General features: G+C 49.7%; 8 protein-coding genes and 2 long non-coding RNA genes across 22 annotated transcripts; 6 read left to right on the top strand and 4 right to left on the bottom strand.

Moving 5' to 3' along the window:
- Positions 1-3,946: 3,946 nt before the first annotated feature.
- Evi5l (ecotropic viral integration site 5 like) lies at positions 3,947-47,991 on the top strand. 3 transcript variants are annotated; one of them, XM_048428999.3, is made up of 20 exons: positions 3,947-4,142; positions 21,489-21,673; positions 24,486-24,675; positions 25,714-25,938; positions 26,046-26,120; positions 26,709-26,834; positions 28,838-28,981; positions 29,204-29,293; positions 30,655-30,752; positions 30,842-30,902; positions 37,512-37,565; positions 38,544-38,576; positions 39,561-39,701; positions 40,623-40,751; positions 42,408-42,548; positions 42,653-42,808; positions 42,912-43,058; positions 43,149-43,244; positions 43,326-43,421; positions 47,267-47,991. In XM_048428999.3, exons 2-20 carry the CDS (start codon positions 21,522-21,524, stop codon positions 47,312-47,314), a joined length of 2,202 nt encoding a protein of 733 aa, XP_048284956.1. In that variant the 5' UTR covers positions 3,947-4,142; positions 21,489-21,521; the 3' UTR covers positions 47,315-47,991. The 3 variants fall into 3 exon arrangements, with proteins under 3 accessions (XP_048284956.1, XP_048284953.1, XP_048284954.1); XM_048428996.3 differs by lacking the exon at positions 47,267-47,991 and adding an exon at positions 43,588-45,126; XM_048428997.3 differs by lacking the exons at positions 38,544-38,576; positions 47,267-47,991 and adding an exon at positions 43,588-45,126.
- LOC125396923 (uncharacterized) lies at positions 15,581-19,445 on the bottom strand. The gene is made up of 2 exons (XR_015735273.1): positions 16,765-19,445; positions 15,581-15,729 (listed from the first exon to the last, which is right to left on the bottom strand). It is a non-coding gene; the product is annotated as an uncharacterized LOC125396923 (long non-coding RNA).
- Prr36 (proline rich 36) lies at positions 46,204-52,262 on the bottom strand. The gene is made up of 5 exons (XM_048428994.3): positions 51,989-52,262; positions 51,776-51,878; positions 50,919-51,031; positions 48,761-50,821; positions 46,204-47,761 (listed from the first exon to the last, which is right to left on the bottom strand). Exons 1-5 carry the CDS (start codon positions 52,260-52,262, stop codon positions 47,238-47,240), a joined length of 3,075 nt encoding a protein of 1,024 aa, XP_048284951.3. The 3' UTR covers positions 46,204-47,237.
- On the top strand, positions 49,989-52,327 carry LOC125396924 (uncharacterized). The gene is made up of 2 exons (XR_007230946.2): positions 49,989-50,104; positions 51,861-52,327. It is a non-coding gene; the product is annotated as an uncharacterized LOC125396924 (long non-coding RNA).
- A 9,631-nt stretch (positions 52,328-61,958) lies between these two features.
- On the top strand, positions 61,959-74,802 carry Lrrc8e (leucine rich repeat containing 8 VRAC subunit E). Of its 5 annotated transcripts, none has more exons than XM_048429066.3 (3): positions 61,959-62,078; positions 68,146-68,288; positions 70,952-74,802. In XM_048429066.3, the coding sequence occupies exons 2-3, from the start codon at positions 68,151-68,153 to the stop codon at positions 73,199-73,201; spliced, it is 2,388 nt and encodes a 795-aa protein (XP_048285023.1). In that variant the 5' UTR covers positions 61,959-62,078; positions 68,146-68,150; the 3' UTR covers positions 73,202-74,802. The 5 variants fall into 5 exon arrangements, with proteins under 5 accessions (XP_048285023.1, XP_085540859.1, XP_085540861.1 ...); XM_085684735.2 differs by lacking the exon at positions 61,959-62,078 and adding an exon at positions 67,654-67,763; XM_085684729.2 differs by lacking the exon at positions 61,959-62,078 and adding an exon at positions 67,800-67,968.
- A 1,477-nt stretch (positions 74,803-76,279) lies between these two features.
- Map2k7 (mitogen-activated protein kinase kinase 7) lies at positions 76,280-85,361 on the top strand. Of its 2 annotated transcripts, XM_087903052.1 has the most exons (12): positions 76,280-76,473; positions 78,172-78,219; positions 80,793-80,934; positions 81,039-81,105; positions 81,222-81,335; positions 81,430-81,549; positions 81,682-81,789; positions 81,885-82,064; positions 82,164-82,244; positions 82,330-82,472; positions 82,987-83,032; positions 83,139-85,361. In XM_087903052.1, the coding sequence occupies exons 1-12, from the start codon at positions 76,350-76,352 to the stop codon at positions 83,271-83,273; spliced, it is 1,308 nt and encodes a 435-aa protein (XP_087759178.1). In that variant the 5' UTR covers positions 76,280-76,349; the 3' UTR covers positions 83,274-85,361. The 2 variants fall into 2 exon arrangements, with proteins under 2 accessions (XP_087759178.1, XP_087759179.1); XM_087903053.1 differs by lacking the exon at positions 78,172-78,219 and having other exon boundaries at positions 76,281-76,473.
- Positions 85,362-85,488: 127 nt separating this feature from the next.
- Tgfbr3l (transforming growth factor beta receptor 3 like) lies at positions 85,489-88,969 on the top strand. 5 transcript variants are annotated; one of them, XM_048429086.2, is made up of 7 exons: positions 85,489-85,818; positions 86,723-86,859; positions 86,938-87,246; positions 87,752-87,866; positions 87,952-88,110; positions 88,334-88,405; positions 88,825-88,969. In XM_048429086.2, the coding sequence occupies exons 1-6, from the start codon at positions 85,749-85,751 to the stop codon at positions 88,399-88,401; spliced, it is 858 nt and encodes a 285-aa protein (XP_048285043.1). In that variant the 5' UTR covers positions 85,489-85,748; the 3' UTR covers positions 88,402-88,405; positions 88,825-88,969. The 5 variants fall into 5 exon arrangements, 4 of the variants coding, with proteins under 4 accessions (XP_048285043.1, XP_085540848.1, XP_048285041.1 ...); XM_085684722.1 differs by having other exon boundaries at positions 86,723-87,246; XR_015000389.1 differs by having other exon boundaries at positions 86,723-87,246; positions 87,952-88,405.
- Positions 88,970-90,133: 1,164 nt separating this feature from the next.
- Snapc2 (small nuclear RNA activating complex polypeptide 2) lies at positions 90,134-93,386 on the top strand. 2 transcript variants are annotated; one of them, XM_048429083.3, is made up of 5 exons: positions 90,134-90,352; positions 91,442-91,561; positions 91,712-91,780; positions 92,190-92,562; positions 92,661-93,386. In XM_048429083.3, exons 1-5 carry the CDS (start codon positions 90,170-90,172, stop codon positions 92,993-92,995), a joined length of 1,080 nt encoding a protein of 359 aa, XP_048285040.1. In that variant the 5' UTR covers positions 90,134-90,169; the 3' UTR covers positions 92,996-93,386. The 2 variants fall into 2 exon arrangements, with proteins under 2 accessions (XP_048285040.1, XP_087759188.1); XM_087903062.1 differs by lacking the exon at positions 90,134-90,352 and adding an exon at positions 90,530-90,650.
- Positions 93,387-94,805: 1,419 nt separating this feature from the next.
- Ctxn1 (cortexin 1) lies at positions 94,806-96,416 on the bottom strand. Its single transcript, XM_048429063.3, has 2 exons — positions 96,257-96,416; positions 94,806-95,841 (listed from the first exon to the last, which is right to left on the bottom strand). The coding sequence occupies exon 2, from the start codon at positions 95,819-95,821 to the stop codon at positions 95,573-95,575; it is 249 nt and encodes an 82-aa protein (XP_048285020.1). The 5' UTR covers positions 95,822-95,841; positions 96,257-96,416; the 3' UTR covers positions 94,806-95,572.
- Positions 96,417-96,976: 560 nt separating this feature from the next.
- Timm44 (translocase of inner mitochondrial membrane 44) lies at positions 96,977-112,838 on the bottom strand. Its single transcript, XM_048429015.3, has 13 exons — positions 112,683-112,838; positions 110,997-111,092; positions 107,034-107,204; positions 106,279-106,359; positions 105,707-105,856; positions 105,484-105,623; positions 105,122-105,207; positions 104,444-104,536; positions 104,231-104,355; positions 102,886-102,936; positions 99,951-100,040; positions 97,799-97,909; positions 96,977-97,496 (listed from the first exon to the last, which is right to left on the bottom strand). The coding sequence occupies exons 1-13, from the start codon at positions 112,725-112,727 to the stop codon at positions 97,377-97,379; spliced, it is 1,359 nt and encodes a 452-aa protein (XP_048284972.1). The 5' UTR covers positions 112,728-112,838; the 3' UTR covers positions 96,977-97,376.
- Positions 112,839-123,305: the final 10,467 nt, after the last annotated feature.

Below are 123,305 nucleotides of genomic sequence, written 5' to 3'. Positions count from 1 at the left end.
AGGCCATTCAGCTATTCGAATACTGGCTGCTTTTCCAAAGGGCCCAAATTTGTTTCCTAGCACCCACAGAGCAGTTCACATTTGTACACCTAGTTCCAGGAAATACAGTACCTTCCTCTGGCCTCAATGTGGATCAGATATGCACATGGTAAACAAATACACATGCAGACAAAACAATACACATAACATACAAAATAAAATACACCAAATAACAACAAAGAACATGGGGATCTTAGTGGGTAAATATAGATGTTACATGGCCTGAGAGTGTAGAGATAATTCTCTTATTTCATGGCAGTTTCCCCTCTCCAGGAAGGAGGAAGGAGGCTCTCAAGACTCAGGAAGTTAAAAAACAAAAACAAAAAACAAAAAACAAAAAACTTCCCAAGTCTGGGAATGCTGGAACTGATCAAGCTTTGCCAGGGCTCCTCCCCCAAGGGATACTGCAACACTTGCTGCCAAACAGAGAGGAAAGGCTCTGACCCACAAAGTCCATGTTCTGTTGCCTGCTAGTCCTGTGGAGAGCTCCCAGCTGCAGCTTTCTGGAGTCTTCACCCATACCGGGGTGTTGTTCCCAGTGTCACAGCTGCCTCTGAATCGTCCCTGCTCCTGTAATATCCCAATAAATAGTCATTGGTTCACCAAGCTGTACTTGAGTAGACTTGTTACTTTGGTCTGTCCTGGATTCCCTAGTTGGGGTGAGTCGCGTCAGGAAAAGCCTCACTGTGTACATAGTGACTGGCTATAGCGTTCCTGATGAAGGTGACTATTCACACGGAGAGCTCAATGGCCTAAAGCTCCAGCTGTGTCGAAGCCTGAGACAAAAGGATCACTTGAGACCAGGAGTTCCAGACCAGCCCACGGAGCATAGACCCTAGCTCAAAACTATAAATAAAAATTAAATGGGTTGGGGATGTGGTTCAGTTGGTACAATGCTTGCCTAGCATGCAAGAAGCCTGAGTTCAAGCCCCAACACCACAGAAAACTTGCATGGTGGCATTGCATGCAATAAAAACACTTAGGAGGTAGAAGTGGGAGGATCAGAAGTCCAAGGGGATCCTTGGCTAGTGAGTTTATGATCATCCCAAGATGAATAAGGTCCTGTCAAAAAAAAAACCTACCTTTTTGTGGTATTGGGGATGAAAACTTTGATCTCACACGTTTAGCAAGCTTTCTACCATTGAATTACATTGTCAGAGTCCCCAAAATTACTTCTACCAACTAAAAATGAACAATGAGAGGGCTAAAGAGATGGCTCCGTGGTTGAGTACTTGCCACTACTCCAAAGGACCTAAATCTGGTTCACAGAAACCATGGAAGAAGCAGCAGGTTCTTCCAGCGCCAGAGGATCTCATTCTTCTGACTTCTTCAGGTGACACACACACACACACACACACACACACACATAAATGGAACTAGAAAATCTTTTAAATTTAATAAATATAAATATAAATAAAAATTTAAATTCTTTTCTAAAAAGGTTTGCTGCACTTAGAGGCCAAAACAGGCACTGGGTACCCTAGAATTGGAGTCACAGGTGGCAGTGAGATGTTGGTGTTGGGAAGTGAACTCAGGTCCTTTGCAAGAGTAGTTATCAATCTTAACTCCTGACCCATCTGTGCAGGTGCCCCTTCCCTTTTGAGACATGGTTTCACATACTGTAGGCTGTCCTCAGAATCGCTAAGTAAATGAGAATGACCTTGAACTTCTTGCCTTCCAGCCTTCGCCTCCCCTGTGCTAGGGACTGCAGGTGTTTACTACAACATCCCTTTTATAAAAGTGTTGAGGATCCAGTCCAGGGCTTCATGCACGCTAGGTAGGCACTCCCCAGCTGAGCTACATCCTCAGCAGGAGGTTGATTTCATCATGATGCTCTTCAATAGAAGCCCAGCACACAAACTGGCTGTAGAATTTTTTTGTGGGGGAAGGGAATACAGGAATGTAGAGGGGAGGAGGAATACATTAGATTCATTTTTTACCACCCAAGTTTTTCATATTAGTTTAGGAGATTTTTTTTTTCAAGACAGGGTTTCTCTGTAGCTTTGGAGCCTATCCTGGAACTAGCTCTTGTAAACCAGGCTGGTCTTGAACTCACAGAGATCCGCCCACCTCTGCCTCCTGAGTGCTGGGATTAAAGGCGTGCACCACCACTGCCCGGCTAGGAGATTTTCTTAACAGCTTCAAAATTTTAATGAATGCAAGATAGATAAGAGGGAGAGAGTATATGTGAGCCAGACATCATGGTACACAGCAGCAATCCCTGCACTCTGGAAGCTCAGGTAGGAAAACTCTGAGTTTGGTGCTGATCTAGGTTGCACAGTGAGCTGGAGGCCAGCATGGGCTGTGGTGAGACCTTGTCTCCAAAAAAAAAAAAAATCAAAATTTTGAAAGACCAGGTGAATGTCAACTATACTCCCACAATCAAAAAGAATCCCTAAATATATAAAAAGTTAAGATCTCAGACATTATAAATCATGACCTTCCCATATATATATATATATATATATATATATATATATATATATATATATATATATATATATATATAATCCCCTCTGTTTCCCCTGCTGTCTCCCTATCTTCAGCTACCATGCTGCATTTGTTTTGTAACCTAGACTGCTCTAGAACTCATTCCGTGAATTAGGAGGTCCTTACAGCTCTCAGCAGTCTTTCTGCCTCAGCCTCAGCCAGCATTGGAATCCCAGAGGCGAACCACCATCCCTGCTGAACCGATGATGTCACCTTTCCTTCTATGACACGTCTTTCCCTGTTCCACCCTGTCCAAGACTCAACCTCACATCCTAAAGTAATCCATTTAATAAGTCTTGCCTGCTTTCAATGATGGTCCATACATGGTCTTTGCCCTCACTTACTTATTAAAAGAATCTAGTCATGGTGGTGAATGGGAGGGAGGTAGAAGTGGGACGACAGGGAGTTCAAGGTCGCCCTCTGTTACATTGAAAAGTTCAAGACCATCCTGGTCTACCGGAAACTCTGTCTCAAAAATAAAGAAGGAATCGGAAGCGGGAGGAGGAGGAAGTGGAGGAGAAAGAGGAGGAGGAGGCGGCAAAACAATCATGGGTCCATTCATTCAACCTTCAAGCATTTACAAACAGCCCTCACGTGAGCGGCTCCCGACCTGACCCCATCTCATGTCCCCGTCCCCCGCACCCCAGAAGAGGTAATGTTGGAGCAGGTGGAGGATGCAGTCGCAGTTTTGATGTCAGATTCACCCAGCAGGAGTAGCCTGACCTGGCCACCCAGTCCACCGCCCAGACCCGGGCTCTGAAGATAAGCTTTCCAGTAACGCCCCTTCTAACGCCCGGCCCTTGTCTGATCCCGCCTAACCTTGCACTGGGACACGCCCCCTCCATTAGCCCCTCCTCCATTTCATTCAGTCCTTGGCCTCAAGTTCCACCGCCAGGACGCTGGAGTCATTCCCAGTCTCATGACTCCATTGGTCAGATACCATAAGAGTCCGCCCTCCATCAATTTCATTGGCGGATTCGATGTCAATCTTCTTCATAGCACACCGCCCCCCCCCATCTCAACAGTTGCCAAGGCCGAGATTTGAGGGACAGATAATAATGGACATCTCAGCTCCTCTCCTGATTGGGTAGAAATCCAGGCTCTGGGTGGGGCTTAGTACTTCAGCGAGGGATTGCTGAAGGCCGCAGTCTTCCTTCAGAGGCACACCTCTTGCCCATCAGTATTGGTAGTTTACATGTCGATCAATATTATCCCTTATTTTGAGAGGCAAAATTATGTGTCTATCACAGGTTCTCTCATTTCAATTCGTTCCTCTCCTCAGAGAACTGTAGCCAGGGCCCGCCTCATAGACTGGCTGTGGATTGGTCAGATCTCCTGTCACTCTTCCATAGTGGGCGGAGCCAATAGCCTAAGGGGGCGGTGAATTGGTTGACCGGGCCTCGGGGGGGGCGGGGCAGCGGCTCCTGTCAGCGGGTGAAATGGCAGCGGCTGAGCCGGTGACGGCGGCGGTCCCCGGGGGCGGCTGAGTGAAAGGGGCCGGGCCGCGGGGTTTGCGGGACCCCCGAGCAGACGCGACCACCGGCTGGGGAGTCGGACGACGCAGTGCAGAGACAGCGAGGCTCGGCGCGGCGATGGCGGCGCACTCCGCGCAGGTAGGGCGGCCTCGGGCAGGGCCTCTCCTCCCCGGGGGTGTCAGTGCTGCGGGGCCCCGTGGGGAACCCGAGCCAGGAGCGTGACCTGGGGGGTCGCCTCGCCTCCCGAGCCCGCGCTTGGAGTCTCGGCATTCCCAGCCCTGGACCCTGGAACTCCGGCCTCCGCCCACCCTCGTTTCCGATCCCCCCCCCCCCCCCCCCCCGATCACTTCCAGGGCTTCTAGGACCCCATGTCTCTTCCTCTTGACGCCCCCCCCTCCACGGGCTCGGGACCCCTGTACATCTTTCCCAAGACCCCTCGCTAAGAGCCTATCCAGAGCTTTCCCATCCCCCCCCCAATCTGCAGCCCCCCCCCCCCCATCTAGCATACCCCCTCCAGTCCACAACTCCAGTCCCAAGGCCCCTCCCATCTGTACATCCCGTGCCTTTATGTCCCCCTCACTTGGGTTCCTATCTTCTGCGTCTGGCCTGCACCCTCATCATTTCCAAGGAGACCAAGCACAGAGCCCTGTATTCTTTCCTTCTGACCCAACAGAAACCCATGCCTCGCCTCTTAAATAGGAAGATTCCCAACTGAATCCCCAGACATCAGCTCAGCCTGCTCACTTGGCACCCTTCATGGTCAAGGGCACCACTAGAAAAACAATCACTTCTAGGTCTTCTGAGAGGACCACACACTGTTGCTGATCTTGACCCATCTAGATCCCAGCTTCCTGAAGAAATGAACACTAAGGACTTCCCAAAAGATAATGCCGAATTGAATCCCATCCCTAATAGACACACCCTCCCCACCCATCTTCCTGAGAAACACACTGAGATACCCCTACACGTACGGAACCTAGGAGCTCAACACAGATGAAGGTACATGAATGCTCTCCCTCCCTCCCTCTCTCTCTTTCTACAAACACACACACACACACAGAGAGAGAGAGAGAGAGAGAGAGAGAGAGAGAGAGAGAGAGAGAAGAGAGAGCTGCTGAGAACTACACACCTCTTTGACCTGCACAGCCCAATACCCTCAACAGGCCTCCTCAGACAAAAAACAAAGATTATGAGGTGATGACTCTGTCCCCAGCAGCTAGCCTATCCCTTCCACCCCATTCTCTTTGAGCTGGGACCACACTGATCCTCCACAGAGTGTCAGGGCCTGGAATCTACCTATCACAGATCTTTTTCCCTTGCCTCTGTCTCTCCCTGCCTTGCTCTTTCAAAAGCAACCAAGGTTCGTTTCCAAATCTATGGCACACCACCACCCCCATCATGGAGAGTGAGATGTTCCAGCTGCTCCTGGCCCCAATCCTAAAGTCTGACCAGACTGATGGGACCAGCATCCCTGAGCCTATGGCATCTGCTGGTCTCAGATGATAGAGACTGTGCTGCCATCCAGGGCGCTTCAAAGCCAGTTCCTGACAACCTTTCACCCACCACCAATATGTTTGGCCAAAACAACAGCTTTCTCCTAGCATTTGGGATCTGCTTGGACCAGGTCAGACCTGCAAGAAGCATATACCTATTTGTTTAAGGAATATTTCAGAAAGGAAAAAAATGTGCTAAAGAGGGCTGGAGATAATGAGAAAGGAAAGGGTGCTCTGCTCCCCTCACCGAGTGCACCACCACCAGCCTGTCTGTCATTGAGCCAAGCTCCCCACATCCCTGGCTCTTTTATGGTTATATTGCATTGGTTCTTATCACCCTTTTCTGTCCCACAGCTCCCCCATCCTGGGGTCCCACCTGTGGGTTCTCTCTGGGTTCCTGCGGTTGAATGAGGGTGGTTTGGAAGGAATCGAAGGTGGCTTGGCCCTGGCACAAGAGCTGAGGCGAGGCAGAGAAGCAAGAAGAGATCACAGCCCTGGCTGTAGTTTGTAGAACTGCAGGGTGTGAGGAGAATCCAGAACAAACCAGCCCCAACCAAGCATTTAGTATGCCAGGAAAAATTCAGATAAAAAGCCTAGGCTTCCTGGTAGAATATTTACACGTAAATTCTGCACAGATTTGGAAGAAAAATTCATTTTGGCTCAGAGCCTCAACTTCTCCATCTGGAAAATGGGGGGGATAAGGCCTTAGAATAGTATTCAGTGCTACAAGGGAGCCAGTGAGGTTAGGGTGTGGCCTTGTGTGTTTGCTTGTTTGCTTGTGGGAGCAGTGTAAAAGGGAACAGTGAGGTTTAGCAGAACAGATCCCAAACACGGCTGTTGAAGTTGGTAGCATCACTGGCCCCGAGGATCCCTGTCCTCAGTGGATAAGAACCGTATCTGAAGGTCTTAGCCATCTTGAAGGAAGCTGGCTTAAATCAGAGCTGAAAGAATGGAGGAAAAAGATGGTCCATTACGGGACTTGTAGTCATGCAGGGGTCTCCTGGAAGGACTGGGGACATGGGAACTATTGGTCAGCCATCCTGATGCCCCACATAGAACCCTGAACATGGGCTAGAAGTTTGTCACATCTATTTGCTGAAAGCAGGAATCCGTGAAAAGACTTGAAGGTCACATGGCACATGGGAAACTGCAAGACCTCCTCTCACTCCCCAGAGGACTTTGCACAGATGGACACAGTGGGGTAGAAAGGCTCCCTGGAGTAGACTGTGAACTCTATAGAAAGTGCCTGAAGGCTTCAATCTTTTGAGTGGAACCAGCACAGCTTTGCTGTAGCCTGAGGATGTGTTTCTATTGTCTTTTATGTCTGTGCTTTGAAAGGTACTGATAGATCAGAAACATATCTCAGTTTCCTCCAATAGAATGTAATGTCAGTGTTTATGGGTGATGACCCACTGCACTCCAGGGAATTGAGTCAGATGTCCTGTACCTAAAGCCTGCACAGCCAGCTTGGAGAGAGGGGAAGAGTTGGACCCAGAAGCACACACTGATTGAGCTCATGCCTTGCATTCACAGTGCCAAGCACCATTTGCATATCATCTCAATTAATCCTCTAAGCAACCCGAAGGAGCCAGCATTCTAGTGTGTGCCTTTGCCATTACACCCTGCTGCCACAGAAGGCATGGAGGTGACAGAATCCCATACACTGTGCTGCTGTAAGAGCTCTGAGATGAGAAGGACTGATGCTTCCCCAGGGCATACAGGAAGGCGTGGCAGGGGTGACTTATGGATGGAGTCACCAGACAGGCATGGCAGGTTAGAGTGTTCCAGAAGTACTTGGCCTGGGTCCCAGGAGGTGGGAACCAGCATGGTTCCTTCAAAAGATATGTGACTTCTTCCGAGCATAGATGAATAGGCTTCACCCTTCAGGCCAGAATATGCCAAATGTAATCCGCATGACAGATATGCATCATCAGACACTCGTGGGTAAAAAGAGATCAGAATTGGGAAGATATAGGGGAGGTACAAACTACATCATCTCCAGGAAAGCCAAAGTCAAGCAGTAGGAGAAAGGAGATTGTTGAGAGCTAACATACTCCCCCTACTACCCCATCCCTCAGAGTGACATTCCAGTGCCCTCTTGCTATAATTTGCCTCCATTCTACTGTTATTTCTCAGCAAGTATCAATGTTCTTCTGAAATATTTTGTTTGTAGGTGGCATGGTGGGTGTGTTAGGTGTTTCACATATGCGTAAGTGCACATGTATACATCTGCACATGTAGAGTACAGGGGTCAACCTTGGGTGTCATTCCTCAGTATCTATCCACCTTGGTTTCTTTGCTTGTTTTTTTATTTGATGTGTACAGGCATACATGCATATCTGGTGCCCGTGGAGTCCAGAAGAGGGTGATAGATCCCCTGTAAAACTGGGTTACAGATGCTTGTAGCCACCGTGTAGATACTGGGAATTGAACCCTTCAGCTCTGCAAGAGCAGCCAGTGTTCTTAACTATTGAGCCATCTTTCCAGACACTGTCCACCTTTTGAAATAAGTATCTCAGCTAGATGGTGGTGGTGCACACTTTCAATCCCAGCTCTCAGGAGGCAGAAGTAGGCAGATCTCTGTGAGTTTGAACCCAGTTTGGTCTACAGAGGGAGTTCCAGAACATCCAGGGCTACATAGAGAAACCCTGTCTCAAAAATACAAAATAGTAGTAGTAGTGGTAGTAGTAGTAGTAGTAGTAGTAGTAGTAGTAGTAGTAGTAGTAGTAATGTTAAATATAAAAAAGAAAAAGAAAAGAAAAAATGGGTGTCTCACTAGCCCCAGGGACCCTACTATCTCTGCTTACCTGGCTCTGATCTTACAAACAAATATTCGTCACCTTTCTACATGGTTGCTAGGGCTCAAACTCAGGTCCTCATGCTTGCATGGAAAGTACTTAACTGTCTCCCTAGTCCTATAAAGTAGTATTGTTGAATAGTTGTTTTTTCCAGTGTTTATGTATAGTGTATTTTCTCCTGTACATGGTTACATGTGAAGATGCACTAGTGTGCATGTCTATGTGGAGGGTAGAGGTTGACTTCAGGTGTCCTCTTCAATTACTCTCCACTTTCATCTACTAAGACAGGATCTCTGACTGACCTGTAGCACTCCAGTTTGTCTAGTCTAGCTAGCCAGCTTGCCTAGAGACCCCCTGTCTCTCTGTCTCCCAAGTATTTGAATTACAAATGGCTACCATCCCTTCTCTGCTTTTTTGTTTGTTTGTTTGTTTGTTTGTTTGTTTGTTTGTTTTGAAAGAACAGCCTGACTTTAATCAAGTTTCAGAAAGTTTGGCCTCAGCAGAATGTACCAGGCAGGTGTAAAACATTCTAAAGAAACACTGAGGTGAACAACACAGCCAACCTGACCTGTCTTTTGCACCAGGGGCAGGTTACTGTCATAGTGCTCGGTAAGTGTGTCCAGGTATCGGTTGAAGTCCCCCACTCTCTGCTTACGGGTTTTGAACGCCTTCTCCAGGATTCTTTCTATTTGCCGTTTCTGCATCTTCTCAAAGGCCACCTGCGCAGGCGTGCTCTTGTCCAGGCAGCGCCTCTTTCCTCCTCGCTCTTCTTACTCATTCCCATGGCCTCCAGCAGCGTGGCCTTGTCTTTTGTCCTTTTTTTTTTTCTTCTTTCACTATGTCATGCTGAGCTCCATGACGCCTTTCAGCTTCAGGGGGCCCTTCTGAACCTGCCCTGTGCATCCATGGGGCTTGCCCACGATGCACAAAACCTCCGCCTGTTTGTAAACAGTCTGCCTTTTTTAAAAATAATGTTTTATGTGTATCTCTGTTTGGCCTATTTGTATGTCTAGGCATCATGTGCAATGCCTACAGCTATAAATGGCATCAGATCCTCTGAAATTAGAGATACAGACAGGTGTGAGTCTCAAAGTGGGTGCTAGAAACTGAACCTGAGCAGCTAGTGCTCTTGACCACTGAACCATCTCCAGCCCCTTCTGCTCAGCTTTGACCTGGGTTCTGTGAGTCCAAACACTGGTTCTCGTGCTTGTACAGCTAACACTTTATCCGTGGAGTCATCCTCCCAGAAGCCACATGAAATCTTTTCATTAATACCTGTCTCCCACATAGTCTGTGAGCAAGCATGAGAGGAAGGGGCCTATCTGTGTTGTTCACGGGTGACTCAAGATTCACATAGCAGTTTCTCAGTACAGTGTGTTTGATTTTACAAGCTATTGGGCTTCCCTCCCTCAGCCATTTCTGAAACAAAAAGATCAGATCTGTCTGCTTTGGGTGGGTGCTAAAGGTAAGGCCAATCTGCCTCAGCTGGGCCCACCACCCAGCTCGACAAGCCTAGGAAGCTGGCAGATAGCAGAAAAACATCTTTATCTGTGCACCTGCTACAGGAAGCCCTGTGAAAAGGCTTTGATGTTCTTCCTCTGTCATTTTCAGGGACATTAAAATAGAGACTATGAAAAAGTTGCTCCAAAATTAACCTGTTACAGTAGCAGAAAAGAACATAAACATAAAGAACATAAACTTGGTTTTTTTTTTTTAGGTCAGATGAGAATCTGTAGGTCATAATATTTCACCCTTCAGGTTTTCACCTGAAGGTATGTTGCTGCTACTGCTGCTGCTGCTGCTTTTACCAATAGCAGTGATTATAGTTCACAGTGTTTAGTCCTTAAAGAGCATCACCGTATAAGGGGCAGTTTGCACTGGACTGTGGGGGCCTCACAGTGGCCTTGACAGCCCCTACCCTCAAGGAAGTATCCATTCATCAGGAAATAAATATAAGCCACTGCTGATCCTAAATGGGACAAAAGTGGGAGTGGCAATAATACAGAGGGGGGAGGAGGAAAATGGAGAGAGAGAGAGAGAGAGAGAGAGAGAGAGAGAGAGAGAGAGAGAGAGAGAGAGAGAGATTGATTCAGGTACTATCATTAGCCCTGTTTACAGATTGAAGTTGCCTGGTACCCTGGATCACAAAAGGAGTATAAGAGGGATTTAAATTCATATTGCTGGCTCTAAGGTTTTACCTGTTAAGCCAAGAGATCTTGAATAAACTCTCCATATTCCAAGAACATCTTGAAGAAATGTCTAAACCTGACAGGGTGTGTAGTGCCATTGGTAAAGTGCTTCTTAGCATGCACAAAGCACTGGATTCAGCCCCCAACATGAGAAAAACTAGACTTATTGGCTGTATAGTTTCATTTCTGTTGGTGGGATAATGTACCATCTCCAGAAATTTGAAAGATGGTCCAGCAGTTAGGAGTACCTGCTGCTCTGCATACGAACCAAGTTCAGTTCCCAGCACTAATGTTGCAGGGCTCACAACTACTTGTAACTCCAGCTCTGGGGATCTGACTCCTTTTCTGGTCTCCGGGGGTACTGGCATTCACATACATATACCCACACAGAGACACAAATACACATAATTAAAAATAAGATGAATTTCATGGGGCATGGTAGCACAGGCCCTTAATCCCAACACTTGGGAGCCAAAGGCTGGTAGGATCTCTGAGTTTAAGGCCAGCCTAGTTGTCTACCCAGCTAGTTCCAGAACAGTCAAAGCTACAAAAGGAAGGCCTTTCCTCAAATTCCAAAATAAATTTTTAAGAAATTGGAGGTTGGGGGTTCCAAGATAGGGTATCTCTGTGTAGCCCTGACTGTCCTGTTACTCTGTAGACTAGGCTGGCCTCAAACTCAGAGATTCTCCTGCCTCTGCCTCCCAAGTGCTGGGTTTAACAGCATGTGCCACCACCATCTGGCAATAAAATGAATTTTTAGGAGAATACCCTAACCAAAAATAATTTGAGGAAGGAAGGGTTTATTTTAGCTTACAATTCCAAAAGTTCATCAGGAAGTTGAGGCAGGAGCTTAGGTGGTTAGTCACTGTCAAAAACAAAGAGTAAAGACTACCCATGCTGTCTACTGCTTGACTTTCACTTAGCAAGATTTCTTCACTCTCATAGAGTCCAGGGTCCAGAATAGGGAATGGTGTCACCCACAGTGAGCTGAATCAGTTAACAGTCAAGACAGTCCAGCTGGGCAGTGGTGGCACAGGTCTTTGCAGACAAACGCAGGCAGATCTCTGTGAGTTCAAAGCAGCCTGATCTATGGAGTTAACTCCAGGACATCCAGGACCATGCAGATAATCCCATCTCAAAAAAAAGAAAAGAAAAGAAAAGAAAAGAAAAAAGAAAAGAAAGAGAAAGGAAGGAAGGAAGGAAGGAAGGAAGGAAGGAAGAAAGAAAGAAAGAAAGAAAGAAAGAAAGAAAGAGAGAGAGAGAAAGAAAGAAATCAAGACAAGCCCCAAAAGATATGCCCACAGGCCAACTTGATCTAGATATTTCCGAAATTGAGACACTCCTCCCTAGTGGTTCTAGGTTATAGCAAGCTGACATTTAAAACTAACCAGCACTGTGGTCTACACCTGTCATCCCAGCATTTAAAAATCCTCCACCGAAGATCAGGAGTTCAAGGTCATCCTTATCTTCATATCAACTTTGAGACCAGCTTGAGCTACCCATGATCTATCTCAAAAAACAAAACGAAAAAAAAATCTTAAAAATAGCTGAAAATGGGGATGAGAAGAAAGCAATCCCCAATGCTGTCCTTGTTGTCCCAGGGACTATGTGCCCTACCCTTTGCCAAACAAAAGAACCTGGAACCCAGCCAGACCATTGCCCCAGGACTTGATGGTCTGCTAGCCAGTTTGGGAAAATTGTGATCAGGTGGTACTTTTCAAACCTTCAGATCCTGAACTGAATCTTTGTTCCCAGTGTTCATGGGAGAGAGGGGATCTGACATGAGGAAAGAAACCAAAAAGAAATTTAGGGTCTTTAGTCCTGTTTGTAATGTCATGCACTCCATAGAAGATGCTCACTTAGGCTGGCTCACTGTGCTGAAAAACAATGACTGTCACTTACCAAGTGCCAGCTGCACTCAGTGTTTTCATATATCATTTCTCTCTGGGTTGTTTTTTTATTTACTTTGTTTTGATTTGACCTTCAAGACAGTTTCTCTGTGTAGCCCTGGCCATCCTAGAATTCTGTGTGGGCCAGGCTGACCTTGAACTCAGAGATTTGCCTGTCTCTGCCTCCTGAGTGCTGGAATTAAAGGTGTGAGCCACCACTGTACACAGCTTTGTTTTTGTTTTTTGGTTTGGTTTTTCTTTTCTTTTTTCTTTTCTTTTCTTTTTCTTTTTTCTTTCTTTTTTCTTTTTTTTTTTTTTTGAAATAGGAGAGGATCTCATATTAGCCTTAATCTCCCAATGTAGCTGAAACTGGCCTAACTCTTGGTTTTCCTGCCTCTACTTCCTGAGTGCTGAAATGACAAGCACCTGATTGTGTGTTTGTGTGTGTGTGGGGGGGTGTTTTAAGTATACACACATGTCCATATTCACAGAGGCCAGAGAAGGACATAAGGGGGTTCTCCATCACCCTCTGCCTTATTCCTTTGAGTAAGGTAAGATCTCTCCCTGAACCTGGAGCTCATCATATTTTAGCATCTAACAAATCCCAGCAATCTTCCTCTCTCTGACCTTACAACACTGGGAATACTCTGACTTGTTATGTGGGTGCTGGTATCTGAACTCAGGAGGATAGTTAAGCAACTAGTACTCTTAACTGAGGAGCTATCCTTCTAGCCCACATACCTGGTTTTATATGGTACTGGAGGTGGAACCCAGAACTTCATATATGTAAGGCAAGCACGTTGCCAATTGAGCCTCCCTGGCCTATATTTATATTTTTTTAAAAAAATATGTAGGTAGAGAAGAAGCATCATGGATAAGCTTAGGGTAAAGACTCAAGAGTGAGAAAATCAAATTCAGACCCTGTATGACAGAATTGGGGTACCAATCAGTGACCCTCTATTTGGCATGGCTTGCATGGCATAGTAGTCCTTTGCTTTTCTAACTACCCCTGTACACAATCTTTTTTGAAAAACATTTTGTGGGGCTAGGGATATAGTTCAGTAGTAGATCACTTGTCTAGCATGCATTAAGTACTCTTTGATCACAAGCACCACAAATAAAAATTTATTAACATATATATATACATATATTTATATTATGTGTATAACTTATCTTTATAATTTGGGGTGTTTTGTTTTTATTTTTTTTAGACAAGGTGTCTTATAGCCCAGGCTGGATTTGGATTCATTATGTAGCCAAGGGTAGTCTTATTACATTTTTATTTATTTATTTTGTGTACAACTATGTATGTGAGCACATGTCTTCTACAAAAGCAGTATGTGCTATTAACTACTGAACCATCACTCCAGTGTCTAAAGATTTATTTTTATTATTTTTTATTCATGTGTCCTCATAGTTAAGCAACTGTGTTATAATTTGTGTGCATGAGCATGTAGATACTTACAGAGGCCAGAAGAGGACATCAGGTCCAAAAGACCTGGAGTCCAGGCTATTGAGAGCTGACTGATGTGGGTATTAGTACCCTAACTCGGGTCCTCTGGAAGAGCAACAAAAGCTCTTAACTGCTGAGCAGTTTCCCAGTCCAACACTCTTATTTGTTAATATACTTTTTATTTATTAGATCAATATATGTGTATGTCTTATGATGTATGTGTTTAGACATGCTGGTGCATAGCACTTTGTACATGTGGAAGTCAAAGGACAGCCTCCAACATCTGACCACACCTCTCATTGATTGAGACATGGTCTCTTGCTATTAAGCTAGCTGGGCCTGAGAGCTTCTGTGGATTCACATGTCTCCACTTCCCATCTTGCCATTGGAATACTGCAATTACAGACAGGCAGTACTTGTCCAGCTTTACAAAGTTCTGGGGACTCAGAGTCAGGTCCTCATGCTTGCACAGCAAATACTTTACCCAGTTATCCATCTCTCCACCTACCTCTAATGTCCATTTTCTATCCCTATTATATTTAGTTATCACATCTTCTCCCAACTCCTGTGGGCTACGGCATTTCCTAATAATGCCGTTGCTTTTGATGACCTTGACAGACAAGAGTCCTCGTTGATATTTCATGCACTGTCCCTTCATCAGGACCTGTCTAGAGTTCTTCTCATGGTTAGAATAGGACAACGACTTCAGTGGAGAAAAGCCACAGAATTGAAGCACCCCTCCCCATCACTCATGTCAAGACCATGGGATATCCTTGTGAGGTTACTGTTGCTTCTCACTCTGATCACCTAGCTGAACCACATGGGAATTTTTGTCTTCCTTCACTCGACAGATATTGACTGAGCACCTGCCAAATGCTAATAGTACATTAAGGGCTTAGAGCAGAAAATTAATATACTGCTTTGTCCTCGCATTGTTCACAAACTTATAGGGCAGGCAAAGACAGAAGCCATTGCCGGAGAATGTGTGTTAGGGGCTAGGAAGACAGCTCAGTGGTTAAAGCTGTGCACGTAAGTGAAGACCTGAGATCAGATCCCAGGTACCCACCTAAATGCCTGGTGGGTATTCTGGGCTGCCTGTTATCCCAGCTGTTTAGATGGGCTACCAACGTAGATGGATTCTGGGTTCAAGGGAGAATTCCTGCCTCTCTCTATAATGTGAGCAATTGAGGAAGATACCTGACATCAACCTCTGCATGAATCCTATTGTATATGAATCCCCCTCATCCTGTGCATGCACGGACACGCACGTATATTGGGAGGATATGTATATTGAGCTGAGGTTGGGGAGTATTTTCAAGGGAAAAAATTCAGGATGACAGAACAAGGTTGACAGAAAGATTTCATAATAAGCATGCTTAAGGTGGGGCTAGAGAGATGGTTCATTGGTTAAAAGCATTTGTTGCTCTATCAGAGTTCAGTTCCCAGCACTCACTTGATGGCTTACAACTGTTCTTAACTCCAGTGCCAGAAATTACAACATCCTCTTCTGACATCCACAGGCAGCAGGTGCACATTCATATATCCAGGCCAAGCACTCATACTCATAAAATGAACCTAATAATGAAAAAAGAATGTTCAAAGCTGGAGAGATGACTCAGTGGGTAAAAGCACTTACTGGCAAACCTAACAGCCTGAGTTCAATCCCAGGGATGCACATGGTGGGAGCACAGAACTGATTCTCACAAATGGTCCTCCACTTACATGCCATGACACAAACACCTACACACCACTAATAATTAATTAAATGTTTTAATTGGAGAAAAAAAAGGAATTCTCAGCCAGAACCAGGGCTGCAGCTCAACTAGCAGATTGCTCATCCAGCATACTCCAGTCCCTGGGCTCTGACCACAGCACTATACAAAATTGGGCATGGTGATGATGCCTGTAAACAAAGAACAAAGATTAGAGAGGGAAGGGGGAAGAAAGAATGTGTTAGTTTCTTTAGTAGTAGGTCAAAGGAACCTTTCTAAAATCCCACCCTCACCCACAGGCCCTGAAAGAAAAGGCTCTGATTACTACAGAATTATTCCACTCCTTGTGGTGTTCAGCCCTCTTCCCTTTGTTTTTTTGTTTTGGGTTATTTTTGTTGTTGTCGTTGTTGTTTTCTTTTTTCTCTTGAATTTGTGATCCTCCTGACTCAGACACCCAGGTGCTATGATGGTATGCAAGGGCCATCATGCATGGTTTCCCAAATAATTTTATTTTGGGGGACTCACTATGTTGTCTTGAACTCACTCTCAAGCTCAGTCTGACCTTGAACTTCAGATCCTCCTACACTAGCCTCCTGAATAGCTGAGATTACAGACCTGCACCACCTGGCCCTGCTCCTTATCTTCTGTGCATTTGCAGCCTAATTACACCTTTTGATTGAGGTGTAATTCCTATAACATAAAGGTCATCCACCTAAAGTTTATCACATGCATAGTGTTGTACAGCCATTACCGTTATCTAATTCTAGACGCCTTTACCCTGTAGGCAGTTATTCTACTTCCTCTTCTGTCTCTGCCCCTAGAAAGCACTAATCCATTTCTTGACACTATAGATTCATCTAATGTGCATATTTCATATAAGGGGAAACATGCAACTTGTAACTGGATTCTCTCACTGAACATAAGGTTTTTTTAAGGTTCACCCATGTTATAGAATATGTCAATGTATGATTGTTTTTGTGGCTGAGTAATACTTCAGTGTTTGTTTAGTTGAAGTATTCATCTTTTGATGATTACTTGCATCATTTGTGCTTTGTAACTACTTGTGTACACTTGTATGGGTGGATACGTTAGCTGTCTTGGGTAGACCTCTAGTGGGGAAATTGTTGGATCCTGCTGTAGTTCTTTACTTTTGAGAAACTGGCTGTCTTCCCATTCCAAGCACTTATCTAGATCTTATCTAGATACTTTGGGTGATTGTTTCTTACCAGGAAGATCCACAGTGACTCCTTCCTTATTGGGTAGGGGGCACCAAGTCTTGTGAAGGATCTGGGGAATGATGGGGCTACTGAGGGCCAGCTGGCAATCTTGGCTAGCCCCTGGTAGAAAGAAAAAGTGAGAGTTTCACCTGTATTAGCTAGGTTAAACCCTGAGAGGAGGGCTAGAGAGATGACACCATAGTTAAGAGCACCCATCTGGTGGCTCACAGCCATCCTTAACTCCAGTTCAAGAAAATCCAGTGCTGCCTTCTGACCTTCACGGGCACTAGGCACATGTGTGGTGCACTGACATACAAGCAATAAACATTCACACAAAGAAACACACACATACACACATATATATGATATAGATATAGATATATCTTTGGTTTTTCAAGACAGGGTTTCTCTGTGTATAGCCCTGGCTGTCCTGGAACTTGCTGTGTAGACCTGGCTGGCCTTGAACTCACCGAAATCTGCCTGCCTCTGTCTCCCAAGTGCTGGGATTAGAGGCTTTCACCAACACTACCCAGCCAGAAAACTAATCTTTAAAAAATAAAATTAAAACTCTAAATGCACCAGGATATTAGCTCAGCCTATCATGCACAAACCTTGGATTCCATCCCTGAATAAATCAGGCAAGGCTTATGCAGAAGTTGTTATCCTAGCACTTAGAGATGAAGACAGCAAGATCAGGAATGCAAAGGCATCCTTAGCTACGTTGTGAGTCTGAGACCAGCCCAGGCTACAAGAAGCCCTGCACAGTGATGGAAGGAGAGATGACACACAGGTGACTAGGATGCCCTGGCCAGAGAGGTGAGAAAATAAACAGAGGGCATTGCTTAGTAACTAGATAGGAGAGAACTTCAAGAAAAAAAGAATGGCCAACAGCACCCAAATGCCAGTGAGGGAGAAGGGAAAGGAACTCAGAGACACTAGACATCTGGGCTTTTCTATCCCTCACAATCCTTGCCCACCAGCACTATCTTTTCCCAGCCCTCTGCTCTGACTCAACTTCAGAAGCCGTGAGACAGATGTGGTGGCTGACACCTGTGATACCTAGTACTCAGGAGGCTGAAGGAGGATCACAAGCTTGAGGCCAACCTGGACTACTGTCTTACTTTCTGTTTGTTATGACACAATATCCCAACAAAAGCATCTTTGGGAGAATGGATGTATTCTGGCTCAGTTTCATGTCACTCCATCATGTCAGGGTAGTCACAAGCAGCAGAGATTCCAGGGATGCATTGTGTTCGCAATCTGGAAGCAGAGAGACAAAGCTCTAGTGCTTCACTCACTCTCATGGAATAGTCCCACCCACAGTGGGTCTTCCCACCTCCATTAAACTAACAAGAGAATTCCACCAGCCGTGCCACAGGACCATAAAGCTGAGGAGCATGATATTGATGAACTTCAAGAGAATATGTGTGAGTGACAAGTAGCCTGTGTGTATGCGGTATGTCTGAGTGTGAAAGAATACGTATGTACTCCAAGAGTATAAATCTGAGAATGTGTGGACGTGTTGTATATGTGTCAATATTTATGAATGTATGTCCAAGTGCGTATATGTGAGACTATATGTGCATGAATGTGTGTGTGAATATGTATTTATCAGAGTGTGTGTATGTGTGTGAAAGTCTGTGTGGGAGGGAGTATGAATGAGGAGAGCAAGGGTGGAGCCCACTCTAAGACTGGGCCCTCTCTGCTTATCAGACACTGGGTAGTCCCAGACTACCTCATTATCCATAGGTGCTCTTGCCCTGACCTCTCAATGCTCCCCAAATCCAGTAGTACTTCTAGAGTTCTCATCCTGCATCCACTACCTCTTCAGTGTTTTCCCAATCCTGAGGCTAGTCTTGCCTAGAAAGGTCATTCTGCCTCAGCACTGTGTGGTCACAGCCTGTCTAACCACAGACTTTGATACTGCAGGAGGTTCTGTAGCAGCCCGTCTCTCCCTCAGTAATTAGTAACTTTTAACTCTTGGTTCAGCACTTTAGGATCCCCAGCAAGCCTGGCACTCCCAGAAACCTATAACCCTGGCCTGGGAGGGATTAAAGCACCTACTATGCAGTTTAGGACTGGTGTTCCAATCGCTAGAACCCACAGAAATGCCAGGCAGTAGTAGTCTGCCTAAGCTTTGATTAACAGACCCTGCCTCCATGAATAAGGTAGAAGAGTGATCAGTGATGATTTCTGACATCAACCTCAGGCCTCCACATGCAAGTATACACAAACAGAGAGGGGGGGAACCAAATTCCAGAGTACTCTCCTCCCAAAAGATTTGGAAAGAACTCAGGGATGGAGATAGACCCTTTATCACAGGTCCTGTAGGAAGCCAAGTTCCTGAGGAGGGAAAATTCTGAGATCCTCACAAGATGAAATGAGAGCTATGAAACCCAGAGCCCCACCCACAATAGAGCATCAATGGAGAAAAGCTCATGAGTAAACTCATGGATAGGGTGAAGTCCACCTGACCTGGGAACCCTGGAGTTGACTAGGGACTCGGAAGGTGCTCCGTGCAGATGGGTGAGCAGTGTTCTTCTCATATTTTCTCTTCCCCACTGTCCAGGAAATCAGATGTCCCTCTGCAGGGACCATGTGAGGCCCTTTCCATGACCATGAGTCAAAACTGGGTCAGGTTGGGTTCAGGAACATAGAGCAGACTTCTGGGATAAAACACAGGAGGATATGGGCAGGCATAAAGGTACCATGCTATGTAATCAAGCTGGAGCAGAGATTTCTTCCTGCCTCCACAGCCTCAGGATTCTCCATGTTCTCAGACCCTGAATATTGGCTGGCCTCAAAAGAGGAAATACAGCTAGACAAGAGTAACATGTTCCCAGCCTCTGCCTTCCCTCCCAGAGCCTTTGCCTTTTTTATTTTTAATCTGTGTGCCATCTGTATCTGTGTGTATTTGTGTGTGTGTGTACATGTTCATGTGTGTGAGTACAAGTGAACATGTACTATGATCTGTATTTGGAGATCTTAAGGAGAACTGTGGATGTCAGGGTCCCCTGTTGGTGGCCACTGTGTACTCCACGCTAGCTGGCCTACAAGTTGCTAGGGATTCTCCTTTGTCTGCCTCCCATCCCACTTTGGGAGGACTGGGATTAGAAAAGTGTATGTGCTACCACGTTAGTGTTAGGTAGATTGTAGACTTCCAAACCCATGTCTTCACTGATATATGTTTTATCCACTAAGCATTTCTACAGACCATTCCAATGCATTTTCTGACCCGGAAATGCTCCCTACCAGGGAAATGCCAACTCGGCCTCCAATCCCCTTCGTACCATAGCAAACCCTAGGAACTCCAGTTCTCAGAAAGACTTCCTCCAGTCATTGTCTCAGGAGAGATAATAGCAGCCGACATTGATGGACAGTCATGTCATATGCTATACATAGCATGCTTGGTTCACAGCTACCCTTTGAGACTGGTCTTAATGTATCCTAGTCTCTAGAGACCAGAGAAGCTCAGTGACTAGCCTAAAATCACATAGTTCATTGACAAAGAGCCAGGTTTCAAACACCTGGCTTTATACGAGTCTACAGCTTTTTTTGTTTCATTTTTATATGTGTATAGAGTTGCACAAGTGAGTGAGTGTGCATGTGGCGGCCAGAGGACAACCTCAACTGTTGCTAGATGCTGTCCACTATCTATCTACTTTATATCTATTTTTACATTTTAATTTTGTATGTGCATCATGTATTTGTCTGTTCTTGAAGGCCAGAAGAAGGAATCTAATCCCTTGGAGTTGGAGTTACAGGCAGTTGTGAAACCCTTGATGTGGGTGCTGGGAACCAAACTTAGGTCCTCTGGAAGAGGTCATGGGCTTTTTTTTAAAGACAGGATCTCTCAATAGTCTGAAATTAAACAATTTAGCTAGGCTGGCTGGCCAGTGCACCCCAAGGACCTTCCTGCCACTATCCCTCCAGAACTGAGATTAAAGCACACACCACCATACCAGCATTTTTTACATGAGTCTTGGGGATCTAACTCACTCAGGTCCTCATGCTTATGTGGCACATACTTTATAAACTGAGCTATTTCCCAATCCTGAGGAGCATTTGTTTTTATCACCAGACAGGCAGGGAAAAAAAAGAAAGGCAGTATCCTCAAAAGCCCCCAGAAGGCTAAGTAGATGACCCCAGGAAAAGTAGGAAAGAAGCCCTGGCCTGTAGATACTAAGATCAGGATGCCCCCTCTGAACCTTCAGCCCCACTGTGTATCCACTTAGTACACTGGTTCCTGGCACTTTGATGTCAGTGGCCTTGCTTCCCAGCCAAGAAGACATTATTGTTCCAGCCATTGACAACGCCAGACAATTAACAGTGGAGAGTAACTGCTTTGTCTGAGCCAGCAGCACACTCTTCTTGATGAGACGGGGCAAGTCAAATGCCACCATGAGGCTCCCAAGGCAAGCCACTGCAGAGGGCAGAACATAGTCAGAAAAGGTCACCAGAACAGGGGATTCTGTACCCCTGAAGTTTCACATAGGATCCTTGGGACCTCCAGTGATAGGAAGCCTCTGGCCTAGGCCCTACTGCTGGATCTGATCTTGGACTATTGGATAGGTTGCAGCACAGAGTCTATGGTACAACTGGTAGTAGATCAGAAGTGAGAAGTCTGAGATGATAGAGTGTTCTCAGGGTGAGCAGGCAGACTCTGCTGGCCCAGAGCTGACAGTCCAAGGCGGGCATCCACCAGTGCTAACTACATATATCTCTAACCCCAGACAGAGCTATAACCTCGCCTCCCCTCTTGGCTGATGAGTCTGCCCACCATGGCGAGTCCCACTCTGAGTCCCGACTCCTCATCTCAGGAGGCACTGTCAGCACCCACCTGCTCCCCTACTTCTGACTCTGAGAACCTCAGCCCAGATGAGCTAGAGCTGCTGGCCAAGCTCGAAGAGCAGAACCGGTGAGTGAGGAGGAGGGAGGCTGAGGAGGGAGGCTGGTTCCTGGGTTCCCAACCTTCACACTGAAAGCTGAACCTGGGCTACACAGTTACAGCTACCACAAGATGCTGAAAGGTTTCTCTTTCATCCTTGCTATCTGGGCTCAATAAATTGGGTCCCTCATCTAGAAGAGGAAACCTATATTTCAAAAGGTCAGATGAATCTGACTGCCATTTACAAAGTGATTTTTGAAGGAAGAGGTTAAGGCTCCCAGCTGGCCCTATCTTAGAGGTCTGGTTTTGTTTTGTTTGGGGTAGCATGGGATGGGTGTCTTTGAGTTTTCTGTCTGTTTGTAAATCCCCTCCCTGGGGGATTTCAGGCAGGACCTCTACTGCTGAGCCATATTCCCAGACCCTCACTGAGGGATTCTAGAGGAATGCTTTACCACAGAATCATGCCCACAGCCCCTCACAGAGATATTCTAGGCAGGAGCTCTACTACTGAGTCACAACCCTGGGCTTATATCATTACTCAGGAATGAAGTGAATCCAGCAGATCTGGAGACATTGGCCACAAAAAGGTACTTTATTACTTACAGTTCCCAAGAGGAGAAGAAACAACCCGTCAGTCAGGAGGCAGACTAGAGCCTGAGGAAAATGCTGGCAAGAACCTTTTTGTTGGTTTCCATGGGCAGGAGTGGGCGAGGCAGGGCAGGCAAGCATACAATTCACTGGCTTGAAGCATTTCAGTTAGCTCTGGCTAGAGGTCTGTCCCTGGGTGCTGGATACTCCTCAGCCCTGGGTGAGATAAGCTGCTGGGAGTGAGCAGAGTGTAAAAGCTTGATGGAGGAAGTGGTTAGGGTGTGGACGCTGGATTGGTTGATTTGCATATTAAAGTTCATTCACAAGCTTGTGGGCCTTTTCTGTTTTTAATAACAGCCTAGCCCTAGGAGGGACCATCTAGTCCTTCATCTATCCAGAGTCTATAAAGCTGTCAAAGGTGTCATAAAAGGTCCTATCATCCCAGCACATGAATGGCTACAGGAGGAGGATCAAGAGGTTGAGGCCAGCCTGGGCTTTGTAACCAGATCCTGTTTTAAAATAAAGGGTTAGAGTTATCAATGGTAGAACACTCACCAAGAATGTATAGGTCCCTAAATTCAATCTCCATTTCAAAAAAAAAATAATAGCAGGAGGGAGGCTAGAGATACAGCTTAGTGGTTAAGCCACTAGCTAGTTGGTTTTCCAGAAGATCTGGGTTCAATTCCCAATATCTACATGGTGGCTCACAGCTATTTGTAAATCCAGTTCCCTGGAACTGGAGTTCTGATCTTTGAGTACCAAGCATATAATGGTGCTCAGACATGCAGGTAAAAGATCTAGAATAGAAACAAAATGAAATATTTAAAAATAAGAATTATTCTGGGTATTGTGGTGCACACCTTTAATCCCAGCATTCGGGAAGCAGAGGCAAGTGGATCCTGGCCCTGAGTTTGAGGCCAGCCTGACCTACAAAGTGAGTTCCAGAACAGCCAGGGATATACAGAGAAATATACAGAGAAACCCTGTCTTGAAAAACCAAAAATATAATAATAATAAGGAGGAGGAGGAGGAGGAAGAGGAGGAAGAAGAGGAGCAGAAGAAGGGGGAGAAGGAGGAAGGAGAAGAAAACTTATTTTTTTAATAAAAAAGAAGGAAGGAAGGAGGGGAGATAGTTTTATTTGTAAAGTCCTTGAATACAATCCCCAGAATCCACCTTAAAAACTAGTCATACAAGCATTTAATCCTAGCACTCAGGAGGTAGAGGCAGGTGAATTTCTATGAGTTTGAGGACAACCTGGTCTACATACTGAGTTCCAGGACAGCCAGGGCTGCATAGTGAGACTCTGCCTTAAAAAAAGAGAAAAAAAAGAAAAGAAAAGAAAAGAAAAGAGGGAGGGAGGGAGGGAAGGAAGGAGGAAGGAAGGAAGGAAGGAAGGAAGGAAGGAAGGAAGGAAGGAAGGAGAAAAGAAAAAAGAAAAAGAAAAGGTAGTCATACTGAATGCTGACACATGCTTGTAATTCCAGCAACCAGGAGGTAGGGACAGTCAGATTCCTGAGGCTCACTAACCAGCCACCCATGCCTAATTGGAGAGGTACAAGTTCATGAGAGACCCTGTCTCCAAAAAATAATATGGATTCCTGAACAGTATCCAAGGTTGACCTCCAGCCTCCACATGCACGTGAACAGCCGTGCACATGCACATACATATGCATATAAAGAAAGAGAAGGAAGGAAAAAAGAAAAGGGCATGGTTACTAAACTCCAGTGTCCTCGGCACTCTGTAACTGCCCTCAGCCAGAACTTGCATTCTGAGCACCTCTATAAAGTGTAGACCATCCCTAAATCTGCTGTGCAGGGTTGGTCTGAGAACGAGATGACAGAAACACACACTCAGCCCAGTGCTTGGTACAGAAGAACACACAAATGACTTTCCAAGGGCCAGTAGATAAGTGCCACGGCTAGGGAGGTTAGGTCACTGGCTAAGGTCACTTAGCAAGAAAGGCAGCAAGGGGGCTGGAGAAATGGCTCAGCAGTCAAGAACACTTGCTGCTCTCTCAGAAGACCCAAATTCAATTCCCAATGCCCATATTGTGTGGCTCGCAGTCATTCCAGCGCCAGGAGATCCAGTGCTCTCTTTTGGCCTCCATGTGTGCCTATAAGCACATCACATACACATACAGAGATAAAAGTTCTTAAAGGAAGGCAACATGGATCTAGTCTAAGAGATCAAGCACTCCAGAGGGCCCTAGTCCAGGATGACTTACTGGAATTTTCTGGCCTCCTCTCTCCCAGGCTTCTGGAAGCCGACTCCAAGTCCATGCGCTCCATGAATGGCTCCCGGAGGAACAGCGGCTCCTCACTGGTATCCAGCTCCTCAGCCTCCTCTAACCTGAGCCACCTGGAGGAGGACACATGGATTCTCTGGGGCCGCATTGCCAATGAGTGGGAAGAGTGGCGGCGCAGGAAGGAGAAGCTACTCAAGGTGGCCTGAGGCAGATGTGGGATGAGTATGAATCTGGCCTGATCCTTTATCCACCAGGCAGGGCCAGGTAGCCCAGCTTAGGCAGAAGGGCCCAAGTGGAGATGTGCAGATGGAGGGGCAGGATGGCAAAGGTCTTTGTGTTTGCTTGCTTTCTGCTCTGGTGTGATGGCGAATACCTATGACCCCTACGCGGAAGAAACTGAGGCAAGAGGCTTGCAAGCTGAAGGCCAGTTTGTACTGCATAGTGAAAGTTCGTGTCAAAAAGCCAATGACTTAATATATATATATGTGCTGGGGAAATACCTCTATCTCTAAAGTGCTTGCTGTATAAGCTTGAAGACCTCAAGTTCATTCCCAGCACCTGTAAAAAGATGAGCATGCTGGCACATGCTTGTAATCCCAGCACTAGGGAGGCAGAGACAGGCAGATCCCTTGAGTTCTCTGGTCAGTCAGCCTAACCAGTGGACAAGCCCCAGCCTAGTAAGAGACCCTGTCTCAAAATACACTGTGGATGGCTCAGCAGGTAAAGACACTTACTGTCAAGATTAATAATCTGAATTATCCTCAGGTCCCATATGATAGGAGGAAATCAATTCCTTCAAATGCAGATGGAAGTTGTTCTATGACCTCCACTTGTGTACTGTGGTATATACTACACACACACACACACACACACACACTAAATAAATAAATAAATAATGCAATTTAAAGCATAACAACAAAACAAAAACCAAGGCAGATACCTTTAAGGAGTGACAACTGAGCCTGACCTCTGACCTCCATGTACGCACATGCACATATATATGAATATACACACAAACAGAAACTAGACATGAAAATTGGGTTTGTCGCTTAGTGATAAAGGAGTCACTGAAGGATGGGGGAGCCCTCAGTCAGCACCATGATTAGCTAAGGAGTGACTCAGATGTCCTCTGTACCATTTTAAAGCACGGATTGGGTTGGCCTTGGGAAGGCTGCAGTGCATGGGGCAAAGCCCAGCCCTGGCCTCTCTCCCTACCTCACCCCTCCCCATAACAGGAGCTGATCCGGAAGGGCATCCCACATCACTTTCGGGCCATCGTTTGGCAGCTCCTGTGCAGTGCCACAGATATGCCTGTCAAGAACCAGTACTCAGAGCTACTCAAGATGTCCTCACCATGCGAGAAGTTGATCCGCAGGGACATTGCCCGCACCTACCCAGAGCATGAGTTCTTCAAAGGCCAGGACAGCCTGGGCCAGGAAGTCCTCTTCAACGTCATGAAGGTAAGACCCCAGCATTGGCTCTAGCCACCTTAGCAACAACCCCACTTGAGATGGCTCTGTGGGGGCTGGTAAGAACCCTGCATTCACACAATCTCTTTCCCTTCCAGGCATACTCCCTGGTTGATCGGGAAGTGGGTTACTGCCAGGGCAGTGCCTTCATTGTGGGCTTACTCCTCATGCAGGTAAGTGACCACCCTGGGGTCCATCTCCAAGAAATGGGCACAAGATCCAGTGACCTCCTAGGGCCAGAGCCTTCCTCAGCAGCCAGCTCACTATGACCTCTGACAAAGGCCAGGCTAATCCCCCAGTGGATGGATACAGTGGAGCTAGGCACTTGTACTGCCTGGGTCCTGATACTGTATCATCCAGGACAGGGACAGGGAAGAACCATAGGTCAAGGATTTAGGTGTTTATGGGGGCTCAGGGACTCCTCCAGAGAAATCAGAAGGCATAGGACAGGGAGAAAGACAGTTAGGCATGAATGGGGATGTCCCGACCAGGTAGATGAGACTGGAGCACTACTAGCAAGGTTTAGGTACAGTTCCGTTGTTTCCTGCCAGTGGCCCTCGCAAATAACATCAGCTATGTGTTTTCCATCAGCACACGGTACTGACCATATTTATGGTCTACTGGATGGGTCCTAATAGCCAAATATAGTAACAATAAATATAATTGGGACAGAAACAGGCCCCTGTGTACCATGTCACTGTCCAGAGTCCTAGTATGCCCTTCTGTTGCTCAACACACACACACACTGCTGGTCTCTCCAGATGCCTGAGGAGGAGGCGTTCTGTGTGTTCGTGCGACTGATGCAGGAGTACCGGCTGCGGGAGCTCTTCAAACCTAGTATGGCTGAGCTGGGACTCTGCATCTACCAATTTGAGTACATGCTACAGGTAAGCAGGCCAGCTATCTCCAGAAAGCCCCCAAACTGGAAATGCTAGGCCTGAAAAGTCACCCTTGGGAGCTGGAAATGTGTCTCAGTTGGTAGGATATTTGCTTATCATGCATAAAGCCTTGGGCTCCATCCCTAGCACTTTATGAACTAGGCATGGTAGTACACATCTGTCATCCTGAACTTAAGAGGTTGAGGCAGGAGGATCAGAAATTCAAGGTCAGTCTCAACTGTATAGTTTCACAGCCAGCCTGAGTTTCTGGCTGAAACCCTGTCTGAAAGAGAAAGGGGTTCAGGAGAGAGGTGGCAGAAGTAATGTTCCTGGAGCCTGTCAAGGAGGTACATACCTTGAGCCTAATGCTTGGGTTTATGAGATTGGAGGATAAAAGTTCAAGGCCACTCTAGGCTACTTAGTGAGGGTCTGTACTAAGAGCTGGGAGGTTGGAGCACGAGTCATTGACTTGCTTAACATGTGTAAGAGTCCTGGTTTCAATCCCTAGTTCTGAGGCGGAGGAAAAGGAAGAAGTGAGGGGGCATGGGAAGAGAGGGAAGTAAGAACAGAAGGAAGGGAGGGAGGGAGAGGCAGGCCCAGAAAGGGACTCCTGTCTTGTCCCCCAGAGATGTAAAAACACAATCCTGGAGCATGCTGGGAGGGACAAGGCTAGCCAGGACAGAGGCCCCTTGACTCTGAAAGGGGCTCCCAGAACCACTAAAGCAGAGTGGGAGGAAGAGGGTTGGCTCCATGTGCTAAGGGTGTGGTGGAAGGAGGAAAAAGTGTTGTCTGCCTGCCTCTGCTGATTACAGGGAAGCTGCAGACGTCTCCATTTATAAATAGCATCCCCCACAGGGCTCACTCCTGGCTGGCAGACAGAACCTAAGTGTTTATGCTGCACACACACGCATGTACACACCATTCTTATACTCTCATACATACTGGCCATCTACAGAAAGGAGCCCATGGCAAGAAAACTGTGCCCCCAGTGAGTTATCACTGAAGGCCCCTTTTAGGTTCTGAGGACAGGGGAGTAGAGCTCCATAGGAATTATAGTCACACAGACAGGAGGTTAGGCACCTACAAAAATGAATGTAGAGGGCTGGGGTAGCAGGTTTGCCTAGCATTTGTGAGAGTCTAGGTTTGATCCCCAATATACTTCCCTACTCCACAAAAAGAAAAGAAACTTCATAGCTGGACATGGTGGTACACACATTTTTTGTTGTTTATTTTTGTTTTCTTTTTTGAGATAGGGTTTCTCTGTAGGCTGTCCTGGAACTTGCTTTTAGACCAAAAAATAGGTAGAGGCAGCTAGATATGGTAATGGATGCCTTTAATCCCAGCATTTAGGAGGCAGAGGGCAGAGGCAGTCAGACCCCTGTGAATTCATTAGCCAGCCTGATCTACATAGTAAGTTTCAGGACATCTAGGGCCATATAGTGAGACTGAATCAAAGAAGATAGCAATATCAACCTCTGACCTACACACACACACATACACCCTTATACATACACACACATATGAACAGATACACACTTCCTACACATACCCACAAATAGAAAATAATTTGATTCCCAGCATCTGTTCTCCTCAAAGTTAAGTGATAGCAATCCCAGGCTGGAATACCTAAGACCTTCACAGCCTAAGATTTACAGAGCCAAGTAAATGTGCATCTATAGAACAGAGTCACTGGCTCCAGGGGGAAGCCCCTAAGCTCTTCTTAGAGCTTCTAGAGAAGACACCTTCTCTAGCTAGTTTCCCCAGTGGTCCGCTACTATCTAGCAGCCAGAAGTGGAAGTCAGTCGCACTTTGACAGGCCTTTCCTTAAGCCCTGCTCTCATCCCCGTGTCACTCAGCGTTCCAGTATGCCTCAGCGTCCCCAAACACAGTAGCTGAAAAAGGACCTAAGGGGGGGGACCTAGGATGGGTCCCCAAATGCTCCTTGGAGGTGAGGGGCACTTAGGCTCAATGCCTCCTTCTCCATGCCCACCAGCCTCCCTCTCCCCACACAGGAGCAGCTTCCGGACCTGAACACCCACTTCCGATCACAGAGCTTCCACACATCCATGTATGCATCATCTTGGTTCCTCACACTTTTCCTTACCACCTTCCCCCTGCCTGTTGCCACCCGGGTCTTTGACATCTTTATGTACGAGGTGAGTGCCCCCATAGGGCACCCCTGCCCACTCCACTCTGCATGTGGAAGGAGTCACATCCCACCCCAAGAAAGAATCATGACCAATCAACTGGACAAAAGAAGGGCTAGGGTGTGAGGAGGGTCTGAGTTCCCGGTGGGAGGATAGGAAGCTCACTGATGGGAGGACAGGGGCCTTTGGCTGGGAGAACTGAAGGTTTGCGGGCTATGGTTGCTTTTGCAGGGACTGGAGATTGTGTTCCGAGTCGGTCTCGCTCTGCTGCAAGTGAACCAGACAGAGCTGATGCAACTGGACATGGAGGGCATGTCTCAGGTGAGTCAGGATAGCTGGGAAGGTGAGACTGCCTCTACCAGAGGTGACAAGCCCAGGAACCCTTCCCTGATGACCAGAAAGGAACTAAAGACATGGCTGGGTGGTAGAATGCTTGTCTAGCGTGCATGTAGTCCTGGGTTCCATCTCTAATACTACATAAACAGGCATCCCAGTACTCAAGAGATAGAGGCAGGTGGATCAGAAGTTCGAGGCTAACCTGAACTCTACAAGATTCTAAGTTGTGAGGCCCTGGCTTCCCAATGAGAGTCATTCCTGAGCATCTGGGATCTTTTCTGCTATCCCCTGAGGCCTTCCTGAAGAACCCAGGCTCTGTCAGATACAGCCCAGAGCCAGCAAACTAGCTAGCACTGGGAAGAAAGGGAGGCCAGCACTCTACAGATTTGGGGAAGTCCTGTCCACTCTTTCCTGCCCACTTGTTGCAAGTTTCCAAAGCTTGCCTGCAAAGTAACCCTGGCTGAAATGGGAGACTTTACATATGGTTTGATCCCATCTCTCATCCTGAGGGTGGGGGGCAACGGAGGGAACCAGCATCTTGCTTGGGGTAGCCTCCTACCCTGTCCCTCCCTGCCTGGGCCTGCCCCTGGCACAGTATGCTAGAGCAGAAGCCAGCTTTCCCCTCACCATGGTTTTCCTATCACACAGGCTCCTACCCCCTCCCAGCATCTTCCAGCTGGTGCTTCAGGAAAGAATACACAAAAGCCACAGTTGTTTCTGTGAACACGGGCATCCATTGTCCAAGACTGCCTGAGGGGGCCAGCTGGGAGGAGGAACAGGACCTGTTGTCCACTGGACTTGTCTACCCCCTTCCTGAGGAAGGTTTCCCCATGCTTAGACCCCATTCATCCCAGCCCTGCCTTCAAAAGGTCCTCTAGCCTGTTAGTTTTTAATTGAATTTTATTTATTATTGTTGTTAATGTGAGGATTGAGGAGAGGAAGAAAGAGGGAGAAGAACTCATGGCAAATGGTTAGATCACAATACAATTCAATTCTCTCCTTCCACTCTGGGTTCTGAGGCTCAAACTCTTTTCTTATTGTTGACTCCAGGGACGCAAGTCAGGTCAGGCTAGGACGACTAGCAAAGCTGATCCCCCAGCCCTAGCCCTGAGCCTGATTCTCTCAAGTATCCCCCAAAGGCATCCTGGGAAGGCAGACCTTCCGGTCTCCCCCAGCTGTTCCTTCTGCAGTCATTCATTTGCACTACAAATGCCGGCTGAGTAGTCAAAGTCAACAGCCTAGGGGCTGAGAGGAGGAAGCTCCTGGCTGTAGCAGGATACAGTGACTTCTCAGGCAGACCGCGATGGTCAGGACCCTTGTGACAGTGACTCCCTGTGTCCCCACAGTACTTCCAGAGAGTGATCCCCCACCAGTTTGACAGCTGCCCGGACAAGCTGGTCCTCAAGGCCTACCAGGTCAAGTACAACCCTAAAAAGATGAAGAGGTCAGTGCCGCGGAATGGAGATCCCGAGAGGGAATCCCTCCCCAACCCCGGGGAGGCGGGCACGGTGACCTTACGCCCTGTCCCCACAGGCTGGAGAAGGAGTACGCAGCTATGAAGAGTAAGGAGATGGAAGAGCAGATCGAGATCAAAGTAAGTTCCAGAGGCATGGGGGAGGGGAAAGATGGGCGCCCTGGAGGCTTTCCCTCGCAACTCCAGAGATAGCCGCTAGAGGGCAGTCCTATTCAGCGCATGGGTGGAACGGGCTGAACTGGGCAGTGGACCTGAGGCTCCTGATGACCCTTGCCGACATGACCTTTCCTTCGCCTGCCAGCCCAGCGTGGGAGCACCTGGCCCAATTTGCATGTTCCAAGAGGTGGTCACACAACAGTAAACAAACAAGACAGTCAAAATTCCTTGCCTTTATGCCCCCGAACCCCCATGTCGTGGGGCGACAGTCAATAAATCACTGAAGCAGTGTGAACTCCAGATATAATCATACAAGAGAGAGCCAGATGCACCTGGGAGGCAGTCCAGGTCCAGGAGTCCAGTGTAAAGGGCCTAGGGTAGCAGACTTGGACCTGGTGGGCAGGAGAACACCCAGAAGGTTGAGAGGACAGGGGAGCCTTCGCAGTTGGGGGCTAAGAGAAGAACGACTCAGGCAAGCAGGATATGTAGGCTAGTGTGTGGGTGCCCACTGAGAGTCCTGGATGCACTAGCAGCTGACTTGCCAGCCCATCAGAATCAGTTTCTTGAGTGCGCAAAATCTCTGAGCCCAAACTCACCTCTTGATGGCCTCTGCTTTACCCCTTATGTGATTTTAGCCGTTCACCCAACAAACATTGATTGAAACAAAGAAGAGACCTGGTCTTAAGTAACAAGGATGTGGCTTCCCAGATGAAAGCACTCTTGAGCACCTACAGTCCCACAATACCTCCCCCAAGGAGCCCCAGGCCCTGCAAAATATAGTCCAGGGCAGGACTTAGAAGAGGGGAAAGAGGAAGGCTCATACCCAGCTAACCCTTGGGAGGCCCCACCTACCCCACTTACCAACTAGCTACAAGTCTCCAAAACCGGATGGCCAAGAATGAGGGTCCTTCCAGCCAGTACAGAAGACAGACAGGGACACAAGTCCACACACAGACCTGGTTCTGTCCTCTCCAGTTGATGAGTCAGCACGGTTAGCACTAGTATCCTACTAAGGACCAGGTGTGTGATCCTAGAAGGTGAATTCACCTCTCTGAACCTTGGAGTCCCCGTCTGTACACTGAGACTTTTGCTGCACTATTCTTAATGCTATCAACCTTGTGGTCATCTTTCCCACCTCCTATAGAAAGTCAGGGGCAGAACACAGATGATCCAGATCACCTGTCACTTGTGCCTGCAAGCTGAAGCACCTGGCCCGGCTTGAGGGGTCCAGAAAGTGTTCTGTCCTGGGTTTGTGAATCAGTTTGCAAGGAAGGCAGCTTGAGTGTTGCACAAGACCAAAATGTGGTTCTTGCTGTGTGCAGACAAGGGACCCGCTCTCATCTGGTGACCATGAGGACTCAGCAATAAGACAAGAATGCTACAGACCCTTGGGGCCACAGGCCAGACTGAAAATTTCCCCTGCGATTTCCCCAGAGACCTTGCCTTCACATAGGGCACAGGTGTCCTGTAGTTTAGTCTTTCACTTTTAGCCTGTTTTAAAACATCCTGCTTTGATGCCAGGTAGTGGTGACACACACTTTTAATCCCACACTCAGGAAGCAGAGGCAGGAGAATTTCTGAGTTTGAGGTCAGCCTGGTCTACAGGATGAGTTCCATGACAGCCAGAGCTACACAGATAAACCCTGTCTCAAAACAAAAAAACAAAACAAAATCAAAAACCACCCTTACTTGTTTGAATTAGGTAAGACAAGATAAAAAGGACGTGGAAAGAAGAGTGTATTGGGGCTGGGGCTGTAGCTTAGTGGTGAGCATTTGCCCAGCATACACAATTTCTTGGGCTCTATTCTCAGCACAGAACAAAAGGAAAAGAAAAGAGGGCAAAGGAAATGGCTCAGTGGGTAAAGTGCTCACTGTGTAAGCTTGAGGAGCTGAGTCCGATCCCAAGAACCCACATAAAATGACCAGTAGTAGTGGTGTGCTTTTAATTCCAGCACTGGAGATACAGAGACAGGCAGATAATGAACCAGTTTAGCTAAATTGGCGAATTCTAAGTAAAAGAGGAGAGATGAGGCTGTGGGGATGTCTCTGTAGTGTGCTTATGTACAAGTGAAGTGAAGGCCTGAGTTCAGCCGTCCCAGAACCCAGCAGTAGAAGCCAGGCAAGGTTGGTGTGTATTTGTAACTTGGGATCAGGAGAAGTAACAGGCAGATCCGTGGAACTCATTTTCCAGCCAGCCTAGCTCAATCCGTGGGCTTCAGCCTCAGAGAGAAACTGTATTTAAAATCTAAACTGGAACATGCTTTTAACTCTGTCAGGCAGTTAAAGCAGACAGATATGTTCAAGGCCAATCTTGTCTACATAATGAGGTCTAGTCCAGCCATGGCTACATAGTGAGACCCTGTCCCAACAAACACAGGCATGGTGTCGTGCCACAATCCTGTCATCCTAGGACTGATGGAGTGAACTTGAGAGGAACTGGAGTACACTGTCTTCCTCAGCTATATGACAAATTAGGGGCCAACCTGGGTTACATGAGACCCTGTCTTAACAAAAGAACAGAACAGGCTGGAGCCAGGCATGGTGGCACACACCTTTAATCCCAGCACTTAGGAGGCAGAGGCATACTGGTTTCTGTGAGTTCCAGGCCAGCCAGGGCTTAAAGTGAGAATTTTTTTCAAAATATAAATAATAAAATAACTTTAAAGTAAATAAGTAATAATTTCCAAATAAATAAAGACTGACCTCTGGCCTCCATATGTATGTGTGCACTAGAGCTTGAGCTTAAACACACATGTCTGTACATACACACACATGTCTGTACATACACACACAAACATGTACACACAAGTATAGAGGAAAGAAAAGAGAGTTGGTTACTCTGTTTCAAGAGGAAAAAACAGGATATGTCAATCAGAGAACATGGAAGCGGCACTGGCCAGAACCTTCAACACTTTCTACAGGAAGGAAGAATAAAAGCAGGGCAGGTGTGTATCGTCAGGCTCAGGACCAGGCAGGGTAGGCAATGTAAGCAGGCAATTTGAGTGATTTTTCTCAGCTTCAAGGAGATTCCTCCTAATATTTATATCAGCACTGGACCATTAGGATAAGAGTGATATCTATTTAGGAAGCATCAGGTAAAAGGTTGAGGACTTGGGTTCTGAACTTAATTCTTTTGTATTGGAAAGAAAACATCCATACCTGCCGTCTAGCAAGTAGTTAGTTCTGAGAAGTATCCTCTCTCCCAAGATAGCAAGGCCTCAGGATGCTGAAGCATCATAAAACAAGAGACTTTCAGAGTCAGCAAGTTGGCTCAGTAGGTGAAGGCACTGCCACCAAGTCTGATGACCTAAGTTTGATCCCCAGGACCCACACGGTAGAGGAGAGAACTAACTTCTGCAAGTTCTCCACAGGAGGACCATGGCATGTGCACACACAAAATAAACATATAAATGTAAATACTTAAATGCAAATTTTTATTTGAGGATTTTTTTGTTTTGGTTTGCTTTGATTTCTTTTGTTTTTTGTTTTGTTTTGTTTTAGATGGGGTCTTCTATGCAGTCCTTCCTGGTCTTGAACATGACTCCCCAGTACTGGGATAACAGGCATGTGCCACCATGCCCAGCCTCATTTACTTATTTTTATTGTTTGTTTTTCTTTTTTCTTTTATTTATGTATGTGTGTATTTATTTTGAGTGGGTTTTTTTGTTTTTTGTTTTTTTGAGACAGAGTTTCTCTGTGTAACAGTCCTGACTGTCCTGGAACTACTTTATGGACCAGGTTTACCTCAGACTCACTGAGATCCACCTGCCTCTGCCTCCTAAGTGGGTGCACCATCACCACCTGGCTGTTTTTTATTTTCAACCTTAGACAAAAATGTGAGCAGCAATGAGTTTGTAGTGGTGTGTGTGTGTGTGTGTGTGTGTGTGTGTGTGTGTGTGTGTAAAGCTGTCCTCATATCTGCAGTCCTCCTGCCTCAGTACTGTAATTACTGTGCCACCATCCTCAACTGGAAAAAAATGTTTTGAAACAGGGTCTCATATAGAGCAAGTATATGACATAAACCTGCTTTTTAGCAAAGAATAATCTTGACCTCCTGATCCTCTTGCCTCCACCTCATGAATGCTGAGATTAGAGGTATGTGCGATCACAGTTTATAGGGTCTTGGGTATTGAAACTGGGGCTTAAAGCATTCTAGGCAAGCATTCTACCAACTAAGCTACATCCCCAGGCCCCCACTCCAAATTTTTTTGTAAACTGATCAGTGTGTAGCCCTACATACCCCTCATTCATTCTGCCTCCTTTTTTCCATTTTGGGTAATCAGCAAAGAGAGGACTCATTAGCCAGGCCTGTCCAAGCTTCTCTGTGGGTGGTGGTACTAGGTGCAGTCATCACTGAGTTCAGTTTGGACAGAGCAACCCAGGAGTTATAGGCTTCCCTGTCTCTTAAACAGTCAATCCTCCCTGGCCTTAAACAGTTCTGATCCAGCCTGCGGAGCTCAGCTGAGGCTCGTCTTCTCTGACTCAGCTTCCTTACACATGATGTGAGTCAGTGACTATCAGATCCATGATTTGTTCCAGTTGCTTTCTGGGTGTTTATCACTGTGTCTCCCTCAGAAGCAGTCCAGGACCTAATCTGTGTAACCAACCCATAGCAAGTATTCTAGCTTCATTTCTGCTGCTGTGGTAAAATACACTGACAAATAGGCGGTCTGGAGAAATGGCCCAGCAGTTAAGAGAACCGGTGTTCACAACTGCCTATATCTCCATCTCAAGATATCTAGTTATTGCATGCACATAAAATAAATTCTCAAAAAAAGTTTTTTAAACTTATGACAAGAAAATATTTATTGTAGCTAACAATTCCAGATTACAGTTCGCTGCGACCAGGGAAGTCACAGCAGAAAGAGTTTGAGACAGTTGGTCACATGGCATCCAGTCAGGAACAAAGAGATGCTTGCATGCTGGTCAACTCCATTTCTCCACACTTGCAATTCAGGATTCCCTGCCTGGGGAATGGTGCCTCCTACAGTGGGCTGGTTCCTCCCACATCAATTAAGGCGATCAAGAAAATCCCCTACAGACATGTTCACAGGCAAACCCAATGTAGACAGTCCTTCATTGAGATTCTCTTCCCAAGTGATTCAAGATTGTATCAAGTTGACAACTAAAGTCAGCCCTCACAGCCAGGTAGGACTCTCAGCTATCTACTAATACAAATCATGTATTCATAACCAAGAGGCTGAGGATGCTAGCTACAACACAACTGCATACATCAGCTTCCTTGAAGGTCATGAGGGAACCTAAAACCACAGACTAAAACTTACCCTAAATTCCTCATCACAGAACAGAAGGCAGAGCCAAGCATGGCGTGATGCACCTCTATAATCCCCTACTCAGGAGGTAGAAGTAATTTAGGGCTCAAAGCTGACTGACTATACTATATAACAAGCAGGAGAATAATAACCAAGGCAATGTCTCTAAAAGGCCCTGGGTTCTATCCACACCCTGGCATCACACCACATACACAGCATCATGATACACACCTATCATCTCAGTCCTCAGGAGGTGGGAGGAGCAACATCAAGGAGTCAAAGACAACCTTGGCTGCACAGCAAGTTCTATGTCAGCCTGGGATGTATGAGATCCTGTCTCAGAGACAGTGATTAAAGCAGACGTCACCTACATGTTCAACACAGGAGGCCACAGTTCTAAGAGGGGGCTTGTTCCAGAGAGTCCAGCTCAGGCTGGTAAGACCAAAGCAAAAAGTAGTCAGAACTGCCTGGCATCAGCTTCAGCTTCTCCCCAAACACAGAGGCCTCTGCCCTTGAAAGATCAAGTCAGACTTCTGAGGACAGTGTAGATGCTGACTGCTCCATACACACACACACACACACACACACACACACGGAGAGAGAGAGAGATCATGCCATGAAAGCATTCTGGGTTGTTTCTACTGAAGGTTTGGATTTAAAAAAAAAAAGTCATTTTGAACTCAGGAGGTAGAAGCAGGTAGATGTCTTTGAGTTTGAGGCCAGTCTAGTCTACAGAGCTAGTTCTAAGCCAGCCAGAGTACACAAAGAAACCTTGTCTTGAAAAAACAAAATCATCAATTTGAGACAGTATCTCATGTAGACCAGTTCAGTATGTAGCTAACAATGGTCAGAATTTATGATCCTCCCGCCTCTGCCTCCCAAGTGTGGAATTACAGGCATGTGCCACCTGCCAGTATTTTGTGACCCAAGGGCTACCATGTGTCCTACGAAAGCACTCTACCAACTGAGCCACATTCCTAGCACCAAAACCGTTTTAACTTTTGTTTTATTTTGTGTATGTATATGGGTGTGTTTGCAATAGCATGCATATGAAAGGTCAGAAGACAACTTGTGGGAGTCACTTCTCTCCTCAGCAAGCACCTTTATCCAAGAACCATCTTGCAGGTCCTTGGTATTTTTAATGAGTCATCTAGATAGGAATATGTCTCATTTTCTGAAATTTCTGACCCAGAACATAGGGTCTCTAAGGGGACCTTCCTTGACCTCTGTGGTTGGTGAATGGGGATTAAGTGCCTATAAGTGTTCCGGTATGCTCTGAAGTGCTCTTCTTTCTCTGTAGAGACTTCGTACAGAGAACCGACTGCTCAAACAACGGATTGAGACCCTAGAGAAGGTGAGGAGTGTGGTACCAGCTGCTAGGTTTCAAATTTCCAGGCCTCAAAATACCCAGCAGCCATTAAGGCTGGGTCATTGCTCCATTCTGAACCAGTTGACTTAAACCTAGGTAGGGAAGGCATAGTCGCCATACTCTTGTAATCTCAGCACAAAGGAGGTGGAGGCAGGAGGATCAAGAGTTCAAGGCCAGTTAGCCTTGGCTACATGAAACCCTGTCTCAACAAAATATATGGGTGGCCTTTTATTCAAACACCCACAATCCCACTTAGATTTGGGCTGCCCTGTTATTAGGGATTCTAGGAAGGCTTCATCCCACTCTGGATCTCAACTCAGCCCCTAGGGTTGCAGCAAACTCCATGGGTGGGAGGATGAGCTCTCTCACTGGGCCACAAGGAGCCCTAACCTGTAATTTGTCAGTCTCACCCTAGAAAGGAAGGGAGACAGGATGGAGGAGGGGGGAGCCTTACCACTTGAGGTAGAGCAGCATAGATTTGACCTCGCACCCTACTAGATTAAGGATGGGGTGGTTTGGGTGATTTAGCATGACTCTGGACCCTACTTCCTGCTCCTTAGTGCTCCTCATTTGACTATTCGCCAACCACAAGAAGGTAGTAGGTCATGGAGAGGATGTTATTACACCAAAAGCCTCAATTCTTGTTTTCTCTCAAGATTAAAATGCATTCCCTGTCCCAGCCCTCTCTGAAGAGACATTTCTGCTGCTGAGTTTTCTCAGCCCAGTGCACCCCGACCTCCCCACCCATATGAACCCCCCTCCAGGACGGAGCTGGCTCTGGCTTTGGTCTTTCTCCGGGTCCTCTTCGCTGGTTCTCTGGTCTTCACTCCTCTCTCCCCTGCTTCTAGAGGTAGCCCACTGCGTTAGTGACAAGTGGTTCTTGTCTGTCTCTCCCCCTCTCCTGTCCCCTGCCTTCTGCTCTGCCTCCTTCCCCTGTTGCTGGGAACCCCCTTCGCCTGGTAGGAGAGCGCGGCCCTGGCTGATAGGTTAATCCAGGTACTGTAGCCTTTCCATATACCTCTGCACTCTCCATCCCAGACCCTTCCTGGGTCACTGCACAAGACAGCCAGTAACCACCTCTTTCCTGGCCACTGCCATTCTGGGGGCAAGGGGGCAGGCCTGGCAACTTGCATGGAGGGAGAAGCTTCCAGGGAGACCAATGCTTTGAGGGAGGGGAGCATGTGATCTGGAGATAAACACCACGATGGGAGGCATTTGTGGGAGTGAGTTTAGGAGAAAACTTAGACTCAGCATGAACGGGAGGCTTCCTCCACCAAGGGGCAACAGATGCCAGCCCAATAAGGCTCAGGACCCTTAGAGCATTTGGTTGTAGGCCTTGACATGTGTTGTGCTAAGCTTACATGAACGTGCTCACCCACAGGCATGCATGCATAATGCAGGCACACACACAACCCTTCTGACTCCTCTCTGCTTCTGCCTGCCACCCCATCACCATCTCTCACTCGCCTGCTTCTGCTGCTGCTTCATTCTTGGATGGCTTTTCTAGAAGCTTCTGCACAGCACCCAGTGGCTCCGAGCCTGGAATGGGGGACAAGGAGTATCAAGTTGGGTGGGAGAGAGGATGTGGGTGGAAGCGGCCCCCAGGGAGAGGTGTATTTCACCTCTCAGAGGCCTTTGGCACTGGATAACAATCTTTCTCTTCATTTGGGGCAGAGGCAAAGAGCCAGAATGAGGAAAGGAGCCCAAGCTTGGGAGTTGGGGGCATTTGTCACTTAAGCTGGCAGTACCTCCAGAATGTCCAGTGCTCCCAGGATCCATCAGGTGGCCTGTCCTTGCTTGTCTCCACCCCCAACATTCTGAGGCCTGCTGTGGGGCACCTCATCCCAGGCTCTGAGCACTAAAGGCCATGCCTGTCTCACCCTACCCCCTCACATCCTCTCTGAGCCTCCCAGAGGCCAGGCCTGGGACCAAAGCAGATAGTCACGGCACCCTTCCCACCCCCATCCTCACTGTGCTCAGGGGCAGGTGACACGGGCACAGGAGGCTGAGGAGAACTATGTCATCAAACGGGAGTTGGCAGTGGTGAGACAACAGTGTAGCTCGACTGCAGAGGACCTTCAGAAGGCACAGAGCACCATTCGGCAGCTGCAGGAACAGCAGGTACCAGGCGTGTGGGTGGGGTTGACTGGCAAGACCACCCTCCCACAAGCCCATGTACCACTCCTACCTTCTGGCCCCCGGGGATTAGAGCTATAAGGTGGATAGAGGTATCCAGAGGCTAAAGTGGACTTGCTGTCCCTCACAGCCAGCTACCCCTAGACTCCACAGGTCATCCTAAGATTTCCATTTCCCACCCTGAGGTGACTAAGCAGTAGGGTTCCTCTGGGACACAGAGGACCTCTGAGTGCCCACTATGAGGAGATGAAGAGGTGGGTAAGGTCTAGACCTATTGTCCTGAGGCTCAAGAGAAGCATTAAAAAAAAAAAAGGAGGTACCCCAGAAGAGGGGCACCTCGTGAGGCCTGAAGACCATCTTGACCCAGAAAGTGCTGCTAGCACAGAGTCAGAATTCCTAACAGGACAGAGGTCAGGTGGCTGTGGCTGGGGGAGGGGGTGCCTTCCAAGGCCAGATTGGGATGGTCCCCTAGAGAAATACCCTGTCAGGCAACCAGAGCAGAAAAAGAAGGTCTTGGTTGTGATCCAGAGGCCCAAAGGGAACTTTCTTCCCTCCTGTCCTTACCTGTTTTGAAGTGGGGCCTGAGGGGGCCCCCACCCTTCCCCTGGTCCCTGACCATGCCATGTATATGATTCCACAACTCACCACACTGCAGGAGCACATGCCCTGCCCATGGTCCAGGGACTGAGTCTTGGAGGCTGTCAGAGGCATCCTGGAGGCATGGAAAGTCCCATTCCCAGCATCCCTTCTGTGCAGTTTTCCCTGGAAAGTAGCCAAGCCAAGTGTCATGAACAGATCATGGGTTCAACTAGGATGCCCCAAAACTGGCCCTCTGGCCCATTAGCGTGGAAGCTAGCCACTGTGCAGCAGTCTCGGCCAGGGACCAATGCTGTTCTTTGTCTCCAGGAAAACCCGCGCCTCACAGAGGACTTTGTGGCCCACTTGGAGACAGAGCTGGAGCAGTCACGGTTACGTGAGACAGAGACTCTGGGGGCCCTTCGAGAAATGCAGGACAAGGTTCTGGACATGGAAAAGGTATGGCTAGAAAAGAGACAAAGGTCACGAGTGAGTTTTAGAAGCTTCAGAAGCCAGGCATTGCCACATACACCTGTAATCCCAGCACTGTGGTAGAGAGATGGGAGGATCTCTGGCTGGCTGGCTGGTCTTTAGCCTAGCTGCAGGTTCAGTAAGAGGCCCTATCTAAACGGGATAAGGCAAAGTGATGGGGGTCATCTCTCATCAACCTCTGGCCTCTTCAAGCATACACACATGTGCCTATGGCACACACACACATACACACATACACACACACAGAGAACCAACAAGAAGAAGCAGCCGGGAAATTGCCTTACTCTCATGTCAATCAGTTCCCATCAGAGAGGAAGCCCCTCTCTCCATGCTGCTTTATAGCCTATTGCCAACTAGGTGTTGTCCCTACACCATAGTCTCTGCACAGGGACCCCGGGCTCCTCATTGCAGAGCTCCCCATGCCCTTGAACCCTGCCTTAAGTCTCAGTCTCAAATCATAATGTGTTGCAGTATCCCACTACACTGTGCATATCTCCCCACTGGGGCTGAGGTTCCAGGATGCAGGGAAGGAAAGACTGACAGGGGAAGGCCAGACCTACTAATTAGGACTGCCTACCCACTCTTCTCTCCCATGAAGATACTCTCCAGAGGCAAGCTAGGGCCATACTTTCCTCCCTGCAGCCCTGGAAGTGGGCAACCAGACTTCCTGAGGGCCTCCCCAGCTGCTTTGTGGGTTGATGCAACTCAGACTGAGGATGTACTTCAGTTGGTAGAATGCTTGCCTAGCATATATGAAGCCCCAGATTCCATCCCTAGTGCATTCCTGTAACCCCAGCCCTGGGGAGGTGGAAGAAGGAAGATCAGTCATTCCAGACCATCCTTGGCTACATAGCAAATCTGATTCAGCCTGAGTTACCCAAGATCATGTCTTAAAAAGAAAAAAGCCAAACCAAACAACAAAACTCTCCTGGGATCTGCCACAAAGTCCTTGAAGTTAAGAAAAACCCTTTCCTCAATATCAACTACAGCTATGTGAGGACCTCAGCCCCATCAACATACTTTATCCACACAGGAGGGAAATTTGCCCAGCCTAGACCTGTCTTGCATTCCCCATCCAGAGCTAAACAAGAGTCAGTAAGGACCAGGCCTACCAAGTTACATCATGAGCACCACCGCACCCCAGTCACTGGGCCCTCTCCACACCAGAACAGAATAGAGGCTGGTCCCAGGTCTGTCTGTTTCTGGAAAGTCTTGCAGCCCCTGCTGATGCAGTTCTCATGATGGGTCATGGGTGCTGAAAGGTTTGAATCTTGGAGTTGAAAGCAGACTTGCACTCACCTTAGCTGCCCCAGTGTGCTTTATGTAATTAGCAGTAATCTTTACAGGAGGCCTCACAGTGTTTGCGAGGGGGTTTCCCAAGGAAACTTGAGAGAGTAGATGCTGGTTTTGCACCCATTTGCAGATAAGGAACCCTGGCTAGGATTACAGGAAGGTCCTCTTCCCCTGGACCTAGTCCCTGCCTCCTTGGGTATGTGGTTCTTTCTTCGATCAGCTGCCCCAGGCAGAAAAAGATCCGGGTGGCAGGGAGGCCCAAGGCATGGATCCTACAGTTTAGGCATGGAGTTAAAGCAGCTTTCCAGGTTCCTCACTGTCTCCCTGCAGAGAAACAGCTCACTGCCAGATGAGAACAATGTAGCCAGACTGCAAGAGGAGCTTAAGGCGCTCAAGGTGCGGGAGAGCGAGGCCGTAGCCTCTGCACGGGAGCTGAAGTTGCAGCTGCAGGAGCTCTCAGACACCTGGCAGGTGAGAACTGGTGGTGAGGGTGCCCCCAGCAGGATATGCCTGGAGCAGCTGGTGGGCCTTCCCTCGGGGCTGGTCTCTAGAACCCCCTCCATCCTTTCTTCTAGGCCCATCTTTCCCGCGGTGGCCGCTGGAAGGAGTCCCCGCGGAAGCTGGTCCTGGGCGAACTGCAGGACGAGCTCATGACCGTGCGTTTGCGCGAGGCGCAGGCCCTGGCCGATGGCCGCGAATGGCGGCAGCGCGTGGTGGAACTGGAGACGCAGGTAGTCCATACCTCTGCGGGACAGGGACCCCCCACAGCGGACCCCTTGACCAAACCGCAACCAGCCCTCTCCTGCTGCTATGCCCTCTGGTCCTCCTTTCCAGGACAACATCCATCGCAACCTGCTGAACCGTGTGGAGGCAGAACGTGCAGCTCTGCAGGAGAAACTGCAGTACCTAGCAGCTCAGAACAAGGGACTCCAGACTCAACTCAGTGAAAGCCGCCGCAAACAGGCAGAGGCTGAGTGCAAGGTGCAGCCCCTGCCTGGACCCCACGACCCTACCTGGGACCTTGCCACCTCCTTAACCCAACGTCTGTACACTCCCTTCCCCCCATTTCAGAGCAAGGAGGAAGTGATGGCGGTGCGCCTTCGGGAGGCTGACAGCATGGCCGCAGTGGCGGAGATGAGGCAGCGCATCGCAGAGCTGGAGATCCAGGTGAGCTGCTAGAGCTGAGAGGAGGGTGGTGCCCTTGGGCTGGCCATGCTCTGACCGCCAGTACTCTGGCCTTACCGGCAGAGGGAGGAGGGCCGTATTCAGGGCCAGCTGAACCACTCGGATTCTTCGCAGTACATCCGCGAGCTGAAGGACCAGATTGAGGAGCTGAAGGCCGAGGTGAGAGCAAGGGTTGCTGGTGACAGGCCAGACTCTGGTGCAGGGACCCAGATGAAGCATGAAGCTAGGAGGGCAAGGGAGGAGGGCGCCTGATGGCCAGGCTTCTGTGTGAGTACATCAGTCTACATCTCCAACGCGCGGGTGCCCCCCTCCCCGCGCACCCCAGGTGCGGCTGCTGAAAGGCCCACCAACCTTCGAGGACCCGCTGGCTTTCGATGGGCTTAGCCTGACACGGCACCTGGATGAGGACTCCCTCCCATCTTCTGATGAAGAGCTGCTGGGCGTAGGTGTGGGCGTGGGCGCAGCCCTGCAGGACCCACTCTACCCTCTGTCGCCCCGGGACGCACGCTTCTTCAGACGTCTGGAAAGGCCAGCCAAAGACAGTGAAGGTAGCTCAGACAGCGATGCAGATGAACTGGCCACGCCTTATAGCAACCAAGGCCTGGACAACTGAGGCTGGGGGCCCACTCACTGGGAGCCTGGAGACCGCAATCACCACTTGCCGGGAGGAGAGGGCAGCAGTCAGTGACCTTGCTGCTCCGCAGTACTAAAAAATTATGTGCCTCTGTGGTTCCCGCCAAACAAGGGCCAGGTGGAGGAGGCAGCACAGAGGGCAGGGCCTCCTGGCAGGCCTGTCTTATATAGCAGTGTTTACCCGGTTTGGTCCATACGGCGCAGGCCCTCCTGAGTTCAAGGGGTGCCTGGGTCAGTTACCTGGAGGGTGATGCTTTCTTCAGATGGACAAGGGCCGAAAGTGCAGAGGTTCCAAGACTTGCTAAGCAGGAAGCTTCCTCCTCCCAGTCAGCTTCTCTTTGGGACAAGGCTGGCCCTGCTGGGTGGGGCCCAGGAGCTGCAGTGGGTCTGAGGAAGGAGGGACAACTTGGACTGGATGTTAGCACCCCAGGACAGGCTCTCTGGAGACAGTGATTTTGAACAGCCAGCCCCTTGCCACCAGGGTCAGATGGCTAGGCTGGGCTTTTCTGCCTGGTGCAGGCATCATGGCCCCTGCAGCAGAAACCAAAGTCCCCCCCCCATCCTGTGTGCAGGACCACCAGGGGTGTGAGTGGTCCGTGGGAACCAGCTCAGGCCTGGGCAGTGTCTCCCCACCCTCTAGGGCTGCAGAAGCTGCAAAGAAGAGACCCCTTTCCCTAGAGCACCCATCTTCCTCTGGGGAGTACTAATATCACACATGTTGGCTGGCTGTGGAGGAAAACCCCTTCCTTAGGAGGTCTCAGCCTCAGTTCTCTTGTTCCTGTGTCCCTAGCCCCACTTCTGGCCAGAGGTTCCCAGTCAGAGTTACCTCCCTTATCTCCTTGAAGTGTTTCTGTGGTCTCTGCCCAGAGCTGAGAATGGTGCCAAAGTCCATCGATGCTCCCAGACTCCTTTATCCCTCGCCCCCTGCATCTTGGGACCCTGGGGGTTGACCCCCCTCTCAGTGCTTCTAGAGCCTCAGGTAGAGTGGCGTCCCAAGCAATCCCTGGGTGCTTCCTGGGTGGGCCCCCAGCTCAGTCTCCATTCCTGGTGGCCCACTCTTTAAGTGTTAAAAAGCCTGGGGGCCGGGACAGGGTACCCCTGAGGAGGCCCTCTTCTGTGCCCCTCACGTGCCCTTCCACACTGCCCACCACCATTTTGCACACTGCCTGTTCACACTCCATGTCTCCCAGGCAGGAAAGATGGAAAATAAAGTGTATTTACACAGTCACAAGGGACGCTGAGTGAAGCAAGCCAAAGGGCTGGGAGAATCACAGCACGGTGCTGAACCCCATGCTTGTGTTCTGGAAGTTCGAAGATGAATGCAATGGCTAGTCAGTGTGAGAAAGGCCACAGGGATGGATTTGGATGGCCTAATCCAAAATGCCAACTTCAGGAAGAACTGGACCCATTGATAGCCATTCAACAGATACGCCCTCATGCTACAACTCTGGGAGGCCAGTGGAGTGTTCTGCCTTATGCCTGCCTTTGTGGAGTCTCTGCTGTCATGGGAGTGGGTGCTAAGGGGTAAGGGAATTTGTGTAATGCCAAAGTAGACAACCTGGGGGGGGGCACAGAGCAGAGGAGACTAGGTGAGAAGTTCCACTGAGAGCAAAAACACAAAGGCCAGGGCCCTGCTAATAGGGAGAGGGGGGGTTATTTTCTGGGGAGGAGCCAGAATATCCTGGAAAAAGGAACAGATCTTGGGTGTGTGGTGAGACCAGGAAGGTTTTGAGTGTGACTGCTCCAGTCAGGATCTGAGTTTGGGCTTGAACTGAGAGCAGTGTGGGATCCATGGGGAGGCTGAAAAGAGAATTGAATGTTCTATTGAATGGGAACTCCCCTACTGGAGAAATCCCCTACTGAGGGTCAGTAACCAGGTCAGTGCATCAAATGCCAAACTGATTCAGGGAATGGGGACATACATTGGAGTGTTGTCTGGGAGAAGAGTGCCCAGGGTTAGCACCAGCTTAAGGGGGGAGGGGAAGTATAGTGGAGAGCAATTCTGATTGACAGACTTAAATGAAGATGGTAACTGAGAATTCATGAGATCATCTGGAGTAAGAGACACGGCAAGGACGCCCCTGTGAGTGCAATACATAGAGTGGCATGGTGTCAACTCCAGGTCTGCAGCACCCACCCCCCTTTCAAGGTTCAGCCAGGTCATTCCACCTTAGCCCTACATTTGGAGTTCTTTCTGCAAACCTGGGCAAGTTACTGCCTTAACACTGCGGCCTCCTTGGTGAAACGAGAGGGAGATTGTCTCCGTTTATTTCCCTTAACTGTGATAAATAACCTTGACAAAAGCAACTTAAGGAAGAAAGGGTTTATTCTGGCTCACAGTTGAGGGTACAGTCTGTCACTGTGGGGAAGTCAAGGCAACAGGAGCTGGAAGCAGTCAGTCACAAAGAGCAGTGAATGCATGCTGCTGCCCAGCTCTCTGCTTACACAGCCCAGGATCTCAGCCAGGGTATGGTGCCACCCACAATGGGTAGGTGTTTCCATCTAAGCCTAAGCAAGCTAAACCCCCACAAGCATGCCAAGGGGCCCATCTTTCAGGGGCTTTCCACATTTTACAACTTGACACTACCCATCACAGAGGGAGAAATAAGAGATGAAGGCAAGGACTCACCCTTCCTTCTCCACTCGAGTTTATCCTCCAGGCCCAACTCTCAAGCACGAAAGAGAAGGAGTTCACACAGGGCATACGGGCTGTAACAAGGGATACTCAAGAGAGCGAATTACCCTACATCCAGGATGAGAAGAGCTTTGGTGGCTCCCTGGTTTGATCACCAGCTCATCTACTCAGGCCTCCCTGGGCCTAACGTTTTCATTAGAAGTGTGACCCCAAAGAGCACAAGATCACTATCTCACCAACCGCCTTGCTGTAGACAAGTCACACAGTTCAGCCAGAGCTCCGACTTGCTCAGGCACACCCAGCAGCGTGGTGTAGCCTGAACCTTTGAACTGCACTGCTACATGAGTGGCCCTTTGCCAGCTCCCATCACCATGGCGCCCAGGTGCCAGCATCTCTGGTTTTACTGAAAACGAGGCTCTTGGTATGTGAGGCTATTTATCCACTGAACATAGGGTTTGGTGTGGCTCCTTAGAGGGCTGTGGGTTAGGCCAAAGACAAGCGCAAATGGAAGGCCTTGGCCAATCTGTAGGTGTGTTCCAAGCTTAAACCAAGGAAGGATAGGAGCATGGCCTGGGCCCAAAGACTGGGCTCTAGAGGTTTAAAAAAAATATCCATCCAGTGAGAGCGGAGACTAAGGCAAAAGAGGTGTAACCGGAAGGGTGGACTCTAAAGCGGTATGTGTATGATGAGCGGGGCTGGGGTCTGGCTCAATGAAAAGTCTCCACTTCCACTACAGTCCAATCACCCTGTGGGGAGGCCACGTCGTCCGGGGAGAAGCTGGTGACTGAAGTGATGCTGGCACGCGACTCGTCCAAGGGAGACAGCAATTCGGCCCAGCGGCCCAATTCGGCATCGCTAAGCGGAGCCCGGGATCCCCCCGGGACACCACCACCCCCTGGGCCTCCTGAACCTCCTTCGCTGCCTGCAGCTGCACCCTCAGCTGCGGCTAGCAACAGCGTCCGGCTCAGCAGGTGCTGTACGACGCTCGCCTGCAGCGCCCCTAGCGGCAGCTCGCCAAGACGAGCTGACTTTGGGCTTCTCGAAGATGCTCCTGAGCCCGCTGCAGCACTCGCCTTCCCACCACCAGAGCCCGGCCTCTGCTCTGGCTCCGGTTCCGTATCTAGGGATCCAGGGGTAGGGGCCACCGACTCTGGTCCTTCAGCTTCGTAGATGGTGCACAGGCCGTCAGAGGAGCCCGCGCAGGCAGCGGGAGGCCACGGCAGGGGAACTCCTGTAAGAGCAGAAATGGGGACCAGCAAGATTGGCTCAACGGAGGGCGCTTGCCACCAAGCCTGACAACCAGCTTTTGATCTTTTGAGCCTACACAGTGAAGGAGGGAACCAACTCCAAGTTGTTATCTGACCGCCACATCAGCGCTGTGACACATGAACCCGCACAAATACTCAAGCAAGTGAATAAATAAAATTCATGATGTGAAAAATAAATTAAGGACCAGCAGGGGATGGAGAGATGGTTCATTGGTTAAAAACAGTAGCTGCTCTTTCAGGAGCCCTAGGTTCGATTCCCCCGCACCCATGTGGCTGCTCACAACGGTCTGTAAGTCAAGTTTTCAGGTACCTGACATACTTTCCTAGCGTCCACTGCACCACACACATACATTCAGGTAAATCACCGGAACACATAGAATAAAATAAAAATAAAATAGGGCTGGCGAGATGGTTCAGCGGGTAAGGCTACTAAGAAGATCTGAGTTCACAGGTAAGGTGAGAACAGAATTCAGAAGCTGTCTGACTTCCACAAATGTGCCAGAGGAGTACATACCCACAGCATTCCTAGCGCCCCTAGCGGCAGCTACAGTTTGTAGAGATACAAACATACAAAATGAGTACACAAACGTGATTTTTAAGTAAGTGTGGCTGGAGAGGAGGCTCAGAGATAACAATACTGCTCTTGCAAGAACCTGAGTTCTGTTCTAAGCACTCATTTCGGGTAGCTCACAATAGCCTTTAAGAGCCACACACGTGTAACATACTAATATATATATATGGGTTGCGAGACGAGTAAAGGCGCCTGCAGCCCTGCCTGACGACCTAAATTCTATAATTCCTCCGTAACTCACACGGAGGAAAGAGAATATATTACTGCAGGTTGTCCTCTCATTTCCATGCGCATGCACATATACACATACTAAATATAAAATTCAAGTTTTAAAAAAAAAAAAGCTTGACGACTCCTTGAGAAGCTCTGCCCCCGAGCCTGAACTCCTTACCTGGAGCGCCGCGCACTGCCAACGGTGGAGCAGGACCTCGACTCCAGGAGGCCGGGTGGCAGGCCGCTAGCTCCGCGTCTGCGGCCGGGGAGACTGTGGCGCAGCCCTCGGGCCCGCTGTCGTAGCCACGGAGCTCCTCCGGCGTGCTCGTGGCGCTGCTGCTGTGGCCTGCCAGGTCCGGGCCACTCAGCGTACTGGACGGGCTGCGCGAGGGTGGCGGTGGCGGGACAGGGGCCAGCGATAGGGTCAGCCGTGGACTTGAGATCGGGACATCTGGACCTGGAGTCGGGGGTCGACGAGGGGCTTGCAGTGGGGGTGAGGCGGGAGGAGAAGGAGGCTGAACAAGGGGCGAGGTCAGGCCCGGAGGGGGCGTGGCCAGGGGCGAGGGCGGGGTCTGGAGAGGAGGCAAAGCCAAGAGGGGAACCTGTAGGGGAGGTGGCACCGTGGCCGGCGGGGAGGTGGGAGCCTGCGGAGAGGGCAAAGCCGGCGAAGAGGGGTCCTTCGGAGGGGGTGAAGTCAGGGGAATGGGTGAATCCGGTGAAGGTGGGGCTTCTGGTGGGGGGCTTGCCAAGGGAGACGAAGGTGAGGGTGAAGGAGAAAGAGGGCGCTCTAGAGGAGGTGAGGCAGGAGGGGAGAGAAGAGCTGGCAGAGGAGGCGAGGCCGGGGACGAGGGAAGAGGCGAAGGATACGTAGCCAGAGAAGGCGCCTGCAAGGGAGGCGAGGGTAGAGAGTGTGCCTGCACAGGGGATGTGGGCATGACGGAGAGCGGGGCCTGCAGAGGTGGTGAGCCCAAAGGCAGTGGGGACGATAGCGGGGACGCAGCCAAAGGAGCAGGCGTGGCCTGCTGGGGCGACGAGGCCCGGGACGGTGTCGAGGTCAACAAAGAAGCCTGTGAAGTGGGCAAAATCAGAGATGGTGGGAGCCTCAGAGGAGGCGTGACCACGGGAGAGGGAGGTACATACAGAGGTGGGGAGGAGGAAGGGGAGGGAGAAACTGGAGGAGAAATGGCCAGAAACAGAGTGTCTTGCAAAGGCGGCGTGGTTCGATTAGTGGGCGTGTCTTGGAGAAGGAGAGGAGACCCAGAAAAGTTGGCCGGCAAAGGGGGCGTAGTTAGAGCGGACAGAGTGGACGGAGAGGGTGTGACAAGGGGCGTAGGCTGATTCTGCGGGGAAACCGGCGGTGAAGGAAGGACTGGTGGAGGAGGCGTGGCTAGAGGTAGAGGCACAGGTGAGAAAGGAGTGGCCGAGGGAGTCTCCTGAGGGGGCGAAGCTGAAGAAGCCTGTTTGCAGGGCACACTCTGGACAAGAGATGAAAGCGATGGAGAGATCACAGCCATTGGTGCGGGTGAGTCAGAGGCCTCTTCAGGACCCAGGCTTGTGGGTGGAGCTTGCAAAGGGGGCGTGGCTGGTGGGGAGGGGAGGTTCTGCAGAGAAAGAGGGGGAGGTGATGGTGGGCAGTTTATGGGCTGTGATTGGGGTGTTGCCTGTGCAGAGGACTGGGCCTGAAGTGAAAGAGCAGCGGGTAGAGGGGGGGTGGCGGGTGGAGAGGGAGGGAGCGCAGCCTTCAGTGGATCCTCTGGGACCTGGACCGAGGCAGCCTGAGGTGTGGAGGCTCCAGGTGGAGCGGGCGTGACTAAAGATGAAGCAGAAAGCAGGCTCTGTGCAGAGGTTCTGTCCTTCCTCGGGACTGTGGTCTGGGGTGGGCGCAGAGCTTGCTGCCCTTTCGACTTGAGCTGTGAAGTGTGCGCAGGAGCCCGGGGGGTTGTACGCGGAGAGACCCCAGAGCGAGCTGGGGAGAGCTGAGGAGTAGCACTGGAGCTCAGGGAACGGGAGGCCGGCTTCTGCAGGCTGCCACTAGCCGCAGAACGCCTCTTCAAGGCTGGGCTCAGCTCGGGGACACTGCGCTCCGTAGCACTGCTCACAGGTTTCCTGGGTGCCTCGGTGGTCAGGGGACGCTGCCGGGCACTGGGAACTGGCCGAGGAATTCCCACCTCTGCAGCCGGAGGTCTGGACCGACGAGGGATGGCAGGGGAAGAGGTTCCTGAGGTGGGCCCTAAAGAATCTGCAGACAAAAACGGTAGGCCAGAAGAAACACGGATACCTCGAGATTGGTTGCCCTCAAAGACTGAAAGAAACCGGCTTGTCTCCAGGTCACATACCTCTTCGTGTTCCAGAGCTCAGAGTGTTCCTTTTGGGTGCCTCTGGCGCTTTACCTCTGACCACAGGCTCCTTATTCGGGGGTTGGGATCCCTTCTGGACAGCAGAGCCTGGTCTGGAAACGGGAGGACCAGCTGTTGTTGGTATTCCCAGTTGCACACTTCCCCACCTGTGACATGGAGTTGCTTGCCTTCCTGTGACCCAACCAATAATGACTTTTGCCCAATTTGACCCACTATCTGAAAGTGTTCCCGAGCTAACTTGTGGACAATATTTTTGTGCATGTGTGTGCACGGGTGTTCAGTTGTGCTCCCCCAGGTATGCACATGTAGATGCACTGGATCTTTTCTCTGTCTTTTTTTTTTTTTTATGAGACAAAGGTGCAAGTTTCTCTGCAGCTTTGGAACCTGTCCTGGAACTAGCTCTTATAGACCAGGCTGGCCTCGAACTCACAGAGATCCTCCCACCTCTGCCTCCCAAGTGCTGGGATTAAAGGCATGCCCGCCCAGCTCTTTTCTCTGTCTTATTTTGCATTCTGTTTTATTTATTATCACTGTGTAGACCCGGCTAGCCTCAGACTCATAGAGGTCCATATGCCTCTGGCTGCTGAGGGCTGGTATTAACAGTCCAGCACCAGGAATCCATCTCTCCTCACCTCCCATTCCCACCCAGAGCTGAGGTTATAGTGGTACACCACCGAGATTAGAGTCTCAAGCTCAGGTCCTCATATTTGCACAACAAGCACTTCACCACACTAAGCCACCTTCCCAGCCCATTCTTGCGTAATATCAAAAGGCACCAGATTGCTAAACTAACCCTTGCTTGGGGAATTAAGGAGTTAGAGGAATTAGCCTGTTACCTGGTGATCCCACTGCTGGCACGCCCGGGGCTAGAAATAGAACCCTGACCGGAGATCTTCACAGGGGTCTTCTCTCCTTTTCCAGAAGCTGCGGGCCTGGAGGCTTCAGGGAGAAGACAAAAATCAATGGCATTTCTGGAAAAGAAGAGTATCCCAGAAGAAAGAGGGATGGTGAGCGGTGTGAAAATTGAAGTCACAAATGAAGCTGAGCACCTGGGCTGCGAGGACCTGCCCCAACGCTGCTGCGCGCTGGTGCCCCCTGCACAGCAGTCTGGGGAAGAGCTGTTTTGCCGACGCCCGCGGCTCGCTCCACCAGAGGCCTTCGCCCCAGAGCTCCATTTGCTTCCAGGACTCGAAGGGCAGCGGTGGTTACAGGGGGAGGAGGTCGAGGGGATCCAGGAGGAGGTCTAGGGGTCAGAAGGCCAGGAGGTCGCGAAACTGGCATCCGCGGGGCAGCTCCTGCCTTGACCTTATCCCTCTTGTCCATATTGTACCTGATGAGGAAGACAGAAGGGTCAACATCGCAGGTCCTGAACCACTCACTACAAACGATCCTGGCGCCTCCCTATGCTTCCTCTAGCATCACCACCCATGGTGCCTAAACCTCAGCTTCAAGAGCCTCAATTTGCTTTCCTTCCAACCACCCACACCCGCTCACCAACTGGGCCGCTCAGTGTTGTCAAGTCCCACCGCCACCTCCATCCACCAAAGCTGAGACACCCTGTTCGTGTCCTCCCCACCCACCCGCGCCTGTGCCTCTGCCCTCTTACAAAAACAACATCCATGCCCCTACCCCTCGCCTCTCGGAGACCCAAATGTCCAGTCCCCCCAAACAGGACTTCCAGATTCAGGGTCCTCCGAACGCACACCGAGTGGGATTCACCAGCGTCCTCCCCCAGGTTCCCCAAGCACCTGCAGGGAGAAAAAGAGTGGCCTCGTAGCCCGCGAACGGGCTCCAGTAGACAAAGAGCTGCTTCCCGGGCCCGACCCCTCCCCCAGCACGGTCTCCTAGGCCAGCGATCCGCCCGTTCCACCTGCTCACGTCGCGCGCGCTCACCTACGTCTCTGGCCACGAGCCGCTCCACGCAGGGTCGCCTGGGGTGGGGTTGGGCCGGAGCAGCTGTGGCGGGGAGCGGCGAGAAGGCAAGGGGAGGGGGCTGCAGGCGACAGTGCCTGGGAAGCCTGGCCGCGGCCCCGCCCCTCAGCCGCGGGCAGGGAGAGCCCAGGATGCGCGTGCTCGCGCTCGATCCCGAGCCGGGAGCGCGCCGAGGGGGGCTGAGAGAAGAGGCGCGCCTATGAGGAAAGTGCGCGTGCTGCCTCCCTGTGACCACCCCGGGGGAGGCCTATTTCAGTGGCTCTGTCCAACAACCACAGACTTAACCAGAGATGCTTAGTAGGGAAATCCCTTGAGGACCCTCACAGTCCCCTACTCCAGTTCTTGCACCTGCTCCTTCTCAAGCACTTGGAGACACCCCCTTTTCAAGCACTTGGAGACCAATATTCTCCTGGACAGGGATAGGCTGGGCCTTGGCAACCAGTAGGGCGGGATCACCGAGCCTCTGGCCCACCAGCCAATCCAGCCACTCTGTGTCCTCCAGACCCTCTTTCTTGAACTTGATGACTGTGGAGGCTAGATAGCCCTAGGATGTCTGAGCCAGTGCACCTATCTTGCAGCCCCAATTTTTCTCACACTCTAGGTAAGCCCGTACCTGCTGCAGATTGGTAGGGGTTGCTGGAGAATGTGAACCCTGGGAGCTAATTTTTATTACATTGTATTTATTTATTTAATTTATTAAGTGTGTGTGTGTGTGTGTGTGTGTGTGTGTGTGTGTGTGTTGGTGTGTGTACGTGCCACTGCATGCTGTTAGACGTCAAAAAACAAAGGTAGGACTCAGTTCACTCCTACAACCTCGTCCTGGGGTTGAAACTGAGGTGATCAGGCTTGGCATCAAGGGTGTTTATCTCACAGAACTCAAACTCTTGGGCTTAGGGGATGCACAATAGAGCCCAGATTTGGAAGAAGAGAGGAAGATCAGAGGGAGGAAAGAAAGGGAGAAAATTAGGAAACATGGTGGTGACTCTGCCTTTTGCGGGTCAGGATATCTCTACTTAGCTGGCATACAGGCAGTCAAGGCCTCAGATGCTTCCTGGCAGAGTTTGTGGATCGTTGAGAAGCATGATTATGGAGGGCAGGAAAAGTCTGCTAACAGGTGTGTGAAGAAGCTGAGAGCATTCTGTCTGAGGGTCCGCAGCTGAGCAACTAAAAGGTGTCACTTTAGGAGGTTAACTCACAGACCCCATTGGGGCAGGTGCACTGTACAGGAGGATGCACCTGTACGGTGCATTATCCATAGAGGATGTTAAGCCAAACCGCTGGTCTCCAAGGGTTCTCTGGGATATAAGAAGACTCTTTGAGCTTGGCATTGTGGGCTGCATGGCCGGTACTCCAGAGATAGAGGCAGGAGGATCCTGCGTTCAAGACCAGCCTGGGCTACTTAGCAAAGCTTGCTGAGCCATTACAGTGCTAGCTAGATAAAGAAATGAGTTCTGGACCAGTGTCCTGAAAGTTCCAGAAGAAGGGCTAGAAAAGAACTGGATCCAGAGTTAAGAGCATTTTTAGGGCTGGGCATAAAGCTCAGTTGGCAAGTGCTTCTGCAACAGACAAAGAGCCTCTGCAGTGACACATGAACTTGGCATGGTGGTGTGCAGCTGTCATCCCAGCCTTTAGGAGGGGGAGACAAGAAAATCAGGAGTTCAGCATCATCCTTGGCTACACAGCGAGAGATAATTTGAGGACAGCCTTGGCTGTATGAGACCCTGTCTCAAAAAAAAAAAAAAAAGAAAAAAAGAAACAGCAACAGCAACAGCCAGTCATAGTGACACACACCTTTAATCCCAGCAAGCTGAGGCAGGCAGATCTCTGTGAGTTCAAGTCCAGCTGGTTTACATAGAGAGTTCTAGAACAGCCAGACATAGTGAGATCCTGCCTAGAAAATAACGAACAGCAACACCATAAAAAAAAAAAGTTGTTTGTTTTGTTTTAAATTAGGTCACACAATGTGGCCCTACCTGTCATATAACTTGATATGTACACCAGGCTGAGAAAAGAAAAGAAAGAAAAGCAGGCACCATTTTGAGATAAGAGTGTGGTTACATAATGAATCCGTGAAGCCTGTGAAGCCTCTGGAACACCTGCTGAGCCATCTCACTGCCCCATTGCTTGCTTTTTTGGGGCAAGGTGTTACTCTGTAGCCAACTGTGGTGGAATTCACTATGTATCCCAGGCTAGTTTCAAGATAGTGGCCACCCATTAGCCTCTGGGCATGAGGAGATGAAATCACAAGTCTGCTCTACTTCACCCGCTGGTTACAACTCCTGAGTGGAGAAAGCGCAGCCCAGTGCTTCCAGTCACACCTTACTTAGGCAACCCTCTGAATTCCAGGAAGAGATGAATTACTCACATGCATGTGGGTACCCATGTGTTTACCGTGTGTGTGTGTGTGTGTGTGTGTGTGTGTGTGTGTGTGTGTGTGTGTGTGGTGTAAGCTGGAGTGACGAGCCATAGAGAGCTTAGTTCTGGGAGTGGCTCTGGATCAGAAAGTACCACAGGCCGATGATACTCAGTCTACAAATATGATAATGCTGTACACTCAGACACAGAGAAAGCCCAGCAGAAGACCACTGGAATAAGCGACCACACCCTAAGAGATAGTCAACTTAACCAAAGCCTGAGGTAGAGCAGAAAGAAATGAGGAAGCCAACTAGTTAAGTCCTGTGAGCCAAACTAACAACAAAAGACTTATTCCTGAATGTTAAAACCTTGATTTAAGGCCTGAGAGAGGGCTCAGCAGGCAAAAGTGCTTTCTTGGCAAGCCTGGAGATCTGAGATTGATCCCTGGAATCCACATAAATGTGCCATGACACATGTTTGTACAAAAATGCAAAAGTAGGGGGCTGGAAAGATGGCTCAGTGGTTAAGAGCATTGCCTGCTCTTCCAAAGGTCCTGAGTTCAATTCCCAACAACCACATGGTGGCTCACAACCATCTATAATGAGGTCTGGTGCCTTCTTCTGACCTGCAGACATACACACAGACAGAATATTGTATACATAATAAAAAAATAATTTAAAAAAGAATAAAAAAAGAAAAAAAATGCAAAAGTAAATAAATGTATCAAAAGTTGTTTTGTTGTTTTTTTAAGCAAATATATGCTTCAGAGAGGACTCATTTGGTCAAAGGAGTTGCCTCACAAATACAAGGACAGGAGCTCCATCCTTAGAACTTATTCAAAAAGCCCTGTGCAATGCAGCAGGTACCTGTACCCCAGCAACAGCAGGGGGGAGGAGATGAGTGGGTCCCTAGAAGCTTGTTTGTTAGTTTGCTACTTTAGCTTACTTGGCAAAATCCTAGGCTAGTGAGAGACCCTGCCTCAGCAAAGGGCGGAACTGTGACAGGAGGTTAACCTTTGCCATCTGGGTTTTATCCCACAAACAGCTCAAGGAACATCTGGATTGCCTACAAATGGATGGGACAGGCACCACATAAAAGTCCTACAAGGAGTTACATGGTTCAGGACTCAGTTTTGGGCTTTCCCTCGGCTCATTAGCTCACTCCCACTCTCAAGCGTGTTCTCTTCTCAATCAGTTTTCTCTGTCTCTATTTCTAAGCAAGAGTCCTCGGTCTAAGTCTGGACACTTTGACAGGTGCTTGAGGTCTCAGATCCAGAGGCATGACACCTGAGCTTGTCTTCTGACCTCCAAACACACATGTGCATGAACATGTACACCCACAGAAAGCAAACGAAGGAGCCAAAAAAGAGCTGTGCTCATCCAAGGATACAGAAACAGCAGAGAAAAGTAGAAACTCTCAGAACCGAGTACCCCCCCTCTTTGGACTCCTGATCTTGTCCTTCTGATCCTTGCCACCTCCCAGATCTACTAACTGTCATCTCTGTGAGCCCCTAGCTCCCCTGCCTCTTTGATCATATATGTCCACACACAGCGCCCTTCCTGAATTACATCCACCTGCTCAGAGGCCTGACCGCCCACGTTCTGTCTATTGCCAAGGGATCTTCTAAGCATCTATTAAATCTGCTCTGTGTTTAACTGGAATTTAAACTCTCCATGGGCTATAGAAATGGTTCAGCAGAGAAGAGCACTGGTTGATATTGCAGAGGACCCAGATAAATTCCCAGAACACACATGACAGCTCACAACCATCTGTACCGACCGCTCCAAGGGATCCAATGCCTTCTTCTGGCCTCCATGGGCGCCAGGCATGCATGTGGTACACAGACATTCGTGAAGGTAAAACAACCACACACATAATAATGATTAAAACATTATTAAAATGACAATAAATTTTTTAAAAAAAAAAAACCTCCAAATTCCCATCAACCAGAATGAAGCCAGGCAAGTCAGTGTGCAACTGTAACAGCAGTCACTTGGGAAGAGGTAGCAAGATGTTAAGCTCATTTGAACTCAGTCAGGAGTTTCATTTAAACATCTTGGGACACACATCAAGATTTTATTTATACTTGAAGGTTTTGTAAAGTTTTTCTGTTTTGTTATTTTGCTTGTTTGGTTTGATTTAATGGTTTTTGTTTTTGTTTTTTGTTTGTTTGTTTTTGAGACAGGATCACTCTGTGTAGCTTTGGAGCCTGTCCTGGAACTCACTCTGTAGACCAGGCCAGCCTTAAACTCACAGAGATCCATCTGCCTCTGCCTCCCAAGTGCTGAGATTAAAGGTGTGTGCCACCACTACCCGACTTATACTCGAAGGTTTTATACTTGGTAAAATGGCTCAGCTGGCCAAGGTATCTGCTAGTAAGCAGATGATCCAAAGACTAGAGTTTGATCCCTGGGCCCCACACAGTTGAAAGAGAAACCTGACTTGTGAAGGTTTTTCCTCTAACCTCCACAAGCACACCATGGTACAGGCACTGCCGCTCACATACACACAAAATGAGTAAGTAAAAGTATCCTAAAAAGGCCAGGTGTGGTGGCACACACCTTTAATCACAGGACTCAAAAGGCAGAGGCAGGTGGATCTTTGTGAGTTCAAGGCCAGCCTGGTCTACAAACTGAGTCTCAGAACAGCTAAGGATATTACACAGAGAAACACTATTTCAAACAAACAAACAAACAAACAAAAGTAATAAAGAGAAGGGCCTTCGAGATGGCTCAGAGGGGAAAGGGTCTCCCTCAATGCCAAGATTGACACCTTGGGTTGGATCCCCAGTATCCACATAGTAGAAGAAAAGAACTGACTCCCACTGGTGATCCTCTGAACCACACACACACACACACACACACACACACACACACACACACACACGGGGGGGGGGAGAGAGAGAGAGAGAGAGAGAGAGAGAGAGAGAGAGAGAGAGCCTAGGGACTAAGGGGTTTCAGGGAACCTCTCAGAAAGACAAGGGGAAACAACCAGCTCAGCTGTTTCCACCTCCATGAAGAATTCAGAAAACCGTTTCACTGGCTCCTGCTTTGTCCTGCTTTCTTATGTCCGCAGAACGTATTTTATACTAACTTCTTCCTTTGGGGGGGGGGCTCATGTGTTTTTATAGGATTTTTTTTTAAATAAAAATTTCTAGGAAGCGTTCTGATGTTTGGATGGTTTGTTATTTTACTTGTTTTTTGAAATAGGGTCTCACCAGGTTGGCCTCAAACTCATTCAGATCCACCATCTCAGCCTCCTAAGTGCTGGGATATAGGTAGGTGCCACAATGCCCAGCTAACTGTTCAGATTTTTGTTGTTGTTGTTTTGTTTTGTTTTGTTGTATATGTTACGGGTGTGTTCACATGTGTGCATGTGTGTGTCAGAGGTTAACATTGTGTCATCCTTGATTGCTTTTCATTTTTATTTTTATGTGTGTGGGTGTTTGATGTATGTATACCACGTGTGTGCAGTGCCCATGGAGGCCAGAAGAGGGCAGCAGATCCCCTGTGGCATTGCATACAGTTGTGAGCCTCCACTTGGCTGCTAGAGACTAAACTCTAATCCTTTGCAAGAGTAGCCACTGCTCTTAACAACTGGGCCACTTCTGCAGTCCCCTAGTTTATTTTTTTTAATTTTGTGTTTGTGGGTGGGTGGAGTACAGTACCTGCAAAGGCCAGAAGAGGGCTCCATGATCCCCTGGTGCTGTAGTCACAGGACATCATGAGCTGTCGGTGTGGGTGGTGAGAATCAGACTCAGGGCTTCTGCAAGAGCAGCATGTGCTTTTAACTTCTGAGCCATCTCTCCAGCCTCCTCCACCTTGTTTGTTTGTTTGTTCGTTTGTTTGTTTTTTAGGCAGAGTCTGGCACTGAACCTGGAGCACATCCATTTAGGTAGAGTGGGTGTCTGGCCAGCAAGCTCTAGGGATCCACCTATGTCTGTCTCTCTGGCTTGAACATGGGTGCTAGAGATCCAAACCCAAGTGTTCAGATATCTTGTCAGCTGAGCTGCATCCCCAGTATCGTTTAATGTTTTTTGAGAATCTCAGTACATTGCCCAGGCGGGCTTCAAATTTGTGTTCCTCTTGTATGGGTCTCTTTAGTATTGGAATTACAAGCTATGCTACCATTCTGGCTTTTTTGAATGCTTATTGTCTATCTATCCAGAAGCAAAGGGTAGAGCAGGGGTTGTAGCTAAGATGTAGGGTGCTCGCCTGGTATAAACCCTAATTTTAATCCCAGCACCAAATATACTGGGTGAGGGTTCACACAAACCTGTGACCCCAGTCCTGGAGAGTTGGGGACAAAGGGATCAGGAGTTCATGCTCATCCTTGACTACACAGAGAGTTCAAGGCCAGTTTGTGCTTGTAGCTTGGGTTTCATACTCACCACCAGCCTGGTCCACATGGAGAGTTCCAGGCCAGTCAGGGCTATGAAGCAATGAGCCTGTCTTCTTTCTGTGTACCAGAGAGGCAGAAGAATTCCAGCAGGTGTTACGTAGAAAGAAAGATCCTTTCTTAAAAACAAAACACACACGCGTGCACGCACGCGCACGCGCACACATACACACACGATTCTGGCAAGTTTGAGGCTATCCTAGACTGCAGTATGGTGACATTCTTTTTGGTTTGGGGCTTTTTTTGTTTTGTTTTTTGGGTTTTGTTGTTGTTGTTGTTGTTGTTGTTCTTGTTCTTGTTTTTTTTTTTTTTCGAGACAGGGTTTCTCTGTAACTGGAACTAGCTCTTGTAGACCAGCCTGGCCTCGAACTCACAGAGATCTGCCCGCCTCTGCCTCCCGAGTGCTGGGATTAAAGGCATGCACCACCACCGCCTGGCCAACATTCTGTTTTAAACAAAGATCAATAAACAGGACACTGAGGGCACCGCTCGGTGGCAGTATGCTTGCCTGGCTTAAGGAAGGTTTTGAGTTTGATATTGAGTGCCAGGAAGAAATGAAAAAGAGGAGGAGGGAAAGAGGAAAGCCTGCTAAACACAGAAAGGTTTGTACTTGGGCTGCCTGAAGAAGTACTCTGGGCATAAAGAATTCTGATTGGTTTCCAGTTTCTGATCTGAAAGGGGAAATGAGTCTCACGATGTAGCCCTGGCTGTCCTGGAACTCTATGTGTAAAGGCTCCCAAACTCTAGCACAACTGACTCCATGGTAGACGTATCATTCAGTCCAAAAAACTTAACACATAGACAGCACCACCAGCCAAAATGAAACAAAGGCCTAATCCATCGAAGTCCTTAGTTCTGGGAAAGTCTCTAAATGTACTGACCTTGCTTTTTGGTTTCTGTAATCTTCTGTGGCGGATACCCGACAGCAGTGTGGACCGGCCTCTTCCAAGTGCTAGATTTTTTTTTAAAAAAAGATTTCTTTCATTTTTGATTATGTATGCACACTAGTGTCTGTGGGTAGATATGTGCACATGAATGCAGGCACCTACAGAGGCCAGAAGAAAGTGTCCTTAGCATCATAGTTGGTTGTCAGTCACCAGACATGGTTGCTAGGACATCCTCGGCGACAGCAGTGCACACTCTTAACTTCTGTGCCATTTCTCCAGCTCCCAAATTCTTTTTCTCTGTGTGTGTATGTTCCTGCAGGTGTGTGTGTGTGTGTGTGTGTGCGCGCGCACGTGTGTTGAGTGGAGGGCATGTTCGCTCTCCTCATTAGTCTAAGTGGCAGGTTTCCCATTCAGAAGGCATTTCAGACTGAGAGCACACAAAGGCTCAAATTCGGCTGCCCCCAGATGAAGTATTCTTGATTTGATGGTCTCTGACTGCCAAAGCCCCTCTCAGCTGATGGTGAGACCTGGGTAGTCGTGGTGGTAGTGGTGAGGCAGGGTGAGTTTTTAATTTTGTTGAGTTGTTGTTTTGTTTGTTACTGAGGCTCTCAGAAGCTGGAGGTTTAGTTCATCTGATGGAGAGCTTGCCTGGCATCTAGATTCCATCCCCAGCACTATATAAACCTGCGTTGTGATGACACAGGCCGCCCCGTAATCCCTCAGCCTGCAAACCCTTCCTTAATCCTCTCAGGTGGTGGAGACTCAGATGCTGGAGGCCAGAGGATCGAAAATTCAAGGTCATCTTCCTCTGTCTGGAGCATTCGAGGGTAGTCTGAGGAGGAGAGCTGGGGGGAGGGGGAGAAGGAAGTAGTTCCAGCTCCCATCCCTCCTGCCTGAACCCTCTGACCCTGCACACCCAGGTCTACCACCTGGCACGCCGCAGGCTGAGAAAAAGTTTGTCCCCACGCCATCCCTTCAACCTTCAGGATGGGCCACAAGCCCAAGATGAGACAGTCAGTCAGGCTAGTACCCACACTGGGTTGACTTCCTGTGTTGGAAACTTCTCCTGATGGCAGGTCAGCACTGGAAGAGGGCTAGCCTTCTGCTCTTAGTCTTCTGCCGGAAGCCTGTGGTATCCGGACCTCGACTGAGCTTTGGTATCAGGTGGGGATGTTTAGGGGTTGAAGGAAATGGATCCCAGAACTACTTTCCCAGCACCTGCCCAGATGGTGCGTCTACAGGATACCAGTTTGCCCCTATGGCCAGGAGTTAGAGGGACTGCAGACTTCTGCTAAAGACTTCGAAAGACCCTTTTCTAGGAATCTCTCGCCTTGCTTGCGATCGCGTGGCGCGTGGTGCAAAGAAGGGTCGACCTGGGAGCGACGGCAGCGAGGCGGGGCCGAATCATCCCGGGGGCGGGGCGGGGCGGCTCCCGGGCTCCCGGGCTCCTGGCCCAGCCCTCCCTGACTCACCCTCTCCGGCCCGCCCGCCCGGGAACTCTGCGAGAGTCCCGGTCGATCCATTCCCTGGGATCTACGAGTTGGGCCCGGAGTTCCATCCCTGAGAGGTAAGTAGCTGGGGTTGAGGAATTTTGTCCCACGGGAGGAGGTCAGCCTGGAACCAGGGAATGACCCAGGGGAGGATCGCTCAGGTGGGGTGGCTCCGTGGCCTGGGCGAGAGCAACCTCCGCCACACCACACCCCACCACACACACACACACACACACACACACACACACACTGGGAGTTGAGGCTGGGAGTGAGAGGGGGTGCCGTAACCCTCAGCCTGGCCCCAGGAGCTCGTGTCCTGGGAACCAGGCAGTCCGGGACGAAGCGAAGGAAGGAAGATCAACAGGCAGGCAACGACTTTGGGAGTCTTGATTTCCACCATAGCTTGTCCCAACATGGGATGGTGGAGGTAGCCGAGAAAGATAGAAAGTTTGTCTCAGTGAGAACCCTCGAAGCTACAGAACCCTAGTCTCATCACCCTGCTCCCTGAGGTTCTTAGACTTCAAGATTCCAAAAGCCCCTACAAGTCCCAGCAAAGTAAGCTTGGGAAAGTGCTCGCCTGGGTGTCCGTAGCTCCGTGCCCCGCCTCCGCCCCCAGACTTGCCACTAGGAGTGACTTTTCCTTACCTCAGTAACTCCCTTGTTAAAAGAATAGGAATTGAACTTTGACTTTGTTTATGTGTTTAATTTTCTTACTTTATATTTTGTGTGTATGTGTGTGCACACATGCCGTGGCACTCTCGTAGAGGTCAGAGGACAGTTGTCCCAGTTGGTTCTCTCCTTCTGCCTACGGCCCCTGAGACTGAGCTCACATCTTCTGGCTTGGAGGCAGGGACCTTTTCCCAATGAGCCATCAGAGCAGCCTTGTGATTTGGGTTTGAGGTTTTTGTTGTTGTTTTTCATATTTGTTTGAGACAAGGTCTTATGGCACAGGCTTGACTCTAACAAGCTCTCCACACATCTCAGACTGACCTTGATGTGTTGGTCCTCCTGCCTCTATCCTGAGGAGGATTACAGGGATGTGTGCCACTATTCCAGCTTTTATGTGGTGCTGGGACTTGAACCCAGGGCCTGAGCCATAACTCTTAACAACTGAGCCATATCCCTCTTTCTGACTTTGTACTCTAAAAGGTTAAAGCACTTTGCTGTTCCTTTCTTGCCCCTTAGTGTGATATGAAGTTGCGGAGGCTGAACGAGGTTGGAGCATCCTCTGCTTCCATTCCAGCATCAGAAGCAGGGCATAGATGTGGGAAGGAGTTTGCAAGCTCCTCCCAAGCCTGGCCTTCTGGGACACCCCTCTTGGGTGTGGGTGTGTATAGGGACCAAAGATTGACTTGGGATGTCCTCCTCAATGGTTTTATTTTTTTGAGCCATTTCTCACTGAACCTGAAGCTCATGTTTGGCTAGACTATCTCACCAATGATGTGCAGGGATCTACCTGCTTTACCCCACTGTGCTGGGTTATGGATCCAGGCTGCCCTGCTGGGATTATCACTTGGGTCCTCACAGTTGTGAATTAAACTCTTTCCTGACTGAGCCATTGGGGTGCTTTCACTGATGGAACAGAGTAGGTGTCATCAAACAGGAGGTGAACATTGGCTAGACTCAACTGATACTTGTAACAGTGAAATCTTCATGGGTTATGTTCATTCTCCAAGGCAAAGGTCTCTACCCTTGTATTTCCAAAATAGGGATGACATTCAGCGTTAGGCTGGGCACGGCGGCACACTTCTGTAATCCCAGCACTTAAGAGGCTGAGGAAGGGGGATTGGAATTTTGGGTTCATCTTGTGCTACACAGCCAGCACAAGGATAACCTGGGCTATATAGCAAGAACTTGTCTTAAAAAAATAATAAGGGATGGTACAGCCAGTAATCCCAGCCCTTGGGAGACCGAAGCAGGATCAGGAGTTCAAGGTCATCATCCCTCACCCACCACTTTCCTAGTTCAAGGACATCCTGGGTCACATGAAACCCTGACATATAAAAGAAAAGACTTTGATGTTAGCCGGGCGGTGGTGGCGCCCGCCTTTAATCCCAGCACTTGGGAGTCAGAGACAGGTGGATCTCTGTGAGTTTGAGACCAGCCTGGCCTACAAGAGCTAGTTCCAGGACAGGCTCCAAAGCTACAAAGAAACCCTATCTCGAAAAACCACACACACACACACACACACACACACACACACACACATAATAAGGAGGAGGAAAGGGAGGGTTTGGGGGTAGCCCAGTGGGTAAGGTGCTTGCTGTGAAGGCATGAGGACCTGAGTTTGAATCTCCAACACTCAGATTAAAGCAGGGCATGCTAGGACATATTGGTAACTTTAGTGAATTCCAGGGTCTCAATGACTAGCCAGTCCAGCTAAAATGCTGACCCTCAGATTTCAGTGGGGTGGGGCGATGAGGACAGGTAAGATAACTTAGGTAAGATAGCTTAGCAAGCAAGCGCAAACACCTGTAGCCAGAGCCTACATAAAGACAGGAGAGGATGGATGCCATGAAGTTGTTCTTGATCTTCACACACTCACACACGCAGCATACAGTCACACACACCACATTCACACACACAGCATACAGTCGCACACACCACACTCACACACACCACACTCACACACGCAGCATACAGTCACACACTCACACATACAACATACAGTCACACACACGCAACCACTAATAAATAAGACAGAGTGCAGTAGAAGACACCTAACACCAACCACTATGCACACACACATGCATACACCTGCACACATGCATACACACATAAAATTTAAAAAAAACTTAAAAACAAAGCCAAAAAAATCAGCCTTGAGAGCAACACGAGACAGTCTTTCATATAGACTCCCTTGCTACTTTTCTCTACACTTCCCCCAGTTCTGTGAGTCCCTCCTGCTAAACCCTCCCACCAGCTCTGTTCAGACATAGCAAGAGGGGCCAACCCTGTATCTGCCTGCTAGGATTTAATGGCAGGTTCCGGAAGATGGAGTTTGAGTCATGGAGTCAGACAATGATAATCCCTGTGTCTCCCTCTGATTGTGTCTGTCTGTCTGTTTTGTGTGTGTGTCTTGTTCCTGGGAGCTGCGCAGAGGGCTCCTGTTTTCTGACCTCTGACCTGTGAGACTGGGTTGGCAGCATTGGGGAACTTGTGAGACTGGTCATGGAAAGTGGAGACAGGGAGTTGGTCCCTGCCTGCATGTGTAGCAGCCTTTGAGCAGTGCCTCAGAAGGATCCAACGGGAGCCCAATGTGGGCATTACTATCCCTTGTTTCAGATTGTCACCCTGGGTATCAGTAAGATGCTCTGAGTTCATTTTCTTTTAAGATTTTAATTTTATTTGTGTGTTGTGTGCACGACAGGGGTTGTTGGAGGCCAGAAGAGGATGTTAGGTGGCTGGAGGCTCTAGAGCTGGAATTACAAGGGGTGGTGAGCACTGTGGGTGCTGAGAATTGAACTCTGGTCCTCTACGAGAGCAGTGTGTGCTCTTAGCTGCCGAGCCTTCTCTCTCTTCTCTCTGGGCCATCATCTCTATCAAACGATGGAAATTGGGATTTTTTTTCCCCTCCAGTCGTGGAGACTCTCTTGCAAACACTCAACACTGAGCTACAGCTCCAGGCTAAGGGGATTTAAAAAAAAAAAAAAGCCTTCTTGCAACATGATTTCATGTAGCCCAGGCTGGCCTTGAGTGCCCTATGTAGCTGAGGATAACTCTGAACTCTGATCCTCCTAAATCAGACCCCAAAGAGCTGAGATTACAGGCATGTGCCAGTCTGCCTAGTTAGGTGGTGCTAGAGACTAAATCCAGAGAACTGTATTTGCCACACAAGTGCCCTACCAACTGAGCCATCTCCCCAGCTTGAGGCTTTTTTTAAAGCTTTTTTTCTTAGGACTAGGGAGTGTTTGGTGAGCATACAGACCAACCGTCATATAAAGGATCCTGTTCTCTGGTCACTTCCTTGCATGTACCCGATTCAGGATGAATTGGGGGCCTCCGTCTTGTCTCTCTTGTATAAGAAACCTTGGGCTGGGCGGTGGTGGCGCATGCCTTTAATCCCAGCAGAGGCAGGCGGATCTCTGTGAGTTCGAGACCATCCTGTTCTACAGAGCTAGTTTCAGGACAGACTCTAAAGCTACACAGAGAAAACCTGTCTTGGAAAAAAGAAAGAAAGGAAGGAAGGAAGGAAGGAAGGAAGGAAGGAAGGAAGGAAGGAAGGAAGGAAAAAAAAGAGAAACCTTAATACCTGCTCTCTTTCCCACAGACCCTTCTACTATATAGAGATAGCTACCCCAGAGTGGTGAAGGGGTCTGGTTGTGCAGCACCTGTCTCTCAGCCTAGTGAGTAGGCTCTCAACCCCTACCTTCACTTCACTTGCTACAAACCCTTGGGAGAGACAGAGGCAGATACAGGAGATGTGGATGTGTCCGAACAGTTGGTTGGTGACACAGATACCCCATTTTTGGCCAGAGCCATAAGTGAACAGGACAAAGGGCTCCTAGGATGCTGTTGATTTTGTTTCTCCCTCTTTCTCTGTCTGTCCTCCATCTCTCTCAAGTGTGCACGTATGTGAGTGTGGTTGTGTGTTGTGCGCGTGTGTGTGTAGGCACCTTCAGTCACATGTCTTCCTTTGTCACTCTCTACCTTATCTGAGACGGAGTCTCCCACTGAACCTGAGACTTGCCAGTTAGGCTAGGCTGGCTGCGAGTGAGGCCCACGGATCCGCCTGTCTCTACCTCCTCAGCACTGGGAGTACACACATGCACCACTCTGCCTTCTCATGGCTGTCGGGATCACACAGATGTTCTCGTGACTGCATGACAAGCACTTTATCTCCTGAGCAGGTTTGCCGGCCTGTGTCTGTTTCACTGCACTGAGACAGGGTCTCTTTCTGTAACGCCAATGCTGGCCTCAAACTCCAAATCCTCCTGTCTTAGCTTCCCGAGTGTTAGGATTACAGTGCTGGCTGGCTACCATACCTAGCTTCCCAGGAACTTGTTTAAGATAAGGGATAGAGGGGTCCAGCAATATAGCTCAGGGTGAAGGTGCTTGCGACCAAGGCTGATGATCTGGGTTCCATACCAAAGACCCACATGATGGCAGGAGAGAACGGACTGCTGTGGTTCCTCTGACCTACATGACATTGTGGCACATGTACACACACACATGCTCACAGAAAGGCTTGGATGCTGGCAGGGGTGGGCTGCCCAGAGACTCTCACTTTTTGCTTTCCCTGAACAAGTAACTGACTTCCGAGAAGAGTGATGTCCTAGCTTGCATCCTACACCCCCGTGTGACTTAGGCCTGGCCTTTGCAATAATGATACCTTAGTAGAAAAGGAAACCAGAGATAGACAGAGTGGGCTGGCAGCCCTGGAGCCTGGCAGTCCAGCCCCGTGCCAGGCTCCAGTCATAGGTGTCACCCTGAGAGTTTTTCAGGTTTTAGGGATCCTCGTGCTTCAGACATTCCAACACACTCCTCCCTCTCAGGGCCCAGGTTTCTACTTCTCAAATTCTGAATTCTGGTCCCTATCTGAACACTCAGGTGTCTTGGCACATGCCTCCAGGGCTCAGTAGCCTTCAGCCTGGCCACACCCTAACCCCTAAGGTCCTTAACTAGAGCACAGCCACGCTCCAGCTTGCTTTTCCCCAGCCGGCTTTTCCGGTTGGGGATTGGAGGTGGTGCCCAGAGCACCCCTGTCAGGGGGCACACCCCGGAAGTCTTGAGCCCAGGGACACTCTGGTGTCTGGGTGGAGGTAAGAGGGCAGCTAGAGAGTAAAAGAATATCACAGAGAATGTCACAGGCTTTCTCCTCCAGGGGTGGGTGGCTCCAGGAGGAGGTTGGAGGAGGAGGCTGGAGGACAGCTGCCCTGTGTGTTTTCACTCTCGTGAGTTCAGAGAGGGCAGGCAGAGCAAGTAGGGGCTTTTGGGAGCAGGAGGAGCTGTGAGACTGGGAAGGAGGTGAGTTCCAAAGGAAGCAACAAGTCCCAGGCTAAGAGGGGGAAGGGAGCATATGGCTCATAGATTCTAGAAAGTTCTAGCAGGGCTGAGAGTGTCTGGCTTTTCTGGGGTTTCTCCTACCAGGCATAGCCTTGCTCTCACCATGTCTCAAACCCTCTTGTCTCCTAACTCCTATAGGCAGGATGATCCCAGTGGCGGAGTTCAAGCAGTTCACAGAACAGCAGCCTGCATTCAAGGTGCTCAAGCCCTGGTGGGATGTATTGGCTGAGTACCTCACTGTGGCTATGCTCATGATTGGGGTCTTCGGGTGCACCCTTCAGGTGAGGAACGAGACAAAAAAGGGCAGGGCCAAACAGCTGGCAGTCCTTACCATCAGGATTTTAGGAAGTGCCTTCTTGACAGGGGGTGAAATGTGAAGAGGTAGGCTGCACGGTGGCACTGAGCTAGGCAACAGTCAGGGCAGACAGGGAAAGGGGATGAAGGATCCGGGTTTCGCTGTGGACATATTCATGGCCATTCTAATGACTGGGGTCTTGGGTTGCTCTTTACAGGTGAGGGGTGAGGCCAGAGAGTGGTGAGGATGTGAAGGAATGGCACCACACCTTGGCAACACTCCTTATTTGTGGGTCTTTTTAAAAAACAAATGTATTTTCTTTTATGTGTATGTGTGTTTACTTGTATGTGTACCACATATATGTTTGGTACCTGTGGAGGTCAGAAGACTGTGTTAGGTTTCTTTGGAACTAAAGTTATGGATGAGAGGTTTTGGGGGTTTTTTTTGGGGGGGGGGAGTTGAGACAGGGTTTCTCTGTGTAGCCCTGACTCTCCTGGAACTAGCCCTGTAGACCAGGTTGGCCTCAAGCTCACCAAGATCCATTTGCCTCTGCCACCCAAGTGCTGGGATTAAAGTGTTTACCACTGACTGCTTTTTTTTTTTCCGGGTTCAAGTGTTCTTAGCCACTCTATATCCCCTTCTGTCATGAAGGCACTGGGCTTCTCTGTGGTGCTACTCCTGACTGGGGTCTTGAGCTGCACCCTCCAGGTGAAGGTCAAGACCATAAGGGGCATGGTCTTACCATGGCAATGCTTATGATTGGGAGCATGTGTCTTCAACTCACTATACAGATGGGTAAGGTCCCACAATGATGATGAGACAGGGAAGTGTCTTCCACTTCACCCTCCAGGTAAAGAGTGATTCTCTAAAGGGGTGGGACTTGCACTTGAAGTCCTGAAAGTCTTCAAGTCACCCAAGAAGAGGGAGAAAGAGCCTGGGTGTCTTGGTGAATGTCTATAACCCTAGTTACTTTGTAGGCCGAGGCAGGAGGATCACAAATTTGAGACCAGTCTAGACATCTTCTCAAGACTGTCTCTCAAAATTAAAATTAAGGTCAGGTGTGGCAGTAGACACCTGGATTCCTAACACAGAGAATGAGTTGGGCTTGGGAGTTGCAGGTCAATTGGGCCACACAATGAGATCCCATCTCTAAAATACAATAAATACATAGAAAAGGAGAAAAATATCAGTATTAGATCACTCACCTAGTTTACATGAGGACCTAAGCGCAATAGAAAAAAATATCACCAATGGGGGCTGGAGAGATGACTCAGAGGTTAAGAACACTGACTGCTCTTCCAGAGGTCCTGAGTTCAATCCCCAGCAACCACATGGTGGCTCACAGCCATCTATAATGAGAGCTGGTGCCCCCTCTTCTGGCATGCAAGCATCATGGAAGGAATGTTGTATACATAATAAATAAATAAATCTTTAAAAAAATATATCACCAATGAAATAAGAGACACAAAGAAGAGGGAGCCAGAGCCAAAGCTCACACACAGACCGATTCTAAGTGCTACCTTCCTCGCCTCCATTCCCACAAGCAGTGCCACTAAAGTCTACAGTAATATTAGGGTTTCCTCATTGTCACACTTTTTTTCTTTCTTGTGGCAATGGGGATAGAAGTCAAGGCTTCCAATGCTACACATGGGTTCTACTGCAGAGCCAAACCCTCAGTCCCTCACTGGGGGATTCTAGGCCAGAGCTCTACCACTGAGCTGAATCCTGCCAACTTTCTCCCTTGGACCAGTGTCTACTGAAGATGTCTAGAAGTTGTGCCCACTCTGTAGCCCAGGCCTCAGCTTCCCAAGTAACTAGAACTATAGGCTAGCATCACCAGGCCCAACTTGTTTTTCTTGTGGGTGGAATTTTGTTATTAATAAAACCTTAAAATTTCTTTATTTGGTTTTTTTGAGACAGGGTTTCTCTGTGTAGCCCTGGCTGTCCTGGAGCTCACTTTCTAGTCAGGCTGGTCTCGAACTCAGAGATTTACCTGCTTCTGCCTCCTGAGTGCTGGGATTAAAGGTATGCACCACCATGTCCTGCTTTAGAACTTAAAAAAAAAATAGATAGATGAACTTTTGATCCTTCCCAAGTACTGGTATTACATATGTGCACATAACACTCAGTTTACACAGTGTTGGATATGGGACGCCAGGGCTTCATCATGCTAGGCAAGCCCTACCAACTAAGGTATATTTCCACCCTAAATGGATCATGACTCTGCTATGATTACCTGTATAAAGATCCTACTTCCAAATGAGGTCACAGGGACTAGGGGTTGGGATTTTTTTTTTTTTTGAGACAGGGTGTCTTATATCCTAGGCTGACCTTGAACTTACTATGAAGCCAAGAATGACCTTAAACTCCTCATTCTCCTGCTCCCATCTTCTGTGTGCTAGGATTATAGGTATGTGACACCAAGCCCAGTTTATGCATTGGTGAGAACCGAAACTGGTGTGTACTAGGCAGGCACTCTACCAACTTAGCTATACCCCCACCCTCCAGTATCCTTTTCAGATGATGCTGAGGTTTGACAGCTCTTCCACATTCAAACAGTCGACAGCAGTCTATCTCCCACCTCAGCCTGTTTCTCTTCTGTACAATCCCCAGTCCCTTTATGGTCTCCCGCTCTCTTCCTATCCCCAGGTGACACAGGACAAGATCATCTGCCTGCCCAGCCATGAACCCCGAGAGAACTTATCAGAGGCTCCTTGTCAGCAGCTCTTACCTCAAGGGGTCTCTGAGCAGATGGGGGGCCTCCGAGAACTGAGCGGCCTCAAAAACAACCTAGACCTCCAACAGTACAGCTTTATTAACCAGCTGTGTTATGAGACAGCCCTCCACTGGTATGCCAAGTACTTCCCCTACCTGGTAGTCATTCACACTCTTATCTTCATGGTCTGTACCAGCTTTTGGTTCAAATTCCCCGGCACCAGCTCCAAGATTGAACACTTCATCTCCATCCTGGGCAAGTGTTTTGATTCCCCCTGGACCACTAGGGCTTTGTCTGAGGTGTCTGGGGAGAACCACAAGGGCCCAGCTGCTGGACGGGCCATGGTGTCCACCGTCACCACAACAGGGGCAGGATCAGGAAAGGCAGGTGAAGGCGAAAAGGAGAAAGTGCTGGTAGAGCCTGAGAAAGTGGTGACCGAGCCTCCAGTTGTCACTCTGCTGGACAAGAAGGAGGGTGAACAAGCTAAGGCCTTGTTTGAGAAGGTCAAGAAGTTCCGCGTGCACGTGGAAGAGGGTGACATCCTCTACTCTATGTATATCCGGCAGACAGTGCTCAAAGTGTGCAAGTTTTTTGCCATCCTGGTTTACAACCTGGTCTATGTGGAGAAAATCAGCTTTCTGGTGTCCTGCAGGGTAGAGACCTCAGAGGTCACAGGGTACGCCAGTTTTTGCTGCAACCACACCAAGGCCCACCTCTTCTCTAAGTTGGCCTTCTGCTACATCTCTTTCGTGTGCGTTTATGGCATCACCTGCCTGTACACGCTCTACTGGCTCTTCCATAGACCCCTCAAAGAGTATTCCTTCCGTTCTGTGCGGGAGGAGACAGGAATGAATGACATCCCGGATGTGAAGAACGACTTCGCCTTCATGCTCCACCTCATTGACCAGTATGACTCCCTCTATTCTAAACGGTTTGCCGTCTTCCTCTCGGAAGTCAGTGAAAGCCGCCTGAAGCAACTCAACCTCAACCACGAGTGGACACCTGAGAAGTTGAGGCAGAAGCTGCAGCGCAACACACGTGGCCGGCTGGAGCTGGCCCTCTGCATGCTCCCTGGATTGCCTGACACGGTCTTTGAGCTCAGTGAGGTGGAAGCCCTCAGACTGGAGGCCATCTGTGACATCTCCTTCCCTCCAGGGCTCTCCCAGCTTGTGAACCTTCAGGAGCTCAGCCTGCTTCACTCGCCAGCCAGGCTGCCCTTCTCTTCACAGATCTTCCTGCGGGATCGCCTGAAGGTGATCTATGTCAAGTTTGAGGAGCTGCGAGAGGTGCCCCTCTGGGTGTTTGGACTTCGAGGTTTGGAGGAACTGCATCTGGAAGGGCTCTTCCCCCCAGAAATGGCCCGCGCTGCCACCCTTGAGAGCCTTCGGGAACTTAAGCAGCTCAAGGTACTGTCTCTGCGTAGCAACGCTGGGAAGGTGCCAGCCAGCGTGACTGACGTGGCCGGACACCTTCAGCGACTCAGCCTGCACAATGATGGGGCTCGCTTGCTTGCCCTCAACAGCCTCAAAAAGCTGGCAGTGCTGCGGGAACTGGAGCTGGTGGCCTGCGGGCTGGAGCGTATCCCCCACGCAGTCTTTAGCCTGGGAGCTCTGCAGGAGCTTGACCTCAAGGACAACCACCTTAGGTCTATAGAGGAAATTCTCAGCTTCCAGCACTGTCGGAAGCTGGTCACTCTCAGGCTGTGGCACAACCAGATAGCCTATGTTCCTGAGCATGTGAGGAAGCTCCGGGGCCTGGAGCAGCTCTACCTCAGTCACAACAAGCTCGAGACTCTTCCCCCGCAGCTTGGCCAGTGCTTTGGCCTCCGCCTGCTAGACGTGTCCCACAATGGGCTTCGCTCCCTGCCACCTGAGTTGGGCCTTCTCCAAAGCCTCCAGCATCTAGCGCTCTCCTACAATGCACTAGAGAGTCTGCCTGATGAACTGTTCTTCTGCCAGAAGCTGCGGACATTGCTCTTGGGCTACAACCACCTAACTCAGCTTTCACCCCATGTGGCCGCCCTCAGGACCCTCAGCCGTCTGGAGCTCAAGGGCAACCGGTTGGAGGCTCTGCCGGAAGAACTTGGTGACTGCAAGGGGCTGAAGAAGTCAGGGCTGTTGGTGGAGGACACCCTTTATGAGGGACTGCCTGCAGAGGTGCGGGAGAAGATGGAGGAGGAATGAGGCCTGGTGGGGGAAGGGACTGTCGATGCAGAGGCCTTCCGATCCTTCTGCCCCAGCCTTGTCTTTCAAGGGAGATGTCCCATAGGCAAAGCAGGAGAGAAAGAAGGTTAGACGTGTCGGTTTTGTGCAGTTCAGACAAGATCCTGGGACTGGTTTGTCTAGGGGAGAAGCAGGAGGTGGTGGATTTGGGGTGTAACCCCACAGGAAAGGATTAACTCAGTCTTAGATTCTTGGACCAAAACCACACCTGCGTCTTTGGCTGGATGGCTTGTCCTTCCTCTGAACATTCCAGCTTAATTAGTGTCTTATACAGGAGTGGGGGACATATCCCAGTGGGATTTCCAATCCACCCCAATGACAAATCAGCATACATCTAGAGGTCTCCCCTAAGGAGAGGACACAGAGACCAGTTCCAAACCTCCTTATCCCAACTTTAATTCCAAGTCTTTATTTCATAAGTCCTTTACCACAGAGATGGGTACTTAGAACAATGATTCTCACATTTAGCTATGTAGTAAAATAAGCCGAGGAGCCAGGAAGAAATAAAACATCCCACACCCCACCCCTGAAATACTGACTCAGAATTTTTGGGTGGGGGCCAGGAACCTGCTACTGAATAAGTATGCTAGGTAATTCTGATTCAGGTGGTCCTGAGACTGTATAATAGAACTGTTGACATAAAAGACTGGGCTGGGCTGTAACTCAGTTGGGAGAGCGCTTGCTTAGCATGCAGGAAGTTCTGGGTTCCAGCCCAAGCATTTCATAAACTAGGAGCGGTGGAACATGCCTGTATAATACTCTGGAGGTGGAAGGAGGAGGATTGAAAGGTTGAAGCCAGCTTGGGAGACATAGCAGAACTTGTCTCCAAAACAACTAAGAATGGGTACTGGAATGTCTAAATACAGAGCTCCTTTTCTGGAGTCTTAGAGAACCCCATGAAGTCAAGTACCACATTTCCTCAGGAAAATGCTTATTTAATATCATAAAAACTCTGTAAACAATGTTAGGCAGTCACAGATCCCCACCAGACTACTGTCTTAGTTAGGGAATCTGTTGCTGTGATGAAACACCATGACCAAAAAGTAAGTTGGGAGGAAAGGGTTTATTCAGCTTATACCTCCACAGCACTGTTCATCATTGAAGGAAGCCAGGACAGGAACTCAAGCAGGGCAGGATCCTGGAGACAAGCATTGATGTAGAAGCCGTGGAGGGGCACTGCTAACTGCCTTGCTCCATATGGCTTGCTCAGCCTGCTTTCTTATAGAACCCAGGACCACCAGTCAAGGGAGGGAATCACCCACAGTGGACTGGGCCCTCCCCCATCAATCACTAATTCAGAAAATGCCTTACAGGTGGATATTATAGAAGCAATTTCTCAACTGAGGCTCCTTCCTCTTTGATGACTCTAGCTTGTGTCAAGTCGACATGTAACCAGCTAGTGAAAGTACTGTTCATGGGTTTCTCACGACTGGCTGACTCCAAGTTAAGAGTGACTGCAGGTGGAGTTTTTCTTAGTACATGCAGGGACTTTCTTTTGGATGCTTCCTGTGCCGTGGAGTACATCCCAGCGGGTGCTTAATAAATGGGAACTGTAATTTTGACCTTTTTGTACAGTTCTCTCTAAGCTTTCTACACCTATGGCCCACTGATAACACCTACCTATCAAATCAGGGTCTCCTGGGAGGAAAGACGTCCAAGGTACTTAAAAAGGGGGTGAAGTAGAGACCTCATCTAATCAAGAGAAATTAGGTGCCTAGCTTTTTTTGATTTCTAAAGAATCCAATCCCCCTCCCACCCCTACACCCCCCCCCAAAAGCCGGGCGACTGTGGTGCACGCCTTTAATTCCAGCACTCAGTATGCAGAGGCAGGCAAACCTCCGAGTTCGAGCCAGCCTGGTCTACAGAGCGAGTTCCAGTAAGGCCAGGGTTACACAAAGAAACCTTGCCTCAAAAAACTCAACCAAACCAAAACAAAGAACCCCATATCGTCTCCTCTGCCTTTATCCCTGAAACTCCAAGTTGGTGTCTGCTCCACCCGTAGGTCATTGCCAGAGGAGTTCCGGTAAGCCTTTTAAGGTCCATCCCAAAGTGTTCACTGTTGCTTTCAGAGTTGTGGCACAGTCTGACCTCCTTGGTCTGGTCAGCTGCTGATGTCCCTGTACAATACAAGCCTCCTCCTGGCCCTAAAAACCTAGAGGCAAACTGCTCTTTAGTAACCCAGATTTACTGATAGGGACATTATCCTAGCACCCTTTAAATGATTTAACTCTTTAAGCTGGGCGAGGAGCCCCCTCAGCAGGGCCTGTTTTCAGATACAGGAGCTGAGCCCAGATCCTCAGGGCGAAGTGATGGGGATGGGGCGTCTTAAGGTCCCAGGTAGGCACGGTCAGGAAGTCTGGCCTTAACCTTGATTCTGACACTGAGCTCAGGAATCGCTGGCTCTGGAGTTCCTCTCCTCCCGTCTCGATATCGGCTGAAATGGAAAGGGAGCCATCTCCACAGGTGCCTAATTATGGTGAGCAGGCGACTTCACGCTGCCACTGGGAGGTCAAGCGCAATTAAGCATAACAGATCCTAATGAAGGACTGATCGAGAGATGAGGAAGGCTGTAAAGATGCAGATGCCAGGGAGGGTCAGGGCTGGGAAGAGCTCACAGGAAGTTAACGGAGGTACCGTGTGAAGAAGAATCCGGGAATAGCTGTGAGCGTGCGCAGTAAAAGCCGCGCGCGTGGTCGGTTTCCCCTTGTGCATGTATGCGTGCCGTCCTGCCCGCCTTCCGCTTTATTTCAAAAAAAAAAAAAAGGAAAGAAAAGAAAAGAAAAAAGAAAAACTCGTGGTTCTCGAAATGCGCCTCTCTCCAAAAAACGGGGGGGGGGGGCTGGTGAGCTTCACGCATGCGCACTGCGGGAGGTGGCAGAGGGTGATGACAATGCACACTGCCAGCCTGGAGCTCTAGGTGGCGTCATCTCCCTACTGGGATGCAGTGCGCATGCGCGGCGCTAACCACTCGGGGCAGGGCGGGCACACGCTGGGTTGGGTTGGGCAGGGCAGGACGGCGGCTCGGTGGGGTCATTGAGGCGCAGGCGCAGTGCGGTGTTTGTCTACCCCGGACTGACGGGCGGCCTGGCGGTGAGCGGCGGCGGGGAAGATGGCGGCGTCCTCCCTGGAGCAAAAGCTGTCCCGCCTGGAAGCCAAGCTGAAACAGGAGAACCGCGAGGCCCGGAGGAGAATCGACCTCAACCTGGATATTAGCCCCCAGCGGCCCAGGCCCAGTAAGCACGGCGGCGTGGGGGAGGGGCGGGTGGGGCGGGGCGCGCTGTGTCAGGCCCCGCCCACCAGGCAGATCCCGCCCCCGCTTCCGGGGCGCTAGCTCTCCTCCCCTCTACTCCCTACCGCTGTCAGCTTGCTGAGAGAGGGTCACGGTGACCTGGGAGTCGGGTGGGCAGTCTCCAGGACTACTTCCTCCCTACACATACCGCGATCCTGGGATTCACATCATGGGAGCTTAGCGACTGGGTCTCTTTATCCTGTGGACTGCCCCCTGTGCCTTGTCGCCTACACCTAGCAGGCTATCAGACCCGACGCTACCGAGACCACAGCCAAGTCTTTGAACCCTGCAAACAGTTATATCTCTTTTGACCCAGTGGTTCCACTCTTGCTGTTTCTGTGACTGTCAAGAGGTTCCCTCCCCTAGCACACAGTCAACATACATGTATACCCATCTGCCCACTTAGGTCACTTGGCCTTTATTTACATCCAATCCTTTTTTGAATAGAGGAGCCTTCCATTTGATTTTTCTGGTCGTATATGATGGCTGCTCTAAGCCTGGAAGTCATTGGGCTCAGCTGGCTGCTTCCTTCACACAGGGGCACCTCATACATCTGTGACCAGCTAACTTCAGTGTTGCTGTCTTAGTGTGTCTGGCCCTCTGGAAACACAGAGCCAGCTCTCAGCCTGGCAGATTTTGTCTCCTGCCTCAAGTGACTGCTAGTCCTGCAGACACCTGTGGCGGTGTGGATGTATCTAGTCTCGCCTAGCAGACACACACCTCCTTTCTTACTCTTCCATCTCTGGTCCTGCCCCCCCCCCCGACATATGGTCCTGTACCAACAGCTGTTCCCCTTCTTTCTATACACACACCCAGTTTGTCACCATCATGACCACAGTTAGCATCCTTGTTGTAGCCCAGATACCCCGTCCCCAAGTCTCTCTGCCGAAAGGAATTTGATTTTTTCCTCCCTTCTCATCTACCCTGTGATCAATGCCTTGCCAACCCTTTCTGTACCCCTCTTGATTGAGTAGAATGCCTTCATTATACTCTGTGATACAATGTTTGGAGTATATTATTACACTGTGGGTCATCCTGGTAAGGTGTGAGGGGAAAGGCAGCCTCCTATAGCTGAGAATTCTGTCCACTCTCTGGTCACCTGGCGTAACCTTCACAGCCTGATCTTCCCCCTGAATCCCTCTTCAGGGTTCCTGCCACCCTTCCCGCTTCTGGCCTGAGTCTGCCAGTTTTCCTTCCTGGGGGGGTTTCTTCCAGTGTATGGAGATACCCAGAGGTGTGGGTGCTTTTCACTGGATTCTGCCTGGGACCAGAAGCTGGGCCAAGCCTTGGAGGGCCCCTGCCGGACTCTGCAGAGCCATCTTTTTGAGCCCCAGTGTGGATGAGACCGGGTTGGGTATGGGGTTCTAGGTACCCTAAGAGGTGTCTGTCCCTAGAACAGAGTGAGACCTGGTAAGGCTGGTGGCTGGCAGGCCCCAAGGAGCCCCCTGCAGGTGTCTGTGTCTGTCAGCTCCATGCCTTCCTCCCACCCTCTCATCTCTGTCGGTTTCTACCCATCTCTGCAGTGTGGTACCTTGCGCCTCCCCCTCCTCTTCATTATGATTTGATTTCTTTTCTGTTGGACAAATCAGTTATTTCTGTTGTGATTTATCGTGGTTTTTTTTTTCTTCCTTTCCCCATCCAGTTATTGTGATCACTCTAAGCCCTGCTCCTGCCCCGTCCCAGCGAGCAGGTACCAGCCTTTTTATCATTGCTGCTTGCATATCTGCACATTGACCTAACCGCTGCCCCTGCCGCAGAATACCATTCATCCCTGCCCCATGCTCTGTGTGTGTTCTGTCTCTTCATTCTCACTTTCTCTCTCTTCACTACTGCAGTGTGAGCCTGACCACATTTTCTCTGTGTCCTCTAGCCTTCCCATTTCTTCTTTGACTCAATTTAGAACCCCCAGAGGATGAAATGGGCTCCCCTAATAAACGGGAGTCTGCTAGGTGAGCACACAAGGTGTGTGTGTGTGTGTGTGTGTGTGTGTGTGTGTGTGAATAAGAAGGTGGGTAGAGGCAGGTGCGCTGTTTCTATTCAGTCTGTCACTATTGTGGAGTGAATGAGTGTCATGACTTACGGACTGTGTTTGCTCTCAGGACCCAGGAGCATAGCAGTAAGAGAAACAGACCGATCTCCTGTCCTGTGGGGTTGAGGCTGCGATAAGGAGGTCATCAGTGGACACTAAGCATATTCCTGATCCTGTAGAATAGTCTATTAGGGAGAGGGGCTGTGCATAGGGTCTCTCAGGGAAAACTGGTGGAGGACACACACACACACAAGGACTCCATGCTAGGCAGTTCAGCTATGTTGATTCCAGGGTAAGCGATGTCTCATGTGTGTAAGAGAAAGAATACCTGTGTTAGCAGAGATGACTGTTGGTGGTAATGTGCTCCCAGCTTGTGTGTATACATGGATGAGTGTGTGTGTGTTCCATACTTTTGGTGTACATGTGTGTATGTGTGCACATGCACACGAGTATATGCATGTTGGTCTGGTAGCCTGAAAAGTGAGCATGTGTCCCCGTGATCCATCTTATTTTCTCTTATCCATTCATCCTCACTTCTTCCTCCGGCACTGTTAAACTTACTGTACTAGCCAGGCCTGCCATGTGACTCGAAAACCCTTCTAACCTCTGTTCTCAGGGCCTGTGTATATTTCTCTCCCCTTTTCCACTCTAGCCCCATCAAATCCATGCTTCAGAGAGTGGGGCCAGCAGCCTCTTCCATGGGTCTGAGGCAGCCTAAGAGGGCTTGACGGTCTGTGTAGGTAAGGGGGCTGGCAGGGTGTGGAGAGGGTAGAGGTATGGTCCTCACCCCAGAGAACTGAGGTGCCAGAGAAAGAAGGGTCACAGGATTCCGTGAAGGTGGGCTGTGGACAGTTTCTAGAGCATCTGGATGCAGCTGGGGTCCCAACCACCAGGGTTTAAAAAGGACCTGAATGTCAGCCCAGCGGTCTCTGCTAATTAATTACTGGGCCCGGCTCACCAAAAGCCATAGGTTGATTGTGGGGGAAAAGAGGTAGTAAATTTAAGGGTATGGAGAAGTGTATTAGAAAGTGGCAGGCCTTCTCACTTGAGAAGCTGAGGCAGCCAGATCTGTGAGTTTGAGACCAACCTGGTCAACAGAGCAAGTTTCAGTATAGCCAGAACTGTTACATAGAGAAACGCTGTCTTGAAAAACCAGACTCCAGGCCAACTGGGAAGTGATGTGTGAAGGATACTTACTGCTGATGCCCTGAGCTTGGCTAGCTATAATCCTTCTAGGGCACTAGGACTCCTGAAGTATGGGAAGTTCATGGAGGGCAGATACTTCCAGAAACCACAGGAGGCTCACAGCCCCTTTCACTAGACCAGAACCCCTAGCTCTTTAGGAACCTACTCTTAATGTCTCATGTCCTCTCTGGCTGTCTCTGCAGCATCTCCTCTGGACAGCTGGGTCCCAAGTCTTGGCTCTCTCTCTATCTTTCTCTTGTCCCCCCCACATCCTAACATCGCCCGCCCATCCTGGGGTGCCTGCTGCCTGCCCGCCGCCTGCCTGTAGCATGCCCGAGCCATCCGCATGCAGGCCGTTGGGAAGTAACAAGCTCCCCTCTGTGGCCCAGCATCTTCCACCTGCCCAGCCCAGCTAGTCCCCAGAAGAGCTTTGCCATTTAGATTCCCATCAATCCCTCCTCCCAAGAGGCTTAGCCTGTGGTTCTATTCCTGCCCCCCTGATCCCAGTTCTGCAGGCCTGGTTGGGACATGCACAAATGAGCCAGCTGGCTAGAAGGTGGCCCTCCCTGACCTAGGAGTGGAATCTGGGGCAAGACAGCCTGAAACCAGAGTTCCATAGCTATTAGCTCTTGTTCGTCCACAGTGCAGTGTTGGTGGCCAGACCAGGTTCCAAGCCGGTCCTGGTGGGCATTCTGTTTTCATGTGGTTCCCATGTGAGCACTGTGGTCCCAGGCCTGCTTTCTGACACTGGTGGGGGAAGTTCCTGGTAGAGAGTCCCCCCATTTCTCTACAGTATGTACTTGAGGACAAACCTTCAGCTTCTGGGATCACCCCTCTCCCACCAGCCCATCCAATCTCCTTTCAGATCAAAGGGGCAGAGATGGTACCTTGAAGATACCCCAGGGGGTGGGCAAGGAGGCCCCAGCCAGCAGAACAGGAGGCTGTGTCAGCCTGACCAAAGGGATATGAGAGAGAAGATGAGAACCCCAACCCCTTCTTGACCAGCTAGATTCTAACTCCTTTCATGCCCCTGGTTTTTAACCCGCCAGCCCTCCAGCTCCCACTGGCCAATGATGGGGGCAGTCGCTCACCCTCCTCAGAGAGCTCCCCACAGCACCCTACACCGCCCACCCGGCCCCGCCACATGCTGGGGCTCCCATCAACCTTGTTCACACCCCGCAGTATGGAGAGGTAAGCTGGCGGAGCAGGGCCAGCACAGGGCCCTCCTTGTGCTGGTCCTTGGGAGGTGGGTGACATCTGTGGGACCCTTCTGACTAGCTCCCTTTGTTCTTCAGCATCGAGATTGACCAGAAGCTGCAGGAGATCATGAAGCAGACAGGGTACCTGACCATCGGAGGCCAGGTACTACCTCCCCATTGGCATCCTGGGGGCTGTGACAGGACCCAGGCAGGCTAGAGGTGCTGGGTGACAGGAGCAGAGGTTCTGGGGACCCTCCAGCTGCCTTGCTCTTCACCCAGCGTTATCAGGCAGAAATCAATGACTTGGAGAACCTGGGCGAGATGGGCAGCGGTACCTGTGGTCAGGTGTGGAAGATGCGCTTCCGGAAGACAGGCCACATCATTGCTGTCAAGGTGAGCCTTCCACACCCCAGTTCCAGGATGTATCCTGTACCCTTGCAGCCTGCCCAGCACTTGAAGCTCCCCTCCTGGCTGTCCCTCCTTTCAGCAAATGCGGCGCTCGGGGAACAAAGAAGAGAATAAGCGTATCCTGATGGACCTGGATGTGGTACTCAAGAGCCACGACTGCCCCTACATCGTTCAGTGCTTTGGCACCTTCATCACCAACGTGAGCACCCTGCCTGAGGGGCCAAGCCTTCTGCCCCATAGGGTCCTACATGTCCCCAGGTACCAGATTGTGGTTAGGTTGGGGAGGAAAGCATGGCTGCCCCAAACCCTGTGTGCCACCCTTTCTCTACAGACAGATGTCTTCATTGCCATGGAGCTCATGGGCACATGTGCAGAGAAACTGAAGAAACGAATGCAGGGCCCCATTCCGGAGCGAATCTTGGGCAAAATGACTGTGGCGGTGAGTGGCTAAGTCTGGGCTTGTGTGACTAGGTAGTTGTCCCTGGGTTCTGTCATCAGTGCCCCCCACCACAAGTTCCTGAATCTGTCCTACAGATTGTGAAGGCGCTGTACTATCTGAAGGAAAAGCATGGTGTCATCCATCGTGATGTCAAACCCTCCAACATTCTGCTAGACGAGCGGGGCCAGATCAAGCTCTGTGACTTTGGCATCAGTGGGCGCCTTGTTGACTCTAAGGCCAAAACACGGAGTGCTGGCTGTGCTGCCTACATGGCTGTGAGTGGGGCCCTGCTGGATCTGACAGGGGGACTGGGTGGGCTGGCCCTACCCTCAGCCAGCCTTTTCTTTATATCCTCTTTCTTTCCCTCCTTGCAGCCTGAGCGCATTGACCCCCCAGACCCCACCAAGCCTGACTATGACATCAGAGCCGATGTGTGGAGCCTGGGCATATCATTGGTGTGTTGGGGCTCCCGTTCTGGGGCTTGGTGGGAAGGCAGGGATCTCTTACCTGGTGCTCCAGCAGTGCCTGTCACCTTCCCAGGTGGAGCTGGCAACGGGACAGTTTCCCTATAAGAACTGCAAGACGGACTTTGAGGTCCTTACCAAAGTCCTACAGGAAGAGCCCCCGCTCCTGCCTGGTCATATGGGCTTCTCAGGGGACTTCCAGTCATTCGTCAAAGACTGGTGAGCATGCCCACTCTGCCTACTTCTCTACTCTGGGATGTTCTGTAATGTCAGATGTCCTGCTGGGGAAAGGGGAAGGGATGAGATGGGCATGGGTACAGGTAGGTCCATGCCTGGAGGCTGTAGACAGGAACTAATTCTGGAGCCTTTGGAATCACCTTCTGCCTTTGGATCTGGCCTGAGGGGACAGCTGGTCCTCTGGGTGTCTGGTGTGGTTACCTAGGGCTTTGTTATGGAGGTTATACAGGAAGACCACACTTGAGTCTTAACTTTCTCTTGTGTGAACCTCACATTCTGGTTCCAACTTCCCAGCTGGGTCTTCACCATGCTACCCTGGGCCAGGAGACTTTGTGGATCCCCAGCCTGGTGGAACCTGGCTGTGAGCAGCTGCTTCTGGCTGATCTGGAAGACCCCCCTCTCACTGGGGAGGGCCTGAGCACAGGTGCGCATCCAGGCACAGCCAGGCTCCACCTCCCTGACTCTCATTTCTCTTCTCTCCCTGCTCTTCGTCCAGCCTTACTAAAGATCACAGGAAGAGACCAAAGTATAATAAGCTACTTGTGAGTACCTAGCCCCTAACTCCCGCCACATGTGAAGTCCTCCCGGCCTCAGTTGCAGGACCAGGAGGGCTGATTCCTCATCCTAAGCTAACTCTTGGGCCTACAGGAACACAGCTTCATCAAGCACTATGAGACACTCGAGGTGGATGTGGCATCCTGGTTCAAGGACATCATGGCAAAGACCGAGTCTCCAAGGACTAGTGGAGTCCTGAGCCAACACCACCTGCCCTTCTTCAGGTAGCCTCACGGCAGCGGCCAGCCCCATAGGGGCCCAGGGGCATGGCCACAGGCCCCCCTTCCCACCTGGCCAATCCAGCTGCCCATCAGGGGACCTGGGACCTGGACGGCTGCCAAGGGCTGAGGACAGAAAGTAGGGGGTACCCATCCACCTCTGACTCCCTACCCACCAGCTATGGACAGACGGGCATGCTGGTCCCTAATTCTTCCCACTCTGGGGTCAGCCAACTATGCGAACCCCACCCCACCCCGACAGACACTGTGAATGGAAGACAGCAGGCCATGAGCAAACTCGGTATTTATTCAATCATAACCTATGGGCTGGGGTGGCCCCTGGGGCAAAGAGAATGCCCCTGTCCCTTTCCCCCACACTCCCAGTGTCTGTTCCCTCCACCTTCTCTCACACATGCTTGCTCTCCATTTTCCCCTCTCCCTTTCCTCTCTAGCTCTGTCCCTTTCTGGTTTCCTGTCTCCCTCCAAGCCTCTGCCTCTCTCCTAGCCTAAGCCTGGGCCCAGCCGCTCCTACCCCTTATTGGAAGCCCCAGGTCCACCCAGGCCTCCTCAAGTCCTTGCCCTAGGATAGCTTTGTGGGCATTGTGACTGCAGCCAAATGGGTTGCTGTCTCTGTGTCTGTCTGTCTCTCTCTCTTTGATCTCAGGGGGTCCTTTTTGGAGTTTATTGTATTTTATTGTACTTGGTAGGGTGTGGGAGGGGGGCTTGTCCTCATGGGGTGTGTCGGTACCTTCAGAAACTTTTACCAAAGTAATGTTTAGCTGCTTGTGGTGGGCCCCCTCCTCTCCATTGCCCTCAGGCATTGGGGGGTTGGATTGCTTGCTGCTCTTTGTCAGTTCTGGCGTAAGAGAGACCAGGCTTCACTGGGGGACCCTCACATGGGGCTGGGGCCTGCTGACAGCCTGGGGCTGAGTAGAAGAGCTCAGGTGGTGCAGAGGGAGACCAGGGGGGCCTCGGCCACACAGAGGCCTTCAGGAAAGGTGTTCCAGGGGTGCAGTGGAGAACAGCAAGAAGCAGGGAGTGAACTGGAGGGAATCAATGACAGGAGTGATGCCGAGGGGCAGAAGGAGGGGTTCCAAAGAAGTCAGGGATTGAGAGTTAAGGTAGTAGATGTGGAGGTCTGCGCATGTGTGTCAGGGACGAGATGGACAGGCTTGAGTGTAAGTGAGGCCAGGGTATTGGCATGTGATGTGACCTCCTCCCGTTATGCTCTGAGCATCCTCCCTTAGCTCACCTAGAGCTGACCAGCTCCAACCCAGCGTGTGGCCTAGAGTGGGCCAGGTGTCTGTCCCATGGTTCTGCAATGGCCAGGACAGGGTGGGGTATGTTTCCTTTTTGTTGGTGATGCATGCAAATCAAGTGGACAAGAGAACAATAGAACAGAACAAAACAAAAAATACTTTAAAAACCATAAACAAAACCCAGCACCAAAGCTGAGAAACCTTGCTGGATGTAGCTGATGACGCAACTGTAGGCTTAGGTGACACTGTGGCTCTTAACTATCCTATTGACTCATCTTCATCCTATTCACACAACGCCGCATGGTTAAATTGCAATAGAAGTCATCTGCTCTGCCTGGGCAGGGCACCCTCTCTCCTTATCCCTTATGTGGGGAGGTGGAGTGAAGTAGGGGTAGGATAACAAGCCTGGCCCCCACCCTTACCATTCTGAGGCTAGCTACCAGCATGGGCAGCCTTCATGGGTAGTTAGGTCACTTGGCTGGTCCTTGGACCAGCACAGGCCCAAGACTGGGCCGCATGGTTTTATTTTTATTTAACTTTATTTTCTGTGTGTGTCTCTCTGTCTGTCTGTGTCCATTCCCCTCCAGTGTTAAGTGGGAGCCTGGGGGAGTCTCCCACTTCCCCACCTCTCCAAAATCCTTCCCTCTGTCACCAGCCATCCCTCTGGCCCAGGCAGAGTGGGTGTCGGGCAGGTAGGGACCTGGAGTGGCCTGGTCCTACCCTCTGACCTATGGACTCTTCCTCAGGCCACCAGTGTTGCCCTCTCCCTTTTTAAAACAAAATACCCTTGTTTGTAAATCCTTAGCGCTTGAGAATAAAACCCTTCCCTTTTCTTCTGAGTGTGGTGTCCTAAGAATGGTAGAATTTATAGAGATGCGGGAAGGGGCTGGGAGTTGGGCTTTTAGTGTGCAGCTAAACACTGCATTCGTGAGAAACAATCAGGGCTAGAGCTGGGTGGGAGGTGATTGGAGTGACTTAGGGTATCAAGCTGCTTTGTTGAGGGGCCCCCTTTTCCTAGAAACTTCAGCACACCAAGAAGTCCTTATCCGCGCAGGCCTTGAGCATGGGCTCGGATGTCAGCCCCTGCATCCTCCGCCCCCGCTCCCTGCTTCCCAGGGTGGCAGACTCACCAAGGCCAGGGCTGCCTACCCACACCTACAGGGCTGAGTACAGCCCAACCAGGTACCTGCTGCTGGCCTGGAGCATTCCAGCCTGGATAGACCACCATGGTGGGCACCACACTCCTGCTTCTGGCCCTGCTCCCTGGGACCGCCACTGTGCTCAATGAACCACTTGGTATGTAGAGGCTGGCACAGGGGGCGGGGGGCATCATGTCCCACTTCCCTATTGCTCCTTCTCAACTTAGTTTTGCACCTGGGTGTGTTGGGGTGGTGGTGGTGTCATTCCCTTGTCTTTCCCCCAGCTAGCCCCTCTACCAGGTTTCTCAAAGTTCTCAACAACCAAGTGATGGCAAGGGCTGTGGGAATGGGGCCAGGCCTGCGAATCATCCTTGAGACACTGCCCGCCTCCCCCCCCCCCCAGCTAACTGCCACTTGACGGCAGTCATTTGCCTGTGTAGACCATGCTAGAGTGTGCACAGAAGTGCAAGCCTGGGTGAGCACAAGATAAGAGACCATCCACCATCACCTGTTGGTGCACTCCTCCATTTGTCTGGGGTCTTGGTTCTCTACTGAACAGAAATGCTCATTCCAGTTGCCTGTCTGGACTGAGGCTCTGCCTTCTAGGGAGGGTGCCCTCCTCACACAGCAGATGCCAGCACCTACCTCTCCCTAGTGGTCAGTAGGTCATAATGGATCTCTTAGACACTAAGACAAGACTCTTGCTCCAAGACTTAGAGCAACCTGAACTGGACAAAGAACCCCGACTTGCTCTTATCCATGTGAACTCCATCCAATGCAGATGCTGGTCAACCCCGTGGGTCACCAAATCCCCATCCCTAGTCTGCAGGTGGCAAAAGAGGTCAGAAAAGGAAGGAGCACAGCTTTGTGTGTGGTTTCGACTACTAGACAGTGATATCACTAGGGAGTACATGGTAGTAACTGGAGAGAATTTGGCACACAGCTGAGCAGGGATAAAAAGACCACCTGTAATGCGTTACTATTCCAAGAGAGGCAAGGGCTGGAAGTGGAAACCCTCCTCTAGAAGGAATGCGTCCTCCTTGCTCTGTGCTCCATTTCAGCACTCCCGTTCCCTGGGGCACCTGGCCCCTGGCTGCGCAGACCCCTTTTCAGTCTGGATTTATCAGACACAGAGGATTCATTCCCTCGCCGCACTGGACCACTGGAGGTTCCAGCCGACAGCCATGTGTTTGTGCAGGTGCGGGCGCCTGAAACACCGAGGGTGGGTGGGGATAAATGGGGACCGGTCGACCTTGATGGCGCGTTGGTCCCTCAGGCGGCTCTGGCCCGTCCTTCACCGAGATGGGGCCTGGCCCTGCATCGCTGCTCCCTAACGCCTTCCTCACGCCCGGCCCTGGGGCCTGCTCTGGTGCTTCTACGTGGGGGCTGCCCGGCCGATGCCTCTGTCAGCTTCTCACCACCTCCACACCCGGATGCTGCTCACCCTGCACGCTTCAGCTTCCGCCTGCGCCCGGTATTTAACGCCTCAGTGCAGTTCTTGCACTGCCAGATAAGCCGTTGCCGTCGCAGCAAGCGCCACCGGGCTGTCCGCCAGACACAGACGCCTCTGACCCCACCTTCGCAGGTGCGCTTGCAGCAACAGTAATCTCAGCACCTGAGGAAGACTGTAGTTAGTCGCAAGCGGTTCTGGCCGCTGAGGGAAGAACTCTACCAGGTTTAGGCACCTGGGAGGCAGAGTGCTTTATGGTCTGGGTTCCTCTTAGATACAGAGCTACCCCTCACGGATCTACCTGCATGGGGACTCCCCAGGAGACAGAAGATAACACAGCCTTAGGCTCTGGGATCCTTGGGTGGTAACCTGGAGTTCTTGTAGGGCTGGAAGACTGGATGCAGAAAACTGACACGTCCAAACCCCTAATTTGTGTGCCTCACTTGGGACCTAGCGACTGGCATATGGGGTGCTCTAGGGCTGAAACGACTTCTCTGTTTAGGGCTTGGGCCCAGGAGTCCTGTGGTGACCTCCTAGCTCTAGTGGAAAGTTGGAAGTTTAAGTCCACCTTAGGAGCTCTGGGGGACCAGACCCAGAATCACCAAAGCCCTGACGTTTGGTTTCTTCCCTCCCAACCCAGTGTCTGCCTCAGGATGAGGCATGCACTGGCAGCGGTGAGAGCCTTGGTGCCGACAGCCCGCTCCTGCACACTCTGACGCAGCCCATCGTGGTCACAGTACCTCGTCCGCCCCCTAGTAAGCTCGAAAGCGGCCCTGGAACTCGGGTGGTAAACACAACTAGGTCCAGGGCCTGGTCTCAGCCTTGTGCACATCCCCTTAGGGCCGTCCAAGAGCATCCCAGGCAGGGCCGTGCGCCCCGAGCCGTCCGCTCCAGCCGCTGCAGCCTTGGAGCCCGCACCAGTGGTGGCGTTAGTGTTGGCGGCATTCGTGCTGGGTGCTGCGCTGGCTGCAGGGCTCGGTCTCGTCTGCGCGCACTCAGGTACCGACTTCTGTCCCGCCAGAACCCCACATCTATTTCCACACGTACGGACAGCCTACTCCCTCATACATCACCCCACCCCCATATATCCCGTGCGCCCTAAAACTTCTCTCTCGGATCTGGCCCTCAGGGCTAGTATACCTGCTGCAGCTCCCACCAGGGGGCGCGCTTACCCTGGCACAGCTCACAAGCAACCCCTATCCTAGCCCGCTTCTTCTTTCAGCACCTCCAGCCCCCGGCCAGCCTCTTAGAGCTTCGCCCAGCGGCCCCCAGCTCCAGAGGCCCTCGTAGGCAGGTAAGCACAGGGTGCCAAGATCTGAAGCAAGAGCTAGGAGATGGTGATGGTAAGGGTCCTTCACAGCCCTTACTCACAGGGCTCCAAATAGTTTGAATATTCATTTAGTCTTTTGAACAACCTTCAGGCGGCTACTTTTACCGTTTCCATCAGAGATTTTCTTTAAAAAAACAACAACAACAACAACAAAACACGGCACTTTTTATGAGGCTAAGTAACTTGTCAAGGTGGAGCTGGAAATTGAATGTGGGGCATGGGGTTACCAGCAGTTCTTGAACAGGCACTAGGTAAGAGTTAGGGATAAAACACAGTTCCTAGTCTCACACCGGTGCATAGACTGATGGAAGAAGCCAATGTCTGCTGGGAAAATGTTGTGACCCGAGAGGTGATCTCCCATGCTGAGCCTCTGCCTCCTCTAGAGATGCCACAACGCGGTGAAGTCCTCCGATGCACCCAGTCATGGATTCAGAACCTTTTGGGAGGACTTCTGCACGTCTCTCCTCCATCACGCCCTTCTCATCTTTACTCCCCTGGTTCAAAATAAATTGCGGACCTGCCTGCTAACGTTCAGTGTAATCAATATGCTCCCACGGATAGGGGCAGGGAGGGCAGGAAAGGGAGGCTCCAGGCTGTGCCTTGGGACCAGAACTTGGGGATATTTATGGCTGGGAAAGACTTAGATTGAAGAGGTGTGACTCCAATCCCCATGAACACATACACCCAGGGAGAGTCAGGGGCCATTTGCCTGGAACAGAAAATAACACCCAAACTTGGCCAGCTTAAGTTTAAATTAAATTCTGCTTTCATCCTCTACTCCAAGGGCTCACTTGCTCCTTCGCTCTTCCCCAGGTTGGACCTTTGCTCTTTACTCCAATCCCCAGACCCTACCTTCATTCAGGTCTCTGTGTACCTCTCTTTTCCCCTGCTCAAACTCCCCCCTCCTCTGCACTTAAGCAACAATGGAATTTCCAGATCTAGTTTACCAATGAGGAAACGGAGGCTCAGCAATACCAAACAATCTTACCAAAGTCTCCAGGGCTATCTACCCCCATAACCCAGACTTGTTTTTTTTCAAGCTAGGCGCTCACTAGGCAGCCCAAGCTAACCACAAACTCAATGGTCTTCCTGTCTCAGCCTCCCAAATGCTGGGATTACTTATTACTTCTCATTACTCCTGGCAAACCAGGGTTGGTTTGTTTGTTTAGATTTCTGTGTGCAAGTGTTTTGTCTGTATGTATGTATGCGCACCATATGCGTACCTGGTGCTTGGGGAGGTCGGAAGAGGGCGTCGGATCCCTTGGAACTACAATTGGTTGGTGCTAGGAATCAAACTCACGTCATCTACAAGAACAGCAAGTGAGCCAGGTGTAGAGGTGTATGCTTTTAAATCCAGCATTCGGGAAGAGCTCCATGAGTCTGAGGTCAGCCTGTCTGAATATCGATATCCAGGCCACCAGGGCTTCCCTGCCTCACAAAGGACAAGCCCAGGTTTTTTAGGGCAACAGCCCACTTCTCTATGAAAAGCAAAGCACACAGTACTTATTTCGTGGGTTGGCTCAGGAATATAGGGTCTAAAGTTTTTACTCCAGCTCATGAGTGATATAAAACGCAAATAAAATTCAGAGATTCTCCTCCAGAGCCAGTCCTTCAGCTGACAAACGCGAGCCACGCCCCCATCTGCTAAGTCTTCCGCGTAGCGCTTTTTCAGACCTTCGCGGCCTCCGTAGCCCCGCCCACCAAGAAAAGGCGCTCTAGAGTTCCGGCATGAAGCCACCGCAGCGACAGCGGAAGGTACCGGCCCGCTACCTAAGTGAGGCTGTCGGGCCCACGGCTTGGAGCCCCCGCGAGATGCGACATCTACTGAGACTTCTTCAGGCTCGGCGGGACCAGCCGGAGCCAGACGCTGCGGAGCTGGCTAAGGAGCTGCGAGGCCGCAGTGAGGCCGAGGTGGTGTCCCGGGGCTGGGGGCTGGGCCAGGGAGCCGGGTGGCCTGGCTGAGCCCTAGCGGGGCCGGGGGGGGGGGGGGTGGGGGGGTGGGGGGGGTGGGGGGGTGGGGGGGTGGGGGGGGTGGGGGGGTGGAACTTAGGGCGGTGCCGAGGGTGGAGTTTGGGGCGGGGTTATGGTGGCGCTTTGGAGCCGACCTAGGTGTACCCATGGAGTCTGTTAACGAGGCGCGGTGAAACTTAGGGTGAGGGGAGCTTAGGGATAGATCTCGGATGGCACGCTCCTGGATTGTGGTCTGTACGTAAGTGAAACAAAAACAGTGGAGCTGCTGAGTGGTGGTGGTGTACGCCTTTAATCCCAGCACTCGGCAGGCAGAGGCACGAGCATCTCTGTAAATTCGAGGTCAGCCTAGTCTACGGAGCTAGTTCTAGTACAGCCAGGGCTACTCAGAGAAACTGTGTCTCGAAAAGGGAGAGAGCGGGGAGGGGGAGAAGAGAGGAGAGGAGAAGAGGGAGGGAGGAATGGAGAGAGAGAGTGGGGGAGAGAGAGAGAGAGAGAGAGAGAGAGAGAGAGAGAGAGAGAGAAGGAGGGAGGGAGGGAGGGAGGGAGGGAGGGAGGGAGTGGGAGGAAGGAGATACTGAGAGGAGACTTGTGTGGGTGGGAGAAATCAAAGGGCTGAGTGGAGCGGAGCTAGACCTCTGAGTTCAAGGCTAGCCCGGTCTACATAATTCCAGGACAGCCAGTGCTATATAAATCAACCAAACAAAAAAAGTGAAGATGGACAGAACCAAAGTTAGTATGACATGAGAGTTCAGGAAATGGGGTGGAGTGGAAGTGAATAGGGTAGTTCTCATTATCAGAGCAAGCTGTAGCCCCAGGAAGGAGTTCTCAAGAATAGACCTGGCTTTTACATTTTCATTAGGATAGCTGTTCATACTCCGGAGCCTTGGCTTGAGTCCCAGTAGTTTCGGGAATGTGCAGCAATTGGGCTGGTCTGGGATAGGGAACAGTAGCAGTTCCTGAAATAAGCAAGGCAATAGACTGGTCTTGCCTCTATTTCTGAGCTCACAGAAAGCTTGTCCTCCTCCCCAGATCTGCCGATTTATCCAGCAGCTCAAAGGCCGTGTGGTTCGGGAAGCCATTCGAAAGGTGCACCCAGGTGGCCCAGAGGGTCTAAGGCGGCAAGAAGCTCAGCTCCCAGCCCCCATAGAGGTAAGGCAGGAGGGTAAGGCGAGGGTTGCCCAAGGCTGACCCCTGAAGGAGGGAGGATAACCTGGTAAGAGGAATTCAAGGAAGGGCAAAGCTTGAAAGACTCCTGGGGGCTGGTCCCTAGACTGACCATGTATCTGCTGGCTTCACCAGGTATGGATGGATCTTGCTGAGAAATTAACAGGCCCGCTGGAGGAAGCCCTGACTGCAGCTTTCTCCCAGGTACACCTGCTGACCCTTGGCAGGTCAAGAGCATTTATTACAGGACTCGGGTGGGTATGGCCCAGTGATAGAAAGCCACTGGGTTTAGTCAAGCAATGGTGTTTGTATATAATCTCCAAATTTGAAGGAGTAGAGAATTGCCAGTGAGTTCCAGGCTTCTCCTGCCCCTACCCAAAAAGGAAAGTTAAAAAAAAAAATGTAGCTCTGGATCCTGGGCCTTTCCTGTTGCCACACCCAGTGACTCCCGTGAGAACACCGATGCTTGAGCCACAGTGTCTAAGGCCATCTCTAGGATGGGTCACCCTCAGAATCGCCAGGGGGATTTGGCGAGTGGGTAGAGGTGGAGGATTTATTCTAGCCTAGCAGGGCAATGGAAGATGAAGGCCTTCCCACTTCCCTTGCTGCTTAGGTGCTCACCATTGCTGCTGCAGAACCGATCAGCCTTCTGCACTCCAAGCCAAGCAAGCCCACAAAGGCCTGTGGAAAGCCACTGCTGTTCTTGAGTGCCCAAGGAGGGCAGAAGAATCCTGGCCTTGAAGCCTCTGGGTCTGCCCCTGTAGCTGCTAACTCCACTCCTGAGACCTCTGTTCCTGTCCCTAAGGCCTCTGATTCCAACCCTGAGACCCCTGGCCTTGCCTCTGAGGTCACTGTCTCTGATACCCCAACCAAATCCCTGGCTGGCCCCTCCACAGAGAAAGACTTCGCTGTGGACTTTGAGAAGATCTACAAATATCTGTCCTTCTCCTCCAGAAATGGCCATGGCCCTGAGCTCTCAGCAGCTGGTAAGAGGAACTGGGGAGGAGAGGGGCTATAATGGGGCGGGAGCTTGGGGTGCAGGGTCAAACCTTGTCCTCTCATTCTTCCCCTTTCCTTCTATCAGAGTCAGCTGTGGTCCTTGACCTGATCATGTCACTTCCAGAAGAGCTGTCCCGTCTGCCTTGCACAGCCCTGGTGGAACATATGACCAAAACCTATGCTCGACTGATGGCCCCCCAGACCTCTCTCCCTAGTGGGAAGAGCGCCAGGCTGGGGAATGAAGACAGAGAGACGGGCTCCAAGGAGCCCGAGGAGCCTGAGGAGCCTGACCGAGCCAGTCCTCAGGCCTCTGAGCCCATAGAACAGAGGCCGGCCTGGCAAGCAGTTGGGATCTGCCCATTGAACCCATTCCTGGTACCCCTGGAGCTATTGGGCCAGGTGCCCACCCCTGCGAGGTGAGGGATACAGAAGATCAGATATGCTGACTTTGCTTGGAGCTTCAGTCCAACACCCATAGTACTGGGTGGCCATGAGAATGATTGTGGAAGTCCCTGAGATGGTGTCCAGCCACAGGCTAAGTCTTCAGATATTGCATCCACCAGCAGCCTCAGAAAGGAAAGTGCAATTGTAATGAATGGAGATAAGGAACTCTGCACAAAGGCAGAATTCCTAGCCCAGCTGTGCCTTGTTGTCTGCTGTGGGTACCACAACAGCATCGTCTGTTTCATGGATATGCTCTCCTGAACCTGGGCTTGCATTTGGATCCCCCCACCTCAACTGACCACCATACACTTCACCCTTTCCTGGGGTGTCCTGTAACTCTCAATAAAGCTGTCATCTTAGTAACTAACTATGTATGCTCTTTGCCTTGTGACAAAAATGGGATCAAGGGCTCTAAAATGACAGTTTAGGAGCTGGAGCAAGATGCCAGGGAAGAGGGTACTATCCCTAGCAAAAGCTAGTGCCCGAGCTGGTGAGATAGTTCCAAGGGTACTATCATACCCTTGATACTATACCAAGTATATACTTGGTACTATACCAAGATAGTTCATAGTGTTTGGTATGCAGCCTGACAACCTGAGATTAATTCTTTGAATTCCTGTAAAGGTGAAAAAACCAATTCCTGAAAATCGTCTGAATGCACACGCTATAGTTCATACGCCCACTCACATCATGCACACAAACAATAATTTTAAAAAGATGTTATCTAGAGTGACCTTAGTTTGGCCATAAGGAGCTCCTTAGTGACTGTGTGGAGGTGGTTCTTTGACAAATGGGTGGAAGAGGAAGGCTGGGTTGATCTCATGCAGGACAGGTATTAGGGACAAGGTTTCAGAGCAAAGCAATGATACAGATGTCTGAAGCTGGCAGTGTGGCCAGCCAGATGGATGGAACAAAGCCCTGGTTCCAGAGAGGTAAGAGGTCGGGGTTGGAGGAAGAAGGGAGTGTCCCTTCAAGTGGCCTAGGAGCCTCAACTACCCTTAGGAATAAAGGGAGGAGGGAGGCAGAACTGAGGGTCACAGAGCTGGGGGAAGTGATTGGAGTTGAAGTTGAATCTTTGTGCTCTTGGGCTTCCCACCATAAGCTCTAACTGCCCTGTGAGTAGGGAGTACAGGACAGGCCTGGGGAGCTAGGTGCCCTAGCATGATAGCACCCTCCCCCAAGCCTAACGAGTTGTCTGGGAGTGAGTAAAATTTCTGTTCCCTGAGCTGTGCCTTCGCATGGCTTTCCTTTTATAGAAAGGCTCAGTTCTCCCCACACACATTGCACACGGCTCCCTGACGCTCACAACACAGCTCCCAGGCAGACTATGGAGCCTAGCCAGCCCACTCCATGGTCACAGCCCCACAAAGCCAAACCCACAGGTTCTGAGGCACACCTGATGGTGGGAACAGAAGGCATCACGTTCAGGAGTGTGGGGGCTGCAGGTTGGGTTTCCCATAGTCCTCAGTGACTCCCTAGGTCAAGGGGAAAAGAGTATGTATGTGTGTGGGGTGTCTTAACTATGCTATGAGCTAGAGGGATGGATGACTGTTGGCTCCCCACCACCTCTAAAGCTACTGAAAGGTCGTGCATGAAATTGGGTATTCACAGGACTAGGCAGCAGTTAAAACAGAAGATCTGGCTTCTAATTCCAGATCAAGGAAAGACTTGCTGGAGGCAAGTCATTCTAGCAGCTTGGTCTTCTGTCCCATAGAATGGGGATCCTAACAGGGGCTTGGTTTTCTCACAAGTTCTCGGAAGCAAAAAGGTTAAGAACAGGACAGGCTAACTTAGCACTCTGCTGGGCATGCAGTAAGCGCTCAATAACAGCTTTATTTTCATCTCCATTGTTCAGAAGCAGGGAGGAGTGAAAAGGCAAGAGGAGGGCACGGGGACATGGGAGTTGGGAGGGGGAGGCAGAGGAAAGGCACTCTAACCTGTGCTGGGGCTGGGGCTAGGTCTGGGGTTAGGGCTGGAGTGGGGATGAGCCTGCTTGTACTCCTTGTGCACATAAAGTGCCAGACATTCTTGACACGGTAGCAAGTGGGGTTCCGGGGTCTGTCTCTAGGGCAGGCTGTACCATGCTTTGTAGGTAGGCAGCATCCATAGTGAGCCGAAGTGAGCCTGCCTGCCAGGGCCAGAACTCAAGGAGCGCATTGAAATTGGCGATGGTCACAACAGGGGACAGAAGGGGATAGAGGAGTCCACACTCCTAGGAAAGGACGTAACATTCATGCCTGGTACCTGGGGAAGGCTGAGGTTGGTGCGGGATGATTTGCCCAGTAGGGATACAGAGTTGAGTGATCAGCAGTGAGAATGAGAGTGCAGAGAGAAGGGGTCGGGGCAGATAAAGGCACCAGGTGGGGTTCTGGCCCGGCCAGGAAGGGAGATGGGTGGCTTAGGGGGTAAGGACTGGATTTCTCCAAACGCCTTCAACTCCGGGCTAGGGCATCTGGGGCACAATACTGAGTGCAGTCCAGGCTGGTGGCATTCCTCCCCCGGGCCGGCCCTCTCTGGATCTCACAGAGAACCGGCCCGGGATTCGGTGCCCCCTCACACCAACGCATAGTCGAACTGCCCTCGTTCGAGCGCCTCCTTGTGGTCGGTCCAGGACGAGGCAGGCATCCGGCTATAGGGGTCTAGCAGTATGCGCACACAGCGCACCATCAACAGAACCAACACCACGAGCAGGCAGAGCACGAAGGCAAACACCGTGCGTTGTTCGACGTCCAGGCCCGCGCCCACCGGGGGCCCCGTCGATGGCGGCAGTGGCTCCGGTGACAGTGTCCACGCCGCGCTCATAGCTCACATCGCCGCGCGCCCTGCGGAGAGAGGGGTGCCCACCCCGGGGTCCGCGGGGATGAGGCTACGCCCTCTCTGCACCTCCATCCACCCCTTCTGGAGTGGCCCCTTGGCCCCTTTGCAGTATCCTGCAACATCGTCCCTGTTCGTGCTGCCGTCTCCGGGCTACGCCCATGCCCAGCCTGTGTGCTCTGCCGCTACAGTCACTCCTGGACCCAACTCTAACGGTTCGTGCAGGTGGGGTCGCTGAGAGCCAGGACAGGGCTACTCAGATCCGCCCAGTTCGCGCACAACAGGTGCGAACGCGCTGGGCCAGAGACCCGAGCAGCACGGTTTAAACTGGTCCCCACCCCGCTCCCTTTGTTCTCCATCCTCAGCCCAAGACCCCCTCCCCCACCCGTTGCCGCCTCCCCAGCCACAGCGCGCCCCCCTCACCCTTGGTCCTAGACGGGGACCGGCCGCCCCGCAGCCCCTCTCTCTCCGGGAACTCCTGCGCTGCTCTGCTCTGGTCTTCCCCGGGTGGCGGCGGTAGTGGCGGAGGCTGTAGCAGCCCCGGCTCAGCCCACCCCACCCGCCCCTGAAGCTGTGGAGACCGAGGGAGGAAGGAGGCGCGCGCCTGCCGGGCCGCCGCGGCTGTTCCCATGGCGACGGGGGCGGGGCCGTGAGGGGTGGAGGATGTACTGGGAGCGACGCCTGGGCTTGTGACCCCGCCCCGGTCTGCCTACAGGGAGACTGGACCTTTTCACCACTACTGCCTGTGGAGACAGCCCAAGCTCCAGATCCAGATCCCAGGGCACTGAAGACCTCACCAGGGCGTGGGTAGTTGCTAGCCTCCACTACGGGGACGTCTCACCCTGACCTCTGTATCTCTATTCTTCCCGACCGACCCCTCATCCCAGTCTGTTTTACAAGAATCCCGATGCGCCCAGGTACGACCATCTATTAGTGTTTAAGATACTCAGTCTCAGTGAGCCCTCAGTTCAACAGAGACCAGATAGCTTGGGTGGTTATTCCTCTCCACACGAGGACAGGGTCCTGGCCTGAGAAGGCGGCACCCTATCTAGCTATAATCCTCCACTGACCTTGAAGGTCTATCACAGGCTCTCAGTCCCAGCCTTCCCAGAAGAGACATACACTTCAGACCGCTCGAAAGCCTCTTCTGCACTTTGGTGTTTTATTATGTCCAGATCTTAGGCTTATGTACAGGAAGAGCATTGATTAAAAAAAAAAAAAAAAAAAACTAAAGCGGCTTGGCAGGCCATGCCAGTGGACTACTTAGAACAGCAGGCCAGGCCTCATCCCACTGACCACAGGAGTCCCTGGGCTGGGGCTTTGTGACACTGCCAGCAGTCCCCTGTGGCATTCTGGGGTACTTCCCAACCCTGCCAGGCACCTCCGGCCTTTTCCTTGTCCAGTGATTTCACAACTGCCCTGAAGAACTTGGGGCAGAGGCCATTCATAGTCTTGTCGGTCTTGTGCCAAGGTACCACATGGAGCCTGTGTATCTGTCCCACGATGGTCTAGCTCTGGAGCTGCCTAGACACCACGGCTGCCCTCAGAGGATCTGTTCTGTGCTGGAGGCTGAAATGTCCAGAAGGCGCCAGGCAGCATAAGGGTTGAGCTCCTGCTGGTCTCTGCAGAGTGCCCACACGTACAGCATGCGTAGCACCTTGTCCTGTGGAGACCCAGCAGAGTGAGGGGCCAGGCTTGATGGGTATACAGGGGGGCTTCCGAGCGAGGCAAGGAAGGCTCTAGGAGGGGCCAGGGAGGGATGCCTGGGGCTTTTGGCTCTGGTCCCTGCTCAGACAAGATGGTGGATCCTCTGACTTCAAAAAGATCCCAACTACTAGTTGTTTCTCTCCAACTTCAGAACCCGTCTGGCTCCAAGCTGGGTGGGGTCTATGCTGGGCAGGTATGCATAGGGCTTTCTGTGTGAGAAGCTGTCCCAAACCTCCATTCCCTCAATTCCCCACTCACCGGGTCACCCTCAACAACCTCGCCTTTGGGGTTCTTGATCACCATCACCAACTGGGCCTGAAAGGTGACGATCAGCACAGGGCCCTGCTCCATTATCTTGCCCATGGCCAGCTGCAAGCAACACATAAGCATGGGCCTCAGTATAGCATACCCTCCCACTACCCTGGAGACGAAAAGCCCCAAAGCTGCATCCTGTGAGAAAGAGGCCTGACACCTTGCCCTGCTAAATGCATGGTACTCCTCCACCACTTTGGGGGAGTGATTTTCCAACAGACTCCTTCTCATGGACAACACCAGGTCTTCAACTGTGGCACTTCTCTGCTCCTGGCCTGGAGGTGAGGGAGGGCAGGAAGTTGACTTTGCTTTGCCTGCAGCTCCCACCAGTAAAGAAGTCTGGGTGGCTGAAGTTCAGCTGCCTGTTAGGCCATGCTGCAGAAGCTGAAGCAGCACTGCAGTGGGCTCAAGGGCTCAATGCTCACTAGGGGCCCAACAGCACAGGTGCTCCTGGATGCAAGATGCAGGGCATCCTGATGAACCCACTTAAGGATAGCATTGAATAGGCACAGTGGTGGCACACCTTTAATCCCAACACTGGAGAGGCCGAACTCTGTGAGTGCGAGGTCAGTCTGGTCTACAGAACGAGTTCTAGGACAGCCAGAGCTGCATAGAGAAACCCTGTCTACAACTTCCCCCAACAGAAAATATCATAGAAAACTCACTAAAATACCAAATATAACATGCATTCTAACAAGTATGTTGGCCTTCACGTGAACAAGATTATCTAATGCAAAGCTTATTTCTATGTTGATAGAACATCTTGGGTAGCCCAAGCTGGCCTCGAATTCACTATATAGTTATAAATGGCCCTGAATTCCACTGCCTCAGCCTTCAAATGCTGGGATTATCACATCCAGTCAACACAAGCTATTTTATAATAAAGTGATTATATAGATTTTTTTTTTAAAAAAAGTATGGCTGTATTATTTAGCCCAGAATGTCCTTAAACTTTGGGATCCTCCTATTTCAACATCCACAGTGCTGGAATTATAGGTGTGTGCCACCATATCTGGCTCACTGCATAGAATTCTGCTTGCTATTTTTCATTTGTATCTGAGTAGTATGTATGCTAATATGTGCACACAGATAGAGACCAGAGCAGGATAATAGGTGTCTTTCCCTCTCGTACTCCACCTTGTTTTTGAGAGGGGGGTCTCTTATTGAACCTTACACTCAACATTCCAGCTAGGCTGGCTGGCCAGCAGTCTCCCAGAGTCTGCTTGTTTCCACCTAAATGCACGAGCATAGTCATAGGCACGAGCATAGGTCATAGGCACGAGCAGCCATGCCTGCCTGGCTTTTTAAACTCTTGCTTTTACAGCAAGTGCTCTTATCTGAACAGAGCCATCTTCCTCAGCCTTGACAGAATTTTAAACAAAATCTGAAGTATAGTTTCAACCAAATTCACTAATATGCAATAATCACTTTTGTACCATTAAGAATTTAAAACCAAACAAACAAAAAACTCAAAAAAAAAAAAAAACCAAACAAACAAAAAACTCTAGGCATGGTGACCCAGGCCTTTAATCTAAGCACTCAGGAGGCAGAGGCAATGGGTATGAGTTTGAGGTCAGCCTGGTCTACGTAATAAGTTGAATAAGTTCCAGTCCAGTCAAGGCTACAGAATGAGACCCTGGAGAGAGAGAGCCAGTCAAAGTGTAGCTCACTGGTAGAGCACTGCCCACCATAGGCAAGGCCCTTGAATCAGTCTCTATCCCCCTCAGACTTCCCTCCAAAACCAACCAAACATCAGCCAATCTAAGACACATCATTTAGCTGGGGATCTCTTATACTCCAACCACAGAAATATGAAAAGCTCTGTGAGGCAGGCCATATATTTTTGTTTGCTGTTGTACTAGGAATTAAACCTGGGTCTTACATGTGCTAGGCCAGAACTCTTACCACTGAGCTATAACCTCAGCCCTCTTCTTACTTTTTCTTTTGAAACAGTGTCATTAAGTCACCCAGATTAGCCTGGAACTCAGTCTGTAGCCCGAGCAGACCTTGAGTACTGGGAACCAGCAGGCCTGGCTGTTTTACAGGCTATATCAGCTGGTGCTTCACTCTGACCGTCCCTTCCCTTGGGGTGACTTACATCCACATTGCTGATGTCTAGGATTCTGGAGTGGAACTGGAGACCCAGAGCCTTGGCCTGCTGGATAGGGTGGGCCAGCTGGCTGTAAGTCTGCAATGAGAGGCAAGAGGCCCATGTGGTCAGTCACTGATGGAAGTTGGGTCATACCCAGAGGTGGAGCCATGTTCACATACTCCAGCACTGAGAAGGGCAGAAGCCAAGAGCACAAGTCCAAGCCCAGAAGTATGCCACTCTTTGCTGGCCAGAACTGAACACTTGCTTCTCATTATGGAAAGAGCCACACTCCCAAGTGGGAGCAGTATTAATCAGTATAGTAGGTGATTCCACAGCATCATCCAAAGGACACTCCCAGGGTAAGTGGGTGGACTCTTGGCTGATCTCTACTGTTCCCAGATTCACCTCCCCTAGAATCCTGGCCTGGAATCAGATGTCTTTTCTAGGATTTGTCCCAAACCTATGAGCTGCCCTGGAACTTACTGCTGAGTGGCCAGGCCTCTCTTAGAAACCCAAGGTGCCACTCTCTACTGCCCCAAGAGCCTTGGGGACATATGGCCACAGGCTAGACAGCAGTTTCACTGAGCTTGGAGGCAACTAGGATGGAAAAATGCTCTGAGGGCCGGGGGGACAAGCAGTAGTGCTGGGGTGGGGAAGGGGCTCAGTGGATTAAGCACTTGCAGCACAAGAATGAGTTCCAATCTCTAAAACTCATGTAAAGTTGGGGACAGCAGCACAAGTCTGTAATCCCAGCACTTCTGCAGTGAGATGGGAGGTTGTGACAGAAGAAATCTCTGGAAGCTCTTGGGCCAGCTAGCCTGGTGTACACACAGTGGTGAACAAGAGACCCTGTCCCACACAAGATGGAAGATGAGGATCAGCACTTGAGATTGTTCTAAGACCTCCACACATGCATCATGGCACAAGCACACATACATATCACATACACATACAAAGCAATGCCAACCCCACCTGGTGAGCTTTTTTTCCTGCTGTTTGTTGCTATAGAGATGAGTTTCACATAGCCCAAGCTAGCCTTGAATTCTATATAGCAAAAGATAAATCTGAACATCCCAGTAGTGGGATGGTAAGCATATGTCTCCATCACCCATGCAATGCTGGGTATCAAACCCAGGGCTTCCAACATGTTAGGCAAACACTCTAAAAACAGCTACATCCCAGACCCATGCACTTCTTTAAGACAACATTTTAAAAACACCTTATTTGTAAGCAACCAGAATTTCAGCTGTGTCCTAAGGGGTACTAGGCCATTCTTGGGCCACTCTTGGGTAGAGGATCAGTCACAACTTTGTGGTTCCAAGGGAGGAGGGAGGGGGAGAGGGAGGGGGAGGAGGACTCTGACTGGTTCCTCTCATAAATGCCCACTAGCTTAGTCACAGTGCAGGGGAGTATTTCAAAAGAAAACCTGACAAATCTCTGCTTTTCCCAAGCTGTTTGTGAGCTGGGTGCAGATTAGGATGAGCCAAAAAAAGGCCTTAGATTGCTTCACACAAAGAAGCTGGAGGAAAGAAAACAAAACAAAAACCCCACAACCCCGCCTGGAGAGACAGCCAGAAGCCAGCAGGGTGAGGTGAGGTGGCCTGACAGACCAGACGAAAGCAGGAGTTCCATGGGGACAGGGAGGCTGCCAGGAGGAAGCAGACGGCATGTGCTCCTGGGGAAGATGTTGGCCTCCCCACAGCCTGCTCTGCCAGTGACCCTGGGATCCTCAGCCCTGACTCCGGGAAACAGCTGGGGCATCATCAGAACACAGTGTCCGTCCTTGGGCGGGAATCCTACCCACACTTCTGTTTTGATCTGTGTTATATTATCTTATTAGAGGGAGGACCTGCTGCAACACATACTTCAGTACCCACAGTTAACCCTCACAGTCACCATGAGGGGCACCATGTGGGGGCTCAGGAGTGCCAAGAGAATTTCATACATTCAAGTGAACTCTTCTATCCTCTTCCTGAACTTGAGGCCCCCAACCTGCACATTCCAGGTCATCTTACATGGGATCCTGGTCATAGCCACTTGAACCAGGACAGAAAAGAGATAACAGGTCACCCTGGAAATCTCACATCAATCCGTGGCACGAATTGTTTCTGTAATTCTCTTTAATCAAACTTAGTTTACGAGCGCTGGGGAGATGGATCAGGGTAAAGCCCTTTCTGCACAAGTATGAGGAGTGGAGTCTGCATCCCAAGAACCACATAAAAGGGGGATAGTGTGGAGGTTTTCTAAGTCCAGAGCCCAGGAGGTGGAAACAGGGAACCCCTGGGCAAGTTGGCTAGTCAGGCAGGTGAAACAGCAAGCTCTGGGTTCAGCAGGGACTCTGCCTCCATACAAGGTGGAGAGCAATTATCATCAACCTTCATCAATCTTCAAGCTTCCAGATGCACGTGCCTGCACACACACACACACACACGCTCACGCACGCGCGTGAACATGCATACACATCCATACACAGATACATATGCCACATGACACTCCGGATTCCATCAGTTTACAGGGCTGAAGATGTTGGGGTCAGAAGGTGGAGGTAGAGAAGGGAAGCAAGGAAACTGGCAGTTGTGGACTAGGCTTTGCACTAGGCACTAAACAGAGAAGAGATCATTTCTGACATTTCTAGAATGCTTCCAGCTGAAGACTCAGTGCCTGACTTGCGGGTACCTGTGCATTACACACAGAAAAAAGGATGGGCTTTTGGGCTCTATGGAAACCAAGTATACCAGACATAAGGACCTCCCTCCCACTGGACATAGGCCAGAGCCACCCAAGCAGACTTCTATGCTACTTATTTTTGCAGTGCTGGGATGGAACCCAAGACAATACACATGCTAGGAAAGTGCCCGGCCCCGAGGCCCACCCCAGCCTTCTGACTGTTTCTGCTTTGCTTTGCTGTCGGGCTGAAACGAGAAAGCGGTACTCTACTCACAGCTTCATAGCACCAGTCTTTGAGAATGTCAAGCTCCCCAGAAATCATGGCCTAAATAGGGAAAAGGAAAAAATAAGCATGAGAAAGTGGGTGGGCTTTTGCAGCAGAATGCTTGAGAACAGTCTCTGGCAGCAGCCCTTCCTGAAGACCCTTGGACTCCTGTCCCTCAGCTTAGGTCTGGGGAAGAGAGAGGCTGGGTCAGATGGCAGGCAGCTGTGGATGTCCTGGGAGGGAGGACACAAGTCCCTGCATTAATATTCATACAGCTCTGGTCTTTTGGGTGCAGGACAAGGAAAGGCAGGGGGAGCAAGGGAGCACTCACAGTGGAGGAGTTGCCTTCCAGCTCTACCTCCCTAAGGACCAGGTTTAGGAGAGCAAGAAATGAGGCAGGCTGCAGAGGGAGGTAGAGGATATGCCCCGCAAACCTAGGACTAGTTCTGCTGAGGAGGGTGAGGGAGGTGCCCAGGGAGAAAGCAAGAACCAGCTGGGGCACATCCCCGGAGAGGCTGCCCGGGTAACACCTGCTGTTCTTGGTGATCGCTCCCTTCCCACCGCCTCTCAGTTCTGCCCAAAGCGTGAGAAGGAGCTGAGAAACTGGAAAGAGAGGAGCGGATGAAGCACAAGGAGGCAAGAGGAAGGAGTAAGGCCTGGGGGCTGGTGTCTTTCCCTATAGGGCTGCCCCAGATCCTGCCATATTCCAGGGGCTTCAGGGAGGCAGACAGACCTCACAATACAGGTGTACTGTATTGTGACTTGAACAAGTCATTCTCTCCTGACTTACAAACCAAAGATGCAAGAACATTGAGGTGTATGAGTGTCAGGAATACTAGAGACAGTGGCTCCAGACCTCACCTCTGGTCTGGCCAGGGCATTCTGGATCTCAACAAAAATGTAGTGGCTGTCTGCTTCTCCCTGATGCCCAAAAAGCCAGGGCCCTTATGCTGTTCCCAGATGGCTTCAGGAAAACTATAGCAGACGGTACAGTGCAGAGCTTCAGGGACAAGAGCCGTGACTGTATGACCACACAGGCAGAGAGAAACCCATCCTGGCGCTATCATGCCCCATGGAGAAGGCAAGAAACTTCCACAGCCATCCTCACAGGAGCCAGCACTAACTGCCATGGGACGGGCACAGGACGCTGTAGGCGGGGGAATTAAGAGCCACAGTCTAAGGTGCAGCAGCTGAAATCGGGTAAGGAGCCTAGGAGCAGAGGATCTGTTCAGAAAACAGTCCCAGCAACCTGGTTACCCTGAGGTAATCTAGACTCAGTCCTAGGGTAACCACCCAGAATGAGGGAGGGGTGCAGCAGGCCAGGGCTCCCCCACAGTTGCAGCATGGATCGCACCTCTAGGATGTTGGGGATGATGTCACTCTCACACTGTCGAAGAAAGTGGTCCTTGTCGAACTTTGGGTCCGCTCTAAGGATCTCTGTGAGCACCTCTGACATTTCTGTCTTTGAGAAAAGGCCCCCTGCAGGGAGACAAGCCCTCAGGTTAGGACCTACATTCCACCCCTGACTGTAGCCACAGCGACAGGAGGGTCTTGAAGCCACACTCACCCAACAAGTCAGTGACTTTGTCCGTTAAGGCCCGGGATGCCCGGATGAGAACATTGTCACTCTCATCGTACTTTGTCTTCATCTCAAAGAAGCCTATGGAGGGTACACACAGGGGCTGGAGTTAGGACCTTTCTGAGAAGATGTCCTGATTCCGGTTCCTGAGAACTCCCTACAAGACGCCCCTTTTTGACATGGGTCAGACCTAGGCAAGCCATCTGTGGGCTTCAACCTGCCTCATCTTAGCATGTGGATTATCAATCCACCTACCTGGAAAAATGCAGAAACTCAGTTACAGTCCCAAAGGGGCTGTGCAAAATTTGGGATGCCACCCCTGCTGGCTGTTGCCTCCACTACAAAGGAAACACAGGCCTCTAGTAGTCCTCACAGGAGAGGGAACAAAGGTATGTAGCCAGTGGCTCTCCTGCTCAGCTGCTGGAGAAATCCTGTGCCTGGCTGAAAAGTGAAGGTCAGTCCCACCTCTGTCAACTCCAGGGCTCCTGAAATCCTAACTAGTCACCCAGTGTCTTGCTGACAGAATCTATCGCTAGATGGGTAGGAGGCCCTAAGGAGGTGCGCTGCCCTATCTGATACCATCTCTCCTTCTGTAAGTGAGGCTCTGCCTGGCTAGTATCTGCTGCCACTGTCCTGCCCAGGACCCAGTAGGCTGGCCACACTCACGGTTGAACACCACATTGTTGTTTTTGAAGTCCTTCCACTGCTGGTACCACTTGGAGTCCTTGTGTAGCATAATTTCCAACGATTCCCTGGGGGAGAAGGCAGGTGCCTAGAATGAAGTGCAGACCCCAGAGCCCTGCACGCTCCTGTGACCACTGGGAGGTTAGCAGAGGATAGCTTCACACCCAGGAGCTTCAACTCCACCCTCCCTTCCTCTTCTTTCCTCCATTGCTCTCTCTCTTCCCTCAGTTCTCTGGAGGAAGACAGGAACCCCCAGAAGAGAAACTTGGGCAGGCACCTCCCAGAGGACCCTGGAAAAAGTCCCTAGGTGGCCAGGACCACTCAGGGACCTGTGTGGGACCTACTCATTAGGCTGGAACACTTTGTCTTCTTTGAACTTTGCGCCAGCAAACTCCGTCCTTTTCCGGAGCCGCTCGGGCCGGCGGTAGGGCCCCGTCTGTCCCAGTACGCTCTCATCAATCTCCTTCTTCACCGACTCTACACCCTACAACGGAGAGCAGGCCTGTGGTCGCTGAGGGCCACCAGCCTTGGGGGGTCCCTGCCCCTGTTTGGGCCAGACTCACTCACCTGGGAGATGGCTTTGAAGGCTGCTGTCTTGCCTAGCTTCTCTCCGCCCTTGGATACTGACTCTGCTGATTGCTTGGCTGTCCTGGCAGCCTCTTCTACCCCCTCCTTGATCTTCCGGCCAAGGTCACTCTTACTGACTTCATCAAGACTCTACTAAGACAGAGACAGAGGGGAGGACGCTGCACAGGTCTACAACACAATCTTGAGAGTAACGCTGCACTTTACCCCTGAAGTTCAGGACTGGATTCTCCCTGGATGAGCAAGAATGGAATGGGAATTCCCAGCCAAGGGATTCCAAGGAAACAACTAACAAGGTGAGAGGAGGATGCCTAAGCCAGCATGGAATGCTGCCCCTCCAGGAGGGTCCTGCACCCACCTGCACCCTCACCTGGGTGGGAGTGTCCCTCCCCTTCTACTTTCAGATGTGAAGAACAAAAATGTCCACTTTACCTTCTATTCTCAGCCCAGGCTAATATAAACACTTTAATCTTGTGAGTGCCAGTGGGATTCACGGCCCTGAACCCTTCACACCCCTCACTTAACCCCAGTGTGGGGTCAGCCTCGAGCCTTACCTCCTTCACTGTCCCTGTCAGTTCCCCAAGCTTCTTCTTTATGGCTTCACTGGTCCGCACAGTTTCTGACTCGATGGATTTCTAGGGTCACAGAATTGCCTCTTTTTATTTAGATATCAGTGAATTCGCTCATCCAACCAAAGGTTCCCAGGAACATTTTCTTGGCTGCTGCAACTCTACAAAGAACTCCAACCCCATGCATGCCCATCCTGAGGGTTCTTATTACCCAGCAGCATGGGATCCCCAAGCTCTGGGTCTTTCTCTGAGTGGAAAGAGATAGTCCTGCCAGCCACTACTCAGCAATGCCATTTTATCTCTATAGCTCAATCTTGGGTGCCTGGCCTGCTCTATTCCCAGATAACTCATTCTTTACTGATGTGACAAGGACACCTTCCACTAGGCTGAAGTCACACAAGGAATGTCATCCAAATAAATAGCTTGGGAATACACAGAAGGAAAAGACCTTGCTGGGGACTGGTGGGCATCATCAGAACAGAATACAGAGGGACCTGGGCTAAGGGCATGGCACTCTGGAGCTCAGCTGCTCACTGGTAGACAGGGGCACTGTGCCTTCCTGCATGGTACAAAAATGCAAGGACCAGGCCCAGTGGCCATAGCTTGACGGCTGTTCAAGAGACATCAGTGCCAGGAGGCCTAGGCAACCTGCTCATGTCCTGATACCTTTTAATCAATGACCTGGTCACCTTTCCCAGCAGCCCTGGTCCAGGGAATAAAGATGGGACTGAGGTACTTACATATTTTCTTCTGGCCTCCTGGAGAGCATCTGACTCTTCTAGCTTCCTTGCCTCATCTCGGAACTTTTTTATACTCTCTTTCATCTCTTTGTTTTTGGCTAATTCTTGTTTGATGTTGTCTAGTACGCCTGACAAAAACCCTTTTCTGTTCCCAGAAGAATAGGGTTTGGTCTAGAAAGAATGTAAAATTGAAAAGAAAAAAGGGAAAGTTTAGAGGCTGGAAAGGCATACGTGATAACATCTGGTGACCACTGGGAGCCCGATTTCCTTCCTTCTGCTGACAGTGGTCTTTAACTGTGAATTTGAGTTACAGAAACACCCATAATAAGCCACCACAACACATCCTAAATGTCCATAGGTTCATAGCTATTGATGTTATCAGCAAGTCAAATACATAAAACATAAAAACATGCATACCAATGGTCTACCATACTAGTCACAGCATGTAAGATATGGAACCAAACTAGGTGTCCAACAACAGGGAATGGACAAAGAGGATGGCATTTTTTTTTCAGTCATAAAGAATGAAGTTATGGTTGGGTATGACAGCACATGCCTTTAATCCCAGCACTTGGGAGGCAGAGGAAGGCGGGTCTCTGAGTTCAAGGCCAGCCCAGTCTACAGAATGAGTTCCAGGGCAGCCAGAGTTACATAGAGAAAAACTGTCTCAAAAAACTCAAAAACAGAGACAAGACAGACAGGCAGGCAGATACGTAGATAAATGAAGGGATGAGTGAATGAATGAATGAATGAATGAATGGAGTTTACGGTCTTCTGAAAAATTGGAGATAATGGAAGGAGTGAACAGGTTCTTTTCCTTTTATTTTTATTATTTATTTATTTATTTTTGTTTTTCAAGACAGGGTTTCTCTGTAGCCTTGGAGCCTGTCCTGGAACTAGCTTTTGTAGACCAGGCTGGCCTTGAACTCACAGAAATCCTCCTGCCTCTGCCTCCGGAGTGCTGGGATTAAAGGCGTGCACCACCACCACCACCCGGCTACAGCCCGGCTCCTTTTATTTTTAAAGATTTATTTATTATATATACAGTGTTCTGCCTGCATGACAGAAGAAGGTATACAGATATACAGATCTTATTATAGATGGTTGTGAGTCACCAAGTGGTTGCTGGAAATTAAACTCAGGACTTCTAGAAGAGCGGCCAGTGCTCTTAACCTCTGAACCATCTCTCCAGCCCCGAAGTGAACAGATTCTTGCCTCTGATCTCTAGACCCAGGCCATGGTAGATACACTTCTCAAAAACTAAATGTAAGCAGCAGCAACAACAAAAGAGGCTGATACAGGAAGATTCTGAGGTTAAAGCTGGCTTGGATCTTTGTGAGTTTAAGGCCAGCTTGGTCTACATCACAAGTTCTAGTTCCAGGCTACCCAATGCTACATAGTAAGACCTTGTCTCAAAAAGCAAGCAAACAAACAAACAAAAAACTCCAAAAAATATCTAGCATTTACATTGAGTCAAATGCTATCAGTGTAGTTAGCTGTTAACTTGAATCGCCGGAAAAATGAGTCTCAACTGAGGGGCTGTCCAGATCAGATTGGTCTGTTTTGGGAGGTGAGGGTTGTCTTGATTGACAATTAATGTAGGATGGTCCAGCCACAATAGATGGTGCCATTCCCTGGGCAGGGAAGGAGTCCTGAATTGTAGAACAAGTCTGGCTAAGCATTAGTCTAAGCGAGCCAGTGAACTCAGTTTCTTCTGTATTTCCTTGGCTATAAGTGCATTCCCTGGTTGGAGATACTCTTGTGTACATACAACTAACCAGCTCATATGTGGCTGTCTGAAAAGGCCATAAACTGTATGAGTCAACAGCATGACATTCTGAAAATGGCAAAACTACGGAGACAGTATAAATACTAATGGTTGACAACGGTCTAAGGGAAGGACAAATGAACAAGGGGAGTTCAGAGGATCATTTACAGCAGTGAAGCTGTTTGATGATTTTGGTAAGTATACACAGTACCACAGCTTCATGTGGAGATCAGAGGAAAATTTGTAACTGGGTTACAGGGACCAAACTCAAGTCCGGAGGCCTGGACAGCAAGCACTTTATCCACCGAGTCATCTCGCTAGCTCCTGTTCTCACTGTTTATGTGGAGGGCTTTGTTTTGAGATAGGGTCTGGGAGCTGGTCTTGAACTTGTTTTGTAGCTGAACTTCTGATGTTCTTGCCTCCACCTCTCAAGGGCTAGGATTACAGATGTGCACCACCATGACTGATTAGTGGAACTGTACTGTATTCTCTCTATGATGATAGCGACAAATCCTCATCCACTTGTTATACCCTCACAGAATGCATACATAACACGGAAATGAACCTGGATGCAGCCAGAGTTCAGATTTTAACAATGTATCCACTCTTGTTCATCAACTGTAACAATGTCACCCAGAATGGAAAATATGACTAACTGGGACCTGTGAGCAGGAAAGGGGGAAACTAGCTAGAGAGAACCCTCTATACTTTTTGTTAATTTTTTTTATTAATTTTGTTTTTTTTTTTTTTGGAGGGATAGTTTCGTTATGTGGATAGTTTGAGATGGTTTCATTATGTAGCACTGGCTAGGCTGGAACTCTCTATGTGGAGTGGACAAGGAGAGCGTAGAACTTCCCGAGGTCTGATTGCCTTTGTCACCTGAGGGCTAGGATTAAAAGCATGCACCATAAAACCTGGTCCAATCTATTTACTATTTACAGGATCTCACATAGCCTAGATTGACCTCTAACTTGCTAAGTACCTAAGGATAACCAAGAACTCCTGGTCCACCAGCCCCCAGAATGCTGGAATGACAACTGTGCTTTGCTATTTCTAGTGTATGCTGTACTGGGACAGAAGCGAGGAGTTTATACATGTCTGGGAAGCATTCTAGCAACTGAGCCACAGTCCCAGCCCCGTTTAATTTTTCTGTAAAGCTAAAACTGCTCTAAAAGAGAGAGCCTGTCAAAAGTAAGACACCAAAGCAAGGCCATGGTGGTGCAGACCTGTGATTGCAGCACTTAGGAGGTGGGAGCAAGAGGATCAACAAGTTCAAGGTGATTCTCAGCTGCACACAGGCCAGCCTGAGCTACATGAACTCCTATCTATAAAAACAACAGTTTAGGGCTGGAGAGATGGCTCAGAGGTTAAGAGCATTGCCTGCTCTTCCAAAGGTCCTGAGTTCAATTCCCAGCAACCACATGGTGGCTCACAACCATCTGTAATGGGGTCTGGTGCCCTCTTCTGGCGTGCAGGCATATAGACAGAATATTGTATACATAATAAATAAATAAATAAATATAAAAACAAAACAAAACAAAACAAACAAAAAACCCCAAGAGTTTAAGGACCAATGAACAGAATGTCAACGGGAGTAGCCATGTGTGGTTGATGCTTGTTACGCTTGCTCCCATGGCCGAAGGCCAACTGCCTCTCTGGCTCTGTCAACCCACAAGGGAGAGCAGCAGTGAGGAAGGAATCACTGGGATCTGTCTCGCTCCTAGAATGCCTGCAGGACAGGATCAGGAAAAAGCTGAGAGGCTGTAGGCAGCATCCATATTTGAGGCTTCCTGCCTCACTCAGTCATGACACACTAACAGAAAGTAGAGGCCAGGACACAATGAGACCCAAGGAATGATGTATTGACTCTTTTCCAATACTTAAAATAACCACACTTGGTGAGGAACCCACAGACAGAAGCCAGAGAGGGAGAAGGTAAACTGATGCAGCATGCCTTTTCTAGCCATCAAAGCTAACTGTATGCATAATTCCATGACAAAAGAGTGCCTCGTTGCTCGAAAAATAAAACAGGAGGCTGGCCAAGAGTATCCCAGGACACCCAGAAACAAGCTCTGCTGCTCTCTGTACCTCTAAAGTCCCTGAACACGGAACACTCCCCAAAGTGACTGTGCTGGCATGGTTTCTCCCCTCCAGACCTCTACTGGGTCTGCTTGTTGGCATCGTGGGTCACTCACCAGTGTCAGCTCTCCTCCTGGCCGGCTTATCTGGTAGCTTGAACCATGGGGTAGGTTGTGGCTGGAGAGAATTTGGACTCCTTTGCCTAGGCACCTCTAATTGGTTAAGAAAAAAGAAAGATCCATTCAGAAAAGTGGGTGACTCTGAAGGTCACCTGTGAATCATTTACTGACCTTGACTTCACGCCTGTTGTAAGGGAATAGCAAATGAATCTTCGTAAGATCTGAGTAGTCACTAGAGCTGGGCGGAAAGAGAAAATGCTGCATTTGTACCTCCAGGACCTATTCCCACCTCTGGAACTCAGGAGAGAATGGGGCCAGGAAGCCAACGAGAGTGGTAGGCATGAAGTGTGAAACACAATCTTTAGGTAAGCCCACACCACTTTTGCTGATGTCCAACAACCACAGACATGAACTTCCAGAGACAAACTAGTAAGTTCTTGGCCCAGGGAAAATAATGGAATAAACTTGTAATGTCCTGGTCAAATGTTCTAAATGCCCTCTGGGAAAAGAACTAGGTAACATCATGAGAAAGGGCCGTTCTCCCCAATGAACTTGTAGCTGTTGTGCAGTTGAGTCCAGCATGGGTGTACTGAAACTGAATGACCTACCAGAGCCACTTTTCACTTTACGCATTTTTCTTCTCCATTTCTTCCCAGCTGGGTGAGCACTAGCAACACCCCAAACTTACACAGATTCATAAGTGAAGGAGATCGGGCTCCTCATTGTCACCCCCACTAACTGTTAGGGTTTATTCACATGAACTAGCTGGCTAGTCTCCTTTTCTTCCTTTCTCACTTACAGCCCCATGTGTGCTCTTCCTGAAGCTGCACACTTAGTCAAAGTGGCTGACCTTTCTTTGCTCAAGTATATATACCCGTAGCTGTGCTCTCCAGGGAGATGCTCCAAACAAGCTCTCAAGGTCCAAACGCACACAAGGACCAGTATGCCTATAGTTACAGAAGGTAGAGCTCTTGGGAGTATAAATAACCTGTTTTACCTTTTCCTTCCTCTCAACAGTTAGTGATAGAATCATACTGATCTGGGTTTTAGACAAGATCAGGCATCCACTAGCTATGGGGCTATGGTAAGGTTGCTTTGAGCTTCAGAATCTTTACCCTAATGAAACAGGGCCAAACAACAGCAGTATAAAAAACTATATTCTTGAGTGTGCATGAAAGGCCATTGGCCTAAGTCAAGAATCCTAGGTCTTATCCAGGCAAGAATTATCTCCCGCACTTCCACGCTGAGCGTTTGGAGTGGTGATTCAGGAAACACTCTCCGTAAAGAATTTGACATTCCAACGCGAACTGCGACTGTCACTTTAAAGAAAAAAAAACTTCCATCCGGCTATATTTTCTGACGGGGCACAACCTCCCTAGCCACCAGAGACTCCCTCGTGCACGTGGGATCAGATCCACAGATGAGAGAGAGGTTACAAGTTCCCGGGCAGCTCAGGGTACTGCGGCTCGATGCCGGGGAAGGGGTGGGGAATCGGTTCCCGCCCTCAGGCCTCGCTACGAGCCCCCTGCTCAAGCATCGGCTGACCCAATGACCCAACCCGAAGCCAGCATTGGAACCCAAAGGGAAAGCCACGAGGGTACAGGGACCGAAGAGAAGGAGGTCTCGAAAGCCGAGCGTCCAAACCCCTTAATTCTGCCCTACCAGCCCCACGCGTCTGCTCACCCGCGGACAGCGGCACCAGCCGCCCCGCAGAGCTGCCGCCGCCATGTTGGAAGAGCCCGTGTGACCTTTCCGTGTCGCGCCTCGATCGCGTCAGCAGCTGCGACGGTCTCTAGAAGCACGAGCCTGGGAAAATCCGGACTGAACGGAGTGGGGATGTGTGTGGGGGGGAATAGAAGAGAGAGCAGCCTCTGATTGGTCCTCTGTGACGGGGTGGGGCCTGAAAAGGGACCTGCTTAGGGGCGGTCCAAATCTCAAGACTTAGAACTGTGACCAGCCTGCGAGGGGGCCGAGGATAGGAGAGGAGAGGTAAGCCTCTGCTTGAGGCTCAGGGAGGAAGGTACTTTTGAGAGACCATCTGTGGTAGGGTACAGCTAACGAAAGGGCAGACGATTTGGGCACAATTCTCAGCACCCACATGGTAGTTCTTACAACCACCCGTAACCCCGGTTCCAGGAGATCCAATGTCTTCTTCTGCCCTTCAAGGGCACCAGCCAGACACGTGGTTGGGTAGACGTACAAGCGCAAAACACCTACCTATATATGTAAAATTAAGAAGACTACAAAAAGGCGAAGCCTATTGGAGAGGATTCAGTACAGGCTTCGAATAGCAAAATACCTCAATGATAGATTTTTTTTTTTTTGGTTTGTTTTTTGAGAGTCTTCTATAGCACAGGGAGCAAAAGACTCATACACATTAAAAATTCATTAAAAAGATGGGCTTGCACTACCACGCCCAGCTGTGTAGTATTACTAAATGTGAAATCAGCAAAGATCGAACTCTTCTTAAAAAAACAAAACTTGCCAAGCAATGGCGACACACACCTTTAATCCCAATTCTTGGGTGGTAGAGACCGGCAGATCTCTGTGAGTTCAAGGCCAGCCTGTTCTACAGAGCGAGTTGAGGACAGGCTCCAAAAGCTACAGAAAAATACTGTATCGAAAAACGAGAAAACAAAACGAAAAACAAAAAACCAAGCCATATTGCCAGCTCTATTAATGAATTTACTTTTATTGAAAAGCAAACAAAAAGGCGGGCAGGTGGACACTAGGGAACATGCATTCCCGCCTTTGTGACTAGAAAGACTTGTCTCTCAGGAATTCCACTTCTAGGAGAAAGTAGTGGGAACAGCTTCTACTTTGGTTTTATGTGAAATACTTTGTCCTAATTTGTGTTCCACTACTATGATAAAACACTGGCCAAAAGCAACGTGGGGAGGAAAGAGTTTATTTCACTTTACAGTTCTTAGGTCACACTGCATCATGAGGAAGTCGGAACAGCAGCTAAAGGCAGGAACCTGGAGGTAGGAATTGAATCAGAGACTATGGCAGAACATTGGTTACTGGCTCACTCCTCAAGGCTCGTTCAGCTTTCTTTTTTGTACAACCTAGAATCACCTGCCTAAGTGTGGCACCACCACCGACAGTGTATTGGGCCCTCCCATATCAATCACCAAGGAATGACCTAAAGACTTCCCTGTAGGCAAGTTTGATTGAGGTATTTTTTCAATTGAGGTTCTCTCTCCCCAGATAACAGTGGCTTGTGTCAAGTTGGCAAACACTAGCTAGCATAGTTTCATTCCAGTGTCACACTGGAAAAGCACAGGACACAAGTGGTGCGGGAGAATTGTCTGTATTCTGGCAATCATGTTTTAAATAAATGTTGATTGGCCAGGCAGGAAGTATAGGCGGGTCAACCAGACAGGAAGTAGAGGCGGGGCCATGCGAACAGGAGAAAGCTGGGTAGAAGGAAGCCCATTCCTTCCCAGTCCTACCCAGTTTACCCAAGAAGCAAGATGTGATCTGCCCTGCTAATGTGGCTAACATAGATAAGAATAATGTGTTAATATAAGCCACAAGAGCTAATAAGAAGCCTGAGCTAATGGGTCAATCAGTTTATAATCTTATGGAGACCTCTGTGTGATTTTCTTTGGGACTTGCCGGCTATGGGAACTGGTCAGGACAGTAACCCTCAACAAGCAGGACCTCATGTTACACACAAGTTTGTTGAGGTCTAAGTTAGAAAAACAGCCTCTGTAGGGGGATTGGGAAGAGGCACTTCCATTTCCTGATCAAAATACAGCACCTCAGTTATACTTGAAACGAGACAGTTGGCAAAGAAACCCAGAGCAAGTGTGTCAATGAAGAACTCAAATCAGAAGAAGAGAGATGAGTATGGTGGTGTATGCCTGTCACCCCAGCACTTAAAAGGCTGGGGCAGGAGTTAAAGGCCTTTCTCATCACAGATAGTTCAAGGCTAGTATGGTAGTCTAAATGGGAATGGCTCCCATAGGCTCATGTTTATTTTTGTCCTTTTATGTGTATGAATGGTTTTTTTTGTTCTTGTTTTTTCTAGACACGGTTTCTCTGTAATTTTTGGAGCCTGTCATGAAACTAGCTCTTGTAGATCAGGCTGGCCTCAAGCTCAGAGATCCGCCTGCCTCTGCTTTCTGAGTGTTGGGTATATGTGAACGTTTTACTGCCTGTATGTCTGTGTACTATGTGCATGCCTGGTGCTCAGAGGTCAGGAGAGGGTATTAGTTCCTCTAGAACTACAGATATAGACAGTTGTGAGCTGCCATGTAGATAGAGGGAATTGAACCTAGACTCTTTGCAAAAGCAGCCAGTGCTATTAACTGCTGAACTATCTCTCTAGCCCTGACTCACAAGTTTGAATATGTGGCCCCTAGTTAGTGAACTTATTTGAGGGAGAATCAGGAAGTGTGGTCTTGTTGGAGGTGTCACTAGGGGCTTGAGGCTTCAAAGCCTTCCACCATCTCTAGTGTGCTCTGTCTTGGCTTGCAGTTCAAGATATAAGCTCTCAACTATTCCTGATATCATGCCATCATGGACTCTAACCCTTTGGAACCATAAGCCCAATTAAACACGTTTTCTTATAAGTTGCCTTAGTCACAGTAATAGAAAATTGGCTAAATATAGCTAGCCTGGGATACATATAACACTGTCTCAAAAAACTAACAGAAAAGAACAAATAAAAGGGAATAAAAGGACACAAAATAGAAGAACACCAGAAGTCCAGACAAGATTGTTCAATGGACTGAAAGGGTACCTGGAAAATCTTGAAAAAGGCAGATATTTACCAAGGCCAGGTGAGAGCTATATCTGTTGCCCTTTGCTTTAACAGTTTAGAGTCCTTGGGGAGATGGCTACATTTATAAAGTAGTTGCCCTGAAAGTATGAGGATCTGACTTCAGATACCCAGCACCAATATAAAAACCACATCTGTCTATAATCCAAGAACTGGGAAGTGAAGACAGCAGGATCCCTGGGGTTTCCTGGCCTGCCAGCACAGCTGAATTGTGGAGCTCCTGTCTCTGTCTGAAAATACAAAGTGAAGGCCTGGAGAGATGACTAGCACACGCTCTTCCAGAGGACCTGAGTTGGATCCCCAGCATCCATATCAGGTGGCCCACAGCTGTGTTCCTGGGGATATGACACCCTTTACTGGCCACTGTGGGAACATGCGAGGTACATTTATGGCACTCACTCACACACACAGAGACACACACAGACACAAATGACAAACAAGTTTTAGACAGAGGTGAAAAGCAATTGAGAAAACATCAACATTGACTGCTGACCTCAGCATGTTCACACACACTCACGCATGCACACTTGTATGCACAAGTACACAAATTCTCCCCCTCCATAAAAAGAAAGAAAGAAAAAGAAGTGCCAGCCAGGTATGGTGATGCATGCCTTTAATCCCAGCACTCAGGAGATAGAGGCAGGCAGATCTCTGTGAGTTTTGGGCTAGCCTGGTCTACAAAGCAAGTTCTAGGACAGCCAGGGCTACACAGAGAAACCCTGTATCAAAAACAAACAAATAAAACACAAAGAAATGCCTGGGGAGATGAACCAATAGGGTTTGGGTTGGATAGTGAGATAGATGTCAGATGCCATTGTGTTGAGATTTCATTTCACATAAATGGTCTGGATCCAACTTGTGCTAACTCTTGAGTCAATTTCAAAGGCAGCTTTTAAGCATAGTTGATATTTAATGATGAGTTGCAGGGACAAATGGATTACATTAACACAAAATTAACAGACAGCAAAACCTCACTTCATTCTCTTACCACATGTTACTATTATTTTGCCCTTGAGGTTGTTGACAGTCATGGGTTACAAAAAACAGACCACAAATGAGATTCCATTTCCCATTCCCATCAAGGCTCACAGAACTTCATATATCATGTTTTCCTCCTTCCTTGATTGCATTTTTTTGTTTTTGCTCATGAGATATCTTACTATGAACTCCAGGCAGGCCTCAGGCTCATCAACCTTCTTGCCTCATCATCCAAGTTATTATTACCTGGGTGCAACTTGCCACACAAGATCTTTTTTAAAAATTTATTATGTAGGTTGTAGGTACACAGGTCCCCATTTTTCCCGAGGCGCTTTGCAGGGCTGTTCTGCTTCCTGGTTCCACTGCATCAGCTTGAGGGTGTAGCATAAAACTGCCCTCTCCTGTTATGTTAATTTTACCTACGGCCCAAGGGTGTAGCTTAGAGAGAACTCTCCCTCTACTGTCATGGTAATTCCACCTGCAAGCAAGGTTCCCGGGTCAGCTCGTCCCTGAACCTGAGCACGCCCACCTAGCTTCCTCTTTTCTCTGTTCAGCTGCTCTCCGACCTTGGGTGCGGCCCCTTGACTTTTCTCTTTCCTTGATCCTGATGGGGGGCTGGTGTCTTTCTGCCCCACAGTATATATACCCGACTTATGCTTAATAAAGCTGCCATTTGCCGCTGCTCCTCGGCAGATGAGCCAAGTCTCTTTGTGTGTGTGTGTCGTCTCTGTTCAAACCCCTAGGACAATTGTCCGTTCTCGTGGGCTCGGGTCAGGAAAGCGCGCGCCTGTTTCGAGGTTCGGGTGTCCACAGAAAAGTGCGGAAGCTTACAGTAGGTGGGTGTTTTGCCTGCATGCATATCTAGGCAACATTTGCATGCAGTACCGGAAGAGTCCTGAAGAGTTACAGGCAGCTGTGAGCCGCCGTCAGTGCCGGGAATTGAACCTCGGTCCTCTGAAAGAGCAACTAGTGCTCTTAACCACTAAGCAATCCCTCCAACCCAAAGAAATGGTGGATAGTTTTCTTTCCCTTCCTTCCTTCTTCTTCAAATGTATGAGTGCTTTGTGTATATATGCCTTCATATCAGAAGAGGGCATCAGATCCCATTACAGATGGTTGTGAGGAACCATGTAGTTGCTAGGAATTGAACTCAGGACCTCCAGAAGAGCAGCCAGTGCGCTTAACTGCTGAGCCATCTCTTCAGACCCAATACACAAGCTTCTTGGCTTTGCATTCAGAGGCCAAGTAAATGACATTGTTTCACAGCATCTAAGTTTGTTCTTTCTTTCTTTCTTTCTTTCTTTCTTTCTTTCTTTCTTTCTTTCTTTTTTTTAATGTGTGTGTCTGAAACATGAATGCAGGTGCCCACAGAAGTCAGAAGAGGGCACTGTTTCCTGGGAAATTGGGATTACAGGTAGCTATGAGTCACCTGATGTGGAAACTGGGAACTGAATTCAGGTCCTCTGGAACATCAACCAAAAGTTCTTAACCACCTCCCCTCAGGTGCATTCCATTGATAAGGATGCTTAACAATGCAAGATACACTTGCACCAGTCTACTGCATTGCTTTCTTCTCTTCTCTACCCCTCCCTTTCTCTGTGAAGCAAGGTCTCATACAGCTCAGATTGGCCTGGAATTTGCTACGTAGCCAAGGCTCCACATATTGTATCTGCATGTTCGAAGTCCTATACTGTGTACTGCCCATCTCTTACCAATGCCAGCTTTGATGATGCCCTGTCAATAGCGACACCAGCTAAGGTGGGTGTGTTTACATCACAGGAAATAGCAACTACTACAAGTCAGGTGCTTTGGGGCTTATCTCTAGAGTCACTGACTGAATCTTTAATCAGAACAGCAATGCGCAGGAAGAGGGAAAGAAAATACAGATCTTTAGAGGATGATGATGATGACAGCTGAGGAACCAGAGAGAGGAGTGTGTGGGTGCCATACCTTTTCCCTCAACATTTTTGTTTTAGAAACAAAGTCTGATGGTGTAGCAGTGTAGCCCTGGCTGGCTTGGAACTCACTTTGTAGACCAGGGTGTCTAGAAATTCCCTAGTGTGGGAGTTAAAGGCATGCTCCACCATGCCCAACATTCCCCCCTCAATTTTTAAGTTTGTGGTTGTCTCTGCCTTAGGTAGGCCAGATTGGCCTTTCAAAATATAAGAGGAAGACCTTGAACTTGGATCATCTTGCCTCTACCTCTTGGGTACTGGGTACACTACTAAGACCAATGGAATCCAGGGCTTCATGCATGCCAGATGAACATGCTACTGACTGAACACCTCCAAATCCTAACTCCTATTTAAAATTTCTCTTACATTTATTTAGCCCCCCCCCCGCCCCGATTCATGTGTATAAAAGGTAAATGTTTCCCTCAGTGCACCTGACCAGCCCAGGTGGTCAAGCTTCGCTTGCTTGTGCCTTTTGTCCTGAGCCATTTCATATATGTATGTATTTTTTGTAAGTTAGAGACTTAGAGAACTAGTTATTAGTCCAGGCTGGGCTTAAACTTGAAGCTATCCCTCTGCCTCAGCCTCCAAAGTACTGCAATTACAGATGTGAGGCCAACCTTGGCTTTGCATAATTTCAAAACTGCAAGAACAATTCCATGACCACTTATAAAACTGTCTTAGCCTCTTGAGTGCTGCATTGTAAATAAGTGTGTGGAGAACAGCAGGCAGCCTTATGGAGCTGGCTCTCTTCTACCATGTGGGTTCTGGGACTCAGGTTGTCATGCTTGGTGGCAGGTGCTTTTACCCACTCAGACAGCTTGCCAGTCCAGAATTTGTGTTGTGTGAAGCTATTAGTAACAACCTTACAACTACTTGTTCCATCAACAGGGAAACTAATCAGTGGGCTCCCAGACCCTCCCATTCATGCCCTATTTCATTTTAATAATGGTGTGGGAGAATTATCTGTATTCTGTCAATCATGTATTTTAATAAAACGCTGATTGGCCAGGCAGGAAGTATAGGCAGGAAAACCAGACAGGAAGTAGAGGTGATGCAATGAGAACAGGAGAATTCTGGGAAGCAGGAAGTTTCCTCCGCCACTCCTGCCCAGGTCACCGAAGAGGCAACAAGTGAGCAGCCATACTGAGAAAGGTACTGAGCCGTGTGGCTAACATAGATCAGAATAATGGGTTAATATAAGCTATAAGAGTTAATAAGAAGCCTGAACTAATGGGCCAAACAGTTTATAATCTTATGGAGTCTTGTGTGTGATTCTCCTTGGGAGTTGCCGGCTGTGGGGTACCAGGCGGGACAGACACCCCAACAAGCCGGCCCTCATGTTACAGAAGGCACCCAGACGTGGATAACTGAATCCACAGAAAGCCTGAGAAAACTTGGGAAAGAATAGAGTAAAGCATGTTTTCTTGGTGGCAGCAATTTCTCAGGTCTGCTCTGCTTGCTAGAGGCAAGCAAACGCTCTCATCTAAGAGAGGCTTCCTGACTCAGCTTTAGCTGCAAAACCCTGCAGTTCTTTTAAGAGGTCCTGCCACGAAACACTTAAACAGTGTGGATGAAAAGCTGAACGCATGCTTTTCAGTTTTCAGCCGTAGCAGGAAAAAAGCTGTGCCGTTTTAAAATGCCGGCTTTCTGGGCTGTCCTGCCAGGACAAACTCTGACTCTTGCAGGCAGGCAGTCCGACTGTGTGGTCTGTGAGCAGAATGCTGAAGCTTGCTTGCTGGCAGGGACCTTGAAACACTGTAGAGTTGTGAAGGTAAAAATGGCTCTGGCGGTACCTCTGCCATGAGGCTGGAAGGCTAAGGAATGGGCTGGATCTAGCCGTCAAAGCCACAGCTCTCCATATTGCTTAGTAAATTAAAGGCTCATGTGGTCAGAAAAAGAGAGACATACAGTGAAGAGAGATTCAAAGAGGAAGAAAACCTCTAAATGGTTTACAGTGTGTTAAAAATATATGCAGGCTAAAAGTTAAAGTTCTTAAAGTAAAGAAAGAAAGAGAGTAGTTGGGTGTGGTGGTACACACCTTTAATCCTAATGCCTGGGAGGCAGAGGTATGTTGACCTCTGTGACTTCAAGGGGCAGAGGTAGATTGACCTCTGTGACTTCAAGGTATGGTAGCACACGCCTTTAATCCCAATGCCTGGGAGTCAGAGACAGACAGATCTCTGTGAGTTTAAGGTGTGGTAGCACACGCCTTTAATCCCAGCACTGGCGAGGCAGAGACAGTGGATCTCTGTGAGTTCAAGGACAGCTGATTGACCTCTGTGACTTCAAGGTATGGTAGCACACACTTTTAATCCCAATGCCTGGAAGGCAGAGACAGACAGATCTCTGTGAGTTCAAGGTGTGGTAGCATACACCTTTGAGCCCAGCACTGGAGAGGCAGAAACAGAGGGATCTCTGTGAGTTCAAGGACAGCCTGGTCTACAGAGTTATTCCAGGGCAAAGATATACAGAGAACCTGTCTCAAAAAGTAAAAGTAAAAGTAAAAGAAATAGAGGTTAAAATAAAGCTGGATAAAAATGGAAAATATACAGAGAATCTTGATGCTGTATGCTATTATGCTCTCTTTAAATTGTTTGAATGCTGAAGAAGGAGCAACAGTCGCCAAAAGACATTTGCTTATAAATGCTGCAGAATTAATCCAAGATAGGTATTTTGAAAATACCTTGGCTTCAAAACTGAAGTCAAAAGGTATGCTACTTTGGAGAAGAGATTTTACTTTTGTTTCCACAGAAAATGAGACTGTGGATTCATCCTGAGTTAAGAAAAATCCAGTTTGACAAAGGACGACCACTCGAGAAATCCCCGGTAGGAACAGATGGCTCAGATGTCTGAGTTCTTCATCCAGAACAGGTTCAAGACTGCTGTCTGAGATGACTGAGACTCACAGGATACTTCAGTCATGACTTGATTATAACTCTAAATTTTCTTTAGGTCCCCATAAGATTATCAGCACCCCCAACCAGCAGGAAGTAGCCTGAAATACTACACACACACATTCCCAACAAATGGAGTTTAAAAAAAAAAAAAGAGGGAAATGGTGTGGGAGAATTATCTGTATTCTGTCAATCATGTATTTTAATAAAACGCTGATTGGCCAGGCAGGAAGTATAGGCGGGAAAATCAGACAGGAAGTAGAGGTGATACAATGAGAACAGGAGAATTCTGGGAAGCAGGAAGTTTCCTCCCCCACTCCTGCCCAGATCACCGAAGAGGCAACATGTGAGCTGCCACACTGAGAAAGGTACTGAGCCGTGTGGCTAACATAGATAATGATAATGGATTAATACTCTGTGTGATTGATTTTCTCTGGGACTTGCCGGCTGTGGGGTACTGGGTGGGAACAGAAACCCCAACAAGCTGGCCTGTCATGTTACATAATAAACCAGCTGTGTAGGACTCATGTCCTTCTGTAGTGGATATTATCACAGCTGGCTGACCTCTCTGGGCATTGCAATAATCCCATGAGGTACTTAATATTTTTATTCCCATTAAACTTTTAAAACTAGGGCTGGAGATATGAATCATTGGAAATAAGTTCCATTCCCAGTACCCACAAAGCAGTTCACCATTGTAACCTCAGGCCAGGGGAATTTGACACTCTCTTCTGACCCCTATAGGCACCTGCAGGCAAAGTGCACAGAAATAAATCTAAAAACCATTATATTTTGTCTGTGAGTGGAAGTCAGATGACAATTTACAGGGTTGGTTCATTCTTTGCACAACATGCCTCCCGGGGATTGAACTAAGGTCAGGAGGCTTGGCATCAAGTACCTTCACCCACTCAGACACCTTGCTGGAACAAAAATTTAGGCTTACTGGGCAGAAGAGATGGATCAAAGGTTAAGGGCACTTGTTGGTCTTGTAGTAGGCTTGGGTTCAGTTCCCAGCACTCACATGGTGGTCTACAACCATCTTTAATTCCAGTCACAAGAGATCTGACACTTTCTTCTGGACTGCATGGGCACTGGGAATTCATTTGGCACAAAGACGTACATATAGGTAAAACACTTCTACATTCTTGTTCCAATTTTAGTGTAGGTGCTGCTGAACCCAGTACCCAGCCAGACTTCTCACAGAATTCAGCAATGATAAATGGGTGTTGTTTAGAGCCACTAAAGACATGGTAATTGGTTGCAAAGAAATAGAAAACAGGTTGGGGGTGTAGTGAGTTATTGGTACAGGACAGGAAGCTTTGGGTTCATCTCAGCAGGGAACAGGCAAGAAAAATGTGTGGCAGTGCAGGAAGGCCACCTGAGTTCAATCTCAGGGCTCAATTCCTGGGACCCACCTGGTGGAAGGAGAGAACCTAATTCATAAATTATCCTCTGACCTCCACCTCCCCAACTTTTTTTTTTTTTTTAAACAGACTTCACAACATAAATCCTGGAGTCCTAATTTGGAACTGGTTTCAAGGTTATAAAACGAACATGTCAACTGCGACCATTGTTCCCACAACCAGGTTATTTTGCATGTATCCCTGCATGCATGCAGAAGAGGGCACCAGATCTTATTACAGATTGAACTCAGGGCCTCTGGAAGGACAGTCAGTGCTCTTAACCTCTG

Source organism: Myodes glareolus, chromosome 2 (assembly GCF_982192425.1).
Source record: "Myodes glareolus chromosome 2, mMyoGla1.1, whole genome shotgun sequence".
NCBI classification, from domain to species: domain Eukaryota; kingdom Metazoa; phylum Chordata; class Mammalia; order Rodentia; family Cricetidae; genus Myodes; species Myodes glareolus.
This window is presented reverse-complemented; position numbering and strand designations above follow the sequence as displayed.

What these genes read in the sequence shown, in the direction of transcription:
- Map2k7 (XM_087903052.1), top strand. Translation starts at nt 76,350, where the DNA reads ATGGCGGCGTCCTCCCTGGAGCAAAAGCTGTCCCGCCTGGAAGCCAAG. An exon ending in TGCCCCGTCCCAGCGAGCAG is followed by an intron (nt 78,220 to 80,792) that starts GTACCAGCCTTT and finishes TTAACCCGCCAG; the next exon opens with CCCTCCAGCTCCCACTGGCC. An exon ending in ACCTGACCATCGGAGGCCAG is followed by an intron (nt 81,106 to 81,221) that starts GTACTACCTCCC and finishes CTCTTCACCCAG; the next exon opens with CGTTATCAGGCAGAAATCAA.
- Tgfbr3l (XM_085684709.1), top strand. Translation starts at nt 85,749, where the DNA reads ATGGTGGGCACCACACTCCTGCTTCTGGCCCTGCTCCCTGGGACCGCC. An exon ending in TGTGCTCAATGAACCACTTG is followed by an intron (nt 85,819 to 86,722) that starts GTATGTAGAGGC and finishes GCTCCATTTCAG; the next exon opens with CACTCCCGTTCCCTGGGGCA. An exon ending in CTCTGACCCCACCTTCGCAG is followed by an intron (nt 87,247 to 87,751) that starts GTGCGCTTGCAG and finishes CTCCCAACCCAG; the next exon opens with TGTCTGCCTCAGGATGAGGC.
- Snapc2 (XM_048429083.3), top strand. Translation starts at nt 90,170, where the DNA reads ATGAAGCCACCGCAGCGACAGCGGAAGGTACCGGCCCGCTACCTAAGT. An exon ending in GAGGCCGCAGTGAGGCCGAG is followed by an intron (nt 90,353 to 91,441) that starts GTGGTGTCCCGG and finishes CCTCCTCCCCAG; the next exon opens with ATCTGCCGATTTATCCAGCA. An exon ending in AGCTCCCAGCCCCCATAGAG is followed by an intron (nt 91,562 to 91,711) that starts GTAAGGCAGGAG and finishes TGGCTTCACCAG; the next exon opens with GTATGGATGGATCTTGCTGA.
- Lrrc8e (XM_048429066.3), top strand. Translation starts at nt 68,151, where the DNA reads ATGATCCCAGTGGCGGAGTTCAAGCAGTTCACAGAACAGCAGCCTGCA. An exon ending in TCTTCGGGTGCACCCTTCAG is followed by an intron (nt 68,289 to 70,951) that starts GTGAGGAACGAG and finishes TCCTATCCCCAG; the next exon opens with GTGACACAGGACAAGATCAT.
- Ctxn1 (XM_048429063.3), bottom strand. Translation starts at nt 95,821, where the DNA reads ATGAGCGCGGCGTGGACACTGTCACCGGAGCCACTGCCGCCATCGACG.
- Evi5l (XM_048428996.3), top strand. Translation starts at nt 21,522, where the DNA reads ATGAGTCTGCCCACCATGGCGAGTCCCACTCTGAGTCCCGACTCCTCA. An exon ending in AATTTGAGTACATGCTACAG is followed by an intron (nt 26,835 to 28,837) that starts GTAAGCAGGCCA and finishes CTCCCCACACAG; the next exon opens with GAGCAGCTTCCGGACCTGAA. An exon ending in GGCAGCTGCAGGAACAGCAG is followed by an intron (nt 39,702 to 40,622) that starts GTACCAGGCGTG and finishes CTTTGTCTCCAG; the next exon opens with GAAAACCCGCGCCTCACAGA.
- Timm44 (XM_048429015.3), bottom strand. Translation starts at nt 112,727, where the DNA reads ATGGCGGCGGCAGCTCTGCGGGGCGGCTGGTGCCGCTGTCCGCGG. An exon ending in GCTGGTGCCGCTGTCCGCGG is followed by an intron (nt 111,093 to 112,682) that starts GTGAGCAGACGC and finishes TTAACCAATTAG; the next exon opens with AGGTGCCTAGGCAAAGGAGT. An exon ending in TAGACATCAGCAATGTGGAT is followed by an intron (nt 97,910 to 99,950) that starts GTAAGTCACCCC and finishes TGTTGCTTGCAG; the next exon opens with CTGGCCATGGGCAAGATAAT.
- Prr36 (XM_048428994.3), bottom strand. Translation starts at nt 52,262, where the DNA reads ATGGACAAGAGGGATAAGGTCAAGGCAGGAGCTGCCCCGCGGATGCCA. An exon ending in GCCAGCAGTGGGATCACCAG is followed by an intron (nt 51,032 to 51,775) that starts GTAACAGGCTAA and finishes TCCCGTTTCCAG; the next exon opens with ACCAGGCTCTGCTGTCCAGA. An exon ending in GGCAGTGCGCGGCGCTCCAG is followed by an intron (nt 47,762 to 48,760) that starts GTAAGGAGTTCA and finishes CTGCTCTTACAG; the next exon opens with GAGTTCCCCTGCCGTGGCCT.